This window comes from Typopeltis vanoorti, chromosome 17 (assembly GCF_054136105.1).
Source record: "Typopeltis vanoorti isolate ZY-2024b chromosome 17, IOZ_Tvanoo_1.0, whole genome shotgun sequence".
Classification (NCBI taxonomy): Eukaryota; Metazoa; Arthropoda; class Arachnida; order Uropygi; family Thelyphonidae; genus Typopeltis; species Typopeltis vanoorti.
In genome coordinates this window covers 20,970,681-21,114,859 of record NC_143565.1, presented here as the reverse complement: position 1 = coordinate 21,114,859, position 144,179 = coordinate 20,970,681, and the positions used below count along the sequence as shown (strand labels likewise).

The window sequence follows — 144,179 nt, the reverse complement described above, 5'->3', positions numbered from 1 at the left end:
TAATTTAATTTAAATGGGAGGATAAAATTAATTCATTATATTATGAAAAGTGACGAAATCGTCTCACATATTAAATGTTCATTTTTTTAGATCTTGGTCCGGAGTCTGAACTTTTGTGCGAGTTCTGAATATGCAAATTTCGATCTGAACAAACACATTCTGATCTTAAGATTCACTTGGTTATCTCATACGAAGTATAAAACCTGTGACTATCATATCCGCATGGTTGATTCTGTTCTTATTAGCAGAGGCGCGAAACGTCATCTACGAGATCGAATTCTGAACAAAATTCCAGTAGTTGTTTCATCCCAATCATATTTTCATCTCATATGAGATGGAATTCCCTTGCCCTCAGCTGAGCACTTGGATTTAGCTTTTATTTATTATTAATTTTTACTTTATTTAATTTTCCTGTGGGTTAAAGGTATCCAGATTTTCGATGTTCTTTTTTTTTTTTTAAATAGATTTATTCTTTACTCTGTTTTTGGACTATAAAGATGATCTACATTCTCCACAACTTCTCTCTGACTGTGCATCTTAGTTGCCTTCATCACTAGTAGACACGTGGGGAAGACCAAATTGGTTTTCGGATATATAATCTCCCTCACGTCTTTTAGCAGAATTTGTACTAGGATCACTGTTTGAAACCCCTTAACACATATGCAGGGATTAACTTTTCCTTAATAGTTTCTGTTTTATTCAATATCGGCCTAAGTTTCAACTTCAAATTATCGGATTACCTGAAATTAAATTTATTCCAGCCCGATTTCCATTATTCATGGAATAGAAGCCTTATATCCTTATCAGGACTGGCTTAAAAGGGCGAAGCAAGAATGCTTTCCATCTTCCCCGTTATCTGTAGAAGAGAGTGTAGGGATAAGGTGTTATTGAGCAATTAAAGCTCTGATCATGGCAGGAGGGTAACAGCAATAGCCGAGCCTCAGAACTTCATTGGTACAGCATTGCCATCCATTTTACCCTCCAACACCTCCCAAAAGAGAAAATCGTTAGTGTATTATTTGTACTTTTTTCTATATAAAATAAAAATGGTGTATTACTTATTCTGACTAAACTTAGAAAAGCATATAAAAAAAATATATTTAGTAAATAAATATCATTAAGATGAAATATTGCAATCTTATTTTTTTACCTTTTTTTGATTAAAATAGATAAAAAAACAAGAATAGAAATTTTGTTTACTGCAATCACCACTAATTGTTGAGGTTTAATCATATTTGAAAATATTTGGCCTACTTTCGGATAAAAGTATTTCGAAATGATACAGTTTGCATATTTAAAAAAAACACGGAGATAAATAATGTGTAAATAAATAAATATAAATAAAAATAAACATAAATAAATCAAATATGTACTCAAATGCCTGCATTTTTAACTAAATTGCAGGAAAAAAAAAAACATAAAACAAAATGCACTGGAAAAGGTGAGTTGAAATTTAATATATATCCTACAAAAACTTCATCCACTGGTAAATACTCCCATAGTATATTAGCTGGAAAGCAGAGCGATTTATGCGACTCATTGAAACGTAAAATTTCTTCTGATCTCACTCTCATCCCTTTTAATTTTCCCAAGACTTGTTATTAGCATGTGGGTGCCATCTGGTGGGCTGTGAATAAAACGACACTTGGGTCAGTTGCCACAGTAGATTCATACGCACATAATTGCACCTAGGCGAAGACCGCAATGTAGGTACGCATTGACATCACTTCCTATCAACTTCTTCATACTTTCACCCTCCGTACTTCTTTTCACGGTACACTCCCTGTAATTATCTTGTCTGAGCTACATGCCTAGGTTGTCTGCAGTGCGCGAGGCTAGTATTAAATTTAATAAAGTGCTTGGCAAGATTAGGAGCGGTTATAGAGATGGAGCGCGCGGCTAGCGTGACTCATCCTCTAACAATGGGGGCATCTTTCATAAAATATGTGAACAAGAGAACGTGCATTCTAATGTATACACTCGGTCACCGCGTGACAGCTTATTGAGAGCCATTTGCATAAGAAATTATTTAAGAACGGATTCCATTAGACTTACACTTTTTCCACTAAAGAATTTCCTAAATACCACCTGGCGAGAAAAAAATGAAACACAACGACGTGTCAATTCCTGAATAGCACCTGACGTAGGAAAGGAAAATCAACAATTGTCAGCTCGTGAATGCTCCCTGGTGGGGAAATATGAAATAAACATCACTATGGAAATATGAAATAAACATCACTATGGATACGTTTTCTGTAAAAAAAATAAAAATAAATAAATAAATGATGGGAAAGTCCTTCAAACGAGATAAAACTAAACAAATGACGTCAGTTAATGATGCGTCACCTAGTGAGAGAAAAAACAAATAAAAAAATCCTTAACCGTTATAAGAAATCCAATATCAATTATTTTTCTAATGAAGAATAATCAAATGCTGTATAGGAAAATATCAACTGATGAATCTTCTCCGAAGATGTTCACAATAATGCATCAACTAATAATCTTCTTGTTGTCGAAATTATGAATCTGAACTCCTACTTGTGAAAACATCCGTCTGAAAAATTATCTTTTTTTATGTTTAAATCCTTTACTGTTGTGGATGAACTCAAGTTTATGCCAGGGACCCTAATACGGAAAAATAGATATGTTCTTGTACCATTTTAGTCTTACATTAAGGATCACATCAATTGTTGAAAATCATCTACTATGTAGGAATAGATTGTTGGCGTGTTACATAGATACGACTTTGTTAGTACAATCCCAAGCCGGCCTGCCGCTGCGGTGGGGATGTATTTTTGACTGTAGACGTGTGTGTTCACGGGGTCGGTTTGCCTGTTCTGAGGGGACGAAAAGCACGAGTTTCCCGGGGGGAAAAACCTCTGCATACGTATGAGACCGCCTAACTCACCTTTAGTCGAAAGAGACCAGATAAAGGTTCCTCACGTCACTGACGTGAATCGAACTCAGGTCTTTCCCACCAAAGAGCTTCGTCTATATCGACTGAGCTACTGTGGTTCAGTGTGCATTCTAGGAATACGATCACTTATTTAATATAATCACATTAATACGATCACTTCGTGTATCTGTTTGAGAAAATTCATAATTGAAAAAGAAGACTTGTTTATGTCATACTAATTTAAAAAAGAGTTTTGATTTTTCCTGGAGAAGCGACTCAACTATATACAACGTATTAGCTGCATATATTGTTAAAATATTCTGCCTTTTATTGCTATATAAAGACGTGCTTAAATAGCATGCATATATGCACTATACATTACGTTAATCATTTGGAAAGACCTTGGTTCCAATCCTCTCTGGAACTCGAAGAACCAATGTGGCTTTCAATTGAAGGTGACGTAGTCGGGCAGGTTTTTCACCAGAAAAAAAAAAAAAAACAGACAGATCTTAACAACAACAACAAAAAAAGGGTAAATTTCAGCGCAACTCCGATGCTGTTTGTTGTCCATCAAGGTATCTTTTGATATTTAATTCTTGTAGTTGTAGTTGGAAGAAGTAATTGTAAATCTGTATTGGCAATTGAAAAAAGACTTGTAAAAATTAATCTAATGAGTAAAGAGTAAAATATGTCTTGTAACTCTTCTTTTCAAAAAAACATATGATGGCATTTTTTAAGTTGAAAAAAAAAGTGAATAAAAAACATTTAGGTTTTTTATTCACTTAAATAAACCTTAAATTCCGACCTATCTTCTTGTGGAAAAAGAGCAATGTACAAGAAACTATCATTGAAAAACGCCCCCTAGTGGATAAAAGCGAAGCACTTGAAAGTGTCAATTTCCCTCACCCTTTATCGAAGCCTTCTTGTACCTGAAGTTATTACGTCTCTTTCTCTGTATTTCCTCCCGATTTCTCCTGACCTTTCCCCATCTCTCATCGCGTTTGACAGTCGACAACCTTTGCTGAGTTTTCTAATCCCCATCTTCCAGCGTCAGTCCCTCATCACAGGCCATCTCTCCTCAGTCCTCCCTGACACGCCGTAACACGAGTGTCACAAAAGCAGCAGTCCGCATTTCGCTGGCTAGCGAAAGGTCATTATTTTACTAGGTGGCCTGCTACTTCTTTTTTTTTTCTCTCTACCCATAAAAGGATGAAATCCTGAACATAAGTTACATTCTGGAGGGTATGGAGGAAGGGACAGAGAAGTAAGGGGGGGGATGAAAAAGAGAGCGAAGATCGATGTGGGTGGCTGTTCCTTAAGGGATCGGGAGGCCTATTTGGTTTCCTTTCAGCTTCTGCCATTACAAGAAGGTTATGGTGTGTAGTTCATGGCTGGGAGAACGTCTAGATATCTCTGTTAGCGCTGTCTTTCCCTGGGGAAAGTTATACATATGTTTTTCTAAGAAGCCGTCTTGCAATCTGTTACAATGACTCCGCCCCTCCCCAAGTTCTTACAGAAACTTTAAATAAAGAAATCTCATTGAATTCAACATATCACTCTATATCCGCAACCAACAACAAAATATTAATCCTTCTAATGTTAAGAACGATATTATTAAACTAAATTTTAATTCTATTAAGTGCTTCTAAAAGTTTATATTTAGGAATATTTTATATTATTAATTAGCCTCTTCCTTACTACATTAAACAAAATTACATTAAACTGCCTTTAATAGAATTAGGAGTATAATCATATTTATATTTTAATGGTGTGACAACTTGATTACAGAATTTTTTAAACAGTTCCTTGATTTGAGAGCATTATTAACTAAATAAGTCTTAATAACGTTATCGCAACTATTCTTTATACAAATGTCACTTTTATCTCAATCACAGGATACATAATTATTAAAATGCAATAATTCGGCCATTGTGTGTTAAAATCTGTTAATTTTTTCTATCTCAAAGGAAATGATTTATATCCACGCCCCAAACGATTCATTTGCACGCTTTGTTTGCATATTTCCTGTCAGTCTCGCGTGCTTCCTTCTACTCTATAATCACAAAAGACTAAGCGCCACCTAGCACAATATTACAACAGAATTGGTATTTTTCTCATCTAAGCAATGGAGTGTAATAACATGCAACAGGGAGGTGTGCTGTCATTCAAAATATTGAATTTCTCGCAGAGCGCTGATTAATTTTCAGAAGTAGGGAGAGAATATTAGTTCGGAATTAATGACCATGTCAGTGTTGAATTTACCGGCATTTCAGGAAAGTATTTTCATGTGTTTCCTTTATTGTACTTATTTTATATTCTGTGTTCGTTGGAAAAGAGAAACCGATGATGATTGCAATAATTATTCACAATAACTGTTAAACTTAATTATTACTGTATGAACTCGAACTGTTGAAGGATAATTATTACCTACTTTTAAACATTAATTTTGGAATGATTAATGTTTCACAATGTTAACTGTTTCAGTAACTGGTTAAGATTTATTTTAAGCTTAATTTAAATAATAGATTAATTCAACACAGACTTTTTTATATTTTAAGTTTAATTTAAATAATAGATTAATTCAACACAGACTTTTTATATTTAGGAAATATAAATACATCAACTTTAGACAATTTTCTATTTTATGTATCTATAACAATCATAGCTATTTTATCCTTATAGTCCTTATAAGGACTAGCTTAAAGGGGCGAAGCAAGAATGTTTTTCATATTCCCCGTTATCTGTAGAGGACAGTGTAGGGATAAGGTTATTGAGCTATTATTAAAGCTCTGATCATGGCAGGAGGGTAACAGCAATAGCCGAGCCTCAGTTAGAACTTCACTGGCTACAGCATTGCCATACATTACCCTGCAAGGGTATTGGATTGGGAATCAATCACCGCATCTCACGGTCGATTGATTCCCAATCCTTCTTCCTCCATCATCAGCTATTTTATCTTAAAGTTCTTAAAAGAACTGGGAGATGGACTGAGTCCTTGACTCTTTATCCCGTCATCTGAATGAATATAATCTGTGTGGATGGGGTGTTATTGAGCCAAAAGTTCTAGTCATGGCTGGATAACGGCAATAGCCGAGTCTCAGTTAAAACTTCATTGGCTACAGCATTGTCATTCATTACCCTGGAAGTCCTAAAAAGGACTAACTTCTTCCTGCCTCCTTCTCCAGCTATTTTATTTTTGTCCTGTAAAATATTTAATTTAAACTGATATTATTTTAAAATAGGTGTTTATATTAATAATCTTTTAACTTTGAGTTCAAAAAGAAATACTCCTTTATTTTAGTGATAAAATATTTAAAATCAATAAATAAATATAAATGTATACTTAAAATATGATAGTTCCTTTTTAACGTACGAACACATGGGATAATATGCATCTGTTATTTCTTCATTTGTAACCTATATTTGTTATATTTCGTGGCACATTATCAATAGCTCTACTGCAAGATAGGCTGTCTAGAAAAGTCAAAACTCTCCTCCCTCCTAAAACATTGTATGAACTCTAGTCACTTCTTATATAGGGACCTATCTACAAACAATCTGGTTTAGCTCTAGTCAACCCTCTATCTCCCTCACTGACAAATATTTATTTGTAATATAATATGTTCTTTTTCTTTTAGGATATGTCAGTGGTTTCAAAGAAATTCGAAGACACAAAGGTGCGGGCCGTCATCAAATTTTTAGTGCAAAGTCCGCAACTGAGATTCACCAAGCTTTATGTGAGATTTTAGAAGGCTGTGCCTCAGCATATCCAACATTTGCCAGATGAATGGGCAAGTTTAAAAGTGGAGAACCTGAGATAACAGATGCACCCAGGTCAAGACCTTCCACGGCGATCACACCTGATAACATCGATGCAATGCATGCCATGATCCTTGATGATAGCCAAACACCAGCTAAAACCATTGCAAAGACTCTGGAGATATCCACGGAACGAGTTGGAGTCATTATCCACTAAAATCTAGACATGCAGAATCTCCCAGCGAAATGGGTCTCCAAATGTTTGAATACTGAACAAAAGAAAGAAAGTGTGCGTGTCATTTCAAGGGATTTTGAGTCATTTTGAGAAATCAGATACAAATATTTTGGTTCGTATTGTGATTATTGATGAAAGATGGATTCATCATTATGACCCAGAGACTACACAACAGTCAACTGGGTGGAGACACAAAGGTTCTCCACGGCCAAAGATGTTTCGAATCCAAAAGTCAGCAGGCAAGGTTCTTGCCATTGTCTTTTGGGATATGGATGGTGTAATCTTTGCCAAGCATCTCAGAAAAAGTGAAACTCTGAAGGAATTGAGGGAGGTACTGAAGAAAAACGCCGTGGGCAGAGGTGTGTTGCTTTTGCAGGACCGTATCTCACACTGCTCATGAAATCCAACAGACAATACAGAACTTGGGCTTTCATTGCCTGCCTCACCCATCCTATTTGCCAGACCTGGCTCCATCTGACTATTCACAGATTTAAAGAAGCACTTGAAAGGGAAAAAATGTATACCACAGATGATGAAGTCATATCTGCAGCTGAGGACTGGTTTGTGCAACAAGGGAAAGACGTGTTTCTCAGAGGATTGCAGATGATGTAGCAGCGTTGCAACAAGTGTATAACACTTCGTGGGAACATGTAGAATAATGTGTAAGTTACGTGGTTCTACCTTAATTCTTAATTCAAGCAATCCTTCATGGTGATTATCACAACTTTTCAGCACACCTGATATCTTCATGTTCAGTCTCATCATTATTACCTCCAAAAACTAGGTATTGTCTCTACTTTAGGAACCCGAGCCTCACTCTCATTACTGGCGATGAAGAAATAACCAAAGAACTAAAATCTTTCTGAAACAATTCATGATACCTCTAACCAAACGCTCTTTGCTTTGTTCAGTAAAACCAAAACGTTTTACTGAACAAAAGGCTTTCTAAAGTATTCTGATGTATTGTGTCTTGCATGTGATAGTAGTGATCCTTATTTCGGACAAACAGAAAAATCCACAGAACTTCGTATGGTGGAGCATGTTAGAGATATCATTAAGTTTATCCAGGCATTAGTTGTATCCAATCAGGTTCAAACTTTAGATCCCAACCACAACCCCACCAGACATCTAATAAAATAGAATCCATTGGAGATCCTCTACAGATCCTGTGATGAGAGGAAGATATTACAATTTACGAAAATTAATCTTGATCCTGTTCGCCTTAATATGATCTCAGCTACAGTCTTTCTGATTGTTACTCATCTACAACCCAACGGTGGACAACATGAGACCCCCCCCCTCCCCACACACACGCCCTCAATATTACCGTCAAATCCAGAACAGCTTCAAATGAAAGCAATCCGTTTTTATACACTAAAAGTCATTTTTTCTTGTCGTGTTTATTTGTCTATTTTATTTATGTACTTAACGAAGCGCCCGAAAGTTGAACAAGACTAGCTGTGCTCCCTTTCAGTAATAAATAGACCATTCTATTCTATTTTGGGTTCTCCCTCTGGTTTAATAGTCATAATAAATAATTAAATGATGGAACAATTGATAACAAAATGAGAATCGCTTTCTAGGCCGTCAGACATTTAAGAATTATTCATTATGACTATTAAAACCGACTTTAAATTATTTATATCTAAATTATTTATTTATTTAAATGATTTAAGTGCTTAATATGACTATTAAATTCCCATTCTTTCATGTCATGTATATACAGTATCTGCTATGTGTTTGTTTATTTTGGCTGGGTAGATTACGGGGACTAGTTCTTCTAGGAACCAAATTAAAATGATTACACAAATTAGTTAGAATGGTCCTTTTATATTTCCTTAAAAAATTCTCCGTTTAGATTTTTTTTTTTTTTTTGTTATTGTTCCAGTGCTAAGAGAGTTTTGCATCCTACGTGCATACGTAGTATTAACTGGCTACAATATTGGGTTGGATCATATAACAAACTTCAGAAGCATTGAATACTTTTCTAATTTAGCGGATGAGATTCTGATTTTATAGTGAGTGTGATTGTTGTAAAGATGAAGGCAATCTACGAGTGTTCCTAGGAACTGATGGGATTATTCTAATAAGTCGCGAGACTTCACTTCAGAAGCACTTGTTGTGCGGCCACTGGGGAACACTTAAGATGGCCAGTGACGTTTTGAAAATCGTTGCCACGAGATGGACAGTAAGTGCATTCCACATCACGTTTTCCAGACAGCTTTCCTAAACGGCTGACTAGTTACAACGTGACAGAGACATTTTCCTAAAAAAAAAAAAAAAAAAAGCCAGTGTGGTAGAACGTTGTTGCCAATAGCAACGCCTACTCCACCCCCACCCCTTTTGTATAGAAAGTTGATACTTTTCACAGCTGTCAGACACGGACGTTTGTCTTACAACAGCCCTCTTGACTTTGGAGTAGGGGGAAAAGACCCACCCCACTGGAGGGGAGGGAAGTGAAGAAAGAGGAACAAGAACACATCCGAGACTACGTTCTTTGCTTTGACCGTGACACACGACAACAGATGTATTGCTTGCACGTTCACGGCTTGGTTTATCAGCGTGGCCCCCTGTGGAGAGAAGCAGATAACATCCAATAGGGTTGTGTCGGCACACTCGTCAGGAATCCGAAGCTTTCGTCCAGTAATGGATACAGCCCACCTAATATACCTGCTTGGATGCAGTTTCCTGAAAACAGCCAAACACGATAGTTATTTTCTACTCTGATGGGGAGTACCTTTTAAGCGCATGCGGGGGGGGGGTATTAATCGTGTGCAGGTCACCTGATTACTGAAGATGTCCAGAATGCTAGTGCTGATGCGTAGTGATCTTAATGAGAAAGGATGCTTCTCCATTTCTCTTGGTTTCCGTGGTGCATTGCTTTTAGCTGTTACTCAGATCATTGCAAGGCTATTACCGATAAGAACTCCTATCTTCTTGCTATAATCTCGTGCACATATTTTCAGTTTAAAATAATTTTAAGCAATTCCTTTTATGCACGGAATATAATCTTGTTTTTTTTTATTCATTTATAGTGCTTTATATATTAAGTTTATATAAAATATAAAAGTGTAGTTGTTAGAAGCAGTTATTAGGTGGGTTAACTTATAAAGGTTAACTTATCTTTCACCATAGTTAAAGATAAGTTAACCAGTCTCGTGTGGAGGCAGTTGAATTTTTCCTTCTAGAAACTTAGGTTTATTCACTTCACTAAACACGCAGAACGAATAATTGCAGTTAATTTACATAATACACCGACCTCAGTTGCTTCCGCTGTAATTCTAATAACCCATTGTGACGCTCATCAAACTGACGCCAAGCTCCCAACGCTCAGATAGTTCATGAGGTACACATTACGTGGGGCTACGAAATTACTGAGATTGGGTAATTTCGTATTTGTGTGGCGCCAGAATTTTCCACTTCAATGCAGTACAAAAAAAATGATAGGAAATAGCTTAACTAATTTAAAATTAAGAAAGCTTGAACTTTCATAGTAACTTGTTATTTTCAGAGTAACAATTTAGTCTAAAAACCGTGTTTGTGCTTTTTCTATATTGTATATCAGTAATATCAGTAATGTTTCCTTAAGATTGTTGTGACAGAAAGCTATAATGTTGTTATCATCAAATAGAATATTTCATTACTTCAAATTGAAACCGTATTAATGTAGTCAGAGAATTATAATTCTCTTTAAGAACATATTACTTGATGCATTATTATATATGAATGATATGATTTCTGATTTGGGAATAAACTCTGTATACTAAAATATAGAGTTTAACTGAAACTATTTAAATATATAATAAACTATTCTAGAGGATGTTATAGATACATCTATATTTTATAGATAAATATAGAAAACAAATTTAATCATTTCTAAAACGTGCCAACAATTTTATGAGAATGCTAACTTTCAATGCTCAGGAGCCGGTTTGTTTGTTTTTTATTAGTGTTCCAATTGCTTGCTTGATACATGTTTCTGTAAGTTCTCATCAGAGAACAGGAAAAAACCTAAAGAAAGCAAAAAAAAAGTCTATTGAAAAAAAAAATATATATATAATTACAGGATATTATAGATTCATCCATATTTTATAACCAAATATAGAAAGAAACTTAAAATTTCTTTTCTGTGTTTTAGAAGTAACACAACTATATTAGAGGATATCTATCCATCCATATTTTATAGCTAAATATGACTAAAAGAACCCTATTTGGCTATAAAAGATTCGAAATCTAGATTGTGTTTATTACACTTTCGACAAATGATTCAAAACATGAATTATGTGATTGTGGAGTAGATACATCCAATTTTGTTTAAAAAATTTAAAACTACACCGTTTCTTGTTTCTAATAATTTTTATAATGTTTTAATATTACGAAAATAACATCACATAACAAATTTTGTTCATTGATGTATTTAGTGACCTCATTATATTAATATTTGACATTATTAGATAGTTTAAAATGTTGGAAAATTAAAAAAATAAAAATCGATTTAAACGTATTTAAAAGCTATTCACTTTTTTCTTTCAATAATTTTAGTATATTTTGTCATAACGACGAAAACTACGCTCAGTCTATTACGCCACTGATGTAAGGCCTTATTACGAGTATAATTTTTTTTTTTTTTCGTTAAAGGCATTTCTTTCTTTATGCTATTATTACAGGCCTCATAACAATTAGACGAAAAAATATATCTAAATAGGTTCCTTTTCCATCAGTCTTGATTTCCTTGTCAAACAGCTGTTACCTTCTACTGATTATTAATGAAAATTATGGATTTATTGACTGAGCCATCAATAGGCTTACAATACGTACATTAAGTTGAATAGACAAATCGTTCCTAATCTGAATTTTCATCAGTGTCTTATTTTACCAGCCGCTTATCCATCTGTAAGTTCCATCCCCCCCCCCCCCCCCTCTCTCCCCAAAGTAGAGGGTCTGCAAAACTAATTCCCCTGACTTATAGGCGACTACTGACCGTGAAGTTCAGTGTCGCACGAAATCGCTTGTTTTTCTGTCCAGAAGTTGGAGATACTGCTGTGGTACGTAGCAGAAGAGGGGGGGGGGGGGTATCGATTTCCAACCCTGATTGTTGACGGTCACTGCTGGAAGGTTTAGAGGAATCAGACTGTCGAACTCCGAAGCTCAGAATTATCAGTGACACGTGTTTGACGGGATTAGAGATTCATGATTTTGTATTAGACTTCAGACATGAAAATTAAAAAAGAAGGATCTTTTATCGTTTATTCAATTAATCTTATCTAAATTGAGGCGTAATAACTTCCATTTGTTTTACTTTACCAGTAGGTGGTGCTTCAAGTCTGAAATGATCTCAGCAAAAAACTGCAGGTTTTTTTCAAAAATAATAATTATGAAAAGCCTTATAACATCAGCTATGGTTTTCAGCTTTGCTGAAAACTATGGCTGATGCTTTGCATCTGAGTACTCGTTTTAATATTTTAACGTGACATCACAAAACAAAGAGACCGAAATTGTATATTCTTGCCACGAGAGCAAAGAAATTTCTCTGAATAGAAGCCTACTTAGCATTCACAGATGAGACTGACCTTTCAAGTGATTAATAGCTATCCGGAAATCAGTGCATTGATATCCATTCGAAGAAAGCCATAATGAATTGAGGCACTTAGGATGCCCTAACTTAACAATTGTTCACTGCCTGCTTCCTTTTTTAATATACCTAAAAATTCTAAGAAGTCTTATATGGAAAAGTTTCCAAAAGATGCCAACAGTTGACGGCTCGTTTCTCATGTGGTTTGTAGCGATAGCATGCGGTGACCCAAAGGTCATTCTAGGATATCTCATTCTTTGGGCGTTTACTTAATTACGCTATGTTACACGGCTGGAAAAATATATATGTACTAGGGGGGGGGATACGCCTCCAGCGTCTATAGCCCCCTCCCCGAGTTCCGGGCTGATAAGCCGGTTTTCCTTCGATCCTGATGACTCGAGACATGAGACAATAATGTGTTTGTGTCATGAAGGCACACACATTGTTCGACGTTTCAAAACATTGAAGAGACAAAAAACATGACATAAAAACGTTTCAAATTTCGTCTTGTCTTTATATATATATATATATATAGAATAGATTAAATCACTGTAAAAGCCTATATACATCACGTTCTTCTGGTGTCTTCTAAGTCGCATATGGACAAATATACGTATATCGTGTTGGATGTTTTGGCAGATATAACCTCTTGAATCTACCTTAGCATTGACTTCGCTAGACCGCGAAAGGTAACCTGAAGTATTATGGACCAACGATTCTGGTTTTCTGGACAAAACAACCTCTCAGAAGTGATGAATTTCATTTACTATTTAGTCAGTCGTGTTCCTGCCAAATAAATAGGGCAGCTGCTGCTTCAACTACGTTAATGTTCTTGGATTTTTAAAAAAAATTAATTTATGTTTTGCCTGAAATAGGCCGTGTGCTTTAATCAAATTATTATTTTTTTTAATTTTAATTTTTAATCTAATTTTTTTTTGTGGGCATTCTTCGTTAGAATGATTTCTTCCACTTATTTTCAATGACAAGTGAATTCCAAGATTTGCATCCAAGGAGTGGTTTTATTTCTCATACAGTTCGTTACGAAGCTTTAGCAGACAATGACGTTAATAAGAGGCGTGATTCTTTTCAATACTGTTTTTCGAAGGCTGGCTCAGAAATCGGACGTTGGTTCCACAGACGTCTGATCACTTTCCTTAGAATTTTCCCCTAATGCACAGCACATTTCCTTGCGGAAATGTATGATGTACTATTTTTAGCCGGGAGAAATTAAAAAAAAAACAAGAAAAAAAAACGCTTTCTTTAAATTCTAGATGATCAGGTCACCTGAAGACGCTAAACGAAAATGAATGACCGAGGTACTATTTATTTTCTGTGGAAAAAGGCAACTACAAACATCGAATGAGGAAGAAGAACAGCACAAAACAAAACAAAACAGTAATGACATCACGGTATCACACATCCTTTATATTTATATATAAAGAAAATATTACACTCTCCATAGATAAGACTTTGTCTGTTGAAGGCGTAAAATATACCTTAACTACTCCCCAAAATGTTTTTTTCCTGACTCAAAAAGGGTAGTTCTTCCACAACACAGAACTCGTAAATACCGATAAGTCATTGCAGTAAGCTAACGATATAGAACCGACAGTAGACAAAATCGCTTAACCATTGGTAAATTCTGTTGACGCAATACATTTTTTCCAGCTTCATCACTTGCAGTATTTCAGCATCACTGCTGTTGCAGCTGCCTAAATGTGTTTAAAATCAGGTGGTGTCTTCTCAAACTAGCCTGTCTTACTGAGATAGAGTACTCCTCTTTAATGTAAGCCAGATCATCAGAACCTCAGCTACAGTGTTGCTAGTGGCAAAGTCAACGTCCTTCTCTTGCTGGGAAGATGTAGGTTCGATCACGTCAAGAACATTAATAAGAACTTGTCCCTTAAAGGTGAATTAGCGAGTCTCATACGAAGATGATAGTGTTCTCTCTCCGCCCTCTAAAAAAAAGATCAACTAGATAACAAACACATCCACTGATATCATAGCAGATTATAGAACAGTATTAACATCTTGTCGTCACAACAAATATATTTACAGGAATACCAGTTACTTGTCATTAACGGGCCAGTAAGGCTAATACGAAAAGGAAGTAATCAATGACCTTGATATGGAGCCAAAGGATTATAGCTATTATCAAGAAGCTTCAAGATCTAAGAAAGAAACTATGAAAAGATTTCTCCAGAATTTCCAAAAAAATCTGCAGAAAAAATGAACACATTTTGCCATGAGTCAGAGGATATTTTTTAATCCTAATTAACCCCAAATTATTATTGCTTCTGTATAGGAAATTGAAAATATCCTTTGAATAGGATATGTTCATATTCCACAAATATGCATACATATTATCAATGAAGAAAATAATTGCTAGTGAATCAGTTCTATCTTTAGACAAATCTCTAAAGAGGCGCCATGCAAGAATAACCGTGTATTGTAATCAGTGACCTTGATAGGGAGCCAAATGATTATAGCTATTAATAGGGGCATGAAATAAGTTTTCTATTTTTTTTTTTTTTAAATAGTAGCTTTCATTATATATATATGTTAAAGATACCAATCAATTTTATAAGCTAGGTTTTTTAATCGTTTTTCCCAAGTAAGCAAACAGACAGGTAAGTCAAGTTTGCACCTGAACGTAGTTCGGGTCTGAGGCATCTCGTGGTAAAGGTGGAGTAAGATCTGATCACTTTCCTTAGAATTTTCCCCTAATGCACAGCACATTTCCTTGCGGAAATGTATGATGCTATGCATTAAAGTAATGGTCACTACCCATACTGGTTTCGACCTTTATTGAGGTCTCGTCAGTGGGAGCCAGACCTAAAAAATGCCAAGGGTGAAGTAATACAGAGCTTATAAATATTTTGAGATTATGAGAGTAATATGTAGAAAGCTTTTTACCTTGGGTATATATTATTTATTTTATTTATTTATTTGGTTATATTATATATTATTTATATATATTACTTCCATCCTGAGATTTTTATTTAATGAGGTCAAAGCACCTTAGGGCAACTTCTTTAGGTAAAATATTTATAAGCGCTATATTACTTCATCCTTGACATTTTTTTAGGTCTGGTTCCCACTGACGAGACCTCAATAAAGGTCTAAAGCGACATGGATAGTGACCATTACCTTAATGCATAGCATCATACATTTCCGCAAGGAAATGTGCTTTGCATTAGGGGAAAATTCTAAGGAAAGTGAACAGGGCTTGCTCCACCTTTGCAACGAGTTGCCTAGTGTTGCGCTACGTGCAGCCGCAAACTTGACTTATTTGTCTGTTTGCTAACTTGGGAAAAAGGATTAAAACCTAGCTTATAAAATTACTTGTATATTTAACATATATTATACCCAAGGTAAAAATCTTTCTATATATATATATACTGGGAATTTTGGACCATTCTTCCTGTAGGCATGTAATGAAGTCCTGGACTGTTTTAGGGTGGACGTTCCTTGACCTCACCCCGACGCTCCGGTTCATCCTAAAGATGTTCAATAGGGTTGAAATCAGGACTCTGTGGAGGCCAGTCCAGTGTGATGACGTTCATGTCCACAAACCACTCAGTTACAGCAGCAGTCTTATAAGACTGTGCATTGTCTTGATGAAAGAGACAATGGCCAGTTCCATAGAAACGTCACAAAGTAGAAAGCATTGCATTGCCCAGAATGTTCAGATGCCTCTGGGAGTTCAGTGTTCATGGCACCACAAACAGAAATCTGAGGCCGAGCTAGAAAATACAAGACATCACACCGCCACCTCCGAATTTCATAGTTGGGGTTACCTGCTCTGGTAACAGACGTTCACCAGGCATCCGCCACACCCGTCCATCTGCTCGATAGAGGGTGTAGTGTAATTCGTCGTTTCATAACAAACTTCCACGCACCACTGCACACGCTCTTTGTGCCACTGAACACGACGCTGTATGTTCGTTAGGGTAATATGGGACTTGCATATTGCGGTCCTACCATGGAAACCCATGTTGTAAGCCTCGGTTCTGAATGTTTTTTGTGTACATTCCTGTTCCAGTCGATTCCGCATTCAACGTGTTGCCCAACGAATGGTGGTGTTTACATGTTATTCTCCAGAGCACCATACGGTCACGTTTTAAGTGTGATGAGTCGTCCACTGCGGGTAGCACTTGCAGTTGACTCCCTGCTCTTCCCTTTCAGTATGGTATCACCGATTGTTGACCTGGGATGGGCTAATTTGTCAACAATTTGCCGAACAGATATGTCTGCAACATAAGATTCTATTACAATGCCTCTTTTAACTTCGTCAGTTCTTTTCTCGTAGCCATTTTACCCGAACATGGTTGCATTGTCTTGGGAGCATCATATTCCTCCAATGATACCGGCTGGAAACAAGTGACTCGTTAAATGCCGATGCATCTTGCTCATGGGGGTTTCGTTGAGTTCTTTACAAGCAGCACACACACACACACACACACACACACACACACACACACACACACACACACACACACACACACACACACACACACACACACACACACACACACACACACACACACACACACACACACACACACACACACACACACACACACACACACACACACACACAATCCAGTCCAAATATTATGACCAACTGACTTATTTCACACAGTCGACTCTTCCATCCTGCCAGTCAGCACTCGTTAACTTTAAGCCATTATAGATGATACTGAAGGTGCATGACGTACTTTCGTTAACTGCTGGTGATCGACATGAGCAAGGAATGTGATATGATGGACTGGAATGATTGTAGGGTGGCAGTATCCAGGAAAGAAAGTGATAATATTATAGGTTGTTCGCGGAGTGCTGTAGATAAGGAATCCTAAGAGTGGAAGACAGTGGGCACTCTGTGTGTGTGTTCATATAACTTTATGATCCTCCAGTACATTATACCTAAATCCCTTTACTGAAGTATAAGCAACGCAAAGTTTGTGTATGTAGTATCTTCATGACTAGTCTACTTATTGATAGACTCTTATAGTGGCTGTTGACACATCAATTGCCTTGGTATCTCATAATGCCAAACCCACTTCCTTTTGGACGTATATTGCTGTGCATTAAGGGACAGAGCGGTTTCGTAAGTAATAGGTTTTTTCCAAAACTTCGCTATCCTTAGGGTCACTGTAAACTCAATGAGTGACTCGAAAGATCGTTCAACCTCATTTAACCCATTATCACTCCAAGATAATCTGCGGAGGTTCCTCTCAGTGATAAGGAAAAAACTTACCACAGATGAAATCTCCTGTCTTCTAGGGCAGGTTACCACGGAGGATGTAAGGCCAGCGTAAGTACAAATTGAGATTGAGAGATGAATTTCATCAAGCGGTGTGTGCTGACAGTCCCGATTCCAGACTATTTTAAAATATATACAAAAATGGAAATCCTTGGCACACCCAAGGTTCGGAATATACTATCGACCTACAGATTGATTTCCAGAGCGGGTGTAAAAAGAAAATGATACCAAATTCGTCACAAACCAGACAAAGACTCCTTATAGTCATTATAAGGACTCTTCCGATATAATATATGATATACTTTTATTTATAAATAATAAAAAGGTGTATAAACTTATTATTAAAATATTCTGAAATACAAATTATTATTGAAATTATTTTACATTTTTTCAAAAATACATTATATTTAACAAAAAATTATATTTTTCTTATTTCTTTAATAAAGTGTTGGTATACAAAAATTGCGCGTGAATACTTTTACCTCTAGGCAATCTGTTGGCATCACATAACTTTTGCATTAAATTTAACCTTGGCATTTTCCTGGGTCTGGCTCCCACTGAAGAGACCTCAATAAAGGTCGAAACCGATCTGAGGAGTGACCCTTCCCATAATGCATAGCATTATACATGCCCGCAAAGAAATGTGCTTTGCATTATGGGATGTGAAGTCATTAGCTTCTATATACGAGTTCCCAGTCATGACTTCACTAGCAAACTTTGTTTACTTTCACTTGGATAAAGGATTAAACAAGAATATTTTTTTTTGTCAAGTAATAAGTTACTTTTTAACCAACTGATAATACTTTCTATTACATTTATGACTCGCAATTCAATTTTAATTTTTCTTCCATTTTATTTTTTATATTTATTATTTTTTATTCTTATCCGATAGTTTTTCCTTTCATTAGCGACTATACACCAATGGACAGATCACAAGAACTAGCTGATGCCATTTGTATTTAAACACTTATCTTCCAGGTTTCGAAAGTTACCGCTCTAGATAATGAAATAAAGAACTAGAAGCGCTGTTGAACATATCACGGAGATATGTTCATGTGCGGAAACCAGGGAGGGGAGGGGGGGCACAAACTACTTCTAGATGTCTGGAAATCAGTATTATTCTTATGTTACTGCTGTTTCCCTCCACAGAATCTGTGATAAATAACAGCATTATACACCCTATGTCCAAAAAGAAACCGAACTTTTCGAAAATAGAAGGAACTAGTGGCGCCACCTGTTGTATCTTTTTGTTGTCGAAAGCGGCAACCTTCATTAGTATTGTGTCAACTGTTTATGGCATTTGTTTCATTAGAAGCCGAGTTATAGTGCCAAGAGTGACAATGTGTTTTGACGAACGGTCGGTCGTCACGATATTCATGCCGTACGCGACGAATTCTAGCTATCAATCGCTTCAAGACTTCGAGATAAAAACCCACCATTGAACCATTTGGCAAGGCGGAACGAATTCTTTGTGGATAATGCCCTTGGAATCGTAGAAACAAATCATCATTGTCTTTACTTTTGACTTCTCAAACGACTTTTTTTCGGATGCCCCTCTTCTGGTGGTCTCCACTCAGCACTCTGGCACTTTGTTTCGGGCTCATACTCAAAACACCACGTTTCGGTTACCTTGAAACGATCGTTTCAAAGAAGTTTGAGTCTTTAGGAGCGGTTTTAATGAGGTCCTTGCAGTGTTCAATTCAATACATTTTTTGGTCGTCGATCAACTTGTGGGGAACAAAACTCTCCATGAAAATGTTGTGCACAGTTTATTTTGGAATCTCCATTTCATCTTCAGTCAATCTCATGGACGATTTCGGGTTTTCGTTTATGAAATTACGCACGTTTTTGATGTTAACTTCGCTCAATCCAGTTTTTGGACGGCCCGGCTTTTCGTCGTCCTCAAGCGTCTCTCGACCACCTTGAAATCGCTTAAACCACTCGCAAACTTGAGTACGGGATAAGCATTCATCACCGTATGCCTTTTGAAGCATTTGATGCGTTTCAGTAAAACGTTTACCAAGTTTAACACAAAAGTCAATCGCAGCTCTCTGTTTGAAACTCATTTTCCGACCGTTCGTCAAAACACACTGTCACTCTTGGCCCTATAACTGGGCTTCCGGCTTCTAATGAAACAAATGTCATAAACAGTGGACACAACACTAACGAAGGTTGCAGCTTTCGACAACAAAAAAAAAAAAGATACAACAGGTGGCGCCACTAGTTTCTTCCATTTTCGAGAAGTTCGGTTTCTTTTTGGATAGAGGGTGTAGAAAAGGTGAATTGTAGTTTCGTTTAAATTGCATTTTACGCCAATCGTTCGCATTTTATTTTTCTGTTTTGCTACAACGTACCAGAGCTGGCACACAATCATTGCGAAGATGAAAAAGTAATATTTATTCTGGTTGGAATTGTATCGAGTATGTCTAAGCATATTACATTGCTTTCACACTGGTGCATTTCTTGTAGCATTTATATAAATAGATTATTAAATATTAGAGGATTCAAGAGTATGAAAATTTATAATTTTTTAAAAAAAGGAGATGGAATAATTCCTTATGGGTCCTGCATATCTTCTTTCATTAAATGGTGTGCACTATATGTGTGGACATATCATTAAATAGATTAGATCTGGTATGTTAAACACTCATTCTTCGAACTTCCTCGTCACCTTGTTACTTCAGACAGTTCAAATCATCTTTTGTATCTTTTTATCTGAAAAACAGTACCTAAACGTTTCATTTATGGTTCTGTGTTTAGCAGTTTCCCCACACTCCCAACAGCCAAACTGTTGGATTATTTTTATCTTCATTTATGTAAAAGTATACAGGGTTTGTTTATTTTTTTATATTCCATCTATATAAAAAGATATAGTAGATTTGTGCCGTGTTGACAAGAGAGTAAGAAGGATGAAGGAATCTGCTGACTTGTTTCTTGAGCATCTGAAGTTTTTGGAGAAAACACACTCAGTTGGACTGTTTACACACACACACACACACACACACACACACACACACACACACACACACACACACACACACACACACACACACACACACACACACACACACACACACACACACACACACACACACACACACACACACACACACACACACAGATAGAGAGAGAGAGAGAGAGAGAGAGAGAGAGAGCCAGCAGCTACTCGAGTTTTTATAGTTTGGGAAGAAACTGGAGGGATGATGGTAGTGACCAGTTCAACAGAACATTGTCCATGAAAATAGGTATGGAAAAGACATGAGACAGCAACATAATATCTGTGAGAAAGTAACCGGGGTAAAATTGTGAAAGAAGGGTCATGATTGGATTTCTCTCTTCTAAGGTTGGGTCCTGACCAGAATATGTGAGCAGTATTCCTATGTCGGAAAAATTTGAGATTTATGCAACTGCAGTTGTAAATTCAAGAAGTAGCATTTTGAACGAAAAGTACATCTAAGTTTCTGGAAAGTGAAGATGTCTATGACACAGGATTTTTATGAGAGGAAAAAGCAGGTGTAAGTCTGCCTAAGAGAAATCTGATTCTGATCTAGTTTTGATATTTGAATATTATTAAAAGAAGTGAAGTACGAGATATTTCATGCAAAAATTACTATAGACTGTAGTTTAGTAGCTTTGAATTGTCTTCACCTCCAATGAAGAATGGAAAGGAAATCAAAGTTTAAAGAATAGATACGAAACCTTGGAGCATTGTACACTGCAAAAGGAGTACATGAACTAAAAAAAATGAATAAAATATACTGCTGTTAGCAAAAGTGTAGATAGGATTTGAAGTCAGTGAAATAAAGTTATTTATCCAATTGAGGTAGAAAGTGAGCGAAATTACACACAGACGCGAAATATTTTTTTATGGGGGAAAATCTGAAGGTGGGGGGAACTTTACTATGAAACGCCATGAACGACTATAGAGAATCGTAGCATCCCATTTGCAAAAATAAAAAAAACAAACGAAGGCAAACCATGATATGATTTGATGACCACCAAAATCATTCCAATGAAGTGCACTGGAAATGAGTTTCTCCAAATTCATATTATGGAGATAACGACCTTCTACATTCCTTTTTGAGAGGTGAGAATGCCATTCGGTGAGAGCAAGTGTTTGGATTAGAGGAATGGAGTCATTTTTTATTTCATTTTTATGGCGCAAAGACGTCAAAGATCACACTACGCCAGGACACAGGTCACAGCAGTACATGTCGTAGTCGGTGGACAATCACAACCATCCATGGCCTTTGGCGTGATTTGAATAGGCAGCCTCTTGGCTGGAGAGCGGATATGCTAACCACCAGGCTAACCAAACCGGCTGAACGAAATCATCATCCCATTGGACACTCTTGTGGTGCCAAAGAAAAGAGCACGATACTGAATGTAATCTATGGTCTAAAGCAGTGGTTTTTAACTGGTGTTCCACGAACTGGTTACAAGTGTTCCGCTGGAGAAAGATGTCAAATGATAAGTTACTATGAAGCACGCCAATCTTGCTTTAAAAACTAAAGATTATTTCAAGAGATTGTTGGACATGCAAGTTAAACAAGTAAAATATTTTGAAAATACTTAAAATTTCCGATAAAGCACAACTTGCATCATATAAGGTAACTGAATTCGTTGCTGTAAAATTAAACCGTACCATAGCAGAGTCTCTTACTTTACCAGCATGTTGTGAAGTAGTAAACATTATGTTTGGCGACGAAGCAAAAAAGGAAATTATGGAAATTCCTCATTCGGACGATACAATAGAAAATAAATTTAAAGGTATGTCGGATGATATTGAGAAAACAGTTACCAATAAACTTTCCTAACAACATTTTGATTTACAAATTGACGAGTCTACTGACATTAGCGGTATAGCTCATATACTAGGATTCGTTCGTTTCATAAATCAAAACGAAATAGTGAATTGATTTCTATGCTGCAGAGAACTTAACGAACGTAAAACAGGACAAGATATTTTTTACTCTATTACGTCATATTTAGAAAATTTTAAAATTTCATGGGAGCTATGTGTAGCAATTTGTACGAACGGTGCTCCACCAATGGTACGCTCCATAAAAGGATTTCTTACCCTTGCAAAGAAAATAAACCCAAATATTATATCTACGCACTGCTTTTTGTACAGAAATCCCTACTTTCAAAAACATTAACTGCAATATTAAACCTTGTACTAGACCAAGTTGCAAATATGGTAAATTACATCCTCAAGACCTTTAAAAGCACGCCTTTTTAAAAAACTTTGCATATCTATGGAAGTCAACTACGAATCTTTGCTTTTTCACACTGAAATAAGATGGTCATCCAGGGGTAAAGTGCTATTCCGAATTTTAGACTCAAGAATGAATTATTGGCCTTTTTTCAAAATAAAGGTACAGATGCTTTTGTAAAATGTCTTCAAAATGATATTTGGTGTGCTAAAATGGAATATTTATCAGATATTTTTAATAACTTAAATAGCGTTAATATCAAGTATCCAAGGGAAAAATTAAAATATTTTGACATCCACTGACAAACTGTCAGCTTTTCAGAAAAAAGTATCTCTTTGGAAAAACCGCATATCAGAAGAAAATACAGGAGATATATTTCCTTTTCTCCATAATAGAAATGTCGAAGGAATTATTTCCGTTATAACAGAGCATTTAACAATATTGGAAGAAACGATTTCAAGTTACGCTCCTTCCAATTGTGCCAATTGGATACGAAATCCATTTGGCACAGTTAATACATCAAGTTGTGAATTTTATTAAAAAAACAGATTTTTGGAAGTGGAGTGAACAAGGTTCTGATATCGTATTTTCTTAGAACTTTTGCTAACTTATGTGAAACTGCACTTATGTAAGGAATAGATATATTGCCTTTGAATCTATTTGTTTCTTCTGAGTGATGTCTAGGAGGATTAAGAAGGAATTTTTCAATGATTCTCTTGGAATATCCATTAACTTCGAAAGAAGTTTTCAGATGGTTTATTTCTGTAAGAAGTTCATTTGGGTCATCAAGAAGAGAACGGGCTCTATGTCCCAAGGTGGAAATTATTCCAAGCTTATGAGGAGGGAAATGATGGGACTGACTATGTAGATATCTGTTGGTATGTGTGGGCTTTCTATATATCGATATTTTTAGTTTACCAGAAGAGCGAGTCAGTTTGACATCAAGAAAAGGCAAAGAATTATCCGTTTTAAGTTCGGCAGTAAACTTAATACTTTGATGTCGGCTATTGAGATGTTCGAGGAAAACCAGAAGGGATTCATATCCATGGCTCCAAACAATGAAGACATCATCCACATAACGTTTCCAAACTTTAGGTATTAAAATAAAGGAAGAGATAGCCTTGGTTTCAAAATCCTCTAAGTAAATATTTACGAGTACAGGGGATAAAGGATTACCCATAGCCAGTCCATGATTTTGTTTGTATATATTATCTTGAAATTTGAAGTAACCGGACCTGATGCAATGTGTAAGCAAGGCTAACAGTTTTTTTGGATAATTTGTCCTTGAGTAATGTTAGGACTTCTTCTGTTAATAAGCCACCCAAAACCTTGTCATCATCAACTCGAATATCCTGGTGTATATAAGATATTGTGTGATTGTGATATTCCTTATTTTGGGGAGACAGACAAATCTGTCCATTGCGTATGGAAGAACACATGAGGGACATTACTTACAAGAGACAGCGAGCCAGTGCATTATCAAGTCATATCCTTTTCTCGGCTAATCCTAATGATGAAAACCAAAGTCACAAAGTTTGCTAGGAAAATTCTACTAACATCTTTCGTTGCAATGATGAACTATAGAGAAAAGTCGTGGAATCTAGAGAAATCATCTTCAATCCTGTTCATCTAAATAATAACTTGAGCTGCAACCTCCCAGATAATCATTCAGCTGTAATCATGTACTGGCGTTCACGTGATGCTGTAAGCACGCACTCTCCCAACAATGCAACAAACGAAAGAACAGCTTTAAATACAACTACAACGTTTTCATGCTAATTATGTATAGAGACTGTCTATGTTGTTCATAGTCTTTTAACCTTCAGTGTTTAGTATTTTTTCTTTTTTCTTTCTTTTATAATGTCACTTGAAGAAGGCTGTTTCAGGCCGAAACTAGTCGTGTTTTTATATTAAAACCTTTTTACTTAAATCTCGGTTCTAGTCATTCAATTCTTCATAAATAAATAAATAAATAAATTATATATATATATATATATATATATATATATATATATACATATATATATATATATATATATATATATATATATATATATATATATATATATATATATATATATATATATATATATATATATATATAAAATACTTTAGTTGACAATTGACATTTATGTCTTTAGGGGTGAAGCAAGATGCATTTCATATTCCACTCTATCTGTTGCGGTTAGAGTGAGGGTAAAATTTATGAGCAGTTCGCTCGCCCTGAATGGGCATGGAGATTATGCACCGCTATAGGAGGTTAATATAGCTTTTGGTCTTCTATGTTTGAATACATCCATCGTCTCGTATGCTGCAGCTTGCTGAACCAAATCGTTGGGGTATATGGACGTCTTTAGGAAGAACTTTGATGTTAAGGATTGTAGGAAAGAGAAAATATAAGAAATATTTGTATCTCTATAAAGTTGATTGTTTCTAACATACCACGGGGCGTTCAGAATCATTCTCAAGCATTTGTTCTGTACTCGTTGCATTTTGATAATGTTAGTATTAGAGGTATGGCTACACGCTGGAGAGTCATAGGTGATTATAGGACGAACCGTCATCTGGCATATCAGCAATTTGATTCTGTTGCTGAATTTGCTATTTCTGTTAATTAGCGGATAGATCTGAGCTATGGCTTTAGATGCCTTTGTGCACGCAGATTTGATCTGTTGGTTGAAAGATAGCTTTTTGTCGAGAATCACACCCAGGTAATTTGTTTCTGTCTGCCAGGGAATTTTAGTATTGAATAGTAACACATCTCCTGCAGGAAACATTGGCCTTTTTGAGAAAAGAACGGCTGAGATTTTTTGGGGGTTGACTTCCAATCTCCATTTGGAGAACCAACCCTCCAGCTTTAGAAAATGTTCTTGAAGCTTTCTGGTAGCGAAGCGGGATCTCAGAGATCTGGTTAGTATTGCTGTATCGTCCGCATACAGGGCCAAGATGGAAGACATCGGATTGTGTGGAATGTCCGACATGTATACAGATAACAGCAATGGAGCCAGTAGGAATCCCTGTGGCACTCCAGCAAAGGTATGGCGCTGGGATGAGGTAGAACCGTTGATTTTGACTTGTATTGATCTGTTCTGAAGATATGAATGGATTAGATGAACTATTTGTACTGCAGTACCGGCTGAGATAACTTTGTGTAGGAGTCCAATATGCCAAATTTTGTCAAATGCTTTGGATAAGTCTAGGAAAACAGCTCCTGTGCACTGGTGCCAGTTATAGCTGGTGGTGATGTATTCGACAATTCTGTGGATTTGCTGGGTAGTACTGTGGTGTTGCCGAAAACCAAACTGTTCTTTAGGGAGGATGTTTAGGTCATTTACTGAGGTTTGGAGTGGTGAGAGGATGACTTTCTCCACAACCTTACGCAGATTAGAGATGAGACTGGTTGGACGATAATTTTGCGGTAGGTGTGGGTCCCTGCCTGGCTTTTGTATAGGGATTACATCAACCAGTTTCCAGGTGGAAGGAAAATAGTGACGTCTTAAGATTGCATTAATTATAATGGTTAGGTGCACTACAGCTTTTCGTGGCAACAGCTTGATCACCCTAGTCGAAATGCCGTCTGCTCCAGGAGCTTTATTGTTGTTTAGTTTTTTAATAATATCATATAATTCAACAAGTGATGCGGGTGCAATATGGTCAGCACTGGTATCTGGGAGTTTTAATACGTATCTGACATGTCTGTTAATTTTATATATGTGATTGAAGGTTTGTTGATTTCTATATGCAGGTTTGCACTGCTCTTCCAAATTTCTTGCCAAGGTCTCCGCCTTGTCCGCATCAGTGGGTACAAGGCCCTGGTCAGAAAGTATAGGGGAAAGAGATTTGCCTTCCATTTTGATGTTTCTTGGTAATTTCCAGACAGAGTAATCAGTAGGCGAGATAGAGGCTAATTTTGCTTCCCATAGATGGTCTCTGTGTGTGTGCCTTGAGTGCATATCTCACAGCCCCAGTAAGTCTATTTAGATTTGTTTTATCTTGTGGCGCACGAGTGTTACGAAATCTTTTCTTGGCTCTGTTTTTCTCCCTGATCAAGTTCATAATGTCTTCAGGCAAACGACCAGGCTTGAGGACAGAATTATAGAAGGTGGCTACCGTTATGGTGGAGTTAATTAGTTGGGAGAGGCTTGTAACTGCAGATTCTATATCATCTTTTGTACGAATGTGAGGAACAGGGCCAATACTATCCCTGGGCACTTCCGACAATCTTTCCCACGATATATAGGAGTGAGGGGGAGGATACAGGTATTCTTGTCTTCCTATCTGAAGTAGTATTGGGTTGTGATCAGATGACAACTCATTCAACGATCTTAGGCTGTTGAAGATTAATGTCCGGCAGGATAGCTATATCCAGGATGTCCGCAGTTCCAAATGTACTAAGATGAGTTGGTTCTGTGGGGCCTGCTACAACAGCATTGTGTTATCTTATGAAGTTGGAAAGGATGCAACCGTTCTTGTTGGTGTATCTGCAATTCCATGCAGGGTGCTTGGAGTTCAGATCCTCGGCTATAATGGTGGGCTCTCTGACGCAGAAGATGGCGTTTAGGTCAGAGTGTAATAGAGTTTTTAGTGGTGGGTTGTAAGCAGAGTAGATTTTCGGTCTGCCAGCCGAGCTGGTGAACACATCCACGCCCATGATCTCAAGATTAGTGGTTGGAGGGTTGTTCACAGAATTGTGCTTGATGTAGTTCTTAATGAAGATGGCAGTGCCACCACCTCTGTAGACCAGTCTATCACTTCTGTATAGGCAGTAACCCCTTATTTTAGGGTTATCTGAGGGTCTTAGATGAGATTCGCTGATTAAAATAACATCGGGTTGATATCTGTTAGTGAATTCTTGCAACTCCAGAATTTTGTTTCTTAGGCCATTCGCATTCCATGAAATGATCTGCAAAGAGGCTGGAATAAGTTTGTTTCTACTCATCAATGAGTGCTGTGAGGATGACCTGTGTTTCACGGAGAAGTCTTTTGGTGGAGGTTGCTGAAGGGTTTGACAAGCTGAAGTCTTGTAGCATGTTGGCTAGAGAGGCCGTAATAAAAGTTGTTAGATTTGTAGGTGCTGATTTGTCTGTACGAGCCACATCAACATGACTTCTTGTTTGCGTTTGGTTCACTCTATCTTTGATGGTCTCTGACTGTGGACACCGAGTCTCCAGCTGTGGTGCAGAGGCCTCTGGTGTTCTTGTATTAGAGGAAGAGGACTGTTTGGCTGTTTTCATCCATCTATTTTTTGGGTGCCGGCATCCCTTGTAGTTGGCCGGGTGGTGGCAACCGCAGTTGGCACATTTAGCCGGGGTTGTTTTTTGGCTTTGTGCAGATATTGGTTGGGTGGCTTGCCCCATTTCAAGCATTTAAATTCAGCTTTACATAATTTCTGGGCGTGACTAAATTTTGACACCTATGGCAATGCCCAGAAGATGCCCTTTTTCGGAGTGGCTCTGGTGTGACAATGAGCCCACAGATTGTTTTCAAGTTGTAGATATTTTTATATATGTTAAGGGTCTTTACGAGGACTAACGGCATGGGAGATGTACATTCTGCTGACCTTAACGGGAGGTAGGTCATCTGTTAATGGTTCATCTGTTGTTCTTCGCATTTTCGTACTTCTTGAAAATCAGAAATAGTGGGGTTTTCCGATTCTGACTGATCTTCCACAGTCTCCGCGTCAACATTTGTGACACTTACCGGGGGATACGTATCATAAAGTTTCACCTTTCCTGGCCAATTTTTGTTGAGCAGCTCGCCCAGTCTGACGAATTCCCGGTATACTTCTTCAAACGTTGTCTCATTTGGCTGCTGTTCCATATCTGTCAATGCGAAAAAAAAAAAAAAAAACCGTTTACCGCGCAGTTGTAGTCTTACCGGCACTACTACAGGACTCAGAACTGATTTTGGTAAGAGCACTGATTCAAAAATTGCATGATCTTTAAGACACATAATAAATGCAAACCACCAAATTCAATCACCGAGAACCCTTTTTTTTTCACTCACACTAGCTTATCACAACAAATTTGCCCTGCTACTTTAATCCTTAAAGTCCTTATAAGGACTAGCTTAAAGGGACGAAGCAAGAATGCTTTTCATCTTCCCCGTTATCTGTAGAGGACAGTGCAGGGATAAGGTGGTATTGTGCAATTAAAGCTCTGATCATGGCAGGAGGGTAACAGCAATAGCTGAGCCTCAGTTAGAACTTCATTGGCTACAGCATTGCCATCCATTACCCTCCAAGGGTATTAATCATCGTATCTCCAATTCAGATACCCTTCACGGCCGATTCTTACCTCTACATGGCATTTTATTTATTACTGATAGAATTTATTATTAGGTGTAGCAAGTAAATACTTTATAAAAATTCATAAAATTTAAGAAAACAGAAAATATCTTTTGTATTTTACAAACGAATTTTACTTTTAACTTTTATATATTTTTTATATGTTTCTTTAAATTATTTTCTTTGAAATGATCCTAAGGTTCTAGAAGAGAAGGTAGTATATATGGTTACTTAGGTTTCACATGAGTATTACGGGTTCGTAGAAAAACGAAAGTTTACAAAAAACAAAGAGATTCCAAGAAATGACACCAGTTTGCAACACGCTTTCCACTGTAGGGAAATTATTAATGAGTTCTAAAAGAAACCCGTTTTCATCAAGGGAGACAAGGCAAGCTAAAATTAGGGGGGGGGGCTACCTACATTGGAAGAGCCAAGGTTTAAGTAATCTACAAACATTGGAGCGATGAAACAGAGCATTTTTTTGAAGCCACATCAAAGCTCCAGTAAACAGGATGGTGGTCTAGCACTGGACAAAGAAATTCGTATAATTGCATTGATATGAAGACGTAATTTTGCACGGTCAAGAAATAAAAAAGTTGATTCATATGTGGTTTTTACCTCAATTGCACTCAATATTTTTTTATCGTTATAATAATTTAAAAAAATACATTGAAGATACTTTTGACTTGCTGTAGTATTTGTCACATACTCTCGATTCCAATATATATATACTTATATTATCTTTCAATGTATATTGAAACATCATCAATTTCAATAGAAAATGTAGGCAAATTAAAATGTAATCTGCAGACGAGATAGCGAAGTTAATAGAATGATATAAAAATAGCCTGACTGCAGAGGATCATACGATCCGAAAAGATTCCAAGAAATTACTCTTGAAAAAAAATAGAATCTATTTTCAAAAACATATTTTCTCTGGTATGCAGATGCATTTCAGACATTTTCTAAATTGTGAGGATAGTACGTCCATCAACCTTTGGAGAAAAACGTGTACATGGTAGAAACGGCTCGTACATGTACAGTTATATTCAAAGGATATGTTTAAAATGACCTTATAGTGAGCATTGGAAAATCCTCTGTTATGAAGCCATTTACGTGTATGTATATCATTCTATTGACTTTTCACTAGCAAGTACACTAGAGATTGTTGTTGTATAGAGAGCAAAGATAGCTGCTAAACTAACACTAACAGAAAGACCCTTCATAAGCTGAGTATTTGCTCTGCTGTTTACTCTTTATCTTTTGTTGTATTCCAAGGAATTGAGATCGGATGTAAGAGAAGTACTTCTGGTGTTTATTACTTCTTCATAACAAAAACGTTTCCTGCACTCGCATTAAAAATCTTTCTTGCTTAAATAGGGTGCCGAGAGAACAGCTGAAGTTACGAGTATGAATGAATCAAAGATAACAACATTTCAATTATAATTTTTATTATTTGTAAATGTATTACCTTTGTTTGAAATAAGTTATTTATTCAAGTTTCACCCTTTATTGATATTATACATATTGATAATGCCAGAGACTTTGGAATCTCACAGAGCGTTGTATGTAGGCAGCATTTCACACTAATGGAATGTGTTCCAGATATTTGCTAAGAGGTCGCCCTGGCTCTACCACGAAGCGTGAAGACAGATTTTTGGTAATAACAGCAAAACGTAATCGACGCACCAAGAAAGGTCAACTTGCAAGTCGGCTCCATTCAAGCATAGGTAAGTGGATATGCCGACAAATTGTAGCAAGACATCGCGACAAATAGGAGTATACGCCCGAAGGCCTGTAGTGTGTTTCATCGTAGAACACGTTTACAGTGGTGTTGTAATTGGACAACATACCAATGGGCTAATGGGATCTTTACGGATGAGAGTCGTTTTAGATGACTTGATCTGGAGCGAAAGTGGTAATGCTTACCATCGCGAGAATGCACTTGAAAGGAATAGATACAGTGGTGGTGGTGGTGGAGTTATCGTGTGGGGATGCATTATGCTTAATGAACGCCCTGACCTAAAAATGCTAGAAAAAGGGACTATAATTGGTGAACGATATTGCAACAAAGTTCTTCAGGGTCATGTCTGATTGTTCCGTGTACTCCTATTGTTCCACACCACATCGTACACGAGCAGTGAAGAAACTCCGAAGACCGAGGATATTAATCGAATCTAGTGGCCAGCATGCTCCGCAGATCTCAACCCCCATAGAATACGTTTGGAACGCAATGAGGAGTCGCATTGCTGCTCGAAATTCCCTCCAGAAAACAAACAAGGCCTTGTCCTTCTTCTAAAGGAGGAGTGGGCCAGTTTGCTTCCAGAACTCCTGAATCCTGAAGCATGGTACGAAGTTGTGAGAGCTGTATCACAGTTCTTGGTGGACATATTCCATACTGAAATGTCTCTTCTCATAGTTTCCTGTAAGCTACACTAATTCCTTAAGTACGTCTTTAGGATATTTGTAACTTTTGCCACGTATTTTATTATAATTTATAATATAATAATACATAATTTATTAGTATTATGGTAATAAATTTATGTCTACATTTGGCTGTACTTACGACCTTCATGACCTTTTAAGTGTAGAGAAAGTAAAAGCAATTTTTATGTTTTAAATTCTGATCTGATCACCTATATATTGCATTTGCTGTATAGATTTAAATCCTGATGATATTTGAATATTTAAATGATTAAATTGTTTTCACAGGCGCATTAAGAGCTTTCATAGTTTGCGAAAGAAATGTGATTATTACTACAAGAAAGAAGAGCCCAAACTGAACTATGGAGATTATTTTATTAGTATATGATGAGTTTGACTTCGTAAAATTGTTAGGAAGGTGGAGTAAAGGTTAGGATCATCTAAAACCATGCTCTAAAGATCAAACGTAGAATTTTGTCTTGTTGAGCTATTTCGGGCTCCAACAAGTAGATGCGTCTTACAATAAAGCACATTCACAAAACATCCATGCCTAAGGTGGGATGTGCGGTCGAATCTGCGGCTTGGAGAGTGGATACGTTAACCTCAGCCAGAGAGAAAGTTACCTGACACACACACACACATAGAAATTTATATTCCCACTCGACTAACTTTCAAAAAATTCTATAGGCTATAGGTTATATCACCTTTATAGGCTAAAATGCTAAATAGGTGTGTGTGTGTGTGTGTGTGTGTGTGTGTGTGTGTGTGTGTGTGTGTGTGTGTGTGTGTGTGTGTGTGAGCGCGCGCGTGTGAACATTGTGCGAGAGAGAGAAAATAAGAACAGGTACATAAATAGATAGATGGTATAATATTGGAGAAAGAAAAGAACCCCCACAGAAAAATACAATTTTGTTCCCCTCAAAAAGAGGTCGAAGCGTGCACACGTGTTTCGTGTATTTGAACGAATATCCCTCACTCTAGCATCAGCCCTGACTGAACTTCCTGCAGACAACAGCCACCTACAACAGAGACCTCGGTCGATACAGTCAATACCACGTATTACGCGAGAAAGGCGCAGAGTTGATGTACGAAGAAAGGCCTCGCATCAAGCCTTTGGGGGCGAGACTTTGGACAAGGCAAGCAGCGAAGCGCCCTCCTCACTATCAGTGTGTGTGAAATGAGAACAGGTAAATTGGAACTGACAGACGACTGATAGACACGTGCACTGATTTCATCCACCTAGAAATCAAATGGGACTCCATCAAGCTGGAAAAGGCAACTTGCGATGTTGTGCTCAAACACCCATGACTTACTACAGAATTTAAGCAGGCAAATATATAAAGAGATGTATAAATGCATAGATTTTAGTAACTGGATCAGTGAATGCATTTTACTTCGTAGCACTGTTTATGCACATCTTTCTAGATTGACTTTTTAATTGTCAATTATGTTTCGTCACGGATTATGCCCCCCAACCTCAAATGTTTTTCCTTTGGAGTTCGTATGTTTCCCTGTGATTGGTCGGACGACTTTGAAGTTTCCATGAAACATTCAATCAAAATGTTAAGGCAATTATAGTGCACAATAACATAGAAAGCCAAAACGTGCTCCCAAACAATCGCATTTATTATTATTATTACATGACACCTTGATGGAGACTCAGTACAGGAGGTCATTTTTCCCGACACAATCCACTGCCTGTACTACACCATCTGCTACTTACAACATAATATTCGTGTCTTAACTGTGTGTGTGTGTATTCTCTGGCTGATTTGCCTATTATGAAGGTGAAACACCAGAGATTCCAGGAGAAAAACGCTGCTACCTCCGTATAAGATCGACTAACACACCTTCAACTGAAACCACAATAACAAAAAAAACATATAAATATTCTTCTAGTCATAAAAAAAATCAAATCGAGTCTTTTCTATCTGATGGGCGCAGTGTCTCATCGTTCTTCCAGCTGCTCTAGGGAGGGGCTCTCATACTATGCAGTTCAAGAAGTTTGCCTTGTTCTTGTTGAGGGCCATCATTGAGTCTTAAAAAATTATATTTCTCTAGTATCTAAAGATCTCATCTCCCATTATGTATCACTGTAGGTAAATAATCCCATGGCATAATGATATCTGATGACCCGGATGCGGATCTATTAGTATGATGCCTATAGGGACGTCAACATTCCCTGAATGAGGGAGGGTATAGCGTCTGTGCGTCCTATAGAGCGTTCAGTAAACTGCTACAGTTGTTTAACTGGTTGAGATTCAATGAATTTGCCAATCCAAAATTGGTTCCTTACAACTTTGGCTCATTTATGATAACAGACAGAAATAGAACGCCTCTATCTAAATAAAGTTCTATTTCTGGCCAGTAAAGCATACCACATATCATGACAACCTCTTCAACTGTCCTATCCGTCAGCGTGGCACAATTGGAACCTTGACTCGTTATGCTAGCATACGTTTTGTCCACTCCATATTGTAGTGTTCAAATGCTGCTGAAACATTAGTGACCACTTCATCTATGAGCTTCGGTAAAGAGATGACATTTAACTTGGATTTGGATCCTCCATAGCGTATCTTCCCCATGTAGTATTGCAACGTCACCTGTTGCCATCACAAAACTACATTACTCCGTACGAGAAGTTACACCAATCGCTCTGTAGCTTAGGTTGCTTAGTCGATAATGACTAAAACCTTCGGCCTGAATGATTTGGATTCGAATCAGTCTAGGACGAGAACTTTAATAATAACTTTTCAATTGAAAGTGGATGTTTTCGTTCTCCAAAACAGACACACCAGCCAGAACACTCACAGTTTACACACATAGACAGTAGCCTTAGTTATTTCGGTTGTAAATCCAGATCAGTCCATTTGCTCACTGGGAGCATTCACGTTTTATTCTGCTTTACAATTTCATTATGAGCCACGAATTATTAACAAGGCGTTCTGCATCCGAAATGAGGCGCCTGTTAGCAGATTCCAGGCAATTATCCTGTTTTCGAACTACGTGATATTTACCTCTAACGATTATTGCAACTTTTGTAGTGGTTTGCACATACACAACTCTACTATGATAGCGTAGAGTGTGCATCTTTTTATTATGGTAAATTGGGCATGTTTCTCTCTCTCTCTCTCTCTCTGGATGAAGGCGGTCATCGTTCACTGTTACATGTCAGTGTATATATTCCACTTGCAAGAAACTGATGTATGAAAGCGCTATTCTATTATTATTATTATTATTATTATTATTATTATTATTATTATTATTATTATTATTATTATTATTATTATTATTTTATTCACATAATTGATACACAGTCAAAACAAGTTATCATATAAATAAAAATTTGACTGGTGATTCAGAACAATTCAGATTCTACCCAAGAATCCAAGAAAAGTCCGTCAGGTAGCGTCGTAAAATGGACTGTTCCAAGTAATGCTGTTTTTTGTAGGTCATATGGGGTCACTTTGTTGATGTTTAATTGCTGTAAATAGTTGGACAGCTTCTTTGAAGTTGCACCAAGTGCACCGATAACTATTGGGATGACTGGTGTGTTTAAGCCACAGTCGGCCAACTTCGATTGCCAGATCTCTATATTTAGTAATTTTTTCCAGTTCTTTGTAGTTCATGTTGTTATCACTGGATACTTCAATATCGATAATCCAAACCTGTCGATGTTCGATAATTGTGATGTCAGATCTATTGTGTTCCAAATGCCGATCAGTTTGTATTCTAAAGTCCCAGAGAATTTTTAGAGTTTCGTTTTCCAGTACAGTCTCTATTTTATGCTGCCACCAGTTATCAGAAGTAGGAAAGCCATATTTTTTGCATACTTGCCAATGAATTATTTTGGCCACTTGATCATGGCGGTATTTATAGTCAGTTTGAGCTATTTTGCTGCAGGCACTGATTAGATGTTCTACAGTCTCATTTTTCTGATCGCATAATCTGCATTTGCTGTTATTATTGATGTTCGAAATTTTTGCTTTGATTGCATTAGTTTGTAATGCCTGTTCTTGAGCTGCTAGAATAAATCCTTCTGTTTCATTTTTCTTTTTAATGTATCCATTATTATTATTATTATTATTATTATTATTATTATTATTATTATTATTATTATTATTATTATACAAATACTAATATACAAAGCACTATGCCAAAATATACTAATATACGCTATAACAACGTATGCTTTCTGTGCACCCTACAAATTAAATAGATTAATGTCGCTACAGTACAAAATGATAAAACTGATCTTTTGGGAACAAAGAGACAATAACGACCTTATAAACACTGCAATGTCAGAACACAAAATACTGACAGCAAAACATTTATGTTACTATGCAGCTTTGCTAAAACATTATTTTGATGCTAACTACTGGACAGTCAGAAATACATACCGTATAACAAGACCTCAGACTACTAATTATATCACATTTAAATACAATAATCACTACGGAGAAGCCACGCGAAACTTCCACATCCCAGACATGATAAACAAATTACCTTTTGAATACAGAAACCTTACAAATTACAATAAGAGCCTGAAAAGAGCTCCAAGGACATATTATGAACAAGCAACACGCACCCAAAATACCATACAAACTTAATGAAACACAATATATTCGTTCAGGCTTACAGTTCAGCGACGCATCAATACATTCCAAGTTATTGTGTGTGTGTGGGTCGGTGGGTGGGTGGGTGTGCGTGCGTGCGTGCGTGCGTGCGTGTGTGTGTGTGTGCGTGCGTGTGTGCGTGCGTGTGTGTGCGTGCGCGCGCGCGAATTTTTTAATCATAGATTTCGTAGCTTCCCAACACAGCAAAAAAAAATAAATAAATAATAACCAACTGGTGTCATCCTCAGATAAGCTTACATATAAGCTTCGAGGATGAAAGCAGAGAAATTAGTTCTCATCCAAGATGTATCAAATGTAACCAAATGCATGTAATGTACGTATCACATGTAAACCAATGTATGTAATAACTATAACAAATGTATGCAATATAGAGTGATTATTTCCATTGATATTGTATATATAGAGTGTAAAATTGCAAAGAAACATCTGTAATAATCATCATTATGAATATTATAATAATATACGTTGTAAACAGTTATTGTTATTATTATTATTTAAAAAAAACTTCACGTACGAGAAAGTATTTGTTATGCATAATTGTGTTCCTATAATGTATGTAATTTATCTGAGAAATAATAAAAATGTTAAAATAAAAAAATAAAATAAAATAAATTATTATTATTAGAACAAGTGTTGTAAATACATAATATAAAGGCCAAAAAGTATTATTAAAAATTTTAATTGAAATCCAATGTAGGAATTGCAGCACTTAGTGCTGAACTCTGTAAAATTATAAGGTGCAATGTCACACAAGATGTTTATTGTATGTATAAATATTTTAGTAATCAATAAAATAAATACATATGTTAAATAAATTATTATTATTATTATTATTATTATTATTATTATTATTATTATTATTATTATTATTATTATTATTATTATTATTATTATTATTATATCAACATAAAATAAAAGCATAAATATTATCAACAACATCATCCAATATCCTGATTGTATTTTCCGTGATGTACAGAATATGATGATAATATTAAATGAAAATATTGCATCATTGCTAAATTCCTATCGACAATTTTCCTCTAAATTAATCCATAAGGACTCCGACATTATCGCATCTTATATTTCCGTCTTCTAAGGCACTTCTTATTGTTTTATTCTTACTATAAGTTTCTCATTCAGGGTACAAGTGAGGCTTTACGTTTTCAGTTTTCTTGCACATTTTCGCAGTCCTTGTCTTTTTATGCTGATTTTCTTATCCAATTTGTTAGAACAGCTATTCAATTGAGTTAAGAAATCCTTCAGACTTTTATTGGATTTATTTAGGAATATAACATCATCTTCATAAAGATCCGAGATTAACATATCCAGTTTTGATATCAGGTTTAATCCCACTTTCTTTCCATAATGTTATTCATAGGGATAATGAACAATAGTGAAGATAATATTCACTAATTCATCATAAAACCATTTTCTGTACTTCTTTCAATTCTACCTGCTGACTTCCAACTCAAATAAAGACTAAACATTGCTTGATATAATGCCCCATTGACACCATATAACTGTAGTGTATTGAATAGTTTCTCTCTTGGCACCTTGTCATATGCCTTTTCCAGATCTACAAAAATACAGATCTTTGTTATATCTCCATGATTTCTCAACTATTTATCTTGAAGTGAATATCTAATCGTAACAACCTGTGTTCGGCCTGAACACAGCTTGTTCTTTTTCTTGTCCAAATCTCCCTATCACAATTTTTCTTAGATTCTTCCGAAGTATGATTACATAAATCTTAGCTGAAACATTCAGTGGAAAAACTCCACCATAATACTGTTGCCAATCTGGTTCTGGGTGATTAGCGCATCTTCTCTCCAACCAACACACTGTGGGTTCGAATCCCGCCATGAGCATTCAACTTTCGTGATTGTCTTTTATGTGGTTGAATCTCATTTGCCCGGTGGGAGCCACCATCCCGCTTATAGGAGACCTGAAGTGTCCCTGAAAGAATTCCATGTTTGGTCTCTAGAGCATACTTTCTTACATGCTCTTCTTTTTCAATACGAAATTCAATTTTATCCTGGTCAAAAACAGATAGTGATCACTTCCAGTTTCAAATTCCGATGTATACTCTTGTGTCTTCAACCAGCATGAATATATCGCTATAAACAAGAAAAAAGTAGTCAATGAGTCAAATTCTTTCGCTGTGAATTTCTGCACATGGTTATATTGAAACACGGTGTTAGTAATAACTAGTCCATAACGTATGTTACGCCTAGTGATCTGTTACGTTCGTATTAGGCATGGCCTATTACGATTTGAAACCGCGACCGCCTCGAGAATAAGGTGGTTGGCCCTATTCCTCCCGGTGTATCGTATGTCTGTAGATTTCACAGAGTGGGTTTGCCTGTTCTGGAGAACGAAAAACCCGAGTTTTCGGGTGAGAGAAAATCCTACCTCCGTATGACAGGAATCGAACCCAGGTCTTTCCGACCAAAGGGATTCATCTGTACCGACTGAGGTACGGAGATCTTACAGTTTATCACACGCTAAAAATATATACTACATGAAATTTCACGATTTATTATTGAGCATGTGATCTTTCCCAATTTATAATCGTAAATTGAAGTTCAATGACTTATACCTATTACAGTGAGTAGTGAAGTAAAAATAATGCTGGATCTAATATCCACTTTACTTATATGATAGTGAGTAGTTTATTTTATTGATTTGCCTTTAATTTTTTGTTAAAAATGATCAAGTTGTTTTATAAGCTAAATATGATTAGTCTATCGCAGTATATAAAAATATAAAGCTAACAATTATCCTTATAAGGACTGGCTTAAAGAAGCGAAGCAAGAATGCTTTTCATCTTCCCCGTTATCTGTAGAGAACAGTGTAGGGATAAGGTGTTATTCAGCTATTAAAGCTCTGATCATGGCAGGAGGGTAAAAGCAATAGCCGAGCCTCAGTTAGAACTTCATTAGCTACAGCATTGCCATCCATTACCCTCCAAGGGTATTGGATTGAATGAATCAATCACCGCATCTCACGGTCGATTGATTCCAGCTAACAATTACATGACATATACAATTCTTCATAAATTATTCATTTTGATAACAAAATGGTTTGGCAAAAGACAAACAAAACAAGTTTATTATATAAATATATTTTATATCAATAAGCTAAATTCTATTAGATAATAATATTTACATTAGTATTTTAATATGAATAAAATGTTTTTATCAAACAGATAATTATTATGTTGAAATGATTCCATGCGAACAATATCTAAAATAATCTTAGAAAATGAACGAAATTTACTTAACATTAATATTAAGGACTTCAGATTGCAACGTGATTTGTTGGAAGGAAAGAAAACGATAAAAAAAAATATTTCAACGCAAGCGAATTCAAATATATTTTTTGTTTATGTCGAAGTTTTAAAGTCTAAACTCTTCGAGAATAAGCTGGTCTCGTAAAAACATCGCATAGAATATTTCAGATTTTTTTTTAAAAGTTCGTTTAGTCCCCCCCCCTACAACTAGGGGGGACTAAACGGGGGTGGCTAAGAACATGTCGATAATGCATCTACGATCGTTTTCACGTCCTTATTTAGCTCGAGTTGAAACAGATAAGTTTCTTTCTAGAGAACTTTGCATAGAGGAATTAATAATCCTTCATTATAAATATCACGTGACTCTCATTTCTTTTTTTTTCCTTTATTCATTTATTTCTTTTTGCTGTTTAATTTTTTTATTTTTCCTATCACGCATTTCCTTTATTTTTCTGTTTTTTCACGAGTTATCTTTTTATCTCTTTCACCCCAGTTTTTTTTTATTTTCCCTATCTAATTTTTCTTAATTAATGCTAATTATTGATGAAAGAATCGAAGATCGTTTTCCCATCCGTCTGTGTATTGGATCTCCGATAAAAGTTTTCGCTAATAAATAGGCCACCCATCAGTTAAAGCAGCGCTGTCCCAAGTACATATAAATCAATTGGAGCAAGCAGCTATACTTTCTCCGATAGAGGGCAGTAGCATCTCGTTCAGCTGTTGACGTTCTTTGAACCTTCTCTTCGCATTTCATTATTTCTCCTGTTCCAGCGCGGTTGCTTGTGTGCCGCTGCACACACACTGTCACATGTAGGAGCGGGGGAAACGACGACAACCCCTTCGCTCCGTTTGTATACCCATTGACGATCTTTAGTGTCCCAAACTTCCAATCGCATTTTAGGCTCGAGCGTCAAGACTGTCAAAAGATGGAACAGAACGACGTGCAGTGTCGGCACACGACGGCATCATACGGTGGATTGTACGCACATCGCTATCAAGGTTATCTGTGACATGTGTCGGGACACGAAACACCTGGCATTCCGCATATCAGTTTTTGTCCGTTTCCCTCTCTTCCGTTAGGCATCCCGGTATGGAGTACAAGATGGTGTTGTCAAAACGCGTGAAAAAAAATCCCGCGTGGGTGTGTCTACAACGATATTAAGGGAAAGGCCTGTACACTATGAAACATCTGCTAATTACTGAGCATGGTGTTTTAGTGCTTGGAATTCTAATGGCCAGTGTAGCCATGACAACCACGTGCAATTATCGCGAGCCATTCATTGTTGGTTTGCAGGTACGTGAAATTGACAACATTTAGCCAAGTGACTTGTCTGTGTGGATTTGACAGTGCGTGAGTCGTTGAATATTTCAAGGACCCAAATATATTTTTTAAAAAAGGGGAAATTAAAAAGAAACAAAAAACCCATTGAAGATGGACGAAGAAGTGGAGTTGAGGAAAGTGATATGGGAGATGTTTACAAGGTTTGAGAGGTGGCTGTTGTGGAGTGATCGTGGGATTTAGTGAGTGATCAGCATGCAGACACTGTGGTGTCGGAGTCTTCGCAGGGGGTTTCTGTTAACGGTGATGTGCTGTGGGATTATGTGTTATACTTGGTATGCCCTCACTTCGTACGTCCTCATCACCAACGCCGACAGCGTCCATCTTCTCGTGTCGGACTCTCGAACTACTTCGGACGCCTATTTTCGTGTTCAACAAACCCACAGGTTAAACAACGGAAATCCTTGGAACCCCGGCGATTATGCGGTGAGTGCTTGGTTACCCCGAAGCATCAAGGAACGCCCAGAAGTCGGTTTCGAAGAGCATCACCCCCCTGCCGTAAACACTTCTGTGGAAGGGAACAACAGAAGCATGCCGGTGACAAACGGATCTCGTTCCACGGGATCGCCAAGGAGTGCTGGGTTTAGGGTGGGAAGCAGACCACTGGTGTCGACCCGCGACTCGGCAGCCTTTATTAGTAAAAGACTACCTCAAGCACTTATCATCGGAGTCAAGAAGTGTGGGACCAGAGCCTTGCTGGAGTTTCTGAGGCTACATCCCGACATCCGGGCTACTGGACCAGAGACACATTTCTTTGACCGCTTCTACCACAGAGGACTGGAATGGTACAGGTGAGTTGGATATCTGCTTGTTCTGTATGATTCGTTTGTAATAGGTTTGCAAGTCCTATGAGATGAGATGGTATAATATCAGACTATATAAATTCATCATCTACGAACAAACTATTACGTTCAGTTAGAACTTCATTATTTTTGTGCCATCATTACCCTCCAAGGGTAATGGATCTAAACTATTACGTTACATTTAATCATTCATTATCATTATTTCTTATTTAATTTTTTATTTGGTGTATAAATTTAAAATAATTGTTCTTTCTTTCACATGATTAGTCACTATTATTATTGTAATTTTTTCAAAAACAAGTTTAATTTTTCTATAATTCAGTTTACTTTATATTCTTAAAATTTTTCATTCTGGGGTGTCAACCAATAGGGAGTTCCCCTGCAAATAATTAAGATAACGTAAACAATTCTACTAACGCTTTTTTGCATTCCCTATAGAGAGGCTTAACACTAACTTTTTTTTTTAGAAAATAAGCAGTCGGTCTCCACCATCACCATCTCACTAAGGTTGAATGCACATTTATAAAGAACTAGATAATAGATGCTATTTCTATTGTTTTTTCTATTATTTCTCTGTATGTAATGGTGTTCACTCAAAGTGCGAATTTGAAAAGTATAGTAGTAACCTTTAAATGATAATGTTATTTATTTTAAGATTTTAATTTATTTTAATTATTTTAAGAATTTAAAACAATATTTAATTAATATAAAATTTACTTTTTGTTTTATTATTTTTAAATTTTAATGTTTTATTTAAAAATGAAATAGTTTATAAGTTTACACCATAATAAATATTGAATTAACAAATTATAAGTAGACTAATATGCCTTTTAAGAGAACAACTGAATTTTAGATGAAAGCTGTTGAAATTTTTTAGATGAAAGCTATTGTTGTATTTGCCCTCACGATGCGATAATCCCACTCATAAGCATTTACCAACTTTTAATGAATATCCTTTTGCAATTAGAGTTTATGATAATTTATATTAATGACTAAGGCCTAAAAGTCATCTCATGCGACTGACCTCCCTTCTCCCTATTATCCTGACCAGTTAGCTTTACTCCAGCTGACGGTAGGGGCCACGGAAGTAAGGCTAGCTCGAAACAATAGTGATCTCTCACTGATACTCGGGCTCCGATGACATCAATGTAGAAACCGAAGTCCACACTAGCAAAGTTCATACCTTTTACAACACATTAACAAGAAATATCATCTCCTTTCTCTTTTCCCCTTTTGTTCCTGAAGGATTGTTTTGTGGGTGAATAATGAAAAGTGTCACAGGCAATCGCCAACGTGATAAATTATTTTAAAATAAAATTCACCTCTGCACAATATCGTCTGGCCGACAATGCAGATTACAGCTAATTAATCAACTGCTAATTATTGAACGCTACTAAGAGAACGCTAGAGGCGATCGAAGTGATTTATGGACTCTGATGGGCAAATTGTTCATTCTATTGTTTGATGTTGGAAGCTCCGAAGAGAAAACAAAAGATAAAATATTGCGAATTTCGACAATAGGGAACTCCAGATGCATTGCTGACATTTCCGGCACATTGTAAAATGAACAAAAATAAAATTTTAAAAATAAATAAATAAACGAAAATAAATTGGAAGAGCTTTTAGTCTCAGTAATTATAAAAGACACAGAGAGAGAACAACAACAACAAAAAACGTAATAATTGCTTGCTGATTTTAGCGCCCTCTATGGTAGAATTTTGAATTTTGCTTATTAATAGTGTACAAATCAATGACCAGCAACTTTTACAGTCATTTCGCTATTTTTCACCGATTAGGAATAATTGGTAGAATTATTGCTTATTTTACTATACCTGTACGAGCGATGATTCTATTAAAAATTCTAAGTGCCTTTAGAAAAAGAAAAATGTACCGAAATGAGAAAAAAAAACATCATCAGAGTAAGAGAAAGAAAATACTATGAAATAATAAAATTAACAATTTTCTCAATTTCTACTAGAGGGCGCAGAGATCGATTCTGGTGGTGTCACTTGGTCGGACGAAGTGTTCTTTTTCATCTGCAATCCAGTCTAAATAACTTACACTTTGTGGAAGTACAAACAAAAGTTTTATATTTTGTACACCTCCCGCGATCTGCCATGATTTCTTTTTTGCGTGACTGTTGTCATATCTCACGGGAGTCATTAGACTAGGCTGCAGGAAAAGAGAGCGCACCGCTCATCTGTAATATGAAGTGCAGCAGCTAAGGTTACTTGAGACTAAGTCGGGGAAAAGAGTAGACTAGAACCCGAGTGAATCTGCAATTTCTCTTCCGCAGTATGCAAGAATTGCCATCTACACCGCTTGTTGCCTTAATGAGTATTACCTGCACGTACATAAACACTTTCTGTCCCCAGTTGTTGTCATGGCAACGTCCTTTTAATATATGTTCACTGCCAAAATTTCCTTACCGACTGATATATGACTGTCATGTGATGCCTCACATATGAAAATGCAACTTAATAAACGAGAAAATATGCTAGAAAGATAACTCAATTAGATATACACTAGACTACAAATGTATTTTGTAAAAATTGCTAAAAAGTTTGATGTTTATTTGCCATTTTCCCCCTACAAATTGAAAGAAAGAAAAATCATCAATGCGTATTTCACTTTTAAATTCTTTCCAGCCCACATGTTTGCTGTTGTCTTTATATTTCTTTCTTCCAAAACTGGAAGGAAATTAGCAATGCGCATTTCAGTTTTAAATTCTTTCTGGCTCCCATGTTTGTTGCTGTTGTCATTGCCTTTTTTTCTTCCTAAACTGGAAGGAAATTAGCAATGCGCATTTCAGTTTTAAATTCTTTCTGGCTCCCATGTTTGTTGCTGTTGTCTGTCTTTTTTTTCTTCCAAAACTGGAAGGAAATTAGCAGTGCGCATTTCAGTTTTAAATTCTTTCTGGCTCCCATATTTCTTGCTGTTTTCATTGCCTTTTTTTCTTCCAAAACTGGAAGGAAATTAACAATGTGCATTTCAGTTTTAAATTCTTTCTAGATCATATTTTGTTGTTGTTGTCTTTGCCTTCTCCCTACAACTGGAAGGAAATCATCAAAGTACATCTCACTTTTAAATTCTTTCCGGTTCACGTGCCAGGAAAGTATGTGATGCTACACGCCATAATGGTAGATCAGATTGTTGTTTGTGTCCTCTTCTAAACATCAATCATTGGTAGAATCCGCCTCTACCAAACGAACCAACAGAGAGAGAGAGAGAGAGAGAGAGGATGCATGTGTCGCCTCGCGCTCTGAAAACGGCCTCACGCAGGATGAGCGTTAATGGGTGTGTCTGTAGCGTGAACCTTTCAGTGAAGAGCTGCGAAAAAAAATTCACCGCAGAATTATACATGAAGGATTGGTTTGTCCCTGAGGGTTTTTTTAATATCGTTAATTCCCCAAACGGGCAACATTTGCAAATTTAGTGTCAGGTATTTTTTATGCGAAAAGAAAAAAAGAGATAAGGGGAAAAAAGGTTTATTATAGTGATGGAGAGAATCATGGCATCAGGCAGAATAGACGCAACTCCCAACATCACACATTGCTAAGGGAGGAAATATTTACGAAAAAGATTCTAAGGTCACAATTAGCTGATAATGCATCATCGTCATTCAATAAAAATATATTGTTTCCTCATATATAGGAAATATTAATCTTATTTAGCCTTGAGTAACAGATGAAGGTTAATTTAACTTTAGCCTAATCAATGAATGTTAAATAAAGACTAAGAAACACCTGGCCCAATCGTCTCGCAGTCATTTCAAAATAATGGTCATAATAATTTCGAGAAAAATCTGGTTAAATACTACATCTTAGTCATTTAAACATACCTAATTTGCCAATACAATAGGTAAATACCATATTCATTATTATTACACGAGGAAAACTACTTTATCCTTTCAAAATATCGTTTGACTTTATCAACAGAGTAATGAGAGTTTAGCCTTAAAAAAATAAAATGCCATTTCACTAACAAAAGGATAATGAGAGTTGAGCCTTTTTAAAAAAATATGCCAAAATATTATTTGACCTTAACAAAGGATAATGATCGTTTAACCTTTAAAAATAAACAAAATATCATTTGACCTTAACAAAAATAATGATAGTTTGCCTTTTAAAAAATAAATAAAGTGCAATTTAACCTTCACAAACAATAGTTTTGTGAAGGTTAAATTATATGACACTTTAACAAATGATAATGATAGTTTAGCCTTTTTTTTAATATACAAAAATACTATTTCATCTTAACAAAGGATAATGATAGTTTTATCTTTAAAAATAAACAAAATGTCATATCTGTCGTTACCAAAAAATAATGATAGTTTTGCCTTTTAAAAAATAAACGAAGTGTTATTTGACCTCGATAAAAGGATAATGATAGTTTTGCCCTTAAGAAATAAACGAAATGCCATTTGACGTTAACAAAAAAGGTAAATGAGAGTTAGCCTTTAAAAAATAAAACGCTAATTTGAAAAAAGAAGATCAAATACTCATAACTCTTGCAAGTGGATAAGAAATCTATAGCCTGTTCTGCTTTTTTTTTTTTAAAAATTGAATAAAAGGCTATTTATTAATTAGAAAAGGCTAATTTAGATACCCAGTAATTATTTAGCATGCTGTACAAAATCAAATATGAAATTTTTTATACTGACACTACTTTCAAATGAATAATTCGCATCAAATATTTACACGCATCGGAGAAAGCGCATGAGTTAACTAGGCGATATACACAGTTCCCTGTCAGCCTCTTTGAATGCCAGTCTCAAAAAAAAGAAAAAAAAGCCTCTGTTACCAATTTCATTGACAAACATTTTTTTTTATAGAAACAAACTCGCTGCATATATAAATGATCCATAAGATGTTCATTCTCGACGCCTCCGTACGGAAACCGAAAGAACCGTGGGTATTTTATCGTCGAAATAATTTCCTAGATTTTTACAAAAATTTCTTTCAGTCGAACTTGTTTATTTTGATAACAGAAGATAGAATTCTGATTCTGAAAAATATTGATCAGTGCTTATCACTTTATCTGTTTGGACCTCAATCTTTTACCTTTCTTCTTCAGGCTGCTTGATTCTCTATTCGTTCAACAGGGTTTTCTTTATGTACCTTAGGGAGATTGATTTATTTATGATACAAGACGTTTTTATGTTCTTCAAGCGACATCAATTTAATCTTATCTGCATTCGTTATCGATTCTATCTTTTTATATCTCAACTTTTGTTTTGTTGTCTTCTGAAATGGAAATGAGCTAAATTATTTCAGACCGAATGAGGATTATGATTTTTCTAATTCTATTACTTTTTCACAGTGAATTAGCCCGGTGTGATACTACTGACACTGTCTTATTTACAGAAGATCTAAAGTAGAAAAGAAAATTATATCTGATCTCAGGAGTTGGATTTCTGCCTTATACATCGCTTGGTTAACCCTTTATAACCTGCATAGACCTGAACAGGTAGACAAAACCTAAGTTTTCCAAATAACGTAGCCTTAGCAATGAACGTGAAGATATAGTTGATCCAAAACTTAACCTTATCCTTAAATGCAGGGAATGTAAGCTTTTTTTTTTCAAATTAAGGAGTAAAGGCTAATGCAATGTATCATTGTGATATAACCAGTCTCATACGGAATTGAAGGTTTTTTCCCCGAAACTTTGATTTTTTTTTCCAACCAACAAAACAGGCAAACGAACAAAAGAAATACACGGACATAATAAGCTGGCTTCGTAGTCTTAGTTCGTCGGCCGTAATTCAAAACCACAATGATAGCAATCTGTTATTAATGTTCCAAACTCAAGCAAAGGTGACAATGCAGAAATCCAACTCCTACGATAGACCTAAATTCGAAATCTATGTAAGGTGCCAATCATCTTTATTGGACTTTTCAGCGGAAGGTGAGTTAGCTGATTTTAGGTTGCGATGAATTCTTACCCTACTCCTAGATATACAGATTTTTTTCCTCAGAAATAGACACTCTCCGGAAAATAGATAATTGCCAGACTAGTGTGGAGAAAATATTTTATTAATCGGTCTATCATAGTTAAAATTAAGTTTAGAAAGCAAAGTTATACTTTTCTAAGTGTAGTAGCTCTTTCTGCAAGAAAGAGCTACACTTAACCTGATCAATAATCACAGATAAATGTCAATTACACATTTTTCTTTTTTTTTATGAAACATATTTACTTAAATTAGTATTTTTTTCAATATAATGTAGGATAAACAAATTGACATTAATTTGAATCACCCAATTTATTCCTTCTATTTATTTATCTTGTAGTTAGCACAAAGCTCTTAGCAGATCACATCAAAAGAATCCGATTCTTATAGCAATTTTATGTTTACTGACTGTGTTCTAGAAACAAGTCGTATGATGGAAATCTTCCCACATCTCTGACTGTTAATACAAATTTTGTCCCGCATTCTTTGCATTCTGGAATGTCCCTCATTTTTTACACTTAATTACTAACTCTCCCTTTAGTAATTTTTCCTTACCCAGTACACTTCCAAATCCCTCACCCATCATTGTGAAGGGTATTCTCTTCCGTACCCCCACCATTAACTTCTAGGCTGAGTAGAGATATCGTGAGAAGGAACCCATCAACCACTTCCCCCCAACTGACTGTGTCTTAATTACGTTTCTAGTAGGGCTGGAAACAGAAGCGTTATTGGAATGATCACTATGCAGTAGTGTGTGTCGCGTTAAAGCTCTCGCTTGACCCCTAAATTTGAGTTCTTGGTAGGATTATTGCCTTTTGTGCTGCTCGCAATAATGTCCGCATATTTTTATTTGAATGAATTGTCTTGGACTGGTTTCACTTTACTTGGAATTCTCAGAGAAACTGAAAATTCAAATGTATATACATGTTACGCAGGCAATTGTGCTCATATTATTATTTTTATTTTATTTTGGATATATTAAACTAGTAGCAACCATATTAATATACACATTCCACCACCTTATCCATCGTAACTTGGTGTTATTGTCTGATTTTTTTAATTAAAAAAAATTATTATTCTCGAATTTTTTCTCAATTTCTGTTGATTGGTATGTGATCTCCTTTGACAATTTGAATTCATTATACCGACATATTCTCTCTCTCTCTCTCTCTCTGTGTGTGTGTGTGTGTGTGTGTGTGTGTGTGTGTGTGTGTGTGTGTGTGTGTGTGTGTGTGTGTGTGTGTGTGTGTGTGCTTGCGTGCGTGCGAAAGTGACCTGAAAAAGCAACAGCACTGCTTTCTTCTCCTTAACTTACTTTTTGTATAATACTGCTACCAAATGTACGTCAGGTTTATATTTGTGAGAGAAATATAGGAACCTGTAGCAAAAATAACCTCAGAACCATTGTCCGATATTCATTAACTCATTGCTGAAAAAAAAAATGCCAGTGAATACATCGAGTAATCACCATTGTGGTGATTATAATTCACCATTCTACGTATAGGTAACCTGTGTATACTCATTGTAACAAAATATTTTTTTAATTGTAGAGTTTATATTTTTGTATTATATTTTAGCGTTATATATATATATATATATATATATATATATGTGTTTTTTTTTTTTGGTCCCAATAAGTTTGTGTTAATTGCACTGATTTCCAAGTTTTTTTTTTATTATTGCATTTTTTGTTTCTGTTATTTTATTCAACTTCGCTGTTTATATTTTACTACTATGCTCTGTTATAATTGTTTTTACTATGGTTAGGCTGGTTTATGAGCGAGTTGCTGTCAAAAAATGAATTTCATAAAAAAAAAAAAAAACAGAAAATGGGAACACAATAATCAACACTGAATAAAAAAATTCACATGTATAATTAAATGTTCTAACATAAGTAGCATTACTTTTTACAAACATTTATTACAGATGGTGGTACGAAAATAATGCCTCCTATTCTTTTCTTGAGATTGGAGTAGTGCAGAAAGCTTGACAACTAAGTAACAACTAACTAAGTGGATAGTAGTAGTAGTAGTAGTAGTAGTCTCTAGTTCCACTATAGTGAGTGGCGCTGGGATCGATCGCAGTCACCTGAGTGCAGTATACAAGTAGTTCAAAATGTTGGCTATTATGGTGAAGTCCTTACTGCGGAAGATGTGAGTCCGATGGTAATTCATATCCTTACGAAATATGTGTAAAGAGACGATATTGTCAGACGTTGGGTGAGACACTTTAGTGAGAAAAAAAAAAGCTCGAGAAATTGAGCGACATGTATCCGTAGAATCAAAACATAATGTCATAGTTCCCCACGACAATACCTGATCTCACACACAGATTGTGTAAAAGGGATGCAATTACCACATTTCGCTGGACTAATCTTCTCAATTCCGTCCATATCCCGGATCTAATACCTTCTGATTGCCACCTTTTTTGGTCATGTGAATGATACACTCCAGAGACGCCATTTTGGGACAACGAGAGGCTGAAAGAAGTTGTTGGTGAGGAGGTCTCACATCGGAGTTTTAGCGAAGGCAAAAGTGTATAGAGAATGACAGAGAATTGGTTTTAAAAATGTCATAACGCTTTAGAAAAATGCAGTATTAATCCTTGTAAATATCACTCTTTAATAAATTATAGTTTCTGAGAAAAAATAGGAGCATTACTTTCTTATCAACATTAGTAGAACAAATACAGTGCTGAAAACGAAAATATACTCCAATGTTTTAATTTTAATTACAACATTGGAGTATATTCTTGGAATATATACTCCAACGTTTTTATTTTAATTAAATTTTTAATAGGTCGCTATAAACAGCAAATTTATTTGTAGTCATCACTGTTCTCCTCTTTGAATTATAAACCATTCCATCCTCAGTCACTGCGTTAAGAAAACCAATACACAGCGTTACACGTTTGTAATGCTTTTCGCATACACATGAATTACTAAATCCAATAATCATACGTTCCTGTTAAGGACTTAAAGGGGCGAAGCAAGAATGCTTTTCATCTTCCCCATTATCTGTAGAGGACAGTGTAGGGATAAGGTGTTATTGAGCTATTAAAGCTCTGATCATGGCAGGAGGGTAACAGCAATAGCAAGTCTCAGTTATAACTTCATTGGCTACAGCATTGCCATCCATTACCCTCCAAAGGTGTTAATCACCGCATCTCATGGTCGATTCCTGCCAATAACCATACGTTCTTAGTTCTTAAAAGAACTGGGGAGATGGACTGAGTCCTTGACTCTTTATCCCGTCATCTGAATGAAGAAAATCTGTGTGGATGGGGTGTTATTGAGCTAAACGTTCTAGTCATGGCTGGGTTACGGCAATAGCCGAGCCTCAGTTATATATATATATGTTAAAGATACCAAGTTTTTTTAAACCTGGTTTTACTTCATTTCCCAAGTAAGCAAACAGACAAATAAGTCAAGTTTGCGCCTGCAAGTGTTGCAAGTCTAGCTGACCCTGCACGTAGTACAAGACCAAGGCAACTCATGGTAAAAGTAGATTAAGCTCTGATCACTAATCTTAATATTTACCCTTAATGCAAAGCACATCTCCTCCAGGAGATGTGCTTTGCATTAAGGGTGAATATTAAGATTAGTGATCAGAGCTTAATCTACTTTTTATATTTTATCTACCTTTTATATTAGCACATCTCCTGGAAGAGATGTATGATGCTTTGTATTAAAGGCAAGGGACCACTACCCAGACCGGTTTCGACCTTATGAATAAGTAAAGCCGTCTCTAAAAATTCGGACGATCCCTAGGCCACTCAATTGTGGGCGAAAGATCGTCCATCTCAGCGTTGGCTCCACAGTGATGGCCTTCCACCCACCACCACCACCACCGAACAGAACCGCTCATATTCCATATTCCGCAGAAAAGCATTCAACGACAAACTCCCCTCACCGTGCAGTACCGGAAAACACTTTCCCCGGAGACTCAAAATGCTCCCTCGAGGCAAAAACCTTAAGAGATCGAACTCATATCGGCAATAGCCGAGCCTCAGTTAAACTTCATTGGCTACAACACTACCCAGACAGGCCCCGATCTTTATTGAGGTCTCATTAGTGGGAGCCAAAAATACCAAGATTTTAGTAATAGAGAGCTTATAAGTATTTTACCAGAATAAGTTACTATAAGGTGTTTTAACCTTATTAAATAATATCCCACTATATATAAATAATATATATATATATATATATATATATATATATAGATGAAAAATATATATATATAGATGAAGATGAAAAGCAAGAATGCTTTTCATCTTCCCCGTTATCTGTAGAGAACAGTGTAAGGATAAGGTGTTATTGAGCTATTAAAGCTCTGATCATGGCAGGAGGGTAACAGCAATAGCCGAGCCTCAGTTAAAGCTTCATTAGCTACAGCATTGCTATCCATTACCCTCCAAGGGTATTGGATTGAGTGAATCAATCACCGCATCTCACGGTCGATTGATTGATCTATCTTGATGCCATCTGGCGTAACTCTTCTGATTAAAATCTGGCGTAACTCTTCTGATTAAACTGTATATTTCCCATATGTAGGAAACATAAATGGTTTGGGATAAACTATAAAAAAAAACATTAGTTACAATCAAAAATTTTAAGAATTTTTTTAGTATTTGAGTATATTATTATACTTTCTGGTATGTTTTATTTATTATCTTTTAACGAGAAACTTAAATAGAAGTCATGAACGTATTAAGCAGATAACGTTCTTAAACTGTTATGACAAACAACTGGAAAATCATAATTTTTAGATAGCAATGGGCAAACTTTAACCAACTCCCTTTACCCTGATTAAGCCACTGAAGGACGGTTAAAACGTCAGTACACGAACAATCAAGACATCTTATCATCAACACCAACTTAGGATATAGTTTAGAGCAAAGGGAGGAGCAACAAGAAATTAATTTGTTACTGTCATGTCATATGACTCTTTTAATTAGTACGGACAATGCCATAAGAGGAACAGCAAAGTCGAGCTGACGTTAGTGTCGTAATTGAGGCACTCGGAACTGTGTGTGTGTGTGGGGGGGGGGAGGTTCTGTGATGGGGGGTGGAGAAGGAGTTTCTCTGGTGGAAGAAAATCCCTTTCCACATCTTCCTGCATCCCAGATCTGGCAGAGAAAATTAAATCTGGCCGAGGCATACATCAGTGGTCTTTGATGTGGCCCGGTAGGAGTCTAGCGTCATGTGTTCTCGTGCCATTGTGTCACTTTCCCGATAGTTTAATTCGCTAACCTCCTCGGCGGTGACCCGCGTTCTATGAGACCAATGATCAATATTCTCCCTGAGCTGAATGCGGCGGGGACAGCGGATTTTCCGCCTGCCTGGGCTGCTACGGAACAGACTGTGGTGTGTGCGTGCCTGCCTCCCTGCCTACGAGAGAGTGCCATGTGTGTGTGTGTGTGTGTGTGCCGAAGAGCCGGAGGATGAGAGAAAGAAAAATACAGCCTGTGTTCTCTGAAATTTTGACAAGCGACATTGGCAATATTTCGTGACGTGTTACCTGCCACTACATCTCACCATCCCCGGCTTTCTCCAAGTTTCCCATGATCGTGATGGTATTTTATGCATTCCTGTTTTGCTTAAATACAAGCTGCTCATAAATGTTATGACATCAGAATCTAATGTTACATGTTTGTACTCACTAATATAGATCTAACTGTTTAATTAATCAGGCAGCTGTACGTGGGAAATCATGTGTGAATGACTGGTTTATTATTGTTGGATTAAATGCATTTAAACCATTTGTGACATCTTTGTAAAAATATAAAAAATATAGGATTTATTTAATATGATTTATTTCATTATGTTTTATAAAAAATTTATTAAAAATTATAAAAAATTTTACGTGTATGATAATGTTACCGCTGATTTAGACAAGAGAAATTGAGATTTCTGCAGTAGTCTTCCTTATAAAGCCATGCACTTTGGTGTAATGAGATATCCAGTGTCATATTTTATTGGTGATATTATTTAGAAGAAACTGATCAGGCTACAATCTTGGAATTTAGAGGATAGAAAGTTGAAGTTTAGAGGTAATATAACAAAGACTTCAAATGCCACCCAGAGGATAATTGCAATTCTAAACTAAAACGAATATTGACATGTTAAAATAACTTTTAACTTCTATGGCTGGATGGACATCAGTCCCTTGGATTTTTATCCCGTAATCGGTATTTTTTAATTGTTTAATGAAAGAAAGTTTTGAGCACTTGGCTCGCCCTAATTAGGGCTGTGTAGAAATGTTTCAATCTGTGATCAGGGCCGCCTTTGGGCGTTTATGTTTCCATCTGTCTTTTTCATCGTAATCTGATGACTCACGAATGAGTAGGTTGGGATGGAGTGATGCATGAGCAAAGTACTTGGTTGCTATCTGGAGGAGAAACGTAGGTATATCTGGTTTCCGTCTTGGTGGAGGATAGTTTTCCTTACAGACCATGGGGCATCGAAGATCATTCGAAGACATTTGGTTTGGATTATTTATAATCTTTTGATGTTGCTAGGGGAGGTGTGGCTCCACGCTGGTGAACCGTAAGTTAGTATGGGTCTGATGATTGCTTTGTATATCTTCTTAGTTTGTTTTCTGGACTGGCTGTGCTTCTACGAGAGATGTGGGAGTCGAAGCTAAGATGGTTATCTAGTTTGATTCCCAGGTATTTTACTTCTTTTTGCCATGGATATCAGTATTGAACATCGTGACTGCTCCATGATGGTCTGCTTTCTTCCTTGTAAATAGTATGGCCGTGCTTTTGTCTGCATTGACATCAATTCTTCATTTCCGAAACCATTTTTCAAGATTCGTTGTGCGTTTTGTAGTCGTTGTGTGGCTAGGTATGGTCTGAGCGATCTGGGCAGTATCGCCATGTCATCTGCATAGAAAGCCATGGTGGTTGATGCTGTGCTTGGGACGTCTGAGATAAAAATGGTGAAGAGCAGCAACGATAATAGGGAGCTTTGTGGGACACCTGCTGTGATACTTCTTATAGTGCATCTGAGCCCACGGAGTTTCACTTGAAATTTTCGGTCTTTCAGGTAAGAGTCTATGATTTGGAGGTTTAGTGAGTATTTTGCAGTTATTAGTTTGAGAATGAGGCCTTTGTGCCACACTTTATCGAAGGCTTTCGCCACATCCAGGAAGATTGCACCTGTATGTTGTTTCCAATTAAATCCGATAGTTATGTATTCTATAAGTCTGTGCATTTGTTGAGTTGTGCAGTGACCAGTTCGAAAACCAAATTGTTCTTTTGGGATTAGGTCTAGATTGTCCGTTTCGTTTTGTAGGCGTTTTGCTATTACTTTTTCAGCGATTTCCCCAAGGCCTGTCAAGAGGCTGATAGGTCTGTAATTCTGGGGGAATTGGGGTGCTTTACCCGGTTTGTGGATGAGGATTATATCTGCCTGCTTCCAGCGAGTGGGAAGTAGTTGAGTCTTAACATCGCATTGATGATGGCCACTAGATGCATTATTGTTTTGTGAGGGAGTGCTTTTATAATTTTGTTTGAAATCTGATCAGGACCTGGTGCTTTTCTGTTGTTGAGGTTCTTGATGATTTGGTATATTTCCTTTGGCGTAGTATAGCTTGTGTTGTCACGGCTGGTGGTATAATGAAGTGCATAGCATACTTGCTTGTGGATTTTTTCAATGAATCGCAAGTCTGCATGAGTGTAGTTTGGTTGAAATTGCAGCTCCAGGGTGTCTGCAAAGGCTTCTGCTTTCTCATCGTCTCGGTAGACTATGCCTCTTTCTCCATGGATTCGTTGTATGTTGAGGTGATCGCTGCAAAGGGCTTTAGTCATTTTCCATAATGAATTATCTACAGTGTTCAAGTAGCTTAGTTTCCTCTCCCATAGTTGATTCTTATGGCCTTTGATCGCATATCGGACTAGGTTTGTTGCCCTGTTTAGCTCTTGTTTATCCTGGGATGATAGTGTTGCATGGTATAGACGTCTGATCCTGTTTTTGTTGCGGATAAACTTTAGAATCTCTTCTGGGAACAGGTTAGTTTGAGCTGGAGCGGTAACGGTGGAGGCTGTTGCAAGGCCAGTTTGGATTGTGCTTTCCAGTTTACTGATCGCTGTTTCTACTTCTTTGGGTGAGGAATGGTTGGGACAGGGCCCGTGATGTTGCAGAGAGTTGCGTTGAGCTTCTTGAGATTTGTGTAGGATTGTCCGGGGATGGTTTCTGCTTCCCCGCCTAGGCTAAGCAGAACTGGATTGTGGTCAGAGCTAAGATCATTAATAACCTGTAACTGGAACTGATGTGGGGTGTTCCTGAACATGGCTATATCGAGCAAGTCAGGTTTGCCCAGTAGTCCGTAGTGTGTTGGTTCAACAGGACCTGCTATGGTGATGTTTCGTGTCATAGCGAATTTTTGTAGGCTCTTCCCATTATTATTGGCGTTTCTACTGTTCCGCGCGGGATGTTTTGCGTTTAGGTCTCCCACCACTATTGTTGCTTCGTTTGTGTCACGGAGCTGGGAGAGGTCTGAGACTTGGAGTGGTTTGCCTGGAGGGTTGTAGACTGAATATAGTTTTAGACTACCTGTGTTGTTGGTGTGTATTTCAATTCCAGTTTCTTCCAGGTTTGTAGTTGTTGTTTTCTTGATCGCATTGTATCTTTTTGCTTTTTTTTGACAAAGATAGCCGTTTCGCCCCCTCTGGTATTGATCATGTCTGTCCTAAGTAGTGTGTAGTACCTTATTTTGGGGTTGTTGCAAGGCCGAAGGTGCGTCTCGTTGACTAAAAGGATGTCTATCTTATATCTTTCAGCCAATTCTTTTAGTTCTAGGAGGTTGTTGTTTAGTCCTTAACATTCTAATATGCAATCTGTATTGAGTTAGTTATGGTAACCGTATTATCCATTAATCTCGGAGAAGATGACTTGTGTGTTTTTGAGGAATTTGTTGGTGTCGGCCTGATTGGGATTTGTTTTGCTAAAGGCCATTAACATCTCTCCTAGAGTGGCAGCTAAGATTGCTGCGGAGTTTTGGTTGCAAGATGCCGGATTGTTTCTTGCAGAGACCGTAGATGCGTATGATTTCTCGGGAGTAACAGTTCGCGTTCTGATTTCTGGTGTAGTTTGCTTCTGAGTGGGCGGGGGGGGGTAGTGCCTCTCTAGCCTTCTGCAGGTTAGATGGGTGGAGTGAAAATCCCTTGCAGTTGGCTGGGTGTGAGCCGCCGCAGTTTGCAAACTTGGCGGGCGTGGTTCGCGGTTTGACGCAAGTGTGCGAGGGATGGTTGTCACCGCACTTGTAATCCGCTTTACATAGCTTTTGTGCATGCCCATACTTTTGGCAGCGATGGCATTGACCGGATGAAGCCTTTCTTCTGAGAGGTTCAGTCTTGATGACTAAGCTGCAGACTATTTTAAGGTCGTAAATTTCTCTATGTTCTTTACTGATCTACACTAAGACCAGAGGCATGGGACGTTTGTCTGCTCGGTAAATGCGAGATAATTTAATTGGCTCTAGGCCTTGTGATCTGAGGTCAGTAGCTATTTCTTCGGCTGGTATGGTCTCAGCCAGACCTCTGATGACCACGTTTAGATTTTTTTCACTCTTAAGCTGAAACGTGTGATATGGGACTTTCAGTTCATCCATAAGTCTGGTGAGCTGGCGGTAGTCCGAAGTTCCTTCAGGTTGAATCCGGATTCCTTCATCTGTACTCTTGGCTGATGTAAAATTGATGTTTGTGTTCTTCATCATCTCTGTAATTAAAGACCATTTTTTCTTTTGTACTGGAGGAATCCTCTCTTTGGGTTGTGCCCTGGAGTCGGTCTCTATTCTTTCATCAGGTTGTGCTGTTAAGTCCATTGGAGCTGTTCTTTCCAAGTGTTGAGGTATTATGCCAGGTTCTGCAGCTGGCGACTCCTTCTTGCGCTTCTTTCTGCTGACAACCTGATAGTCTGTTGAGTTATCTCAGTCCACTAGGGGCTGGTCTTTGACCGGCGACATAATCCCTCTGGTGTTATCTTGAGAAGTTCTGGGGGAGAGGGTCAGGGGATTGATAGTCCTCTGTTTCAACCTCTTCTATTTGGTAGATTGCTACCTTTCCTGGCCATTTCTTTTGCAGCAGGCCTCCTACATGTTTGAAGTTTGCCAATAGCTGCTTGAAGTCGAGTTCACCACATGGAGAGTCCATAATTTGGCCTATGAGAAAATAGCGATTGCTCGGGTTTCCCGAGTAGTTTGCAAGAGATCCTGTAGACTTTGAGAGTCCACTAGCTAATCCCGTAGACAGTTTAGTGTAAGCGTCTACCAGCAAAAAGTTAATTTATTATAGGTGACTATCCTAAACACGAAAAAAGGAATTTCGGGAACTTACTTGGACACAGTGCAGAGACCTACCTCCCTAAAATATCATTCATCCACCACTGATCCTCATTGCGGATGGGGCCTGCCGGTCATCAGACCTCTGCATATTTCATACAGAGGGAGAGATAGTAAGTCTGGAACAGTGTTAGTTCCAGTGCAATGCGAGCTTCCCGAAAAACCTTATATAAAATTTAACTAGGCAGAGTCTAAAGGAATACGTCCGATCACAACGACAGCCACTACCATCACTCTGATCATGTTAATGTTAAAATAAATAAAGTCATTTTGCTTCCAATACCATTACTTAAAGTTCTTAAAAGAACTGGGCGATGGACTGAGTCCTTGACTCTTTATCCCGTCATCTGAATGAAGAAAATCTGTGTGAATGGGGTGTTATTGAGCTAAAAGCTCTAGTCATGGCTGGGTAACGGCAATAGCTGAGCCTCAGTTAAAACTTCATTATCTACAGCATTGCCATTTGTTACCCTGGAAGTCCTAAGAAAGATTACGCACTAATACCATTGTTAATATTTTATAGATATATGTTTTAAAGTTTGGTGTTTCAATAAATTTTCGAAATTCATTTAAATACTAAATTATTTTTAAAAATTATATCCAAATATAATTAACAATTAAAATTTATTTATTATTACTATAAGGACATTTTTGTGAAATAAGAATATTTCATAATTAGCAATGATTTCGGCCATTTCTGATAATATTTGGGTGAGTTATCTGAACCTTCTCCTATGTTGTGCCCATGGTTAAAGTGGCCATTACTAGTGGGGAGTCTTAATCAAACACTTAATTGAAAATGCTACTTACGAAGAAATAAAAACCGAAAATAATGCAAGAATATTTGTATGCGTTAACCAATCCAATGCTCTTGTATTCTAATTATTTAGTTAAAAATAACGATTTTCTGATTTTCTTAGGTAGATAGCTAATAATTAGCAATGTATAAAGGTTTATGGATAAACAGAAATCCTACAGAAAAACAATAATTAAAAGTACTAATAATGTACTACTGAGTACTCATAAAAACATTCTGATATATAAAAAGGTAGTCAAGTGCAGAAGAAGCAGGAGGTTAATTGCAATTTTAAACCAGCTGATTTATCAACATTATTTTAATAATTAGTGGTACTCAACAAATATGAAATTTTTTAAATTAGATATCATTTTTAGATGAGGTCGAGAACATATCTAATCGGTTGAGCCATTTCGACATTTCTTTGACTGCCACAGACCAGTGGCGGCTCCTGGCTTGAAATCGTGGGAGTGCTGCAACTTTCGAAATATACATACACACTGTAAGTACAGTGCATACGTGTTTGGATAAAATATCAAACTTATGGTAAAAAAATAAATAAATATAAATAAACATGAAAAAATATTGTTTATTATCGATAAAATTTTACAGTTTGGTATAATTCAAAATTACGTAAAAATAAAATCCATTATCATAACCCCAATAATGTTCTAAAATAAAAACAAATGCTATGGCTTTAATTGTAATGTCCAACTATTTAAAGAGACGGAGTAAAGACGATAAGCACTACGAACTCTACTACTGGCGCAAACTGCATATGAACAACAGTGGAACTGCGCGACGGACAGTGCCGCATTACGCTAATAGCTCGCATCTTACTATAACGTGCATATGCTTGCGCGCGTAGCAATATGACACTGTGGTAAACACAGTGCTGCCAGCGTCCTTCGCCCTCTTAAGTGCTACACGATGGATTTTTATTATTTTTTATACAAAATAAGAGAATTGTATAGGATTGTCGATGATAAAATTAAATATTACAAGCAAATATAATAAATTAATAAATATATTTATAGATCGAGAAAAATTGGGGCGCTGCAGTTCCGCAGTGCCTCTGCACGAGCCGCGCCTGCCACAGATATCTATTAAGAAATTTTGAGGCATCTTTTAGCGAGGAAATAAAAATGTAAATTGTAAATTTGATCGAAATCATTTCATTTCGATCTTTAGCAGTGTCTGAAAAGAAAACGAAGAAGACAATGTTTTCGGAAGGTTTTTTTTTTTTTATTCCTTGTTAACTGAAGTTTTTTTTTTTGTTTTCCTTGCTAATTGAATTCAACTCTCGAAGTTTGGGGACTGAGTTCCGTTATCGCTAATAAAATGATAGAACCATAATATTCAACTTAAAACCGAATCCGATCGCATTTTGGGGTAATAATTCTTGTAATAAAAATAATCATCCTTATTGAGAGAAAAAGAAAGCTTATACTTCATACACATACCGACCGCTGAATCAGAAACTTTTATTTGACATATAGGCATGCGATTCCCAATAGTGATCTTCTTTAATTCACTGAGCAAAGTTCGGTAAGATCTGCGTCCTTATAGTCCTTATAAGGACTGGCTTAAAGGGACGAAGCAAGAATGCTTTTCATCTTCCCCGTTATCTGTAGAGGACAGTGTAAGGATAAGGTGTTATTGAGCTATTAAAGCTCTGATCATGGCAGGAGGGTACCAGCAATAGCCGAGCCTCAGTTAAAACTTCATTGGCTACAGCATTGCCATCTATTACCCTCCAAGGGTATTAATCACCGCATTCAGTCAATTGCCACACACAGGAAGTTCTATTCGGCTGTACAAGCCTTCTCAGATGACGGCGATCTCGCTCCTGACTGACCGTCTTAGGGGCACAGTTACGCCTCTTACACACATAAAGTGGATTATGTTTCCACTGATTAAACACCGGGATATCTTACCTCTTGAGAAACTGGCCAGCTCTGCTGTTTTGAAAATCGCAACTAGAGCCAGACAGACATTCACAATAAGCCCTTTATCGAACTCCGAAAGATCCTTTGTTTTTCCCATTGTGATCAACACTATTGACGATTACTGACCAGCAGAATTCTTAATAATAGTCACCTAGAACACGTGGTGAGCACGGGACCAAGTAGTATTTTGCAATACACTGCGTTTACGTACATCTGCATACAGGTTTCGAATTCAGTGTCTGGTATGTATAGTTCTTCTACTCTGATATTTGCTTAGATTGGTGAATGGAAAAATAATTTAAAAAAATGCAAATAAAACATAAATTTCGAGATTGTATACTTAGATAAAACTATACCTTAAAATCCTCTCTATCCTCTTCTTTCTTATCGCTCTATACCATCTTTTCTTTAAGATGGTATAGAGCTGTATGGTTGTATGCAGATTGGGATCCCAAAGGGCTATCTTCAAATGTACCTTCAAGTACACCTGTTTGCATCTTCCTATTCAATATTCCGATATTTGACACCCTCCTAATCCAGGTTCCTAACATTTTAGTATCAGTTTCCAAATGGTTTCTCACCCTTCAAATCTGGACCTTCTTTAGAGAATACCATAGATCCAAACATCCCTTTTCAATCCCAAGGGTGCATATCGCGTCCCCTTTCTAACACTGTGGAGTAAGTTTTTCTTCTGGTGCATTATTCTCACTGTGGCATATATTTTACATGCATTTTACCATATTATAGCAAGGTATGTATAAGATTTTATTCCAAATGATGGTGCTATATATGATATAATATTAAGCCAAAACGCCATTATAAATTACAAATTTACAAGAATTCACTTGTGATTTATATATATATATATATAAGGGGAGAGGAAAAAGATAGAGCGAAATAGTGAAAGAGACCTCAGTTGGCCAGTTTTAGCTGATCACCCACCGGCTACTTCTAAATCGATCTTTTGACTTTTCACTAGTTAAAGGAAAAATCCAAAAATAAAATAAAAAAACACTAAAAACCTAAAAAGAATAAACAGATAAAAAGAATATTAAAAATACTATAAAACCAGTATATGAAAAATGCAACCTGTTAAACCTAATAAACGGATAAATCAATATAAAGAAGTGAACAAATTGAGGAGACCTGCCCTAAAAGGCTCAAGAAAACTTCGATGCTTGTAGTGATCGAATTTATTGTAGTCAGCAGCTTGTTTGACCAGTTGATTTGGGTGCATTGCCGCATCTGAAAAAAAAAGAGAGAGATGGAATATTGGTATCACGGTGAATCTGACTATTTTTGACCAACCATGGGGCATCTAGTATCATCCGTAATCATTTGTTTTATACTTATTGTAGTCTCAGATTTGGAAGTATGGCTGCAAGCTGGCGAGGCATAAGTAATTATGGGACATATCACCATCTGATAGTGTGTTTCTTGTATTTAGTTCGCTACGACAATTAATCATGGGGTCAAGTTGAGCGATAGCTTTGGATGCTTTCGTCCAGATGAGTTTGATGTGACTGTTGAATCGCAGACCTTTATCTAATTGGATCCCAAGATATTTAGATTCTGTTTGCCATAGGACTTTAGCATTAAAGAGTTGCATATCTCCTTTGAGGGTGGGGGGGGTGCTAGCCTTCTGGCGAAGAGTATGCCTGTGCTTTTTTGAGGATTTACTTGAAGCCTCCAATCAGAGAACCATTTTTCTAGTGTGTAAGTACTGTCTTGGAGTTTTTTGGTCACCATGCAAGGACAGAGAGATCTTTTTAGTATTGTAGAATCATCTGTATATAGAGCTGTGATGATTGTCATAGGATTTTGTGGGATATCTGCCATGTAGATTGAGAATAAAGGCGGAGCGAATAATGAGCCTTGTACATTCCTTTGCAATGTACAGGAATACAGCGCTAGTGTGCTATTACCAGTTGAATCCTGTAGTAATATATTCGACAAGTGATTGGATTTGCCGAACTGTACTGTGGGCTCATCGGAAACTAAATTGTTCATTTGGAATGAAGTTTAATTTATCTGTTGATTCTTGTAGTCTGGATAGGAAGATTTTTTCAGCAGTTTTCCTAGACTGGGCAGTAAGCTGATGGGTCGGTAGTTTTGAGGAAACTGTGGGTCTTTCCCCAGGTTTGTATATTGGAATGATGTCGGCAATTTTCCACAGTGCAGGAAAATACTGCAATTTTAGTATTGCGTTTATGATGTTCATAAGATGCACTATAGCTTTGTTGGAAGCGGTTTGATGATTTTATTTATGACACCGTCTGGACCTGGTGTTTTTTTTGTTGTTCAGGTATTTGATGTTAATTAATTCTGCTGGAAAAGTAGGAGTAATCAGCTCTGAGTTGGTTTTGGGTTGTCTTAAGGTGCGTCTGACATGTTGGTGAACCTTGTAAACTAGGTTGATATTTATGTTTTCATATGCTGGACTGTATTGGTTTTCCAGATCGCTGACAAGGGCTTTGGCTTTCAATGCATCTGTATATACAATACGTGCTCGTCCTTCATAGGGGAAGAGATTTACGTTTGTTTCGGAGAATTTTCAACAATTTCCGTATTGAGTGGTCTTCAGGACTAAAAGATTAGCTTCTTTTCCCATTCTTGATTTCTGTGGTTTCTGAGAGCTTCCCAAACTAGATTATTCAAAGGAGTTTTTCGATCTTGTGAAGCATGTGTATTGTGGTATCTTTTCCTGGTTGTTCTTTTCTCTGAATAAATTCATAATGTCATCTGGGAGACGATTGGACTTATAAGGAGTTCTAGTCTTGGTGACTGCAGTTAAAGTTTGGCTAATTTGATTTGTGAAGTTGTGTATTGCTTCATCTATCTCCTTTTTGTATGGTGGGCAATGGAATAATGTGTTCGGGGATTACTTTGGATAATTTTTCTCAAGCTATAAAGGAAGAATTGTTCTCGAGTGCCTAATTTAAATGAGATAGGTTTGTGATCTGATGACAGCCCATTAATCGATTGTAGCTGATACTGATATCTGATATTTCGTAGCATTTCAATATCTAGAACACCGAACTGCCAAAAGGACCATGATTATTAATTTATGCGGGACCTGCTACTGCAACATAAGTGAACCTCATGTGATTTTTCTGTGGTTTTATTGGTCGTTTTGCTGTTCCATACTAAATGTTTGGCATTGAAATCCTCTGCAATGATTGTGGAATCTTTGGTGCCTAGAATAGCGTCTAGATCTTCTATCAGTAGAGTTTTACTAAGTGAGTTGTAGGCTGCAAAGCTTTTAAATTTTCCGGCATTGTTGGTGTAAACTCTAATGCCTCTGATCTCTGTTTTTGGTTTGAGAGTTACTTGTGGTATTCTGTTTAAGGTAGTTTTTAATATAAATGGCAACGCCACCACTTCTGGAATCAAGTCTGTCCTTTCTATAACTATTATATCCTCTTAATTTTCGGTTGTTTGCTGTCCGAAAATGCATCTCGCTGATAAGAATTACTTTTGGGTTGTACCTGACTGCAAAGTCTTGCAGTTCAAGGATTTTGTTGATGAGGTCGTTGGCTTTCCAAGCGTCGATCAGGAAAGAGAGTTTGGTAGAATTTTGTTTCTATTCATTACTAAGTGTAGTTAGAATAAAGTGGATCTCTTGCTGAAATCTTTTCTACAAAAAGAAAAAAGATTTCAAGAAAAAGAAAAAAAACGATTTCAAGATAACTGAGGTAATGACCGCAGTTAGGTTGAAATTTATTTGATCTTGGCGTCGATTTCTTGGAACGCACCGCATCGACGTAAATTTTGTTTAGTGGTCGTTTTCCTTCCAGATTTGTAGAATTTATTTAAGTCGGAGGATGGTCAGTTTGATTGACAAGGCTAGATGAATGAGAGAGAGGCTGTGTATTTCTTCCCATCCTTCCCGAATCTTAGATAGAAACTATTTGTAATTGGCAGTGATGCCGTCGTAGTTGGCACATGTGGTTCTAGGTGTGGCACAGGAGATAGCTGGATGATTTTCACCACATTTCAGACATCTGTAGTCAACCCTGCACAGCTTCTGGATATGATCAAATTTTTTAGCGTCCATGGTATTGACCGGATGATGTTCTCTTTCTAAGGGGGTTCAGTAGTATTTCTGAGACCACAGATTGAAGTTAATTCATTAATTTTTTTTCCTGAGTATTTGTAATCTCCACTAACTTAAGTGGTATTGTCTTTTTTTTGGTAAACTGTGTACATCCGACTCACCTTTATTGGAGTCAAACCATGATCGATAAGATCTGTTGCAATCTCTTCTGAGGTGATATCCTCAGTAACTCCTGTAAGTACAACCTTCCGGTATCTTTCGTTCCTTAGGGCAAAAGTATGGCGTTATAAGTTTAAATTGTCCATAAATTCAGTTAACTTACGGTAGTCGCTAACTGCGGGGCTGAATTTTTATGCCTTCCTCTGTATTTCTGCCCAAGAGTAGGCGATATTTTGATCCTTAATGATTGGAGTGACCGAAGTCCACTTTTCATTGTGATTTTCTTTAGTCCTTCAGTTTTTACTAACATATTCTAGTGAATCTTGATCGAAATCCTTAGGTGGAGAGCTCACTAAGTTTATATTTTCATCTTCTACGCCACCTCCAGGGTCAGTTGTTAATGAATATAGGTTTAGATATCCAGGTCACTCGACCTCAAACTTCTTAAAAAGATGAAGTACTTAATTGCAGTCTAGATTTTGAATTAAGTTTCCCGAACCCATGGAAAATTAAATTCACTTCTCACCTGGTAATCAGTTACTGGTTCCAAACACAAAAGTATAGATTAAACATGATCATTACTTAAACAGGTATGACACAAAACATATATAACGTTCACATTCACTAAAAAACTTTATAGCACTCGAATAATGAATGAAAATGCAAAATGTTGAGCTAAAGATTAACGCTTAAACATTCCAAATGAATCAACCAGTCCAACTTCCTCATATATATAATATAATATAATATAACACTCGAATAATGAATGCAACCGGCCCAACTTCCTTATAGTCTTTATAAATAAATAAATAAATAAAGACTGGCTTAAAGGCGCGAAATTATAGTCCTTATAAGGACTGGCTTAAAGGGGCGAAGCAAGAATGCTTTTCATATTCCCCGTTATCTGTAGAGGACAGTGTAGGATAAGGTGTTATTGAGCAATTAAAGCTCTGATCATGGCAGGAGGGTAACAGCAATAGCCGAGCCTCAGTTAGAACTTCATTGGCTACAGCATTGCCATCCATTACCCTCCAAGAGTATTGGATTGAATGAATCAATCACCGCATCTCACGGTCGATTGATTCCTCTTCCTTCCTAAAGGCGCGAAGATTATTAGAAAATTATTTAAATAATAAAATATAGAATTTTAAATGGTGTAAGAGAATTTTTACTCTTTTATTTTATTTTATTTCTTAAAGAAATAGAGATATTTAAAAAAAAACAGTTTTCTTAGTCTTTTGTATTATATATTTTAATATAAATTATATTCACTTTAGTTGTTTTAAGTTGACTTCCAAAGAATGAAACTTCTTAAAGATGTTCTGTCGAAAGATTTCTGTTTGTTTGTTGTGAACTCACCCTCATTGTGTTTCTTATCGTAATTCTGTACTTGGCGAATTGTTTCCTTTCATTACCGTACATCACTGTAGTCTTCGACATTTCTCGCATTATTGGCTTTTTTAGTCCGTCCACGGACCGGAATCTCGCTCGGTGCAATTTCCTGTTTGCGTTGCCTCTGGTAACTATTTATAGTTTTCACCTTCACCTTCGTGTTCGATGTTCTTCTGCCACAAAGAATTCTTTTTCCCCTGGAGTGCCCTTGTATCAATGAGGGGAGGACACAAAAAGCGACAGAAACAATAAAATATGCTCTATAAGTTTTGTTTTATTTCCTCAGAAATAGCGTTTGTGATTTCCTCAAAGAGGAAATCACAAAAGGCAATTTTAGTTGAACAAGAAGTTGTCAGGAATTTTTCGTTGTCCAAGGAGTGACTTTTCTCTTTGTGTGTGTGTGTGTGTGTGTGTGTGTGTGTGTGTGTGTGTGTGTGTGTGTGTGTGTGTGTGTGTGTGTGTGTGTGTGTGTGTGTGTGTGTGTGTGTGTGTGTGTGTGTGTGTTGTTTTTTATTTCATATATTTCATCTCATTGATACAATAAAATATCTCGATCTGTTGGAGGTTGGAATTGACCAAATCAATAACCCTTGATGATCGAAATTAATCAGAGAGATCGAAAAGCCCATGGAAAGTATTTGTATCTACATGCTCAAGAAATATTATGTGAGAAGGGTTCTATAGAAACCCGCCAGAGGTCCCTTAATTACAGTTCTTGTTCTTGGTAATCAATAGGAGACTGGAATGGATCCATTGACAGAAAGTATGCTATCGAATACCTCAGAAGTTCTGGTTAAACTAATTGCCCACCAGTTCAGTATTCAACTGTTAATATCACTCTTCGATTGTCCATTTTTAAATCTAAAAGTGGACAATCGAAGATAGGAATTGCTTAGTTTCCGCAATACATACCAACCATGCCAATTTATCTCTCTCACACACATGAGTCATGTGAATATTTAATATCTAAGCAATTCCTATAGTTTTAGCAATACCCTAATACTTATCATTGATAGATTACTATACAAAAACAAGGAAAAAAAAATACAAAACTAAATGCATACAAACCAGGCAGGAGCACACACTTTGACAGACTTGCTAGACTACAGGAGATAGGATTAGCCACCCTGTCATTATCCAAAATTAGGTTTATAAGAAGAAGTAGCTGAGTACTTGGATCTGAGTAAAGGAAGATGGAATCGGATTAGATACAGACCATCAAGAAAGAAGTGAAATAGGCTATCTTTTAGAAACGGAATCTTGGAGTTGTTCTTTCACACGTTTCATATTCATGTTATTTTTTTTTATCAGTTGGATGAAAGCCTGCCTGATTTTGCGCTAATCAACTAAAAATCCTTTTTGTGCTGTGCTGTGCTGTATGCAAGCATATTTAACTATGAATGAAGAGGATATACATGGACGCTATCCATTTGAAATATATCAGTCAAAGGAGAATCACCACTGTAATTCTTCAATTTATTATGTACATAAAGAGGTCATCGTTTATAATAATTATATTATAATACATTATGCATAACTTGTTAAGCAATCTTTTGTTTATCCGAGAAACGGAACACTAATGAACATGTCATGTCTGTCTGTACTGCATTTTCTTTCTATGTCTTTCATCTCTTTAAATTTAAATGTATTTAAATCTATATTATTAAACGCTGTCTTCGTCATTATATTTGAGGCCTATCTTTCTTCTAAGAAATGTAAAATCATTATAACAGAATGAGTAATTCAAAATATTAATTCCATTCCCTAATCCTTATAAGGACTGGCTTAAAGGGGCGAAGCAAGAATGCTTTTCATCTTCCCGTTATCTGTAGAGAATAGTGTAGGGATGAGGTGTCATTGAGCTATTAAAGCTCTGATCATGGCAGGAGAACAGCAATAGCTGAGCCTCAGTTAGAACTTCATTGGCTAGCATTGCCACCCATTATTATCCTCAAGGGTATTATTAATCATTAATCACCGCATCTCCATTCCCTAATGGTCCTTATATAAGGACTGGCTTAAAGGGGCGAAGCAAGAATGCTTTTTATCTTCTCCGTTATCTGTAGAGGACAGTGTAGGGATAAGGTGTTATTGCGCTAGTAGGTGGTAACAGCAATAGCCGAGCCTCAGTTAGAACTTCATTGGCTACATCGTTGCCATCCATTTAACCCTTCAAGGGTATTAATAACCGCATCTCACGGTTGTTATCCTGGAAGTCCTAAAAAGGACTAATCGATTACCTAATGTCCTTATAAGGACTGGCTTAAAGGGGCGAAGCAAGAATGCTTTTCATATTCCCCGTTATCTGTAGAGGACAGTGTAGGGATAAGGTGTAATTGAGCTATTAATAAATGCTCTGATCATGGCAGGAGGGTAACAGCAATAGCTGAGCCTCAGTTAGAACTTCATTGGCTACAGCATTGCTATCCATTACTCTCCAAGGGTATTGGATTGAAAATCAATCACCGCATCTCACGGTCGATTGATTCCCCATTAAAAGAAAGTGACTTAAATAGCAAATTTTAATACAATTCTAAATGGTGTGGAATGTTCGATAGCTTTTATTTTTCATGTAAAAGAAAGATACATTTTTATTTTTGTAAATATTTAATTCACTTTTAATATCTTCGATTGGTTTTCAAAGACTAGAATATCTTAAATTTCTCTGCTTAATAATATATAACAGTAATATGAATCCATACGCTAAAACACTGTTCTGCTATAAAAAAAAAAAGTCGTCTAGTATATTCTATAAATTCGAATTTTGAAAAAATTTCTCTTTTATTTCAAAAGTTAACTGTTCATTCTTATAATAGTTAATTTTATAATTTGTTAATTTTATGATTTTTGTCCATAATGTATTTTCATGTTTTTGCACCCTTAAAATTACAAATTTCATTTTTGTCATGTATTAAGTACGTCTAATATTTTATAAAATAAAATCAGAACATCAAAACAAATTCCAAAATGGCGCCACCTATCGACCAAAGTGGTGTACTATTATCAATTCACCATATATTATTCAGACGATGGACATCATACATTTTTTTAACTTGATAAGAAAAAATTAGTTTAGAAATCGGTAATTGAAAAAATAAAGTTTTAATCGCAAAAGAAAAGATAAGATAAATAAGTAATTAAAAAAATTAAAAATTTTAAACAAATAACTCCGTTGTTTACTAATATCAGCGATCAGAAAATGTAAAAACATAAATACACCAGTTCCTATACAATGTAGCAAAGAAACAAGTATGATTTTAATGCTTGATTTTTAAATGCAAACAAGAGCAGATTTCGCTAATTTGCTCGTAGAATTCCGATTTAATAATATATTTTATTTTAGAATAGAATAGTTTTCTTTTCTTTATTTTTATAGTAGAATAGTTTTCTTTTCTTCCTTCCTTTTTTTTTTTTTTTTGCTTTGTAACTGAGCTAGCATTCTTAGCATCCGTTATTGCTTCGAAGCAAGGTACATAACAGGCTGGATTGGCAATCGTTAAAGGAAGGTTCCTCGCACTATCTTCAGTGACTTTTTTATGTTTTGCAAGATTTTTAACTACTTCATTATTCAGAAGTCGAATATTTTCGAATACATCAACTATGAATTCTGTTTCCTAAATTAAAGAGCAGATTTATATAAAATAATAATAATAAAATATTTCGTTCTCTGATAAGCCTCTTTTGTACTTTAAGTCCGTCTCTTATTGCCTTCTTTTTTATGTTCTGGAATTTTCCTGAGTTTGCTTTTTCCAGTTTTAGCTGACTGTAAGAATTTTGCTATAGATTGAGTCAACTTTTCACTGGGTAGTTCAAAAACTGTATAACGTTTCATAAATATACTTGTGGCAATCTTTTGACCACTCCTAGGAAATATAACAAAATGAACCTTTTGTATATTTTCAGTGGAATATTTCCAATTGAATATTATTGATCCTCAACTTTTATTCGATAGAATATTAAACAAGGCAAAGCTTAGCAAATTTCAGTTATATCATTTGGAAAAAAATATTAAATAAATAAATAATCTTCTACAGTATAGCATCATTCAAATGATTTCAATAAAGTTGTTTCCACACGTTGCTGAAGGTCGCTAAGGATTTTACCCTAATCGGATTACAATGAAAGGGAGAGCATAGCTTTCTCCACAGGAATGGTGCATCGATCAACCGATTTCGACATGTTATTCCTCGATTGTTTTATCTATTTAGTCTAAAGATTCACTCATATTTCATAAGTAATAAAGTGAGCCAAGTACTGAGAAAAAAAAAGCAAAACGTTGGTATAATTTAGAAACAGTCACTTGGCTAATATCCCCTGTGAAATTCGAGAAATATCATAAAATTAGCATTAGAGAATATCGCTAATAAGCCTGTTATATGAGATCACAATCTAGATCTTTCCAACCGGAAGTTGTATTACTAATGAGCTAGACAAGCGCCATCAAGTGATCGCTACAATCTTTAACCAATATAATTTTGACATATTTGGCACATATTTAAATCTTTTAAGGAAAACAGAAATAAAAAGAAGAAAAATTTTATGAATTATAATATGCTAGAAAAATTATAAAACATTTCTTTTATGATCAATGACAGATATTATTTTAAATATATATTGTACACCATTTAATTTTATATATAAAATAACTATATGAAATCTAAATTTCACATTCATGTTGTATTATATTTACCATAATTAGCATTTTGCAACCTTAGCAGAGGAATGTTTACAGCAAGCTGAGAAAACCTAAGTTTGTGTGACCAAACTGATCAGCATGATAGAAAAATCTATCTGGAAAGCTAACAGGAAGCATCCTGTGATTCCAAGAGCTAAAACGGAGTAGTTTGTGGGGTAAGAAAGGGGGAGGAACAACCGAAAACTCCTCAACTCCGGAGGTTGCAGGTGTGTGTTTGGTGGGGGTAGAGGCAACTTTTACCTGCAGTTTTTGTCAACGACGGAGTCTGAAGAAATCAATTCTTCGAACGTCGCTGTGAAAGACCCGCATGAGAGAACTTGCTTCCGGCACTCGGTTGCAAACGCAATTGGCGGTGAATGCGATCGGCTCTTGTCAAAAGACGAAACTTTCTTTGCCGTCTTATCTTCTCTCTTTAACTTCCTTCCGCCTCCTTTTCTTACCCTGCTTCTACCAACTGTGACAATATTTCAGAACTGCTCGTAGCCTTCCTACGATTTTGGCAAACATCCGTAGCTCATCAAAGAATCGAAAAAGAAAAAAAGTCTTTTGATTTCTATTTAGAATAATCCGAAAATACTCTTTAAAATGAAATGCTTATAATGAGTGGAGTATGCACTGTTTTTTTTTTTTTTTTTTTTTTAGACAAGTCAAACAATTTGGATAGAATTACCATAAATATAATTTATATATTTATTTTTCATTTATCTAATATTGAAGATTCTTGTTTTATTTTCTCGTTATTATTGACATTTTTCTATTCGTATATTTTAGGAATATACTTTTCCTTTTGCCAATAGATGGCGTTGGGATTATTAGATCATACGATTTTGTACTATAGAAAGAATTTGCAAAGTTTCTCTACGACAGCTAATTTTTTTTTTTCGTCTTTTTTTTTTTTAATATTTTTTTTCTAATTTGTGCAAACTGACTGCACGGAAATATTCGGAGCTACATGCTTAAAATGTTTAAACCTGCCTGTAATATTCAGATATTTGCGTTTCATTGTGCACAATGATCACATTATTTCTTCCTGTCTTTGTATTGAGATAATATTCGGGACTAGTTTTGCTACAGAAAACTCCATAAAGCCACATCTGTAACAATATAACTCATTAGTACATTATTCTATGTTTAAAAAATAAAAAGAAAGTTTAAAAGAACTAAAATAAAAAATGTAAAATTATAAATTTTTAATACATTAAGAAGTAAATAAATTTTAATAAGATATACCTTAATAATCCGTTAATAATGGAATTACTTTTACTAGATTTTAAAGATTTCAAGAAGTAAGATATAAATCTGGTTTTTGAGTGGAAAAATGGCGGCTCGCGTGTTAGTGTTTTGTGTCGTGTGTTATTGATGGTGAATTGTGTATTTGACTGATAAGTTTTCAGAGATTTATGCTTATATTCATTAGTAATATCAGTTATTTGCTTGCCGCAATAAACAGGCATTTTACATTTTATTTCCCATACAAGGTAAGTCAACTGACTTCGCAAAGGCGATACGCTAGGCCTACTGCCATTAGTGTCGTTGTTGTATTTTAACATCTTGTTGCTAGTTGACGCGCCTATGCTTGATATTGCTGGTAGTCCTTTGCGGCTGCGGGATATTTTACAAAAGCTTCTGCTGGCAGGTCTTTAGACCTGCGGGATATTTTATTAACGCACATACGCAACTAAATCGATATGAGCGTGCCTGACCTGGACGTATTTGCTGATCTGCTCGAAAGAGAGCCAGCTCTTGAACTCATTGATAAACTACAAAAGAAGTTCAAGTTGACATGGCCTACTAGCATGATTGACCCCGACACTATTATTGAGTCACTCGATAAAAAGCTAGCACTCAGTTTTATTAAAAAGCTCCTCAAAAAGTTTGAACGGGATTGGCCCGGCTACTTAAATTTGTATTCCTCACCTGAAGTTGAAGTTGAGGAAAATGAAGACTCCCCACAAGTGGAGGAAAAACTCAATCTAGTTGTCTCTACCTCTAATCCTTCTGATCAAGAAGAAACTCACGCACGTAAGAAGAGAAAAATTCTTGCTGCTGAATCAACAAATGTTGTTGGTATGGAAGAGGATGTTCCCATTTCAGATCCCTCTGTTTCCCACAATGAAAAGGTGCCACCGATTATCCTAAGGGAAAAGCAGAGATGGACAACACTCAGAACCATCATGGCAAATTCACAAATTCATTACACGTCTGCTAAAAATGCAGACGAGGGAATACGAATTCAGCCCACCACGGTGGCTGACTATAGAAACCTTACAAAGGAACTGGATACTAGAGGAACCCAATATCACACATTTTCACTTGCCTCTGAAAAAAATCTGAAAGTAGTCTTACGAGGAGTCTCTGAGGATATTGACACAGATGAAATAGTTACTGACCTTAACCTACAGGAACTACCCCCCATAAAGGTCACTAGAATGTTTAGATCAAATAAGACACCTATGCCTTTAGTCTTAGTAGAAATTCATAACATCTACAAAGACATTTATAATTTAAAATCAATCTGTGGACTCAAAATCACCACAGAACCATTGAGAAAGAAATCATCTTCTGGGCAGTGCCACCGGTGCCAAAAATTTGGCCATGCCCAGAAGCTATGCAAAGCTCAGTTCAGATGCGTAAAATGTGGCGAGAATCACCCCACAAACACCTGCGCCAAGCCAAAAACCACCCCGGCTAAGTGCGCTAATTGTGGGGGTCCCCACCCTGCTAATTATAGAGGGTGTATGCATCATCCCAAAAACAGATGGAATGATCCCAGTCATCAATCTACCTCGTCATCTAATGCGAGAGTTCCTGAAGCTCAGGCTACTCAGTTCTCCAAGAGTGAGAACATGACAACTGGTGCTCGCCCATCATTAACTGAGCCCCTTAAGAAAACGAATCTTCAACATCAAGTAAGAACATATGCTGATGTGGCCCGCTCCAAACAGATAGTACAAACCCAGAACCGGAATACTCCACACTCAAATCTATCAGCTGTTATCACCTCTTCTCTTGCAAACATGCTCCAGGATCTCAGCAACTCAAATCCATCCTTAAGTGTCACAAAAAGATTCCTACAGCAAACCCAATCCATATTATCTGCACTCTCTGATGCATAGGAAAAAAATCGTCCCAAACTCTCTTAGGATTATCGGTTGGAATGCCAACGGTATAAAAAACAAACTATTAGAAATCCAGGAATTTAATAATAGATACAACCCAGATATACTGCTAATTAATGAAACTCACCTGAGGCCTGCTGACACCCTGAAAATCAGAGGGTATCAGATTTACAGAAACGACAGGCTTGGGTATAGAGGTGGAGGTACAGCCACTCTTATCAAAAGCTATATCAATCATCACTCAATAACCAACCCTACTACCACCAACCTCGAAATCACAGGAATCAATGTTCTCACAAACTCAATTGGGAACCTCAAAATTTTTTCTGCTTACAACCCTCCATTAAAGACATTATTGACCTCAGATCTGGATGCCATCCTTGGAGTAAAAGGACCGATCATCATCGCTGGAGACCTCAATGCAAAGCATCCTGCTTGGAACAGTAAATCCACTAACAAAAATGGTCGTATCCTTTCTAGCTACACAGGATTAAACCATGCTGTTGTGGCTGGACCTACCGAACCAACTCATCTCAGTACATCTGGCACTGCTGACATCTTGGATATAGCCATCCTGCAAGACATTAAACTACAGTACAGCCTTACATCACTAAACGAGCTGTCGTCGGATCACAACCCAATTCTACTGCAATTGGGAGAACAAGAATGCCTGTCTCCTCCTCATTCAGGCATATCGTGGGAGAGATTGTCTAAAGCACTTCGGGATCAAATAGGACCCGTCCCACACATATGCACACCAGAAGATGTGGATTCTGCAGTGACTAGCCTCACCCAACAGATTAAGTCCGCTATAATGGTTGCAACCTTCCAGAAACCTGTTCCCAAGCCTGATCGTTTGCCTGAGGACATTATGGACCTGATCAGAGAGAAGAACAGAGCTAGGAAGAGATTTCGTAACACTCGCGCTCCTCAGGATAAGACAGTGCTTAATAGATTGAATGGAGCAGTAAGAGATGCACTTAAAACGCATAGAAACGAAGTTTGGGATAAAAAGTTAGCCTCTATCTCACCTATTGATCACTCTATCTGGGGCCTACTGAGAAACATCAAAAACAAAAACAGATCCCTCCCCCCTATAATCTCAAACCAGGGCCTAATCCACACAGATGCAGATAAGGCAGAAGCCATACTTAAAAATCTTGAGGATCAGTGCAAACCATCTTATAACAACATTGATTTCAATCATCTGTATAAAATCCACAGACAGGTTAGACATGCACTAAACCTCCCGGATACCAGTGCTGATCATATTGCACCCGCATCACCTGTTGAATTATATGATATTATTAAAAAACTTAAGAACAATAAAGCTCCTGGACCAGACAGCATCTCAAACAGGGTGATCAAGCTGCTGCCTCGAAAAGCTATAGTGCATCTGACCAGTATAATAAATGCAATCTTAAGACTTCACTATTTTCCTTCCACCTGGAAACTGGCTGATGTGATTCCTATACATAAGCCAGGCAAAGACCCACACTTACCGCAGAATTATCGTCCAATCAGTCTCATCTCCAACCTGGGTAAGATTGCAGAGAAGGTCATCCTCTCACGACTCCAAACCTCAATAAATGACCTAAACATCCTCCCTAAAGAACAGTTTGGTTTTCGGCAACACCATAGTACTACCCAGCAAATCCATAGAATTGTGGAATATATCATCACCAGCTACAACTGGCGCCAGTACACAGGAGCTGTTTTCCTAGACCTATCTAAAGCATTTGATAAAATCTGGCATTTTGGACTCCTGCACAAACTTATCTCAGCCGGCATCTCACTAAAAATGGTTCATCTAATCCGTTCATATCTTCAGAATAGATCAATGCAAGTTAAAATTAACGGTTCTATATCGTCCCAGCGCCATATCTTTGCTGGAGTGCCACAGGGATCTCTACTGGCTCCATTGCTGTTTTCTGTATACATGTCAGACATCCCTCACAATCCGATGACTTCCATTTTAGCGCTGTATGCGGACGATACGGCAATACTAACCAGATCCCTCAGACCCCACTTCGTTACTAGAAAGCTTCAAGAAAACATTCTAAAGCTGGAGGGTTGGTTCTCTAGGTGGAGATTGGAAGTCAACCCCCTGAAAAGCTCAGCGGTTCTTTTCTCAAAAAGGCCAATGTCTCCTGCAGGAGATGTGTTACTATTCAATACTAAAATTCCCTGGCAGACAGAAACAAATTACCTGGGTGTAATTCTCGACAAAAAGCTATCTTTCAACCAACATATCAAGTCTGCATGTGCAAAAGCATCTAAAGCCATAGCTCAGATTTACCCGCTAATTAATAGAAATAGCAAGCTCAGCAACAGAATCAAATTGCAACTTTACCAGATGACGATTCGTCCCATAATCACCTATGCCTCTCCAGCCTGGAGCCACACCTCTAACGCTAACATTATCAAGATTCAGCGTGTGCAGAACAAGTGCTTGAGAATGATTCTGAACGCCCCGTGGTATGTTAGAAACAGCCAGCTCCATAGAGACACAAATATTCCATATATTCTCTCTTATCTACAATCCTTAGCTTCCAAGTTTTTTCTAAAGACGTCCACACACCCCAATGATTTGATTCAACAAGCTGCAGCATATGAGCCAACGGACATATTCAAATATAGAAGACCAAAAACTATATTAGCCTCCTATAACGATGCATAATCTCCATGCCCATTCAGGGCGAGCAAACTGCTCGTAAATTTTACCCTCACTGTAACCACGACAGATAGCGGGGAATATGAAAAGCATCTTGCTTCACCCTTAAAGACATAAATGTCAATTGTCAATTGTCAATTCAAGAAGTAAGCAGTATTACTGTATATTTTTTCAATAGGCTTGTATAAGGAATATTTCAAGAAGTAGGCAGTATTACTGTATATTACTGTATATTTTCAATAGGCTTGTTGCTTGTTTATGTTTATTTATATTTATATTAAAACCGCTGTGTATGTATGTATGTATATAAGAATATTAAAATCTTTTCAATAGTTGCTTATTTATTTTAATATAAATAAATAAGCAACTATTGAAAAGATTTTAATTTAATATTCTTATATACATACACAGCGGTTTTAATGTAAATATAAATAAACAAGCAACAAGCCTATTGAAAATATACAGTAATACTGCTTACTTCTTGAAATAGTCCTTATACAAGCCTATTGAGAAAATATACAGTAATACTGCTTACTTCTTGAAATAGTCCTTATAGGACTATTTTTTCAATAGGCTTGTATAAGGACTATTTAAAGAAGTAAGCAGTATTACTGTATATTTTCTCAATAGGCTTGTATAAGGACTATTTCAAGAAGTAAGCAGTATTACTGTATATTTTCTCAATAGGCTTGTATAAGGACTATTTCAAGAAGTAAGCAGTATTACTGTATATTTTCAATAGGCTTGTTGCTTGTTTATTTATATTTATATTAAAACCGCTGTGTATGTATATAAGAATATTAAAATCTTTTCAATAGTTGCTTATTTATTTATATTAAAACCGCTGTGTTTATGTTTATAAGAATATATATTAAAATCTCTGTTTTATAAGAATATATTTATATATTACTGGAATTACTATAGTAATTACTAGTTTTCCAATGGTTTGCTTCTTCATATTAAATATAATAATATATTTATATATTAGTGGAATATATCTTTCCATTGGTTTGCTTCTTAATATTAAAACCGCTGTGTTTATAAGAATATATTTATGAAGGATATTATATATGCATTTTTTGTTATATCCAGATTCAAATTTTCCTGAGCTTATGAGAATATAATCTTTGGCAAAAGAATTGCAGATTTGCACTACTTAAAAGACCTGAACTGTATACAGGAGCCAATATATGCACCTTTTATTGCTGATTTACATTTCGCTGTATCATCATTCACTGCAGCAGATTCTGTCCTATTTTTGGCTGCGGTCTCCAATGTCTTCCAGTGATTTCCATTGCACGTATGTCTTCCCTCATTTCTGTTATTATTCTAGAATATTTTCGTTCGTCACCAACAATTTCACTGGCATTTGAATCGAATGGACAGCTACATGTCATTTAGAACAGTTTTCTGAATCCATTCATTCCAAATGTTCAGAAAATAATCTCGTTACGAAATGACCTGATTCATGAAAACGAAATGTCATGAAAATCGCTTCATTAATAATAGTACTATGAGCTAATCTTACCTTCACAAAATCGTAGTTTTCAGCGTAGAATAAAGTTTTTTAATACCACTTAACCTGCCTGATTAAATATTTTTGCCTCTGTACTTGCGAAATGAACACCAAATCATGATGGCTGCTAGAAGAAGTATAAACTACCCATTCCATAGTAATAATACAATATACTAAAATGTAGTTGAGCCTTCCACAGGCATAAATCACTCGTATTTAATGTAGCGTGAAAATGACAATTTAAACATTCATTTAAATTGATCATTTATGGAATTGTTCGCTTATATATATTCCCTTTTATAAATGAATATCATTATATTTACGAACGACATGGTGCAATTGCATTTATCACTGTTATTATTATTATTATTGTTATTATTATTATTATTAAGTTATATAAGTGATAATATAAATATAAAATAATGGTAATAAATTAAAGTTTAGTAATAGTAATTAGTAATAATTACTAATTACTATTAGTAATTAGTAATAATGCACGTTATAATAAAAATAGTACAATTAAAAATATAAATATAAAATACAAGAACTATATAAGTGATAATATGATTAAGGTAATAAAAAAAAAACAATATATTAATGAAAGAAATTCCATAAATAACCAAGAGTCACATTGATTACTAGAAAAATATAAACGAAGGCAATACAGGTGTATAAAATTAAATGACTGTACCCAGGGTTATTTTACTCATCTATGACGCGACGAACCTTTATTAGGTCTTTTCAGTTTTAAAGGTCAGTCAGCCCTCTCATGATGGAGATTTTTTATTCCAGAAAAACTAGAATGGTTTCGCTCAAAACAGGGCGATTTGCCTGCTTGCATCCCAGTGAATAGACAGTTCTACAGACATAAAATACCCCCTAATCATTCTAATATTGTGATGGTCATAACTGTCAAATCGCCTATTGTGATGTTCTTAACCGTTACTACTACTGGCGATCTTAATTGTCAGACTAATCATTTTAATGTCACTGTCGGATACCACATTGCTCTAATTCTTTTTTTTATTATTATTCTTTGCTGCTAAAACTATTAGCAATGTTAGGCTCACTGTCATGCGGCTTGTGTTGTTAAACTATTCCCATTTTTTGCCTTGCTTTGGTGGTCACTCTCATTAGTAGATTTACTATCGTGCTGTTGTCGAATTACCATACATTAGCAATTTCTAGCTAGTCATGCCAGTTGGGAATAGCAGGTTGGTTTATACTTTCCAACAGAGAAGTAAGCCATAGGCAGCAATACGATGGATGGAATTCAAGTGTCTAATTCACAATTGCCTTTTGATAGACAGTCGGTTTTTCAAGAAAGTATTGAAGACGCTAATGCAAGCAGCTGATCATCTACCTCAAGACATGCCAATGTCAATATTTAAGGATCTTCCATTAGGGCGCTATTTACATAAATCATTAGTTAGCTGTCGTGTTTGACTGGCAGACATGCACATTCGACGTGTTTATTCGCTCTCAGGTCAAATACCCTTCCCTGTGTGCACACAACCCTCCCACTCTCTCTCATTCAAGAAAAGCACTTCTAAATTTTATTTATTTATTTTTTATCCAGTGAAGTGTTTACTCCATGATTTATTTTTTAAAAAGGTACTTTTTATATCTTGTGACACATGATCTACTTGGATATACCGTTAAGAAATCGGCGACATTTCAACATTCAAGATAGCGTACAAAAATATGAAATATTTTGAATATTTCGCCATACAAATAAAAATCGCAGATCAACGAAACTATGGGAACTTTTATAGCCCTCTACATGCAGACGTTGCAGGCAAGATGCTAAAATGTCTTTTAAGATCGAAATAATCCTTTTTGACATTCTCAAGTCACTGAGGTAGCAGAAAAATATTATATCGAAGGCCATCTCAAGTATGTTGCGGGTATCCCTTTAGATATCAACATATGGTTTATGGACATATGGGATATCTTCTCATTGATGATTTTTATACTATCACTAAATCGATACAGTTTGCCGTTAGTATTTGGATCACTTGAATTGCTTTATATAATAAATTTTAACCCAATCCCACAGTATAAATATTATGAACAGGTTGAAGCGTGAAACAATTCATAATACGAAAAATGTGTTCAGTCACTGTACAATATCTTACTCGAATCAGAATCAGAATTTCGGGAACAACCTAAAAAACAGAAAATGGCCCGCGACTATCTAATTTGGGTTAACTTACAAATGACATGAAGGTGAACAGTTAAATCATCTCAGTGACAACCCATGCGCAGTTTGCAGAAGTTTAGAAATTAATCTTGTTTAAAATATGCAAGCGTATACACTTCCAGCTATATTTCTTTTGATTTATGATTTATTTATTTATTTTTTTTTTGTGAATACTATCAATCCTGTGATTAGCCTAAAGTGTTACAGCTAGTAACTCTAAAGTTCTAAAAAGAACCGGGCAATGGACTGAGTTCTTGACTCTTTATCCCATCATGTGAATGAAGAATATCTGTGTGGATGGGGTGTTATTGAGCTAAAAGCTCTAGTCATGTCTGAGTAACGGCATTAGCCGAGCCTCAGTTGAAACTTCATTGGCTACAGCATTGCCATCCGCTACCCTGGAAGTCCGGAGATGTTATCAATCACGGATGATCCTCGACCATCCACTCAGCTAGTAACTCTTTATACCCTTATATAAGGACTGGCTTAAAGGGGAGAAGCAAGAATGCTTTTCATCTTCCCCTTTATCTGTAAAGGACAGTGTAGGGATAAGGTGTTATTGAGCTATTAAAGCTCTGATCATGGCAGGAGGGTGACAGCAATAGCCGAGCCTCAGTTAGAACTTCATTGGCTACAGCATTGCCGTCCATTACCCTCCCCAGCTAGTAACTCCATTGACCATTGACGTTACTGACAGGATGGGTGAAGCACAAGTGCTTTTCATATTCCCCTTTATCTGTAATGAGAGTTATTTGGGAATGGGAGATTTGTGAGCAATTAAGCTCGCCCTCTGAGGGCAGTTGTGTTAGTAATGATCAGTTGAGAAAAGAATAGCCTTCGGTCTTTTGTGTTTGTAGATACAGCTAGTAACTCGCCTTTAGGATTTTTTAATGGTGCGGTATCATGAAAATAAATTTAAGGTGTTTGAAGTTAAACTATTTTAGTATACAAATTTTTAAAGATTAAGTTTTAAACAAATTAAATATTTAATTCTAATTTATACTTCTTTGATATATTTAATTTTTTAATTAAATTCAGTAATCGCTTCTTTTAGGTTTATATAAATATATTGTAACTACAACGAATTCAATTGATAACTATCTCATATATGGTTGTTACCTACATGCTTATTAGCATACAGATAACATCCGTATATTTAAATATAAGAAATTTCAATTGTGCTTGTAAGATAAATCAAAAAAAAAAAAAAAGCTCTCTTTCTCTCTCTCACATTACTAATAACTTTATTCTTTTTTTTTTTTGTTTCTTATTATGAAGAATTAGTTACTGGGGCCGAATCGTGTTTCAGAAAAGCCTAAATCGTGGGTGGGTCCTCCTTTTGTTTTGATCAGGTATTCATTCTACTATTTTGTGATGAGTCAGGTATTTTGGTTCATTCTTACTTCAACTTTACTCCCAGTCCATGTACAACAGTTGTATGCACTGGTCTGGGACGCACCCGAAGTTCCAGTTCGTTCCAAAGGTCTTCTGTTATATTGAAATTGGGGTTTTGTGAAGACCAGTCAACTTCTTTCCATTATTTTTCTTTAAAATATGCTGCATATTACTTGTAGTATAACATGGTGCATATCGTGTCCGTTTCTCATTCGACACATCATGTTGTGCTAAAAAAAATGGATTTGTTCTGTAAAACTTCCATAATGTAGAAATGTTTTATATCCATCAATTTCCATCCTTCCATGAACTAAAACCAAAACAGGTTCATAATGATCCAGTAAGGCATAAAGCTTTCCCTAGACATCTAAAGACCCTAACTCACCTTTCCAGTCGGATAAAGATATAGCCGGATTTTTTGCTCCAATAAGCACTTCCAACACTCCACACACCAGTGATAACGTTCTTTGCACCAGTGTAATCTCGGCCGTCTATTGGAATGGTTGATGTTTGACTTATATGCATAGAAATTCGTTCTATAGAAACTAACACTGTGCAGCTCTTTGCTTCGAATCCTACTACTAATCTGAATATCTGTAGTTTTTTTGGAATTCCTAAGTTGATTGTTTCCACATCGTACTAATAAGTCTTCCGTACAGCTCTTCAAAGCACTTTGTTGTTGCTTGGAATTAGTTTACTGCGAGATTCCTGTTCTTCGGTACCCTTATCCTCAAGAATGGATAAGCTATTAATATCGCATCTTGTCATATGACCTCGTTCAAGTCTTTTGGTCTGTTTCGAAGTCTGAAATAAGCTCTGAAAATCGTGTAAATGCCAATCCAATAAGAAACATGAGGAAGACATCAATAATTTTTGCATTCAGTTTGAGCTAAAATGGTATTCGGGGAAAAGTTTAAGGGCTGCCAACGTGAAGCTAATAGCAGTATTTCCAGTGGTGCTCATTCTGCAAAAAAAATTGGGCTTATAAACAGCTACTGTATTTCAGAGTGAACAGTTTCACTACATGCTATTTATTTACCAGATTAAATTACTCGTTTTTTTTCCTGTGTACTCCAATACTTTTGGAAACGTAATAGTGTATAATTACCATCTTATATTGACCACGAAAAATAAACCGAAAAATCATAGCCGCTAACACACATTCACTGACACAACACATTGTGGAGCCATTCTGTTGTCGGAGATAGTGTTCTTCACATGCCTGTTCCATATTATATAAAACAAATGACATCAAACGGATGTGGGCGCGCGGGCGGAAGTTCTCAATGAGATAATAGGCGAACAGTTTCACCTAAATTATTTTATTATTACAGTATTGTCGAATTAAAGTATTACGGTAACTGTTCTCTGGTCAGGCGTTTTAACTACACAAAATTGAGGGCAAGGGAAGTTCTTGCATTCTTTTTTGAATAGTCCACTAAACAAGCAATAACTAAGATTTTGTTTTCTTTGAATATTTAGTGATTAGTAAAGAATAACATAAAATACAAAATTATTATTTAAGTTAGTAATTGAGGTTATCTGCATAATCTCCTGATCGACTTTTTGACTCCTGATTGTTTCCAAGATTGTAAATAGAGCTTTCTCTAGGAACTTGGGTTTTTAATCCTGCAACTCATCAAAGTCGACCATAAGAAGGCATACGAGTATGTACAGATAAATCCGGGTTACGATCACCTCTTATTTTCTATGACAATCATTGAGGGGGGAAAATCAATCACTTTTATCCTTTTTCATACATAATGCACCATAATTTATGCTTTTTATTATCGTCTAAGACTCAATCGGGGTTTCTTCAAAGGAATTTGTTTCTCTAATAGTTGAATGTGTTAGGCCAGTAAAAGGTTATTATAAGTAAGATATGTTCCCGTCTATCCGCTGTTGCCATTGGGTAGACTGCGTCCCCTCTACCCAGTGGTAATAACTTAATTGTGGTTTACAAGGAGCGTAGTGGAACAAAGAAGAATCTATTATGGAAGGAGTACAGCAGCAGCTAATTACACTGAGTTCCACCTCTGTCAACTATAAAGTTGACAGGTAGATGGTAGAGCCTCCGTAGCTCAGTCAGTATATAGACGAAACCCTTTGATCGGAAAGACCTGGGTTCGATTCCCGTCAGTGACGTGAGGAACATTTATCTGGTCTCTTTCGACTAAAGGTGAGTTAGACGGTCTCCTACGGAGGTATGGGTTTTTTTTTCGCCCGGAAACTCAAGGTTTTTCATCCCCCAGAATATGCAAACCGGCCCCGTCATGGATTACAGTCATGAATACGTCCCAGCCATATGCCGGTCCCGAGCCCGGATAAAATCGGGGGGGGGGGGGGGGGGGAGCAATGGTAAACTACCCTGTAAAAATCTCACCAAGACTTTGTGGACAATGCCTATAAAGTCACCTACGGTCGGAAATGAGTGAAAGGGAAAACCAGGAACCAGGTAGACGGTATTCACAAGGAACTCCGAACGCTGAACAAGTAAGAAGTGAAAAAGAGGCTTCCTGTTTTGACAAACTCTAGGATGAATTGTTACATGCTGAAAGCTGCAGCACAAAATTATAAAAGAAGAACCTGTTGTGCAAAGGAGCGACACATGTTGAACATCTTTCTCATCAAATACCTTTATAGTTCGTACTCACCGTTTATCTACTTACTAATGATGACTTTTAGCAGGACAATATGGCATGTCACATGACAAAGGTAGTTCTAGAATTGATCTATGCGCAGGGAGGCAAATATACCATAACTCACTCATCAAGCGAATCTCAATCCAGTTGAGAATTTGTAGCACATGATACTTGTTGTTCGAGACAGAAATAGTACTTATTACAATGTGAGGTAACTCTAGGACTCAGGATTCTTGTCGCAGAGTCGTTATCAACTGAGCTACGCAGGCGCCTCTTCATAGATAGCCATACCTGTAGGAAGCTTTTGTTTCCTAGTAGAGTTTATGCCCATTGACGTAAGACTTTATTTGAGAATTAAATATCAGGAGTTACTTTCTACCATGTAAGGATGTCTGAATTGGCCACTGTATATGATTATGAAGATGTCATAAATGTACACGCGAAAGTAGAATCCTTAAGCTATTTTTCAATATAACCTCCAAAATAAAGGTGTCTGTAGATACTGATCTTGAAACAGAATGCACACTTTCAAAATCAAAATCAAAAACGCTCATAGATATTCAGTGATCAGTGTGGATGTGGACTGAACTTAGGGCAAGTTATGTCCGTTTGTAGCAATAGAGTACTCTGCCTACATCTTCAAAGAGGTGAACCTATTATTATATAGCCTGGATATATCCCTTCCGACTAACATACAATGAACCATCAGACTGAAGCAGTCGAACTAGAATTGAGCGAACTATCTTAGGCAGGAAGTTCGGGATATATACAGAATGATATATATACGATTCAAGCAGCATTTAAAGCGCAATCACTAACCAATTATGTGATCGATATTTATATTATTACGTGATCTAATTTGTTGTTGTTATTCTATATTATTATATTTCAATTCACTTCCAGTCTACAATACAAATTGCTTTGTGATTACAAACACTATGATGGTAACTACAAATCTATAAACACTATAAAACATTGAAAAGATTGTTAACATCGTTTAGTGTTAAAAAAACAGTTTTCATTCTACTTTTATTTTTCCTAAAATAAAATAAAAGAACGAAAATGGTCTATGATCTATAATAGCACATTCCTAAAATAGTGAGTTGAAGGCAAACTACCAGTTGATTTAAGTTTTGTACAATCGAATATCGAAACTGGGTCCATAAGAATAAAACTGAATTTATTAGCTTGATAAATAAGAATATTTTACTGCTAGTGGCGCACCCAGAGGGGGAGGCACTTTTTTCTTGGGGGGACCCCCCCAAGAAAAAAGAAAAAACACCAGAAAATTTTCCTAAAATCTTTTAATAAAATTCTTGTTTTTATTTATGTTGTGTCGTGTCTTCTATTTCTATACTATTTATGAATTAGCGATCATTGCAGATGCTCAGTCATAGGTCGCATGCGATGCGTAGTTTGTATTCTCAAATCGTCGACTCAACTCGGGCGCTCCCCCCCCCCCCCCCCCCGATTAAATCCTGAGTGCGCTACTGCATCAAGCTATTAGCTGCGATTTTAACTGCTTTCATGATCTAGAGAAATCCAAACAGATTATTATCGCATTTAGTTCCTTCGTTGACCGGGAAGAGATCTGAAGAGGCTCCAGAGATATGACTTTTCTTTGCTTCTTTGAATGGTTTACTCTTTTTTTTTTTTTTAATTCCCGTTTTGTGTCTCATTTCAGCATTCTTTTGTATTTATGACGAGTATTTTCTCTGGCATCGGATGACTCTTCACTCATTGAAGGAAAAGTCCAAAAAGCTGGGGAACGAGAACCTAGCACGAGTAAACAGATAAAAAGAGGAACAATAAAAATACTATAAAACCGGTACACGAAGAATAAAAGTCTGTAAAACGTAATAAATGGATAAAAACAAGTGAACAAACCGAGTGATCTTACCCTAGAAGGGCTCAGGACCGCCTCGATGTTGACCTTGGTAGTTCGTGTTTGTTCAGGCCAACCCCCTACCCCGAAATTGGAATAAAATAAAATTAGACTAACATGGCAAGAATGCTATTAAAATCTGAGTTTAAGCCGGTATGAAATCAATGATGTTTGCAAATATATGAAAACCTTAATTTTTCATTGTGACAAATGTTTGGTGGTCTACATCAGTGTTTCCCAAACTTCTGCATGTCAGGGCCCCCTTTGGAAAAATTAAAATATTTCACGGCTCCCCCCTCGAAAGAAAAATCGTAATACAGACAAATATTTATTGTATTTATATTCAATACAAAACATACACAGCGAATATTGCAAAAATCAAATGCAAATATTACGTTTTTAGCATCTTACCTACACATTTGACATGGCACATTATCTCATATTTTTATAAGATAGATAGATTTATTGTTATTGTACATTTGCAGTACAAGCACATGAAACTTAAAACGATTAGTAATAAAGAAAGAATTAAACACATAAAAGAAGTTTCATAACAATTTAATGTGATGGATGTGTTTTACAAAAAGTCAGTGTCAGGTGAAATATGTGAAACTGCAATTCTTAGATTTCTGCTTTGAAATGAAACTTATATGAATAAGCATATATTTACTAATATTCATTAAGCGCCGAAATACGCAGGAAGCAAAATTTGTGAACCCTCACCAATGCGTGATTTTTTTCCATTAAAATATAAAAAATAACAAAATTATTGTTATTTTTAATAAATATAAAAATTAAATACGTTTCTTTTAAGATAAAAAAAATCTACTTAGTCATAAAAGATTTTAAATTTGTTTTCATTATTTCACGCCCCCCCCCTCAACAAAACTTACTTCCCCCAAGGGGGCCGCGGCCCACTGTTTGGGAAGCACTGGTCTACATCATCTCCTTATAGTGCATATGATAGGCCTTTGTACCGAAAGAGATCAAATGCCTTTAGAGATGTTACAATCACTGAGAATTAAAAAAAAAAAAAAAGTTTTTTTTTTTACTTCACTGAAAGTCAAGGTGATTCATTCTGGAAAAGGGAAAAACAACCAGAATAACACACTTAGTTAGCAGGCAGACATAATACGAAGCGGCGGGAGGGCCTGGAAAGTTCTGATAAACACCTAGAACATTAAAGCAACTGATATAACAAAAAAGAACAGAACATACAAGGATATAAAAACATAAGTTTACCTTCATAATTCTGCTACTGGTATGTTCTTTCTTGTGTCTATATCAGTTATTAAAAATTATTTTTGTTCTAGGTGTTTATCAGAACTTTCCAGACCCGCCCCCGCTCATATATTGGCTTCATAACCTTAGTTGCTCGCCCATAATTCCAAACAACTACAAATACATTCTTCAAATGCAAATAAATCCATTTGTCATAAACATATCACTAGTATTGCCTCCTCAGCATTCAAGAGATTAAGTTTTCTCTCATGAATTACTATTTTTACCCAAAAACACTTTTTAACTTACAAATAACAAACCCATCAGACATTTCAATGCTATTTTCCCATTTATAACAGTGCCTCTGAAGTTCCATAAAATTCCTTGAAAAAAGCAATTCGGATGATAAACAACTTAACTCTCAGACTTAACACTCAAATTTCTGCTGTGTGTGTGCATTTTCTTTAAATATTTCCATGGTATCTTTTCATGAGAATTGAGATCGGTATTTCCCCCACTGTCATCTGAATGTTGGTAAGTGGAGCTAACAATCATCCCCTGTTCACATTTTAAACTCAACGAACAAAATTTGTTTGTTCATCTTCTCTAACCGTGCAGAAAGATGAACAAAGTACATATTTTAGTGAGATTTTCTCCACCGGATATTAAATGTAATGAAATGGGGAAAAATCGATAAAGACAATGTGATACTAAACATGATATGGACAATGAAACAAACAAGTCATTTGTTTTGATGTTGGAGGTGCCTTTGTAACCCAATACTGGTGCTTCTTATGTCAGTATCGAATTCATTTGTAGAGAAGGAATTGTCTTACATGCTTTAGAATAAGCAGAGTCCTCTGTCAAGGTGTTATCCCAAGGTATTTATTCCCTGATTGCAATAGAATAGGAATATCGAACATAAGCGGCTTCACTTTTGGATAGGGAAGAGGGGGTAGAGGATGATGCTAGTTTGCTCGTTAATGAACCATTTATTAACATACAATTACCTGCTTATATAGGAATTTCTTATAAGGACTGGCTTAAAGGGGCGAAGCAAGAATGCTTTTCATCTTCCCCGTTATCTGTAGAGGACAGTGTAGGGATAAGGTATTATTGAGCTATTAAAGCTCTGATCATGTCAGAAGGGTAACAGCAATGACCAAGCCTCAGTTAGAACTTCATTGGCTACAGCATTGCCATCCATTACCCTCCAAGGGTATTAATCACCGCATCTCACAGTCGATTCGGTCCAAATATATCGAATTTCTTATAGTCCTTATAAGGACTGACTTAAAGGGGAGAAGCACGACTGCTTTTCATCTTCCCCGTTATCTGTAGAGGACAGTGTAGGGATAAGGTGCTATTGAGCTATTAAAGCTCTGAATAGCCTCAGTTAGAACTTCATTGGCTACATTGCCATATGTTAAGGTAAAGCCATCTCTAAAAATTCGGACGACCCCTAGACCACGATTGAGTGGCCTAGGGGTCGTCCAAAGACCGTCCATTTCAGTGTTCGCTCCACTCAGTGATGGCCTTCCACCCACACGCCACCACTGAGCAGAACCGCTCAAATTCCGAGGAAAGGCATTCACCGACAAAGCCTCTCAGTGGGCCGTGCCGGAGGACTTCCCCCGGACACTCAAATTGCTCCCTTATGGCAAAAACCTTAAGAGAGCGAACTCAATCTCTCGAATCTCTGCGCCCCCTGGGGTTAACAGCAACAGCCGAGCTCAGTTAAACTTAATTAGTACAGCATTGCAACCCATTATTGCCATCCATTACCCTCCAAGGGTCTAATCTTCCTTCCGCTCCATATTCCCTATATCTATCGAATTTCCTTATAGTCTTTATAAGGACTGGCTTAAAGGGGCGAAGCAAGAATGCTTTTCATCTTCCCCGTTATCTGTAGAGGACAGTTTAGGAATAAGGTGTTATTGAACAATTAAAGCTCTGATCATGGCAGGTGGGTAACAGCAATAGCCGAGCCTCAGTTAGAGCTTCACTGGCTACAGCATTGCCATCCATTACCCTCCAAGGGTATTGGATTGAATGAATCAGTCACCGCATCTCACGGTCGATTGATTTATTCATTTCCTCAAGTCTAACGATTTTCAGTTCACAGCGAACTACTTTCTGTAGATATATTATTTATTATATATGGTGTTGGAACGAATATTTAAATATTAATAAATTTTACGTAATTCTCAAAATTTTTTTAATTAATTTAAAATATATTTATTTTTCTCATATTTTTAAATATATTTTATAAAAGACTAATGCTATAAAAATTTCTTTAAGAGTAAGATATTAATTTTTTTATCTCAAAAACTAAATCGTTACTAATTAGTTTGTTGACAGGGGAATTACTAAAATATACAAAATTCAAGTTTGATTTCAACGTATCATTTTCTGTTGAAAAAAAGTTCATATGGAGGGGTAAATTTAAGATAATAATGACAAGAAAAAAAAAACAGTTCTGTTGTCAATCATATATGTAGGTTATCATGGTAACGCGTACCTTACAGTGAATTCTAATTGGTAGCAATTAGTTTCGTCTGCTTTTATTCGTCTATCGGGTGAGCTTTTTATTTAGTTATGTTCAATTATTATTATTATTATTATTATTATTATTATTATTATTATTATTATTATTATTATTATTATTATTATTATTATTATTGTTATTTGTCAATAGGTTTCACTCAAAATACATCCAAACTTGTGTGTTTTTGGATTTCGAAACATGTGAAAAAAATATTATTAAAAGCGAATATTTAGTTATTCCCTACAATGTTAAGAGTTGGTGGGTGATTTTACATAGTTGTAATGTATTCCCCAAATTAGAAAAGCGATGTTAGTGAATTTGTTTCAAATACATGCTTCAAAGCTTATTAATTGGACGATTTTTTCAGAGGGCGCAGGGTAAGGCCATCAGCAACAACAATTTCTTTAGGAATTGCAACAAAGTGTTATGAGGATGGTTCACTCGATGCGTAACATTTGGAATGTCTTGAGAGGAAAGGGGGGGATTGACAGCAAGAGTGGGCTTGTTTAAAAATTTACACATTACGTTCAGCTAAATCCGCAGTTTTCTTTTTGTGCATAGATTTCTTTGTAGGAAATTTCAGCTTACATCATTGTCTACCAAATCTCTTAATATTGGGATTCATTTAAATTTTTTAGGTTCCCAAACTTCATCTTTCATTTATATTTTTATTTTATCAAGTCTTTTTATTAAAATAAAATATACAATTTATTTGGTTATTTTTTATTTATTTTTATACATTTTCTACAAAAATAGTATGGTCACATTTTTTCTTATTTTAAATTAAAAAATACATTAAAAATATCTTAAAATAATTAAAAATAATTAAAACACCATTTTTTGATAATCATAAAAATAATATAAAATGAAAACTGCTAGGGAAATTTCAGTTCACGAAGAGATTCTCGTCTCTTTATCTTGTATAGTTATAAAAAACAGAAAGTGTTTTCTTGTTTTGGTTTAGATCAAGTGTGTAGTTCATTTTTGTGAACTTTCCCCATAAGTGATTAGCAAGTTGTTTAGCTAAGCGCAAATTGTAGTATAGTATATGTTAGCTCAGTTATTATCGGCAAAGCGTCTCATAGAGGCACTTGATAATAAACTACAGCAGCAGCAGATACAGAATAAACCCCAGACTGGGGCAATAACAACACACTCGGTGGTGGGAATAGCTTAGCCCCCCCCCTCACCAACATGGCTTTGCCGCGTACGCGGACCCTTGGAATCGAAGTGGAAGCTGATCTACGACCTCGATGTTTGGCCAAAGCCCTCATCGAAAGCGTCGGCGCTGAGCAGATTTTTGGGTTTACTCCGTTTGGTGGTGGCCGCTTCCAAGTAGTAGTAAGGAGCGAGCAAACAAGAGACAAACTACTTGCAGGATTCGAATGTAATGGAAAAACAATAGTTCCATTTTTGGTAGGGAGCATTACCAAACTACTTAGAATCCCCAGATTCCCTTTAGAATATATTGAAACGGATGTAAAGATCATCCACGAAATATTCGGGAAATGGGGCGTTATACACAAGGTGGAAGTCCTAAATGACGCAGAAAACCCCAAATGGAAGTCGGATGAAGTCCACATCTCCCTCGAGATGAAAACGCCCGTTCCCAACTTCATTATTATTGGATCCGCCAGAGTAATGATAAATTACCCTGGTGTAAAAAAACAATGTTTTAGATGTGGTGCTTTCACTCACCTTGGGGCAGACTGTCTTAGAGTGAAATGTAAAAACTGCCTCAAAGCAGGCCACAACCAAGAAAACTGTGAGTCAGCTTGCCTGAAATGTGGGGTCATTGACCACAAAGTGGACACATTCCCATCCAGAACCCTTGCTGAGAGGATGGGTGGTGCAATCACGCCAGCAACTCCACCAAGCAATGGAAATGACACAGCACAGGAAGCTTCTCCTCCTTTCGAGGCTGCTCCTAATATAACAGAAATCCATACCTCCACGTCTAAGAAAAACCGAAAGGGGAAAAAAACTTCCACAAGCAGTAAAATCCAACAAGAAGAAACAGTCGCTATTGAAACCATCAATACCAATATAGATACTAATACAGATGATATAGATAGGGAAGAAGGAAAGATGGAGGTGAACACCAACACCTCCAAACGGCCATTAAGCCCACTGGAAGAAGAGTTGGTAACGCCCAAAACAGCAAAAGTATCTGAGACCGCCCACCCAGAAGTCCCTCACGCGAAAGCAGGGGAGAATCTCAGCCATCTCATCAGAGGTATTCCAGGGATGGCGGAAAAATTCAAAGAAGAGATAAAAAAAATAGGAGAACCTGAACTCCTCCTCACAGGAGAAAATGGATCTGACATCGTCAGTGCAAAATGGGGTGACATTTTCGTTGATGACATCAGTAAAATCACCCCTGAGCAAGTAGAGGTAGCCCAGGATTTAGACGAGGAGGCAGCTTCGGCGTTCTTCATAGCTCTCTGCAAACTAGACATGGCCAAGGGAAGTGAGGTGGCCAAAAGAATAATAACTGCCCACAACAAAAGAAAGACACAGTAACCACCTTGTGGGGTTTCTGTACACAGCTTCACCGGTTTCAGCTATCACAGGTGGGTGAGGACCTGAGAACCCGAGCGGCGAAGGCTTACAGCGAGGCGGTGCAGTTCCTTGTGAGCTGCATCACTCGGGCCAGATCCTTCCTCCACCTCTAAGTTTAACTTTCAATTTTTGCTTTTCTGTGTACTTTTTTTGTTTTTGTTTTGTTACATGTTTCCTTTTTAGGATTTTTCCTTTTTTGTAAAGTGAAAAATCAACGACCGTTTTAGAAACGCCCCTGGGGGGCAAACAGCTAAAACAGGTCAACTGAGGCCTCTTTAACCTACCTTACCACTATGCACTCTATCTTTATTTCCTCTCCTACTATCTGCTGACTCTCAGCCTATCTTACTCTACAGGCCGATGATGAAGATTTGTTGAACTCACAAATTATTATTATTATATATATATATACACACAGATAAATTATTTTCACACAAAAAAATAAAATAGAAGACAATTCTCCTCTCACACAAAATTGATTTGCTAGGAAAATGTTTGCACTCTCTTTTCATTCATGCCTTAAACAATATACATTTTCAGATAGAGAGAATAAATTTCACGAATACTAATTGTTAAGGCTAGTTATCCAATTTTTCTTTAGGAGTACCTCTCTTATGATGTCATTGGCTTTTTACTCAATTTTTAGGCCATTACTGATGTTTTAAAGGCAGATAGATTCATGAAGAATAAAAGGAAGGAATAATTTTGTTCATATCTTTGTAGGATGTTCCTAGTTGCCTTCTTACTGACCGGCGTATGGCGATATACTTTTATAATATTATTGCTGAAGGAAGTATAACAGAAAGGAAGGGTTGGGCTGGAAATGTAGAGATAGAGAGATGTAGGAGAATTGCGGGTAAGATACAAGGCATGTGAAATTTAAAACCCTGGTTTCAAGGTTGCGCTGTAAATTCTTTGGGAACAAGGTGAAAGTTGGAATTTTTTTGGGAAAGGAGAAGGATAGAATATGATGACCCCTAACCTTGTTTCATCATATTCTATCATCCTTTCCCCCAAATTTCTATCTTTCACCTTCTTCCCAAACAATTCACAGCCCAACCTTGTAACCAGGGTTTTAAATTGACATACCTCTGTCTTACCCATATTTCTAAAACAGCAATAATGCCCTAAAACATGAGTAAAAAGCCAACGACATCATAAGAGGGGTACTCCTAAGGTTAAATAGTCGTAAAAATTAATATTTATTTAGAGGAGTAGCATGGGAAATTTCTCCAGAAATAAACCATCTTAAAAATTGTGTGATAGTATTATATCAAAGAGAGAGAGAGAGAGAGAGAGAGAGAGAGAGAGAGAGAGAGAGGAAGAAGAAGAAGGGAAGATAAAGACAGAGACCGAAAGAGAAAAAGATGAGAGAGAGAGAGAGAGAGTAGAAGATAAAGAGAGTGACTGAAAGAGATGGAGACAAAGAAATTAAGAGTAGAACAAAAAGTAAAAGATAGTGAGCCATAGAGAAAGAAAAACAGTAGAAGAAAGAGAGAGAGAGAAATTGCTGATGAAGAACGGTAGAAAAGAAGAATAAAGGAAAGAACAGGGTAAAAAATCCATCAGAATATGTATTACACTATACATTAGAGAATATTAAAGTTTAATAGTTGGCTCAAGCTTGAATACCAAATTGCATGTTAGTCTTTCTATGGATCTCAACTGCTCTGAAATGGAATATCCATTGTAAGAAAAGATGTTCTTTAAAGATTAATGCTTATAGAATATTCCAGACAGATGTTCAACAAAATGCAGATTACTAGGATTAATGACTGCTACTAGAAAGGGAGAAACGTTCGTTTCACTGTGCTTGATTTTTAACAATGCTGCCACTTGGCAAGTTGCCAGCTCAATGTCATCATTTATCGAAAGTATGCCTCGGATACTTGTCATTATAAATGTTCTTAAAATTTCTTCGATTCTCTCGTAAAACTGATAGAAGGCAATGCTGTTTTCTTCATCTATTAGATTACCGAGCATCTTATTAAGTTCCTTACCGGGTTATTTAACCTTCAATTTGTTTCCTCCATCGTCTGATTTTATTCACCGAAAAGGAGCATCCGAAGGTCATTTCCAAGGTCGTTCAAGGTCACATGAAGGTCAACCGAAATCTAACTTGTCGCGTGTTCATCGAATTCATGCTTCGTGGGCTCCCCTTCCTCTTCTAAACCTTCTCCTGTTCCTGATGTGAACCGACTAGCGTTTCTTGTGCTATTCAAGAAATTTCTCCCCTCCTCGGTCACTATTGTACGCCGGATCGCAGCGGTCTTTAGCTGCCACTCAAGATCGCTCATCCGTTATGACCTATGACCTCCTCGACAAGGTCGTACATCTAGTAAATGCGTGGGGATATCTGTCTGGCTACTAGACACCGATCTTGAAGTAAATGAGGCTTTCAGGTTTAATATAACATATGGTGGGCTAGAAATAATATTATATATCTGTAGAAGCATGTAGTGTCTTCCAGTAGATGGCAGCACTGTGCGATTAAATTGTTCATGTTTATTTATTATGTTGTTTTTTTATTTTCTTTTCAGGCAACAGATGCCGCCCAGTCTCCCAGGCCAAATCACGATGGAGAAAACCCCGAGCTACTTCATTACAAGAGAAGTTCCTCAAAGGATTCATGCAATGTCTCCAGAGGTAAAGTTGGTGGTGGTAGTGAGGGATCCTGTTACCAGAGCAATTTCGGACTACACTCAGACAGCCAGCAAACGAAGAGGGACTCCATCTTTTGAGCAGATGGCTTTTCGGAATAACTCCGTGGGTCAAGTGGATACATCCTGGAGTGCCATTCGAATTGGTGTATACGCTCGTTATCTGGAATGGTGGCTACGTTATTTCACATTGCATCAAATCCATTTTGTGAGTGGAGAAACCTTAATTAATGATCCAGCTGGAGAAATGGCACGTGTACAAGACTTTCTAGGACTCAAACGAGTAATCACCGATAAACACTTCTACTTCAATGAGACTAAGGGATTCCCGTGTCTAAAGAAGTCAGAAGGCAACGGTAATCCTCATTGTTTAGGAAAAACTAAAGGTAGGACTCATCCTGACATTGCCTCCTCCACGATAAGAAGACTAAGGGACTTTTATCGCCCCTTTAATACACGATTTTGTGAAATTGTTGGAAGAAATTTCGGCTGGCTTTGAAACGTCCCTTTCTCCCCTAAACACACGCCCACGCACACAAATACATCTAGTGCAATCTCTTGGTAACCATGACAACTGCTACCATGGTACTCAATTTTTCACAAAAAAAACAACAACTCAAGTGTTGAAAATAATGACTATTTAGAAGGATTATAGGCCTAAGAATGCATGTTAAATAATTTACTACTGAAGAGTGTTTGTAAAAAAAAAATGTCCCCCTCCTTGAAATATTAAATGAATTTTCCTGTTCCAAATTCTGTTTTTTATTTTGTCTTCAAACGAAAAATTCTTAGTTGAAGCATTTGCAGATAATTGAAGCTTTAAATGTATCTGTCTTCTGCTGTTTAAAAATATAAGACATTTTCTAGATTGAGGTATAAAAATAGACAGGACAATAACACGTTTTGTGCTATCCATTGCCAGTTTTCCTCCTCATCCATCTCTTGGCAATGGAGAGAGCCAAGCTTTTCTATCAATAGTTCAAGGAAGTGATGGAAATGACCTGGTTTCTCTCTCTTAGGAGATTCTATTGAACCCCACTCTAAGATGTGATGTGTCTCAGCTGTTTTGAAGGATAAAGGATGCCAGAATGTCATTGAATTATCATCATATTTCCTTTCTGTACAGTTTTCAGAGTAAGCCGGAAAATCTTTCTATCTACGGTCCGTCTTCATTTCCTCATATGTCTTCCCATTTATTTAATACATAGCTTCATCGATTTAATTTGCATATACTTAAATTATGGTTAAAGGAACAACCAAGAGAAAGTGAAGCCTCGCTTAAGAAAGAGCTAAATCAATCTAATTGAGAATGTCATATTTATTCCTCTTACTAGGAAAGAGAATCCGGTGGATAAAACTCACAGCAAATGAGAAAGCGTCTACAGCCATTAAATAAAGCCACTGATTTAAGAGGGTCTTAAATCTTGATCACGTGATTTACCGGAAAACCAAAATTTACGAGTAGGGGAAAAGTTTTCGCTGCCTTTGCACGGTGACAAATGTCGGCAACCATGCTTCGAATACGAATCAAGCAGGTGACTGCATGTGCCAAGTATCATAATTTATGGCTGTCTTTGCCAACATAGCACCCGACTGGTCACCTAGGCAACTCAAGTCAACAACGACCAGTTTGCCAGGTATGTAGTGGCCTCCTTGGCCAGGTTTAATGAGTTAGATATTCGACTATCACGAGAATAAAGTGTTGAGATTGTGATATCTCAGAACATTCGAAATATATAATTACAAATATTATGCAGAATATCAATTGAAATGCCCTTGATATATCAAAATACTCTGGCAAGTATGGATCTCATCAGCAAGAAATATTACCCCGGATCTTAATATGAATCTCGTTAACAACACATATGTTAAAATAGATCTTAATTAATAACGCTAATAAATATTTGGCTATAAGTGTTGTAATAAGGTTCTAAAGACAAATTATAGCGGATACCACATATCATGTTACAAGTTGCTCCGAAATAGGAAGAATTCTGAGATTTAATGTAATTCAATAATTGTATACATAATCCTAAAGTACAAAAAGAAACACTATGTCATGATATTATTGTAATGTTCAATATTCATATCCAGTATACAAGAGAAGTACACACTTGAAAAAAAAATCTTGGCATTAGCATGGTACTTGTCCATTGTTTCTTTATTTCATTCTATTATATTTTATTTATGTTGTAAGGGTATTTCAGAAAAAGAAGCAAACTATTATGTGAAGACTTTATTCTCATATACATACAAGTATAACACATAAAAAAAACTTATAAGTGCACATCACTTATGTTTCATAATTATATACACCATGACCTTTCGTATAAAGCTCAAGTTGGCAACGATCGTTCAGTTAATAATTTAGAGGAATGTTTAATGCTAAGAATGAGTTTCATGATAATAAATACAGTATATATGAAGATGTGTTATTATCATAAGGCAGGTGATAATTATTGGGATTTATTGCGATTATGCTAGAGAAGCGGAAGCTATGGGATCAATATGTTTACAGACAACAGACAATTTAGTATATCTGTGGTTCTGCAGACGGTTTTTCTGTTTTATTTCAGCACGAGAAATTTTTCTAAATATATAAGATTTGAAATAGTTTCCATTATCATTGTTTAATGGCATTTAAATTAGCTGCTGAATCTCTTGTGCTTCTGAGAAAGTTTACATTTGAAGATGATGACAAGAGTATTAGATCAAAATGAACTACTCTCGCACAGATGACAACCGCAGATAGTCCTTAGATAAGGACTGCCTTAAAGGGAGCGAAGCAAGAATGCTTTTCATCTTCCCTTATCTGTAGAGGACAGTGTAGGATAAGGGGCTATTGAGCTTTTAAAGCTCTGATCATGGCAAGAGGGTAACAGCAACATCCGAGCCTCAGTTAGAACTTCGTTGGATACAGCATTGCTATCCATTACCCTCCACAGTTATTAATAACCGCATCTCACGGTGGATCAATCCTAACAACCAAAATACCCCAAAAACTCAAAGATAATTGAAAAATATGAAAAGATAAAAATGGTGTTTCTCTTTCTCTCTCTTTAGAAAATCTGAAATTATCTTTTTCATGTAATAAATGTATTTAAAATATTTTTATTTTAAATATAAATATATTTTTTAGAAAAACAGCAATCCTAGATATAATAATAATGCTTTTATTATGTAGATGATGTAAGTCATTAAAACAAAATATTGTATAATCTTCTACATAGCTGTTCATACCTAAACTGTAGTACTTGATCTGACAAACTCAAAAAACTGCACCCTATTACACATGTTCAATTGCTATTTAATTATTTTTTTCTTTATACGATTCCTTCTGGTAATGTGAGTATATTTTAAAAGAAACACTTTCACAAAGGAGAATAAAGCTAAACAGAAGTATTCTAGTAATAGAACAATGATGTAAGAATTTCTTAGTAATCAGCTATGCTCCATTCGAGACTTCAGCTCTTAAATTAACATCTTTTGATACCTCGTGGCATTATTCGAATTACTTATAAAAGATATTAAAATAAAATGTTTCCAATTCCACTCAAATTTTATTTTTCTGCACAAATAAATCATCGTTTAATTTTTACTTCGGATGATTTAAAGGCTTTAGAATAGATTAATATATGCGTTTATATGCTCAGAGCATTTATAGGAAAGCTTCAGCAAAAAAGAAAAAAAGAAAGAAAGAAACGCTACACTATTATTTCAATGAGAAAACACACAAGTATCTAACGCATACAGACAATTGCAATTGGAATCCTTTACAATTTGATACAGGATTCCACTAGTCTTGAATTTATATTACCAAGTATCAATAAATAAATAAATATAAAAATACATTTTTTACCATAAATGCAACGAGCGCTAGTTTATGTCTTCGGCGATTTGCTTTTGATTTATTTATTGCATAAAAGAAGTGTCAGCGATAAATCTCACAATACTATTCCAAAAGCGAATGATATTTTTATGTAGTTCCCACCCGCGAAAGTTTTCTTTTTGTAAAGTTCACCCACTGTACGGTCATACTTATGGGTAAGCAAAGAATTTTTCATTATTTTAGAAATTTTATATAGTTTTTTCATGTAATCTAAAATATTTTCTCAAAAAATTAGTATTAAAACTATTTATTAACAGTAAGTTACTAATAAATTGAATATTATTTTCATGCCTTTTTATTTATTATATATATTTATTATATATAATCACTTGGTAAATAATTTTATAGTAGGACAGAAGGTCGAGGAGTGGAAAAATGGCGGCTCGCGTGTTAGTGTTTTGTGTCGTGTGTTATTGATGGTGAATTGTGTATTTGACTGATAAGTTTTCAGAGATTTATGCTTATATTCATTAGTAATATCAGTTATTTGCTTGCCGCAATAAACAGGCATTTTACATTTTATTTCCCATACAAGGTAAGTCAACTGACTTCGCAAAGGCGATACGCTAGGCCTACTGCCATTAGTGTCGTTGTTGTATTTTAACATCTTGTTGCTAGTTGACGCGCCTATGCTTGATATTGCTGGTAGTCCTTTGCGGCTGCGGGATATTTTACAAAAACTTCTGCTGGCAGGTCTTTAGACCTGCGGGATATTTTATTAACGCACACACGCAACTAAATCGATATGAGCGTGCCTGACCTGGACGTATTTGCTGATCTGCTCGAAAGAGAGCCAGCTCTTGAACTCATTGATAAACTACAAAAGAAGTTCAAGTTGACATGGCCTACTAGCATGATTGACCCCGACACTATTATTGAGTCACTCGATAAAAAGCTAGCACTCAGTTTTATTAAAAAGCTCCTCAAAAAGTTTGAACGGGATTGGCCCGGCTACTTAAATTTGTATTCCTCACCTGAAGTTGAAGTTGAGGAAAATGAAGACTCCCCACAAGTGGAGGAAAAACTCAATCTAGTTGTCTCTACCTCTAATCCTTCTGATCAAGAAGAAACTCACGCACGTAAGAAGAGAAAAATTCTTGCTGCTGAATCAACAAATGTTGTTGGTATGGAAGAGGATGTTCCCATTTCAGATCCCTCTGTTTCCCACAATGAAAAGGTGCCACCGATTATCCTAAGGGAAAAGCAGAGATGGACAACACTCAGAACCATCATGGCAAATTCACAAATTCATTACACGTCTGCTAAAAATGCAGACGAGGGAATACGAATTCAGCCCACCACGGTGGCTGACTATAGAAACCTTACAAAGGAACTGGATACTAGAGGAACCCAATATCACACATTTTCACTTGCCTCTGAAAAAAATCTGAAAGTAGTCTTACGAGGAGTCTCTGAGGATATTGACACAGATGAAATAGTTACTGACCTTAACCTACAGGAACTACCCCCCATAAAGGTCACTAGAATGTTTAGATCAAATAAGACACCTATGCCTTTAGTCTTAGTAGAAATTCATAACATCTACAAAGACATTTATAATTTAAAATCAATCTGTGGACTCAAAATCACCACAGAACCATTGAGAAAGAAATCATCTTCTGGGCAGTGCCACCGGTGCCAAAAATTTGGCCATGCCCAGAAGCTATGCAAAGCTCAGTTCAGATGCGTAAAATGTGGCGAGAATCACCCCACAAACACCTGCGCCAAGCCAAAAACCACCCCGGCTAAGTGCGCTAATTGTGGGGGGTCCCCACCCTGCTAATTATAGAGGGTGTATGCATCATCCCAAAAACAGATGGAATGATCCCAGTCATCAATCTACCTCGTCATCTAATGCGAGAGTTCCTGAAGCTCAGGCTACTCAGTTCTCCAAGAGTGAGAACATGACAACTGGTGCTCGCCCATCATTAACTGAGCCCCTTAAGAAAACGAATCTTCAACATCAAGTAAGAACATATGCTGATGTGGCCCGCTCCAAACAGATAGTACAAACCCAGAACCGGAATACTCCACACTCAAATCTATCAGCTGTTATCACCTCTTCTCTTGCAAACATGCTCCAGGATTTCAGCAACTCAAATCCATCCTTAAGTGTCACAAAAAGATTCCTACAGCAAACCCAATCCATATTATCTGCACTCTCTGATGCATAGGAAAAAAAATCGTCCCAAACTCTCTTAGGATTATCGGTTGGAATGCCAACGGTATAAAAAACAAACTATTAGAAATCCAGGAATTTAATAATAGATACAACCCAGATATACTGCTAATTAATGAAACTCACCTGAGGCCTGCTGACACCCTGAAAATCAGAGGGTATCAGATTTACAGAAACGACAGGCTTGGGTATAGAGGTGGAGGTACAGCCACTCTTATCAAAAGCTATATCAATCATCACTCAATAACCAACCCTACTACCACCAACCTCGAAATCACAGGAATCAATGTTCTCACAAACTCAATTGGGAACCTCAAAATTTTTTCTGCTTACAACCCTCCATTAAAGACATTATTGACCTCAGATCTGGATGCCATCCTTGGAGTAAAAGGACCGATCATCATCGCTGGAGACCTCAATGCAAAGCATCCTGCTTGGAACAGTAAATCCACTAACAAAAATGGTCGTATCCTTTCTAGCTACACAGGATTAAACCATGCTGTTGTGGCTGGACCTACCGAACCAACTCATCTCAGTACATCTGGCACTGCTGACATCTTGGATATAGCCATCCTGCAAGACATTAAACTACAGTACAGCCTTACATCACTAAACGAGCTGTCGTCGGATCACAACCCAATTCTACTGCAATTGGGAGAACAAGAATGCCTGTCTCCTCCTCATTCAGGCATATCGTGGGAGAGATTGTCTAAAGCACTTCGGGATCAAATAGGACCCGTCCCACACATATGCACACCAGAAGATGTGGATTCTGCAGTGACTAGCCTCACCCAACAGATTAAGTCCGCTATAATGGTTGCAACCTTCCAGAAACCTGTTCCCAAGCCTGATCGTTTGCCTGAGGACATTATGGACCTGATCAGAGAGAAGAACAGAGCTAGGAAGAGATTTCGTAACACTCGCGCTCCTCAGGATAAGACAGTGCTTAATAGATTGAATGGAGCAGTAAGAGATGCACTTAAAACGCATAGAAACGAAGTTTGGGATAAAACGTTAGCCTCTATCTCACCTATTGATCACTCTATCTGGGGCCTACTGAGAAACATCAAAAACAAAAACAGATCCCTCCCCCCTATAATCTCAAACCAGGGCCTAATCCACACAGATGCAGATAAGGCAGAAGCCATACTTAAAAATCTTGAGGATCAGTGCAAACCATCTTATAACAACATTGATTTCAATCATCTGTATAAAATCCACAGACAGGTTAGACATGCACTAAACCTCCCGGATACCAGTGCTGATCATATTGCACCCGCATCACCTGTTGAATTATATGATATTATTAAAAAACTTAAGAACAATAAAGCTCCTGGACCAGACAGCATCTCAAACAGGGTGATCAAGCTGCTGCCTCGAAAAGCTATAGTGCATCTGACCAGTATAATAAATGCAATCTTAAGACTTCACTATTTTCCTTCCACCTGGAAACTGGCTGATGTGATTCCTATACATAAGCCAGGCAAAGACCCACACTTACCGCAGAATTATCGTCCAATCAGTCTCATCTCCAACCTGGGTAAGATTGCAGAGAAGGTCATCCTCTCACGACTCCAAACCTCAATAAATGACCTAAACATCCTCCCTAAAGAACAGTTTGGTTTTCGGCAACACCATAGTACTACCCAGCAAATCCATAGAATTGTGGAATATATCATCACCAGCTACAACTGGCGCCAGTACACAGGAGCTGTTTTCCTAGACCTATCTAAAGCATTTGATAAAATCTGGCATTTTGGACTCCTGCACAAACTTATCTCAGCCGGCATCTCACTAAAAATGGTTCATCTAATCCGTTCATATCTTCAGAATAGATCAATGCAAGTTAAAATTAACGGTTCTATATCGTCCCAGCGCCATATCTTTGCTGGAGTGCCACAGGGATCTCTACTGGCTCCATTGCTGTTTTCTGTATACATGTCAGACATCCCTCACAATCCGATGACTTCCATTTTAGCGCTGTATGCGGACGATACGGCAATACTAACCAGATCCCTCAGACCCCACTTCGTTACTAGAAAGCTTCAAGAAAACATTCTAAAGCTGGAGGGTTGGTTCTCTAGGTGGAGATTGGAAGTCAACCCCCTGAAAAGCTCAGCGGTTCTTTTCTCAAAAAGGCCAATGTCTCCTGCAGGAGATGTGTTACTATTCAATACTAAAATTCCCTGGCAGACAGAAACAAATTACCTGGGTGTAATTCTCGACAAAAAGCTATCTTTCAACCAACATATCAAGTCTGCATGTGCAAAAGCATCTAAAGCCATAGCTCAGATTTACCCGCTAATTAATAGAAATAGCAAGCTCAGCAACAGAATCAAATTGCAACTTTACCAGATGACGATTCGTCCCATAATCACCTATGCCTCTCCAGCCTGGAGCCACACCTCTAACGCTAACATTATCAAGATTCAGCGTGTGCAGAACAAGTGCTTGAGAATGATTCTGAACGCCTCGTGGTATGTTAGAAACAGCCAGCTCCATAGAGACACAAATATTCCATATATTCTCTCTTATCTACAATCCTTAGCTTCCAAGTTTTTTCTAAAGACGTCCACACACCCCAATGATTTGATTCAACAAGCTGCAGCATATGAGCCAACGGACATATTCAAATATAGAAGACCAAAAACTATATTAGCCTCCTATAACGATGCATAATCTCCATGCCCATTCAGGGCGAGCAAACTGCTCGTAAATTTTACCCTCACTGTAACCACGACAGATAGCGGGGAATATGAAAAGCATCTTGCTTCACCCTTAAAGACATAAATGTCAATTGTCAATTGTCAATTTTATAGTACGAGAAGGTGAGATGCGGTGATTGATTCGTTCAATCCAATATACTCTTGGAGGGTAATGGATGGCAATGCTGTAGCCAATGAAGTTCTAACTGAGGCTCGGCTATTGCTGTTACCCTCCTGCCATGATCAGAGCTTTAATTGCTCATAACACCCTATCCCTACACTGTCCTCTACAGATAACGGGGAAGATGAAAAGCATTCTTGCTTCGCCCCTTTAAGCCAGTCCTTATAAGGACTATAAAAAAAATAAGGACTATTTTATAGTACGATATTCGTTTGCTGCTTCAGATTCTATCCACTATTGAATTGCAACATTGGACTAGGGGGTATTATTTTGAGTACGCAGTTATGCAGTATAGTGATTTCTGTATGATATAGTGGTAAGCGTTTTTCATTTTATGAAATATATCAAGGTAAGACTTTGATTTGATATGCTACAAAATTTCTGTTGGCAGATCTTTAGATCTGCGGGATTTCTAATAGCGCTCATACAAATAAATCGATATGAGTGTGCTTGATCTAGATGGAATCACTGATTTGCTCGATAAAGAGCCGGCTCTTGTGCTTGTTAATAAACTCCAAAAGAAGTTCAAGCTGACATGGCCTACTAGTATGATCGACTCTGACATCATTATCGAGTCACTCGACAAAGTGCTAGCACTCATTTTTATTAAAAAGCTTCTCAAGAAATTTGAACGGGATTGGCCCGGCTACTTAAACCCATATTCTTCACCCGAAGTCGACGTTGAGGAAAACGAAGACTCTCCTCAAATGGAGGAAAAACTCAATCTAGTTGTGTCTACCTTTAATCCTTCTGATCAAGGAGAGATCCACGCACGTAAGAAGCGAAAAACTCTCGCTGCTGAGCCAACAAATGATGTTGGTATGGATGAGGACGTTTCCATATCAGATCCCTCTGCCTCCCCCAATGAAAAGGTGCCACCGATTATCATAAGGGAAAAGCGGAGATGGACAACACTAAGAACCATCATGGCTAACTTACAAATAAGTTAGAGATCTGCTAAAATGTAGACGAGGGCATAAAAATTCAGCCCGCCACGGTGGCTGATTATAGAAATCTTACAAAGGAGCTGGACGCAAGAGGAACTCAATATCACACATTTTCACTTACCTCCGAAAAAAATCTGAAAATTGTCCTACGAGGAGTCTCCGAGGATATCGACACGGATGAAATAGTTACTGACCTCAATTTACAGGATCTACCAAGGTCACTAGAATGTTTAGATCAAATAAGACACCTATGCCTTTAGTCTTAGTAGAAATTCATAATATTTACAAAGACATATACAATCAAAAATCAATCTGTGGACTCTAAATCAGTTCGGTTTTTGGAAACACCATAGTACAATCCGCAAATCCACAGAATTGTGGATTTGCGGATTGTACTATGAAAACAGCTCCTGTTTTCCTAGACCTATCCAAAGCATTTGACAAAATCTGGCATTTTGGACTCCTGCACAAACTTATCTCAGCCGGTACCTCACTAAAAATGGTACATCTAATCCATTCATATCTTCAGAACAGATCAATACAAGTCGAAATCAACGGTTGTACATTGTCCCAGCGCCATATCTTTGCTGGAGTGCCGCAAGGATCTCCACTGGCTCCATTGCTGTTTTCTGTATACATGTCAGACATCCCGCACAATCCGATGTCTTCCATTTTGGTCCTGTATGCGGACGATACAGAAATACTAACCAGATCTCTCAGACCCCATTTCATTACCAGAAAGCTTCAAGAAAACCTTTTAAAGCTGGAGGGTTGGTTCTCCAAGTGGAGATTGGAAGTCAACCCCCTGTAAAGCTCAGCCGTTCTTTTCTCAAAAAGGCCAATGTCTCCTGCAGGAGATGTGTTACTATTCAATACTAAAATTCCCTGGCAGGCAGAAACAAATTACCTGGGCGTGATTCTCTACAAAAAAGCTATCTTTCAACCAACACATCAAGTCTACGTGCGCAAAGGCATCTAAAGCCATAGCTCAGATCTATCCGCTAATTAATAGAAATAGAAAGCTCAGCAACAGAATCAAATTGCAGCTATACCAGATGACGATTCGTCCTATAATCACCTATGCCTCTCCGGCCTGGAGCCACACCTCTAATACTAACATTATCAAAATACAACGAGTGCAGAACAAGTGCTTGAGAATGATTCTGAACGCCCCGTGGTATGTTAGAAACAATCAACTTCATAGAGATACAAATATTTCTTATATTTTCTCTTTTCTACAATCCTTAGCTTCCAAATTTTTCCTAAAGACGTCCACACATCCCAACGATTTGGTTCAACAAGCTGCAGCATACGAGCCAACGGACATATTCAAATATAGAAGACCAAAAGCTATATTAGCCTCCTTTAGTGACGCATAATCTCCATGCCCATTCAGGACGAGCAAACTGCTCATAAATTTTACTCTCACTGTAACCACAACAGATAGCGGGGAATATGAAAAGCATCTTGCTTCACCCCTAAAGCCATTAATTTCAAATGTCAATTTTGAAGCATTTCATAAATAATTATGAAATATATATCATACCTAACGCTGTTCTATCAGATTGTCATGGAATGTCCACCACATCCCATCGGGATTAATATCTGTGAATGAAAGTGGGAAAGTAATCTAAGAGGTCAAATATTGATATGACTATTCATGGACAATATGTTCTCTTTCTTGACGTTATCCTGATGAAAGAGTCCATCAAATGTATGGATTTGTCATTGTAAAATACGTGCATTTGGAAGCAATGATATCACCATCCTTCGTCTAACTCTCGCATCGATCTTCAGTTGCCAACCACAAACCCGATGTTGGCTTAATGATTTAAGTTTATTACACCATTTTTGGTAGAAATGATACACTTTTGTATAGGACCACAGTTTCCAAGATATGCATACTAGCTCTATGCGGATCCCACTATTATATCCCACTCGAAATTCTCATTACATACAATTGAAAGCATGTTCTGTCTGTAGAGCCAATTTTCTATCCATTTATTGCCGATTATAAAGTGTCATAATCGTGTTGTTGGCTTCCATTTAGCATGGAAGTATCTCTAATATTTGAGTCATTAAGTAAAGAAAAAGGAAAATTCAACGTAAAATGCACCATGACTGTTTCCCAAACGTTGAAAATAAAACAACTTATAAAGTCATAGTAATTATGTTTATCCTTTATTAAACTAAAAGTCATTACAAAAATCAATAATATAAATTGCTTCGAAAGCGTTTATTGATTCATCGAACATTAAATTTAATTAAATCTGAATAATTCAACCAAATGATTGTAATTAATTCCCGATAATGAAAATTGTTTCCTGCAATAGATATCGCTTATTCAGAGTATCCTTTTAATTAGCTAAACAGTACGTTTTATGATTAAGCAAACACATGAATTACACTAAATTAATCCTTTCGGATAGAACATATTTCATGACAAACGTATATATGCACATTATTAAAATATTACTTAGCTAGCAATTTTTTGCGATGCTAATTCAAAATGACATTATGATCTGATAATAAATCGCGAGACTGATTTTCTTAAAGTGCCAACAATGGACTGATTTAGCCATTGAGATATGCCTCTGCATCGTGTTCACCAATAATACTGTTTCGATAGTATTCATATTTTAGGAATTGTGTTGCTTTTTCATTTTCTTTGAGTTAATGAAACCCAAAAAAAGTTTTAAAATCGGTTTTATTAATATAAATCTTAATCTGAACAAGATTAAATGCTAACTATAAAATTTCAAAAATTACTAAGTATACCGGAGGGTGTATTCTCTAGTCACTGTCAAAACCTTATACTTTTAATATATTTAGCTGAAAGAGAAAAAAAAGAATTAATATTTAAATAGCCTTTCTTTAAATATTATGATTTGCAATTGAAACAGTTAAGGTTCTTGCTAATAGGTAAGAACCTAATGCATATGTAATACATTGCCAATCTACTTTATTCTGTAAGCTTCGATTAGATTTTTTTTTATCAAATTCCCCCAAGAAAGGTTACATAATCTGTAGCACATTAGTGACATTTCAGGTGAATATAAAATACTGTTAAGTTTGATGTATTTAATTGAAGCACAAAAAATTGAATTCGATTTAAATAAAATACACCTAAATTATAGATATATATTTAGAGTACTTTAAGAAATTAGCAATGACGCGTACGTTATATCCTCAAATTTCTTTAAGCACGTGTCTTCGAAACAAATAACTTTCTTAGTTACTCCGCCTGGTGGTGAGAACATGAAAAGAATTTGTAAATAAGAAGAAAGAAAAATGTGTCAGAGTACTTCACCTTGCCATGTAAACCATACAGAGTTAAAAAAAAAAACTCCAAAGAAATTGTTAGTGCACAAGACGTGCCATACCGAACAGAACGACAATTTCTTGGTTGTCTGTCGTCGTGTGAATGCTCACGGGGGGGGGGGGGGGGGGGGGAGAAGGGGTAAGTAGAAGAAGATGGTGGAGAGACAGTTAAGGATGAACTACTTGCTTCTAAACTTAGAACGGAAAAAGAAGACTTGGAGGGCGGAAAATAAAAAAAAAAAAGTTGACGATCCGCTGCTATGAGGAAAAAGTTGGCAAGGGGTTGTCGACCGTTGCAAGCGCTGACAGATGATGCCGCCCGTCGAAAGGGAAACTTCTGTTTGTCATCTACGAACACGATGGCGAAGTGGTAGGAACGCTGTGTTTCCGTGCACCGTGCAAGGCCTAATGGGATAATCGAGCCCATTCCAGCTAATGACTGGGCCCACGCTGTAATACGGCATCGCTAGCGACCGACTGAATATGAAACGCACACATACGACCTTTAGAGGTCAAAGACTAATTTTATAACGACACCAAGTCGTTAAGAACAGCGGCGGTTCCGGCATAACTGTGAAGTTTGAGGCATTTAGTGGGCGTTGGCATCACTTTTCTAATGTCACTCAAGATTTTTTCTTCTTTTTTTAAGTGCGATTCTTCAGAATAAATAGAAACTATGGTTTAATTTTTCACAATTAGACAAAAAAAAAAGAATGAAAGAAATGTAGATCTATTGATTGATGGAACACTCTTAAAATGGGGATTTACTATTCCCATAAGATAAAAGATAATAGGAGAATGTTTCCAAAATAAATAAAAATACGAAGACTTTAAATTCAGTTTTGATAAGTATCGTTTGCCTTCTCAATACTTATGAGATGTCACTTAAATGTTTAAAATGAAGAATATATATATATATATATATATATATATATATATATATATATATATATGTGTGTGTCATCCCTGGACTTACGTCCGAGTTCTGTTCCATCCGGCAGGACGTCATTTTACTTTTTAAACCTTATTATAAAACTGAACTGTGTGTTTACTGCCACTATTCCAATTTGCTTTGTTTATTCCTCTTCTTCTTTTCATCATAAATTTGTTCATAGCAAGCAAACGCATCATGTATTTTCGTTTCTATTATTAATTAGTGTTACCATGTCTTCAGCCATTTTGAGAGCATCGCTAACTGCAAATAACATTTCTTCAAAACCATTCACAGTAAATTGTTTAACTACCTCTTCTTGTTTCTCTTTTCCCTTTTCCTTTTCTCGTTTTTCCTCTTCTGCTATAGTGGTCCCTCCAGTTCGACCAATTCGTCGTTGGTCAACTCTTCAGGAGAACTTTCTATGAGTTGAATTATGTCGTCATCATTCGCTTCGAGATTCAGATTGTTTGCTGGGGGGCCCACTATTACCAACTTCCAAAATCGTGCACAAATCTTTTTAATGTCTTTTTCCATAAGCCACTCATACATTGAGAAGTCATTTCGTCCCAAGCAATAGAAATATTTTTAATAGCATGATAAATATTGAATGTTTTCAGAATTGCATGAGAGTCTAGTCATTTCCTTCAATAGCAGAAATGGCCTGTGAAAAAGCTCTCCGTAGATAATAAGCAGTAACACACTGTAAGAACTCCCTGATCCATCGGTTGGATTAATGAAGTAGTTCTTGAAGCTTTCTAGTAGATAATGCTGTATCATCCGCATATAGGGCCATGATGAATGACATTGGGTTGTGCGGGATATCTGACATGTATATAGAGAACAGCAATGGCGCCAGTAGGGATCCCTGCGGTACTCCGCCCAAGATATGTCGCTGGGATGAGGTAGTACCATTGATCTTGACATGCATGGTTCTGTTCTGTAGATATGATCTAACTAAATGCAACATTTTCAGTAAGATACCAGCTGAGATAAGTTTATTTAGCAATCCGAAGTGCCATATATTGTCAAATGCTTTGGATAAATCAAGAAAAACAGCTCCTGTGTATTGACACCATTATAGCGTGGTAATATATTCTACAATTCTGTGGATTTGGTGGGTAGTACTATGGTGTTGCCGAAAATGAACTGCTCTTTACGAAGGATGTTTAGTTCATTCACTGAGGCTTGAAGTCGTGAAAGGATGACCTTCTCTGCAATCTTACCCAAGTTGGAGATGAGGCTGATAGAAACGATAATTGTCAGGCAGGTGCCTGTTTTTGCATGGCCTATGAATTGGGATGACATCAGCCTGTTTCCAGGTGGGAGGAAAATAGTGAAACCTTAAAATTGCATTTATTATTATGGTCAGGTGCACTACAGCTATTCGGGGCAGCAGTTTGATCATCCTATTTGTGATGCGGTCTGGCCCAGAAACTTTTTTATTCTTTAAATTTTTAATAATCTGTAAGTCTCAGTAAATGAACCAAACATCCTTCTTAAAGAGCAGTTCGGTTTTCGGCAACACCTTAGTACTACCATAGTATATATATTTCAGTAGGTGAGATAAAGGCTAAGTTTTCTTCCCATAATTGGTCTTTGTGAGCTTTGAGTGCATCTCTCATTGCCCCATTTAGTCTATTAAGAACTGCTTTGTCTTGTGGTGCGAAATCTTTTCCTAGCTCTGCTTTTTCTCTGATCAAATTCATAATGTCTTCGGGCAAACGACCAAGCTTGGGGACAGATTTGTAGGAGGTGGCTACCGTTATCACGGAGTTAATTTGTTGGGTCAAGCTTGTAACCGCGATTTCTACATCTTCTTTCGACTTTTGACAATCTTTTCCACGATATACATGAGGTGCGGAGAGACTAGGGGGTTTCCTCCACACCACATGAGCATAACTAGAATAGTACTTTATAATAAAATTATATATACATTATCATATTTAGTAGATAAAAGAGTGTTTGGCACTATACTGATTGTATAAAATCTGCATATAAAGGTTTATTGCTGGAAACTTGCACCCTTAATATATACACTACTGAAATATATGCACATTTATTGAAAGGAATAATATTCCATTTTGCTCTTGCATACATCAATGCCCACAAACCAGAGGTTCAAGAATCATAGCATATCAGTTCCCTGTGTGAGTGGGTGATGCATTCTGGTAGCTTGTAATATTTGTATAGATATCCATGAAATAAAAAGCACACCAGAGAAAAACGACTTATGCTGCAAATGGCTGAGATTGAAATTTAGAATAGAAAACAAATAAATATATGTATATGTATGTCATGAAAATGTGATGATTTCGCTATTATTATTAATCACCGCATCTCATGGTTGATCAACCAATTCTTCCCTACCTTCGCTATATAAAGTAATGTAACTAAGTAATTAAAAAAATATATTATTATATATATTATATTATTAGCCGATGTTTTCATTACTTAGTTACATTACTTTATTTATATTTATGGTGTAAGAATATATTTTATCTAAACTCAAGAAATTCTTCAAATTTCACAATTTTGTATGATGAATTTAGTAATATATTATGATTAAAATAATTAATTATAATATTTCTGAAATATTATGATTATTAATAAAAATTTATTTTTGCCTTGAATACCAATTACTTGACTAAATTTCTGCAAATAGGTATGTGTATTTTTTCTGATAAAACAAGAATTATTATACCGCACTTCCTCCCGAAGTAAGATTCACAAACAATTATTCGCGAAAATTCATGATACCTAATTTTTAATCCAATTACCTTCTCAAACAATTGCTATTATAAACCATCAATGAACATCATTAATTCGAATTATTTAGTTAAATAGAGATTGCGCGTCGCACTGCATATGAATTTCGGTGCATAAGAAAAAGAGATATGCCCACCATAGACTTGCCATCTGTTATTATGCATTATTATTTAATAAAAGAATTATTATTTATTTTATTTTTGATAAAAATCAAAATTTAAAAAAAAAATTACGTTTGTCTAAAGATTATTTATTTCTGAACCAATAAAACATTTTGAAACATAGGCGATACGCTTTATTTTAAATAAAATTATAATGAAACGAAAACAGCTGCTGCATTTTTTTATGATAATTTTATTAAATTATGAAACCACAAATATTTTAAAAAAAGTATACCTTTTCTCCAAAAATGAGATTCATCAAAACAAACATGTGAGCCAAGTAATAAGGAAACAAGAAGTTGGTGCATTTCTGAACAACTTTACTCATTAGTCGTACTGTTAGGAATTGTAAAATTTATTTATTAAATAAACTCTAAAAATCTTTTATCATCTAAAAATTAAAAATGTATAAAGCCTTTAAAATACTATTTTAAGATTAAAATATTTAGAAAATATATTACATTAATCTAAAATCTAAAAATATTTTAAACACCTTTTATTTTTTAAAAAAAGTTTATTAGATGAACAGATGAGTGAAGTACTGTAATGTGCGGATTATTGAATCGGGTGAACAATCGACCGTGAGATGCGGTGATTGATTTATTAATGCCCTTGGGGGTAACGGATGGCAACAATGCAATGCTGTACCGATGAAGTTCAACTGAGGTTCGGCTGTTGCTGTTACCCGCTTGGGCGATGAGTTTTTGAGTTCGCTCTCTTAAGGTTTTTGCCTTAAGGGAGCACTTTGAGTCTCCGGGGAAAGTGTTCTCCGGCACGGCCCGCTGAGGGGCTTTGTCGGTGAATTATTTTCCTCGGAATTTGAGCGGTTCTGCTCAGTGGTCGGGGAGCCCGTCACTGAGTGGAACCAACGCTGAGATTAGGACGGTCTTTCGCCCACTATGGAGTGGCCTAGAGATCGTCCGTATTTTTGAGATTTCACCTTTACTTACATAGTCGGTGATGATTGATTCATTAATGCCCTTGGGGGTGATGGATAGCAACGCAAAGCTGTACCAATGAAGTTTAACTGAGGTTCGGCTGTTGCTCTTACCCACTTGGGCGATGAGTTTTTGAGTTCGCTCTCTTAGGGTTTTTGCCTTAAGGGAGCACTTTGAGTCTCCGGGGAAGGTGTTCTTCGGCACGGCCCGCTGAGGGGCTTTGTCGGTGAATTATTTTCCTCGGAATTTGAGCGGTTCTGCTCAGTGGTCGGGGAGCCCGTCACTGAGTGGAACCAACGCTGAGATTAGGACGGTCTTTCGCCCACTATGGAGTGGCCTAGAGATCGTCCGTATTTTTGAGATTTCACCTTTACTTACATAGTCGGTGATTGATTCATTCATTCAATCCAATACCCTTGGAGGGTAATGGATGGCAATGCTGTAGCCAATGAAGTTCTAACTGAGGCTCGGCTATTGCTGTTACCCTCCTGCCATGATCAGAGCCTTAATTGCTCAATAACACCCTATCCCTACACTGTTCTCTACAGATAACGGGGAAGATGAAAAGCATTCTTGCTTCACCCCTTTAAGCCAGTCCTTATAAGGACTGTAATGTGCTGATTGCGGAACCCGGGAAATTATTGAACCCTTGGAGGGTAATGGATGGCAATGCTGTAGCTAATGAAGTTCTAACTGAGGCATGGCTATTGCTGTTACCCTCCTGCCATGATCAGAGCTTTAATAGCGCAATAACACCTTATCCTTACATTGTCCTGTACAGATAACGGGGAAGATGAAAAGCATTCTTGCTTCGCCCCTTTAGGCCAGTCCTTATAAGGACTGTCATGTGCTGTTTAGTAGACGGCGTGCATTTTTAGAGATCTTGCAATTTTCATTCAGTCTGAATTGAAATATTTCAACTGAAGTCTTGCAATGGATCTATACTGTTTATTGATATTGATACAATGTTTTATTCCAAAATAAAACACTGTCGATTTGCATGCATGCAATTTCAAAATTCTATAAAGTCCTTAAAAGCAAAATTAGCATAAACCCTAGATAGCAACGAAACTACGTCCTGAGGGTTTCATCCAGTGGTATAAGGATTTTTCCTCCCGGAAGCATGGTTTAACACCCAATATTGCTAGGCCCACACCAATCCTTGAAGTGATTCTTATACGACTTGCTACTCCCACTTCAAGAAACTTGGGAAAACGTAATTACTGATGTTTTTTCATCGTGTCTCTAATTTCAAATCATTACAACATAGCGTGCTTATTTTGTTTAGGAGAGTTTTTTCCTTGAACTTTTGTGATTTAGTGATTTTTTAGTATTTCCACACATCAAACACTGATATGTTGCGGCAATCTAACACCACGACGTGATCCCTGAATCAAAATGATTACCTACCTATGCCCAGTTTCTTAACATTTTCAGTTAATTCTTCTTTCTCTTTACTCTCTCATCCTTTTTAGCCAATTGCAACTAATAATTTCATGAATTATGGGAAACTTGCTTTACTCAAATTTCTCTACCTCTAAATTTAAATTCTAGTTAATTTAATTTAAATTTAATACAATTTAACCCTGATCCCGTCATAGGTAATGAATGTTAGTGGTTGAGATCAATGAAAAAGCCCTTGGGGTGGGTGGGGGCATTCTGGTAAAAGTGGACATGTTCTACCACATAGCAACGCTACTTCAGTTGGAGTGTTTTTGTTGCAAGTCCGAAAAAACCCACCCTTAACAATTCCCTAAATCTCCTTTTTGTTTGTTTCAGTCCTTCATAAAAAGTTCGTACTCAACAGTTTATCCAGTCAGAAACAAGGACACGTGACTGATATCCCTTCTCTCCATTTCTCAGCTGGCCTGAAGATGTCCTACTAACTAAAATAGGACGCCAGCTTTTACTCTGAACCCCGATCGATGCGAAGAACCTTAAGATTTTTCAACTGAGTTCCGTTCTCCAACCAATAGGCTGTGGGTTCATATCCAGTGCTGGGTGTCCATCCCACAAATACCTTAACTTTCTAATTCTAAATTTAAGCAGTGTTCGGACATACATTCATAATCATTAGCTCTTCTGTTCTCAGAAACTTTGCTCTCAAAGTTGGTTGATTCCCTCGCAAAAGCAGACCCTAGCAAAGCCATAATAAAGCACGAAAATACTGCCTACTAACGGTTAGCTGGTTGAATCTTTAAAGTTAACCAAATTCTGTAAGAGAAGTAATTCAAGTCAGCTAATACAGTTCTCATTTTTATCTCATTCTTATTAATAATATAAGTTTCATGTTTCTGAAAGTTTAAAAATTGGTACGAGAGTAATCATGTGGCCGAATAAAAGCGTTGTTGCTTGTAACAGTTTCTGATAAAAGGAAATAAAAAATTTAATAAATAATGCAATTTTAATTTATTTTCAGGTTTTTTTATATGTTTTTCTCTTCATAGGATGCTTTTTTTACAGTAGCCAATAATGAATTTTCTGTTCAAAGAAATAATAAACAATGAATTATTTTTTCAGGTAATAAATTCATTTAGACGTTGTTTGTATTAATGTGTCATTCTAAAAAAATCTGAACCAAAATTGAAATTGTAAATTGTAGTAAACTTAGCGAATAATTTAATCATATGAAACAAATAATAATTATTTCACCTTTTTGTAGAGTTTCATTGAGAATAAAAAATAAATTTTAGTAAAAAAATTATAAAATTCAACACACCAATATTAAGAATATATGTATTTTGTATATATTGATTATGTACAAAGAAAGAACAACTTGATATCACCGAAGTAAGGGTGATTGATTCATTCAATTCAATACTCTTGGAGGGTAATGGATGGCAATGCTGTAGCCAGTGAAGTTCTAACTGAGGCTCGGCTATTGCTGTTACCCTCCTGCCATGATCAGAGCCTTAATTGCTCAATAACACCTTATCCCTACACTGTCCTCTACAGATAACGGGGAATATGAAAAGCATTCTTGCTTCGCCCCTTTAAGCCAGTCCTTATAAGGACTATAAGAACAACTTTTTGGGCTGTTGCCATAAATTTCTCCTGATAAATTATTACTGAAGATAAATCGTTCTGAAATTTTGTTACCCAATCAAAATAATTGGTTTTTATTTGAGTCTAATAAGGAATTATTTTTGTAAATCATGCGCATTTCCCTATAAACTCTTTTAATATTTGAGTCTAATAAGCAATTGTTTTTGTAATTCCTGCGTATTTCCTTATAAACTCTTTTAATACAAACTCTTAAATTCCACACTGTTATTTATTAAATTGTATATTGATTGCATTCAGCAGAACAATGTTCTTAGAAAACATAAATAATTGTTGAGGATCGTGAGAGCAAAACCTTGAACGGAAACCTCAAACGTTTAAGTTTACTTTCAAGTAGTCTATATTTTTCTATAAAATATGGATGGATCTATAATAGCATTCATTATAGTCAATATTTAGACCATAATTATATAAATTATGATCTAAAAAACAACATAGCATATACTTTGGATCAGCTTGGGTAATTTTGATACTGAAATTTTCACATTTCAAAAAAATCACAAACAGAATAGTAGGGTACATAGCTACAAACTGAGGGACGAAGATGATCCAACCGAAGTTTTTTTTTTTAAATCATATCATATAAAGACCTAGAAATACTTCTCACATATCAGAAAATAGTAGAGGCCGCATGGGGCGCCATGGAGAACAAACAACAATGCAGGGTTCTACAAACTAAATCGGGAAGCATGAAAAGTAAGGGACCCGAACACCATCCTCCTGCTAACTCACAATATAAGAAATTGTAAATAATATTTTTGTAAGTGCATAATTAAATATATCAACTTCCCCACCAGCTCCATGCAAGCAGCGCATAGTAAAAACCAAATTATTCGGAAATTACCAGTCTAGATATATAAAAACGTTTTTTCTTGGCTCTTCTGACAATTGAAATCAAAGTCCAAATGAGTTGCTTGAACAATGCTTATCGTAACATAAAGTAGTTTATCGAACAGAGCGCGCACGCGCCTACTCAAATTTGCTATGCCTCGTGGTCACTATTGAAAATTAAATTGAGTTTGACGCATCAATTGGTTATTTTTCCAAAAGAACTGTGAGTCAGCTGCAATCTAGGGCGCAGTTCTCTGATTACTGAAGGAGTAAATGAGAATATTTCTTCTTCGCCTGCGGATCCAACGGAAAAATGAAGACGTTAATATCCAGTAATAAAAATCCTTGCTTAGATAGTTTCAGGTCAGAAAGAATCCACTTATTTTTAATAACTTTCTCTGCCTCCCGTATCCCTGAGGTGATGAAGATGGCAGTATTGGAGAGAGAGAGAGAGAGAGAGAGAGACATCGATGTAAATTATTACGAAAAATATTGAATTACCGGCACCACGATGAGAGAAATGTTATTGCCATTACTCACATTGACAAAATGGAAATGAGCTGTGAGTGAGGTATAATGCTGGCTTCAACAACAGCAAATTACCCTCGAAGTTTGCAAAGCACACAGTCAAAGCGGTTCCACAAAAGTTATTGAGAAACTTTTACTTTTTAACCAACGAATGTAACTCTTTTGATTCAAAGTAGAAGCAGTTAATTGTCCATGACATCATATCTTTATCTTTATTCAATACATGTCTAAAAATACGAAAAATGCATTTTATTATCTTGATAAAAGAATTACAATTTACTACCTACATATTAGAATTGTAGAAAAATATGAATATTGTAATAAAAATTTTATGTAAACATTAATATTCTATAAACATTTTTAAAAATTACGTTATAATTTTAATAAATCCATGAATTTTTATCATATAATAACATACACCTTTTTTAGTTAATCTTTTCACGGTAACAATTACTTCTTTTTTTTTTTTGTTCAATTATTCAAATATATTACTTTTACTTCGGTTTCATCAAACGTGGAAGTTACTGTAACTGGTCTGCTGGTTTTGGATGATTTAGTAAAATTAGTAAAATAAAATACAATCGAAAATTGTGGTTGACTTAGTAATAAAATACAGTATACAGTAGCGAACAAATTAATCCGAACATTCAAGAAGATTTTAATTTAATTTTGCAAGAAAATAAGTACAAAAATTAAACTCTAACTTCAGCTAATAATTTATATGTGCTCCTCTGTTCCTAATAAGTTCATTAATTCGCTTAGGCATGGACTCTACCGAAGTAGAATGCATTTTTATTATTTCTTCATCTAGAAAAAATACTTTTATAATGGATTGTATGAAGTTGTCACAATTCAATTTTCCAACTCTTTTTCAATGGCTCAAAATTTTCTATTCGGTTAATATCAAGAGGGTTACCTGGCCACTGAAGCAATTGAATGTGATTTTTGAGGAACTCTTTCACTTTTTGGAAGTGTGGCATGGAGCGAGATTCTGTTGGAAGATGAGTTTTTGTCTTTCTGGATCTGTGGGACCACTCGTTTCTCCATTACGTTTTATGTATTGATCACTTTTCATCATACCGTCAACAAGCACAAGTGATTCTGGTCCGTCATATGTAAAACACCTTGCTGAATATGGAAAAATAGCGAAAAATCTTCTTAGTCGCAAATCAGAGGCTAAGAAGATTGAGAATATGATCTACTTCCACTTCTCAACGGTTCAGTCTTTGTACCCTTTTGCCCACTGGAGCCTCTTTTGGATTCGTTTTGCTTTTCCTAACTAGTAAACGAATCTTGAGTAAGTAGAGTTTACCTTTTTTTGCCCACAAATTCCTTTTCTGTCAGGAAAAAAGGTATCTGTCTCCCTGACCTCTTTAAAATTGCATTAGCAGTACCCCAACTAGCACCACACTCATTGGCAATTTGTCGTTGAGTCCTGGATGTGTGCTGAAAAAGAGTACATCTTTCTGAACGGTTTCTTGGAGATGTATCCATTTGATAGCTACACGAAATGAATTAAAACCCTATAAATATCAACTTGTTTACATCATTAAAAACGCACAACACTATTAATATTGACAACTAAAACACAGCACTCCACCAAAATATTGAAATAAAACCAAAACCGAAAATATTGTCGACCGAAACAAAAACCAAAGCAAAACCAAAAACTAGACGACAATTCTGCTTGTTTTGATTAATTTGTTCGCTAATGCAATGTAAATTTATCTGGGCCTACACCTATTGAGGCTGTAGTTACGGAATACATCATGGCAAAGGCTATTCCATAGAACCGAGGCTGATGATAGAATGAAAGTGACAGATCAAGTGCGTCAGCAGTTCAAGTGGAAGATGAATAATGCACAAACTCACAGACAATTATATCAGAAAGGGTGGATGCATTAGTCTTAAAATCTTAACAGAGATCACCTCCACCATTAGAAGTAGTAAACGACCGGAAAGGAAACTGGTAACCCAATTACAAAAGAAGGAAGGCAGACCATACGATGTCAGTTTACTGAAAACCCTCAACATCATACTCCATGGAGCGCAATAGGACAGATTTCTCCCAACCTTTTTTGTGGCACGTCAGGTGAGTTATGTAGGTGAGAAGATCTCTTGTGGATCTTGATTGAATCTTGTGGAAACTTGACAGTTGGTGGTCAGTTAACAGTTCTCCAGGTGTTGTATATTTATTTCTTATATATTTATAATATCTATCTATCCCAATGGTTTTAACAGGCCTTTAAGGCCCACAACCTTCCAAGCATGCTTGGATTTCGTAACCGAAATTTGTCTGCTTGCGGGATGAAAAACACCAGATAAACTGGCGGAAAAAACCCTACTGCCCGCGCCCAAGACCGGCTAACTTGGCTATGACTGAGGAAGATCCTTCAGCTCCTCACGTCTCCGACGGGAATCGAACCTAGGACACTCCTTCCCCAGGCATATGGTTGCGAAGCGCAAAGCCACTAGGCTAACCGCGCGGACATATTTATAATATGAAACAAATAATTATTATTTCACTTTTTATATAGTTTTATTGAGAATGAAAAATAAATTTTTGTAAAAATTTATAAAACTCAAAACACCAATATTAAGAATATATGTGTTTTATATATATTAATTATGCATATAATCAATATGCATAGGATGGAAAAAGATAGATGGAAATTTAATCGACCGTGAGATGCGGTGATTAACCACGCTACTGGCCAAGATGTCTGTAGATGTTCAAGTTATCATGGATGCGAAGTGCTTATTAAAATTGTAATACCATTGATATTACATTGAAATATATGATGGATACGAAGCGGATGCGTATTTGATTTATTATGACCGGTAAGGTGGTTAATACCCTTGGAGGGTAATGGATGGTAATGCTGTAGCCAATGAAGTTCTCACTGAGGCTCGGCTATTGCTGTTACCCTCCTGCCATGATCAGAACTTTAATAGCTCAAACCTTATCCCTACGCTGTCCTCTACAGATAACGGGGAAAATGAAAAGCATTCTTGCTTCGCCCCTTTAAGCCAGTCCTTATTATAAGGACAATATGCACAGGGAAGATAGAATGATGATTTAAGTCCATTTAGGACTTCCAGGGTAACGAATTGCAATGCTGTAGCCAATGAAGTTTTAACTGAAGCTCGGCTATTGCTGTTATCCAGCCATGACTAGAGCTTTTAGCCCAATAAAACCCCCATCCACACAGATTTTCTTCATTCAGATGACGGGATAAAGAGTCAAGGACTCAGTCCATCTCCTAGTTCTTTTAAGAACACTACGCACAGGAAACGATAGGAGAAGGATGAAACCAACCCTAGGAGGGTAATGGATGGCAATGCTGTAGCCAATGAAGTTCTAAGTGAGTCTCGGCTATTGCTGTTACCCTCCTGCCATGATCAGAGCTTTAATAGCTCAAGCCTTATCCCTACACTGTCCTCTACAGATAACAGGGAAGATGAAAAGCATTCTTGCTTTGCCCCTTTAAGCCAGTCCTTATAAGGACAATATGCACAGGATTGGTATGAGTGACCTATTTTGATGTGAACGGGCGTATTATTTTAGACTGAGACTGATTAGTTTGTTTACAAGGTTTTTCACGAACCGCGCATTGCACTGCTGCAGACACAGTTTGTTTCCTGCTCTCTCTCTCCCTTTGCATGAAACGTGCAAGAGGTCTAATGGCCGGCAAGCCGCACTCGTAATGAGGACCAGTGGTGGATTTATGGTTTTATTTAGGGAGGTAGGATTTCAGTCTGTGGCCAAGTGATTTCGTTGGACAGCTAGTTGTATTTTATTGCTGGTAGACGCCTAAGAGTGTCTATGGGATTTGCTAGTGGACCCTCAAAAGTTCACAGGATTATCTTTAACCTGCTCGGGACAGCTGAGCAATCTCTACTCTTTCTCCATCTGTGTCTTAACATATTTCTAAATTATTATCATGGCAAAACTTCTGAATGAGGCCAAATTCGATGAAGTATACACGGAATTCCTCAGACTAGGAAAACTGCTGAGTGATAATTGGCCAGGAAAAGTCAACCTCTTTGACACATTCCCCCCCACTGCAGTCACAGAGGACAATATGGATGACATAAGTGAAGAGTCCATAACTCTGACGCAATCAGATTTTGCACACTCTCCAAGTATGGAAGATGCTACATCCCAAGACAGCAGTTATCATACCTTGGAAACAGATACGGAGTTTCAAATGGTCAAAAAGAAGAGGACAATCTCCACCAATGTGGAAGAACCCAAAACAACAGGGATAGAAGCACTCAGTGGTCCTAAAGAAAAGATACCACCAGTCATATTAAGGGATAAGGAAAAATGGATCCCTGTCTCGTCAGCCCTCAGAGAACGAAACATCTCATTCTCATGGGCCAAAAACTCAGATGAGGGAGTTAAAATACAACCCACTACTGTCATGGATTACAGACAGATGACCAGATTTATGGACAATGCTAACATCCCATATCACATCTTCACTTTACCCTTCGAAAAGAATCTGAAGGTGTTCTACGTGGGATAGCTAAAGGTATCACTCCTGAAGATGTGAGCAAGATCTCTCCTGACGGGGCCTGTCCCCAGTAAGGGTGGAAATAAGCAACACACAAAAGCAAATCTATGAACTGACAGTAGTATGCGGACTCAAGATTTCAACTGAGCCTATTAGGAAAAGAGCATCTGCAGGTCAGTGTCATAGATGCCAAAGGTTTGGACATGCCCAAAAATTATGTAAGGCAGCCTGAAGTGCGGCGAGGGACACCAGACTCTCACATGCACCAAGCCACGCACAACTCCAGCATGCTGTGCAAACTGCAGAGGACCTCACCCCGCCAACTAAAAGGGATGCCTTTCCAATCCAAAAAATCGAGGATTTACAAAAGTCAATCTTGCTCCTCCACGTAACAACGTTTTAAGCAACCAATCAGATCGTCCTCCAGTCCGAAACACCTCGCCTTCAACCTCACAAGAAGGAACAACCATGACCAAAACATATGCTGAGGCTTCAAGAACTAAGCCTCCTACATCTCTCGAGCTAGAAAGCTCCAACATAATATCCGTTTTAATAGCCTCACTTGCCAACATGCTGCAGGAATTCAGAAAAACACTTCCCTCACCATCTTCCAGAAAGAGATTCCTGCAAGGCATTCAAAACATTATCACAGACATCTGTCATGAGTAATCAGCTCAAACAAAAAGCTCTTAAGATAATCGCATGGAATGCAAATGGATTGATGAACAAGGTTTTGGAACTTCAAGAATTTTCAACTCGTCTCAGTGCTGATATCATCTTGATTGGTGAAACACACCTAAGACCAACTAATAACCCAAAAATCCGTGGATACACTATGTACAGAAACGACAGCATTGGCACAAGAGGTGGAGGCACAGCCATATATATTAAGAGTTATTTGAATCATAATACAATAGACAAGCCCAAAACAGTAAACCTGGAGGTGATCGGTGTGGAGGTACATACCTTCAATGCTGGGAGTCTCAAGATCTATGCTGCTTATAACCCTCCGAGCATTCCTCTGCTGACAACAGATCTGGACTCCATACTTGGTCCAAATGCCTTCATAATGATAGCAGGAGATCTCAACTCAAAACACACAGCTTGGTACAGCTCATCAATTAACACCAAAGGCCACACACTTTTCAACTTTGCAATGCTCAACTCTGTTGTTTTGGCCGGCCCTACCGAGCCCACCCACTTCTGCCCTTCAGGTAACTCGGTCGGATGTACTAGACATTTCATCTTTAAAAATTTAAGCTACCAATTCAAATTGGAATCAGTCAACGAATTATGTTCTGACCACAGTCCCATAGTGCTTAATCTAGGTTCATCAGATCAATTCTCTCCTCTGCACACATTCATACCACGGGACAAGTTAGCCAAGGTTCTTTCCGATCATATTGGTCCGGTACCCAATATCAGTAAAAAGGAAGAGATTGACACAGCAATAAATAAATTAACCATACAAATTCAGAAAGCAATAGAATCAGTCAGAGAATCCACTGTCTTCCATCCAACCAACCGTATCACTGAAGAAATCATGGAGCTAACTAGAGCAAAAAATAGAGCCAGAAAGAGATACCACAATATCAGAGTCCCACAAGATAAAACAGTATTGAACAATCTAAACAGGCAGGTCCGGGAAGCTCTTCAAAAACACAGAAACCATCAATGGGGAAACTAAATTGGCTAACATCAGTACTGAAGATCATTCTGTATGGATATTCTTAAGAGCAATCCGCACCAAAAAGCAACTCATACCCCTATACAAACCAAGAAAAGGACAGCTCACAAAGATGAAGAGAAAGCCGAAGCACTAGTAGATAACCTGGAATCTCAGTGCAATCCATCTTATACAAATCTAAATATCAACCTTATGTACAAGATTCATCGTCATGTTAGGACAACCTTAAGACAGAACACTGTTAACTCCGAACATATCACTCCTACAAATCCGGCAGAAATGATAAATATCATCTCCCATCTAAACAATAAAAAAGCTCCAGGACCGGATGGCATAACTAACAGAATAGTAAAACTACTTCCAAGAAAGGCCATAGTCCATATCGTCAACATTACAAATGCCATGTTTAGATTCCAGCTTTTCCCTACTACATGGAAAACAGCCACCATCATGCCACTGAAGAAGCAAGGAAAAACTCCTCACCTTCCCGAAAGCTACAGACCCATAAACCTATTGTCCAGCCTCGGAAAGGTGACAAAGAAAGTGATCCTCTCAAGATTCCAAGCAGAAACAGATAAGTTAGGAATTTTGACTAATGAACAGTTCGGCTTCCATAAGACCCATAGTACAGCTCAATAAGTGCACCGACTGGTAGAAATCATTACTAAAGGTTTTAACTGGACACTCAATACAGCTACCATCTTCATCGACGTAGAGAAGGCGTTTGACAATGTATGGAATCAAAGCCTTCTCTACAAACTGATAAAATTTAACTTGCCAGTCAAGTTAATAAAAATAATACATTCTTACCTGAAAGACAGATATATGCAGGTCAGGGTCGGCGAAACGGTTTCGACCATACGCAGAATCTCAGCAGGCGCACCTCAGGATCTCTTCTGGCACCTCTCCTGTTCTCAATGTATGTAGCGGACATCCCTCTGAACCCAAGAACAACATTCACTGCATTATATGCAGATGATACTGCACTGATGGCAAGATCACCGAACCCAAAACCGGCAACTAAAAGACTCCAAACCAGCATACACATTTTAGAAAAGCGGATGGCAGACTGGAGGATCCAAGTTAACCCCCAGAAAAGCTCAGCTGTATTGTTTACTAGAAAGAAAATCCATACCATGGAGGATATTTATTTATTGGGAGTAAATATTCCATGGCAGACTGAAGTTAAATATCTTGGAGTGATTCTTGATAGTAAACTCCTATTCAGTAAACATATTAGTTACATTACCTAAAAGACATCCAAAGTCTTAGCACAGCTCTACCCTATGATCAACAAACAAAGTAAACTGGACACGCAAACAAAATTAACAATTTACAAGATGGTAATTCGACCTGTCATCACTTACGCATCCCCAGCGTGGAGCCACACCGCGAATTCAAACATTCTAAAAACTCAGAGATTATAGAATAAGTGCCTGAGGATGATTTTGGATGACCCTTGGTTTATAAGAAACACCCAGATCCATAGAAAAGTTAATATCCCTTATATACCTTCCCTTCTCCTAAATCTAGCTGAAAAGTTCTTTACCAAGACAAGAGTAACCATCCAAATCCGTTAATCAAGGAAGCCTCGGAATATAATGAAGCAGAAAGTTACAAATATAAAAGACCAAAGTCTATCTTAAGTTCAGCTGAACACAGCTAAATTCACTGCCCTCACTGGGCGAGCTTATAGCTCATAAACACTCCATTCAAAGTTCTTTCGTTACAAAACAAAGGGGAATATGAAAAGCAATTTTACTTCACGCATCTATCCAGAAATATTAATGTTAATGTTTAATGTGCAAAATAATCAATTAATAAAAATGTAATTTTTATTTATATTTATATTTATTTATATATTTATATACAAAATTAAAAAGATTGCGCAATGTAAACTGTATTTTGGAAATTTATCAATACAGTCAGCATTGAGTGACATATTATTATGAGTAGCGTGCCTTCGAGAGAACAAGGTGACATTTTTCCTTTTGGTTGGAAGGACACGTGGGATTCAAATACTCCCTAGGTGCGACCATCTAGCTATATACGAGCTAGATGGTCGTATACAGAGGGAAAGTTTTTTTCCCTCTAGAAACTCAGATATTTCATCATGCAAAATAGACAAACTAGCCGGAGAACATAGTGATTAATGGATGTAATATAATGGCGTTATAGCCTTAGTTGTTTTTTACGTAATTGCCGTTAAAAATTAAACCAAATTATGAAGAGGATTAGTGTTCAGGAAAAGTATCCGCTGGCTTGAGACCTTTGAGACAGACGTGATGGTAATCCTGGCCACACTTGAAAAAAAAATCTTTTTAACAGCATGCGTTCTAAAGTCTTATTGGTTTAGTGGATTCGTCGCCTCCATCCTGCCTATCCGAAACCTGGTGTTACTATCTTGATTGATGATATCCATCCATCTAGTTCGTGGTTTCTTAGTTTTCCTTTTAGTCTTTTACCAAAATGTTACTATTTATATCCCTCTTAGGAATACAGGTGATTTTTCCATTCGCAAAATTTGTCCTACCCACTTCAGGTTTTCTTGATCTCGATTGAACTAAATATTGTAACTCTTCATTGAGTCAGTATTTGAGTCTTCATTTGATGTATGTGATCGCCAAAGACCATTATCATTCACCGGATCAAATATGTATAATAAGATAAATGTCAATTAAATGTAATAAACTTATACAAGATCATCTTTTTGGTATCTGTTACGCTGGATTTAAAAATAAAACTGAGTTTCCAGAAGAAAGAAAAAATCCTCACACTTTTGTGTGAGACCGCCTAACTCGGGTTTGATGAAAAAGACTTCTATAAAATTTTTCTCGTCCTAGACTGTGCAGAAGATGTGTAACAATGCTGTCTTCAATATATAGCTTGTTCGTCAAACAAAAAAGCAAGTTTTATTTTTGTAAAATGTTTACTCACATCGATACTAGTTTGAATTAAGAGTGAAATTGGTTCGAAGCGTTTATTTACTTCAGTATTGAGATATGGGCTTTAGACATTCATACTCATTTTTATAGATTCACAAATTTTATTTACATTTAGATCTGGTAACCAGAGTAACTAAAAAAAATATAATTTATTTGGCCATCATGCAACAAGCAAATTTCAAGCAGACTGATGAGATGGATTAAAAAAAAAGCTCGCGCGTTTAAAATATAAATAAATACAACTTCGTAGGCTATATGCTATATGATAATATTATTCATAAGGTTACAGGTTAAAGATGAATGCTTTGCAAAAGGCGAAACAGAAAAAGAACTCTTTGTGGTTCACAGATTCCTCTTTCACTTTTGGTAACTGTGCTTAAAGGTGAGAGAATCCACGTTTGGAACCTCTAAAACGAAAAGATCCAAACTTCTCATTTTACCCCCCCCCACACACACACACCGCAAGACTAAACTGAAACTCTTCCAAATGAGCCGACAATGTGTAAAGTTAACGAATCTGTGCAAAAAAAAAAAAATTGGATTTTCTAAAATGATTTAAATTTTATTGGACTGCTCGATAGAAAATCAACTTAATAGTCATTTTCTAGTTTAATTTTTTATAACTATAATAACACATATGATCATATATACGTTGCAGATTGTCATTTCCCAGGCTTGCTGCATTGTGTAAACAGAAATCGTGTATTTTGTTCTTGCCTAGCTTGCACTATCATTTACAGAACCTAATACGGATTGCTAACACAAGTCCACCCTACCTCAGTCCCCCAACCTTTTTCACTTTTCGTACCATCTATTGAACACAAGACCTCACACATCACCGATAATCCCTCTATAGGACAGTGTTGTGTTTTCTCTTCGTTCAGTCGTCAATAATATATGATCGCATTTCTCCTGTTTCTCATCACTTCCCCCCCCCCCTCTTTTACCACGACCTGACCCTAGGAGCCGTAGGAATAATTTATCTACGGACGAACGAGACACAGCTGCTAAAGACCATTATTGATTGCACCCCGGGCAGACCAATGTCCACTGGTCTTTGTATGGAATACTAATGGGAGAACATAACAGATTTGTATCCGCTACACTATCTACACACAAGTAAAAGAACAAAGAAACGAAAAAAGCGCTTTAGAGTTCGTAGTACGTCTAATATTTTTACTCTTCACTATATTTCCTTTTCAGTGAGCGGTTTTAATATTTTCTTTGCCATTTATAGGGTTGTAAGTTCACACAAGTCATTTTATGGCTTCTGTCGTGGAATATTAAGGTGAAAAATATGATCCCAAGTTCCCATTTCGTTTCCCTCTCTCTATCTTATTCGCTTCTTTTTTTATTTTTATCCCTTCGTTGCTATTAAAGCTTAAACTCACCAAAATAAACTTTTACCAACTTCCATCAACCAATGGTTTCAAGATTTTTAATCCCGTCGCGAACGAAGGTGAAAAGTTCAATCCACGTGTCTTTTCTCCGACGATATTTCCTTGACGAAGTGATGCCCTTTGCCACTACAGCCATTAACGCCATTCAAGACATCTCTGTCAATGCTGCTACGTTGGCCAGACAGACGGCTTTCTATTAAGATGGATTTAGATACGCATCACGTCCGGATAGCGTTCTGAAATGCGCTCACAGCGTTCATTCCCCATGAGGAGACATCACCAGGGAAATAGTGAAGTGTAAGAAGCCATGAGTTGTTGGGGACGGGATAGTTTGAGGGTAACTAACTTCATGGTCTCGGATTAAAAAGAATGCCAAGTTTCGTCGGAACTTGGCCAGAAACGATATATCCACTAGAGATCCTGATGCTATTAGTTTCTATAGCAACTGACAATAAATGGAAAATATTTACTATGATTAAAATATAATAAACATCATTAAATAAAAATTAAAATTAAAACAGAAAACTATAACAAATGTATAAAGAAACTTAAATATTTCGATTAGAGAGCAATTTGCTATATTTTCCTACGTGCTATGTTTATAACTTTCGGCATTGGAGTTTCCTTGGTTTAAGCCATACTCAAAAAGTATATATAAAATTTTGCGAATAACGCCGGGGAAAGATTCTAAGGAAGGTCAATATATAAGTGGATAGAAGCAGTTAAAAGTGCCTTGAAAGAAATAATAAGATCCTATTCAAGACTTGACAAATCACAGATTCCATAGGGAAAAAATGTTTATTTGAAGCCAGTAATAATACAGAATTAATTATAAAGTTCGTTCACAGCATCCAAATCACTCTTTGAGGAGACATCTCAGGAATGGATGGCCGATGATGTTATTGTAGTTTACGTAGGTTATTTGTAGTTTTGAAATTTGAAATACATTTTATGCATAATATATTTTGCATAAAATATATTATGCATAAAATGCATTTCACATTTATGTATTGAAGCCTATTTCAGAATTTTGAAATAGGCTTCAATTAAAGCCATGTTTACGATTAATTTGTTTATGTTTTCCACATTGCTTTTCTCAATATTCAAATATTACCTGAGGTTTATATTACGTCATAAGTGATATCAACCAAAAAAGAAAATACTTTGAATCATTCCGTCCTAATCAGCGAGGACCTTGAATCAATCATCGACATTTCTCGCTAGGCGTTCTTAAAAGAACTGGGTGATGGACTGAGTCCTTGACTCTTTATCCCGTCATCTAAATGAAGAAAATCTGTGTGGATGGGGTGTTATTGAGCTAAAAGCTCTAGTCATGGCTGGGTAACGACAATAGCCGAGAATCAGTTAAAACTTCATTGGCTGCAGCATTGCCATTCGTTAGCCTGGAAGTCCTAAAAAGGATTCTTCTTCTGTCCCCCGTTCTTGCTCAGCGTTTTTAGTCCTTATAAGGACTGGCTTAAAGGGGCGAAGCAAGAATGCTTTTCATCTTCCACGTTATCTGTAGAGGACAGTGTAGGGATAAGGCGTTATTCAGCTATTAAAGCTCTGATCATGGCAGGAGGGTAACAGCAATAGCCGAGCCTCAGTTAGAACTTCATTTGCTACAGCATTGCCATCCATTACCCTCCAAGGGTATTATTAATCTTAATCACTGCATCTCACGGTCGATTCATTCTCCTACACCTCTTGCTCAGCATCCTTGTATAAGGACTGGCTTAAAGGGGCGAAACAAGAATGCTTTTCATCTTCCCCGTTATCTCTAGTGGACAGTGTAGGGATAAGGTGTTATTGGGCTATTAAAGCTCTGATCATGGCAAGAGGGTAACAGCAATAGCCGAGCCTCAGTTAGAACTTCATTGGCTACAGCATTGCCATCCATTACCACCCTCCAAGGGTATTGAATTGAATAAATCAATCACCGCATCTCACGGTCGATTTATTCATCCTATCAGATCCCTTGCTCAGCGTCCTTATAAGGACTGGCTTAAAGGGGAGAAGCAAGAATGCTTTTCATCTTCCCCGTTATCTGTAGAGTAGCAATTAAAGCTCTGATCATGGCAGGAGGGTAACAGCAATAGCCGAGCCTCAGTTTGAACTTCATTGGCTACAGCATTGCCATCCATTACCCTCCAAGGGTATTGGATTGAATGAATCATTGATTATACCTTGCTCAGCGTTCTTATAGTTCTTATAAGAACTGGGCGATGGACTGAGTCCTTGACTCTTTATCCCGTCATCTGAATGAAGAAAATCTGTGTGGATGGGGTGTTATTGAGCTAAAAGCTCTATTCATGGCTGGGTAACGGCAATAGCCGAGCCTCAGTTAAAACTTTATTGGCTAAAGCATTGCCATTTGTTCCCCTGGAAGTCCTAAAGAGGACTTTCTCCCCCTGGGTCAATTGCACAACCGACTACTATAAAATTTACGGATATAATTTTAAGGTGTTAGAATATGAAATATCTTATTCTCTAATTCTATTTAGCTTATTACAAATTAAAAATTAAAACTAAAATAAAATTATTTTTATAATTATTCTTTATATAAAATAAAATAATGACATTTAATTAAAATTTTTTAAATATCTTTTTTTTTTAATTGGAGAGTTATTTTGTATTATAATAACATGCTATATTTTTAAAGGTTTACAGTATGAAAGACAGACTGTGTTAATATCGTACAAATATGAAAAATTCTACACAGCTCATATAATTTAAATATTTAATTCATATTAACATTCCCAGTGGAATTTCTTTTAAGTTCCTGTTGGGATGGAATAAATAATAATGTATCCATTTTTTAACTAATACGTTCGAGTCCATTCAAATGAAACTCCTAAACATTTATTAAAAGTAAACGAAATCAATTGTTAACATAAAATCAAATTTAATAAACCCATTTATCATATCAAAATTATTTCTAAATCTTTAATGGATTAAAAAAAACAGAAACTGACATTTCATATCAATTTACATGTTATATTATTCTTTACGATTATATTTTAATAAAACATGTAATCATAAAGAATAAAGAGCGTCAAATGCTATTATCCATTCATACAAATACAAATAAAATAAAATAAAGCAAAAAATCAATTACCCATGATTCAAATTAGAATTTCAGAAGTAACTGGAGAGCGTGTTCAAATACGAAGAACGGAAACTGTTAACAAAGATGTTAATAAGTGGCTGTTGATAGTGTTATTATAAATATTACGTATAATAATAATATATTATGTTATATATATTATACAAATATATAATAAATTGTATTATTAAAAGTAATATAATAATAATATTTTAATTATTTTCATATAATAAATTAAGGTAGATATTAAAATATCTGTTTATAAATAACACAATGAGAAGATAATACTAGAAGTTTAAGGTATTTAGAATCACTTTTTTTTTTCTTAATACAAATACTCCCTTATATATTATGAAATTTAAACTTGCTACAGCCTTCACCTTTAACCTAGAAAGGTGAATTGCTTTTAGTTCAAAGTTGCGTGTTTTTATCGTGCAGACACTTCCTTTGTGTGCGATTCTCACAGCTGACTTGTCGTGGCCACACTTGAGTCGGGCCACAAAAGAGCGTGTTCGACCCCCTTCTCCCCCCTCTATGACATCACTGCCCTGCTGTCTGGTCGATCCAAAAAGTGGTGATGACCAACAGCCGCTTTTGGCGTAAATCACTGGGGCAGAACGACTTCCTCCCACCCACCCCCCATCCCCACCTCTACGCACAACACCCAGTCAAACTTATGAAATGACTTCTAACCGCACGGCCAGCCTGGGTTTAGGGCCCCGACGGGGGTCATTAAATGGTACTTATATTCTGGACACAAGGTATTAGCCCTGCTCTGAGCCTTTCCTATGGCTCCTTGTTTAGGATTTTATTTATAGTCCCTTCTTTGTTAACCAATCATGCATGCTGTTCAAAGAAACCGCGGGACTTCCACTGATCGGCATGCTGCTCTTTATAAGACTAATTTTCTTTATATTTCTCTCTCTCTCTTACTATGTGTGCGTGTGGGTGGGTGGAGAGGACGGAGTTCCATACACTCTTACTCGCGTCTCCTTTTGTTTTCTTTTATCTTTTCCATTCTCTCTCTCTCTCTCTCTCTCGAATATTTGTTTATTTTGGTCTTCTTCTGCATCTTTCACAACTCATTCTTTTTCTTATTTTCATCATTTTTCATGTATTATGTTTGTGATTTTGTAAGCGCGACTACACATCAACACACACGAACTCAGTGCTTTCCAGCCGTCTGTTCTTCATACGTGTTAGCCGGCTCTCGTGAAACCAACCCACCCTTTAGTCGGGATTCAGCGACTGTTATTAAATTCCGGTAGCCGTTCCTTTAGCAGAAAACATCTCCGTTAATTGTTACCGAAGGCCATATCCTTTCACCAGAGGGCGTTTTAATGGCATCTTTATAGCGCATTGTCGGCACATAAAGTCGGATGATGGAACAGAAAAGGAAGTGACCAAACAGTCTGAATCGGAGGATGAAAAGGGGGATCAGAGACGCTGTAGTAACCCCACACGTACGTGGTTAATGATAACGACCTTTGGCTATAATAAAGATTAAATCCCTAGCTGGGTTTGGTTCCTTTAGTACCATTAGTCTGGATACAGAAGAGTAATGGTGGTAAGTGGTATTTATGATCTGCTCATAGATGCAAAGAATAAATTCTAGGAATGCAGTCACACGTTAATAATAGGTTAGTATGGAAATGATTAGAAAAAATTATAAAAATGCGCTTAACTTTTCTTTCAGAGCTGTTTCCTCAGCATTAGTGATAGCTTGGTTTTCTCTTCTATTTAAAGAAGCTGCATAAAATCAGTGCAATTACTGTGCTAACAAAGGATCATTCTTAGAGTGACGTCATTAATTATTACACGCTTTCGTTTGCATTTTAAACCTCTTAAATTATTTTTACAGAGACAGTCCCACCATGCTCAATGAAATCTACCATAAGCGACTAATTATATGTGAATAACATCGGCTATAAATAGACAGTAGTCTGCTTTTAAAAGATGGAATATGCATTCAAGTGCGTGTGATAATGGGTGAAGGTCATGCCGTGAGTAACGTTGATTGCGTTACTTAAGTGACTCAATCGAAATACGAGTCAAACCGCTTAAGAGAGTCTAGGAACTCTGCAAGAATAGTCACAATTGTTGCTGGCGTATCACGACTGGAGTAATAATCTGAAAATATGAAGTTCATATTAGCATTTATGCGAATCAGTTCATCAATCGAAGAGCCCGATGAATAATCGCGAGATTGTAAAGTCCAAATGGCTACGAACTATCATGTATGTAACAGTTCGATGTGGCTACCATAATTATCAAATAAAAATGAGCAACAATGGCTAAGTGATCACAGTAACATCAGCGCGTGAATCTACAATACAAGAGCAATGCTGGGTGGGTGTATTGAGATGGTCCAGGACAGGGCTGTCCAAAGCACAGTCTGCGGGCCGCATGCGGCCCGCGGTGCGATTTTGTGCGGCCCGCTTGTGGGTTTTGATTTTCACGAGCGAAAAAATAAAATAGCAATTTGAATCGAATGCGTATTAGATATTTTAATTCTATCACTAATCGATAATCTGGATATTGGTAATTTTATTTGGTGTTTTTACCTCCCTATACACCAACGTGTTTTTCAAATATTAGATATGTCAAAAGAGCGTTCTTACACTGTTTTGTTCCAACGCGCATGCTCCGGGCGCTCACGGGGAACGTGAGCGCGCGATTAGTGTTGTTCGTTTGTTCAACTTTCGAGTTTGTGTCGCTGCTGCTCACCAAATTACTCGATACTCATTGTGATGCGACCCTCGGATAAATCTTTTTTTTTTTTTTAATGCAGCACATTACTTAAGGTTGGACAGCCCTGGTCTACGATATGCTTCAGAGCGTTCCTAAATACCATAATATCGAATGGTATGTCTTACTTGAAGCATTGTTATAGACCAAGTTGGATGAACACTTCTAGCAGGATAACTCGCAATGTTGTGTTATTCAGAAATGGATATCGGAACATAATGGATATTGGTAATGGTTGATCAACATTCCCCAATAAACTCTGACAGTTCATCACTCCATCTTCTTTTAGGACATCCTCGGCTTCGTTTCCCTTCTTTAGGAATCCAGTTCGTAAGTATGCTGGTCCATCGCTCATCTTCTCTTCTGGATAAATGTCAGGCCAATTTCCAATTTAGTCGTTTGTGGTGAAGAATGATGTCAGTGATGCAAGTCTGGCTTCTCATCGAGGTGTTTCGCTTCTTATCTTTTAATGTGATGCCTGGCATCAACCTCTCCATTTTTCTTTGAGTTGTTAATTTATTTGCCAGCGCTCTTGTTAACGACCAAGTTTATCAACCATATGAGATGACTGGAAGTATACACTGGTTAAATGTCTTCCTATTTAAACAGAGTGGAACATCATGTTTTGAAAAATGTTTTTCAATTTTCTGAATGCACTCCAGACAATTTTTTTCCGCGCGGTTAGCCTAGTGGCTTTGCGCTTCACAACCATATATCTGGGGAAGGAGTGTCCTAGGTTCGATTCCCGAGGAGCTGAAGGATCTTCCTCAGCCATAGCCAAGTTACCCGGTCTTGAGCGCGGGCAGTAGGGTTTTTCTGCCAGTTTATCTGGTGTTTTTTATCCCGCAAGCAGGCAAACCGGCCCGTGAACACACAGGGATACAGCCAAGAATACCTTGAGGCATAGGATAGGAGTGACCATTCTATCCTCGTATTTCGGTTACGAAATCCAAGCAAGCTTGGAAGGTGGTGGGCCTTAAAGGCCTGTTAAAGCCATTGGGATAGATAGATAGACTCCAGACAAGTTGAACTCTCCTATTTATTTCCTTCTGGAGTCCACAGTTTAGTTCAATGAGATGACTTAAGTATGTATATGAAGAGATTCTTTCCAAAAAAATATTTTCTGTTATTATGTTTTTTGGTGTTACTAAACAATTAAACATGATTTTAGATTTTTCTCTGTTTATCTTTAGACCGACTTTTCTGCTTTCATGATATAGGTCTTCTATCATTATATTAAGGTCTTCTGAAGTGTTTGCAAAAATTACGATATCATCTGCATATCTTAGATGTGTTAAGTTTCTGTTAATAAGCCTTGTAAAGAAGACTTGTAATAAGTCTCATAAATTATCTTTTTAGACTTTTGAACTAATTGGTTGATGGACTGAGTCCTTGACTCTTTATCCCGTCATCTGGATGTTAGTTTGTGGGTGATGAGATTATTGTGGATAATTTACCTGCTCATTGTGAGCATTGAGGCTGTATCAGCTTTCTCTTGCGATGGAAGATTTCGGTTTTTTATGTTTGAAACGATCTGAGAGTTTGTAGTCCGCTGCTTGTCGAATTAGCTGATTTGGGTGATTATAATCACTCAAATTCTTCAGATGCTTGTGTTTTCCATATGTATTTCTATTCCTGTAGTTTCCATGTGTTCTGTTTGAGGTTCGGCTATTGAATTATGTTTTATGTTTCTTTTCCAAAGATGGCAGTGCCTCCACCTCTAACAAAGCATCTGTCTGTACCATAAGTGCTATAACCGTTGATTCTGATTTTGTCACTGGGACGAAGATGTGATTCATTTATGAGGATGATGTCTGCTTGGGTGTCTGCTGCAAACTCTCGCAGCTCCTGTAATTTGATAGATAAATCATTTGCGTTCCATGAAACAATTTGTAACGATTTCGGTTTTCTTTTAGACTTATCCATTAAGAATTTCCATAAGGAGTGATTGTGTGTGCCTTAAGATGATATCCTTGACTTCTTGAGTTGGGTTAGTTTGTCGAAGTTCAGCAAGCATTTCACCTAAGTGGCTTGTTATGTTCAGTAGGATAGGTTTGTTGGTTTGCTGTGACTGATTTGGTTTTGTCTCTTTTTTGGAAGGTTGATCTTGTAACTTAAGCATACGATCTTCCATCCATTGTGGAGACTATGGTTTGATGGGAAGACGTGCGTTCTTGAAGAGGTTTACTGGTTTTGAGTTGTATCTTTTGGTTTGGGGGAAATGCTATACAGCCCCTATAGTTTGCAGGGTGTGGTCCTCCGCAGTTTGCACACTTTGCTGGAAGTGTTCGGGGTTTTTGGCATTCATTTGATGCGTGTTTGCCACCACATTTCACGCAACGAAATTCAGCCTTGCAGCATCCTTGTACGTGCCCAATCTTCTGGCATCTATGACACTGGGTTGTAGCTGATTTATGTTTCAATGACTCAACTTTTATGACTAGATCACAGATGGTTTGGAGATTGTATATACATGTTTTTGGTCTTTACTTATTTCCACCAGAATTAGGGGATAGGGTGTTTTATCAGCTCTCTGCTTTCGGCTGACTTTAATTGGGCTAAATCCCTTAAATTGGAGGTCTGCAGTGAGGTCTTCTATTTATAATGTTACTCCTCTTAATACCACTTTTAGATTTTTCTCACTGTTGAGTGCAAAAGTGTGGTATGGCAGGTTGCTGTTGTCTAGAAGTTTGGTTATTTTTCTGTAGTCTGACGACGTTTTAGGTTGTATACGTATCCCTTCTTCTGTGTTTGTGGTTTTCATGAAGGTGATATCTGAAGATTTTAGTGCGGATGCAACGGACGTCCAGTGCTCCTTGGCCCTTAGGACGACTGGGGCACCTTTTCTTTAAGTTCATTAATGGTACTATATCCGCTATTTTGAGTGTATCTGCAGTAGAGGAGATTTTCCATTTCTTTTTGATCGTTTGGAATTCTGTGTTGGTTTCCAAAATCTGCTGAGTATTACCTAGGTATACAGCATCCTCTATATTCGTGGAGTGTCCTAATTCTGGTTCGGTCAACATACTTCCACCATTTAGATCATCCATCTTATCCTCTGTGACTGCTGTAGGGGGGAATGTATCTAACAGCTTTACTTTCCCTGGCCAGTTGTCGCTCAATAGTTTTCCTAATCTTAGAAATTCTGTAAACTTCATCGAATATGCTTTCATTGAGAGGTTTTGATATGTCTGATAGGAGATAATAACTCTGTTAGAATAAAGTTTGAGAAATGGATCGTAGAGCCTAATGTAAATATCCCGTAGATCAAATCGATCTACCAGCATAGGTAGCAAAATTTGGCACTTAAAAGTTTTCTGAACAAAACTACTTACCAAAAAAACTTCATTTATACACACTTTTGCTACTTGATTCCGAATCTAAACCAAAACTCAACAGACATTATTCGTCAAACTAAACGATATTACATTCACTAGGCTTTATACAACTTAGCTAATCCTAATCTTAACTCCTAATGTGCGACAGCTACCTGGTATCAAAACTCTAAAGATCCAACTACATCATCTTTTATGACGTTCTTAAAAGAACTGGGCGATGGACTGAGTCCTTGACTCTTTATCCCGTCATCTGAATGAAGTAAATCTGTGTGGATGGAGTGTTATTGAGCTAAAATGCTCTAGTCATGGCTGGGTAACAGCAATAGCCGAGCCTCAGTTAAAACTTCATTAGCTACAGCATTGTCATTTGTTACCCTGATTAGTAAGTAAAGGGTAAAATCTCAAAAAATCGGACGATCTCTAGGCCACGCCACAGTGGGCGAAAGACCGTCCATATCTCAGCGTTGGTTCCACTCAGTGAAGGGCTCCCCGACCACTGAGCAGAACCGCTCAAATTCCGAGGAAATTAATTCACCGGCAAGAACCCCTCAGCGGGCCGTGCCGGAGAACACCTTCCCCGGAGACTCAAAGTGCTCCCTTAAGGCAAAAACCTTAAGAGAGCGAACTCAAAAACTCATCACCCAGGATAACAGCAACAGCCGAACCTCAGTTAACTTCCTTGGTTCAGCATTGCCATTCGCTACCCTGATTAGTAAGTAAAGGGTAAAATCTCAAAAAATCGGACGATCTCTAGGCCACTCCATAGTGGGCGAAAGACCGTCCATATCTCAGCGTTGGTTCCACTCAGTGTCGGCCGCCCCGTCCTAGCACCCCGACTACTGAGCAGAACCGCTCAAATTCCGAGGAAAATAATTCACCGACAAGACCCCCTCAGCGGGCCGTGCCGGAGAACACCTTCCCTGGAGACTCAAAGTGCTCCCTTAAGGCAAAAACCCTAAGGGAGCGAACTCAAAAACTCATCACCCAGGATAACAGCAACAGCCGAACCTCAGTTAACTTCCTTGGTTCAGCATTGCTAATTGTTACCCTGGAAGTCCTAAAAAGGACTTTTTTTTCACTTCCACATCCATCTTTTATTATATCTTAAGTTCTTAAAAGAACTGGGCAATGGACTGAGTCCTTGACTCTTTATCCTTCATCTGAATGAAGAGGATCTGTGTGGATGGAGTGTTATTGAGCCAAAAAGCTCTAGTCATGGCTGGGTAACGGCAATAGCCGAGCCTCAATTAAAACTTCATTGGCTACAGCAATGCCATTTGTTACCCTGGAAGTCCTAAAAAGTACCTTTTATTATATTATATCGTTTTCTGATGGTTGCTATAAAATATTTAGACTATATGTATTTTTAAGGTGTGCTTAATTAAAGAACTTTAATTGAAAATATTTTTAATATTTTTATTGTTAATTCAGAATTAGACGTTTAGTATTTATTTAACAAGTTTTTATATATGACAAGCCTTATTTTTAGATTTATATTTATTAGATAAATTTTAATGTAACTTTTGCATTGATATACATTAGGTATTAAGATTTAATTTCGTGTAGTTCTGATATTTATTCGGTAATGCAATTAAATTTAAATCGATGTATCTTTTTTATAGTTATTAGATCAGTTTTCAAATATAACTTTTGATTGGATTGCTGCTACAAAACGGTGAAAATATATTTATATGGTGATGTGGTTGCGTATTTTGCAATATTCTAGCAGTATAAGAGTCGATGCATATCGAAATAAGGTATTAACTGCGATCCATGTATTTCAACTTCCAAAGCATTATACACAACTTTGAGATAATTTGTGATAAAGTTTGATATAAAAATGTTACAAATGTGTGTGTGTGTGTGTGTGTGTGTGTGTGTGTGTGTGTGTGTGTGTGTGTGTGTGTGTGTGTGTGTGTGTGTGTGTGTGTTGTCAAAGTAGATGTGTATAGTAAGCTTTTGAAAACATCGAGACAAAATTGTTTGGCTAACAGAAAAGGTAGTATCTGTTCTTGTCATGTTTTTTTTGACCAACGTCCGCAGTACTCTACAAACATGTTCTATTTGCTTAATTTTTCGTTCCTTTTGCATAATTTTCGTACTAATATGTTTAATAGGAAACAAATCTAAATGGCTAGACAAATATTAATGTCTATTTATTTGATTTGAGGATGAACAAAGTCATCTTACATTGGAGATATTTCGTGTTTTTTTTTCAACTATTTGCAATGAGATAATTAAATACTAAAAATGAAATTGAGGCAACAATACAAAAAGCCACAACCTATGCGTGCAGAAGACTGTAAAATCAATAAAGGAATTAATCTAATGGCTCACTCTATGAATATATAATATTCATAGTTGGGGCATTTGAAAAGTTATTTGGCAAGCTACGAAGTTGACTGAAAAAAAAGAAACAGAAAACTGTGTGTAGCATGTAATAATAAAATGTGCGTGCTGGTTAAACAAGTCTATTACTGAGTCAAGATGAATTTTAATACCATAATTGTAGGCATATCAGGTATGAAATATGAACGGTGTACACTTACATAGAAATTCATCACGTACATTGAATGTTATCCACTCCCCCTAATTTCTACCGTGAAGCAAGACTGCAGGGAAGCTAGAAAAGTTAGCTGCTATTCATCTCTCTTCATCAACCAGCGTAAATTTCACTTAGTAAAAACGTCAGAACTTTGTCTGCACCAATATCTTCTGGGTGGTAAATATGTCCGCATGAGTTACGACGACCTTGAGCTAAATTAAGATATGGGCGGGATTTACTTGTGTGTTCCTTGTCACATTAAAATGTTCCACTCCGTGGTTGGCTGTTTTGTAGCTGATACACTGCAGACAACCACACAACATCACTACAGTTATTTGTAAAGGTTTGCGTCATTATGAAGTTAATCAACTATCATGGACTTGAGCCATCTTTTTGAGATTAATTAAGGCAACAGTGGATCCGTTTCCATTAGAGACATGGGTTAAATTGAATGATTTAATAAGTATCTTATTTTGTTAGAGTAACTTTTTCTGTGCCTTTTTTGTCAGCCTGTCCCAGATTTACGTTTTTTGTTTTGTTTTTTTCTCCCGGAAATTCTGTTTTTTATATGTAAAAAATAAACGACTATATAACTCTGACTATTACAAAAAAACAACACGAATATTAGAGTTTAGTATCACCAGATGGCGGCACTTGTTTACCGCACTCTACCCTTGATACCTCTAAAAATCATTGACAGCAATGAACTCAGATTTCGGTGATGGCTAAGGTTGAAACCTCCCTCCCCAATTTCTAAAAGTTAGTTACGGCTACAAAGAATTCCACCTATTCCTTTTGTAGAATAAAAATTCATATTTTCTTATTTTTGTTCAAAGAGTTAGATTATCTCTTTCGAATCTTTAAAAGGAAACATTCAATTAAAACTTTTAGACATTTCAAAACAATGCTTCAGCAGTCATGATTCAATTGCCAGCCCATATCTATCTAATGGAAGCTCAACAGATTGAGACAGTTTATGTTTCGTTGATAATATCTTACAATGCAAACAAAAAGTATTCAAGAGCCAAGGTTACAGTGGTATTAGGCAAATGTATTTACATTCATTGCAATACCTATAGGGATATTTCAATTTTTTATCGAAACGTACTGTATATCCATTTTAACAGAAGTATTAACATGCAGTTAAATATTTTATATTTTAGGGATGATGTACATTTCCAGAATTTATCAATTCTGTAGGTTGTGTGTTTGGTGTCTATTGTAAATCGAAATAGCTTGGTTGAAGAACAATATTTAAAAGAATTCATCTTTGATTAAATTACACTGCGTTGAAATAAGTATTGGCACATACCTCTTGTTTTAAAATGAGATGAATAATTTTAAGTATTCTCGCTTTTCTTTGGAAAAGCACCTGAACATGAAGCAAACCATGAACCATAGCAAGAAATAGATAGAAGTGGTACAAGGATTGGGGGACGGGAATGAAACAATGAATCATGCTACAGCCTCCAGTTGGATGGACGAATGTGGATGTGACATATACCCAGTGAAGGCTGTATGTTCGAGTACATAATCCTAACTGTGCAGGTTGGTGGCGAAAAGAAAATTGTTTCGAAGCTCTTTCTCCTGGTATAGACTCAAACCTTTGTAATGTCTAGAAAGATGAATGTTAACAACATTTCTGACAATGCACTGCTTCACATATTGTGGCAGTTACATGGACCACATCAATGTTTTTTTTTTCCAACATGGCATTACACGTGTTGTGATACAGGTGCTACTACCCACAGGATTTGAGGAATATGTAGATAAACTGGCGTTTATGGAGCCACAACCAAACAGAACACCTGTTTCAACAAGTGGGAACTATGAGTGGAGACCATTAAGACATCGAAACATAAGTGTCGCTTGAGTGACAATAGCTGTGAGTTCGCCACTTCTCTTAAGCTATAGTTCAAGAGCGGTGACAAAATTTCTCTACCGTCAGTTTTTGGGGGAAATGTAAGATTCATTTTCAAGTTTGGAGAACACCTTTATGGCCTATCTCAGATGGAGATGGCAGTCTCCCCCCCCCCGAGAAACGTCCATAAAATAAACAAACCAGCTGTAAAACACACACACAGATAATACAATGGTCTTAGTTCCACCTTCATATTTCCATTTTCAATTTTCCTATCCGTTTACTAATTCCTTCTTTGCTTCCGCTCACGCGCAAGACCCACACACTTTGTCATGCAGGCGTTCGAAACTAAATACGAGGAAACAGAATGGTTAATCTTTATATCCGTAATGTTCTATGTCCGTAAAACATGTGCGTTCTTCTTGCTGGTTTGCCTATTCTGAGGGAGGAAATACCCGGATCATTCCAACCAAATGCCTCGTCTATACCAACTTGGTATGCTATTTGACAATACAATTAAAATTTTCCCACAAATTTTGCTTTACGACTTCTTAGAATATCTTTGAGTTGGTGGGGAAATCTCGGATGACCTTTCACCGACCACCGATCCCGAATTCTAATTCTAGCAATATTTATCATCTTGCTATGGTCATCGCTTTATTTTCATTATGAACTCTGTAGAAGTTCAAGTCTCTTTTCATTGACCATAACATTGTCATAAAGGGGTTTAAATATTTAATATTTTTTTTGTTTATTAATTATTTTTTATTCTTTTTGTGTTATAAAAATACAGAACGTGGAAATGTATTACTAGTTATGAAAAATCCCATCACGTAAATGCCCTCCATTTTCGGCTTGGGCCCTTTCTACGGTAGGCTCCATGACAACTGTCAATGTTTCGCTGCAGCGACCTAATTTCTGCACGGAGGTTCTACTTCAGTTGTTGAATTATCTTCAGATCTGGAGAACGTGATGGCCAATCACGTTCACAACGTGATGGCGGTGATATGCTCTTGGCGTTAGGATAATCGAATGCCGATTTTTAAAATAAAATTACACGCTTTTTGTTCCTTATGGGATTGTGAACTTTCCATGATTAATTTCCCATACATTCCTTAGAATACCTGAAAAAAAGAATAAAAGGAAAAATTAATAAACAAAAAAGTTATTCACATTTTAAACCTTTTAGAAGAACATAAAGAGATCTTATATGAGCAATTTAGCTAACGGAGATTAATATAAAAGAATATGACTGCACACATTAAAAAATAAGTATATAAACAAATTTGTACAAAATAATACGTAAAGTGTAAATAATGTACAAGCTAATGTACAAAGTAGGAAAAGACCTGACCAGGATAGTTCAGCCCTCAGAGAGTTGAGAAGCCTTGATGTTGACCTTCGATACTTGGGTTTATTCAGCCCATTCTACCATCCCATAGAAAACTGAATGATTACGTATGCTCCGTTATGTAATAAAAAAATTATACACCCTTTATAAGAATATGTTTGATTTGATTTTCCCCTGCCCAACTGTAACAGTGGAACTTCACAGAAGGTCAGGTCAACGTGGGTATACTTCGCTGTCTGGTCAGATACGTAACGTAGGGGGGACAAAAATAGAAAATCCCCCACTGTTTCAGTGTTCTGGCAGATGTCGGAGTATGAGTCACATGACCAGGGTCTATGATGCAAATTTACTCAGTCAAAAGAAAATTATGTATATGTCATCCTCCAAGCCAGATCATGATTAAATGGTTATCCCTAACTGTTCCGTATTGGTGAAACTTCCAAGTTAGTACCTAGTTGGGAATATCCAAAATAATTGAAGCATTGCTAGTGTATTGTATATGCTGGTCCTCCGAGTGAGGACCATCATGAGCAGTGATTACAAACGACCCAAAAAATATTTCAACTTTATGGTTCGAGACTAAGATTCGCCGTAAGATCTTGAAAAGTTAGACACAAATGGAGTATTCAAAATGGGAAGTGAGAATGTCATCACCCCCTTCGTGTAGCTCTAAGTTGTAGTTCCGCACTTCACGATTTTGATTGTTCTAGGGGAAAAAAAAAACACTAGATTTATGGAAAGTT

At 36.7% G+C, this 144,179-nt stretch overlaps 1 protein-coding gene across 1 annotated transcript; it reads left to right on the top strand.

Annotated features, from left to right (window-relative positions):
- The first annotated feature begins 40,394 nt into the window (after positions 1-40,394).
- On the top strand, positions 40,395-96,245 carry LOC150097214 (heparan sulfate glucosamine 3-O-sulfotransferase 6-like). Its single transcript, XM_090407202.1, has 2 exons — positions 40,395-41,713; positions 95,373-96,245. The coding sequence occupies exons 1-2, from the start codon at positions 41,118-41,120 to the stop codon at positions 95,989-95,991; spliced, it is 1,215 nt and encodes a 404-aa protein (XP_090263328.1). The 5' UTR covers positions 40,395-41,117; the 3' UTR covers positions 95,992-96,245.
- Positions 96,246-144,179: the final 47,934 nt, after the last annotated feature.

What these genes read in the sequence shown, in the direction of transcription:
- LOC150097214 (XM_090407202.1), top strand. Translation starts at nt 41,118, where the DNA reads ATGCAGACACTGTGGTGTCGGAGTCTTCGCAGGGGGTTTCTGTTAACG. An exon ending in AGAGGACTGGAATGGTACAG is followed by an intron (nt 41,714 to 95,372) that starts GTGAGTTGGATA and finishes TTTTCTTTTCAG; the next exon opens with GCAACAGATGCCGCCCAGTC.